The following is a 130,876-nucleotide window of genomic DNA, read 5'->3' on the forward strand; positions in this document are numbered from 1 at the left end:
AAGCGAACCATTGCAATGATTACATTCTCTCTTGTACACTTTCATTTGTAAAGATACCATTGGCATTTAAAAATGCAAACAATGGTTGGCCTGCTAAGCTTTATCATGGGCAAGCTGCACAGCTCTTGGATATCATGAATGTAGTGCATGGCGCATTTGCTGTAAATGTACATTCGAATTTGTTGGCTCAAGACCTCTCTGTCACAGTGTTTCAGTCTATCACTTTAGCACATCTAGTGTAAAAGTAAGTTGCTTTTCTGAGGAAATTTGCATGCATAATTCACGATGAATGTCTCAAGAGTGCTTTATTCAAAAGGCAACTGGACTTTGTTTTTTTCTTTGAAAACATTTCACTTCTCATCCAAGAAGCTTCTTCAGCTCTTGGATGAAAAGCAAAATGTTTTCAAAGAAAGGAAAAAAAACCCCAAGGAAGTCCAGTTGCCTTTTGGAAAAAGCACCTTTGGGACAAGCATGACCTGGACGATTGAGAACTTCCATAGTCATGATGAATGTTTTGTTTTATTAAATACTGATCTTTATGTATACTATAGGATATCAATGCTGGCTTGCCAGACCAATAAGATTTTTTTTGTTCTTTGTTTCCTTAATCTTGTCACTTCATCAGAGAAGAGATGACTAATTTTTCCTTGTTTGTTTTTGGCAAGCAGACAAAAAACACCTAAATGTAACATGGTAAATGTGCAGTATATATTAATTTTTAAACACAGGGGTTAAGAGACAAAATTCATATTCCATACTCTGCAAGATTAAGTTTTAACGCCAAGAATATAGCTTTAGAACAGGTATATTTAAAACATTAATAAAGCAAATTTTCAGTGAACGGTTTGGAATTTCATAGTTCTTGCTGGGTAAAACAATAAGGTAATTACTTTGAATTTTTTCCATTTGTAAAAGATCAAAAACATGCAGCTAGCATTTTAATAAATTTTCTCTTCCTTTTCTCATCTACGCCCACTATTCCCCCTTGCTTCATCCCACCAAGACAGATGATTGTTCAATCTTTGAGTTCAAGGAAGACCAGGGCTAAGGCTGACAGATAGGCTGCAGAAATCTGGGCAACCATTAGATAGTAACAGAATTAGAGTTTTCTGTATTTGTTCCTGTTGTGCTAAAACGCAGTGTAGCACTGAGTTTTATTTAAAAGAAACACCTAGATTGTTGCCTCGATTGAAATATAACCATCGTGAAATGGTTTAATGGAATGTTAGGGATAGATATTTTGTTTAGAGCTTCAGAAAAAGAAATCACATTTTAAAAAAAAATTTATGTCCACATCGCTTTTCTCCCGAAACTCAGAGCAAGGGATCTCTCTCTTCCCCTAATCATAGCCCATTACCTCACTCATTGCACGATATGGGCAATGATTAGTGGATTTCTCAAGACAAAAGCAAAAATCTGACAGATTTCAAGCCTGTTTGGAAGTCACCGAGCAGCAGGGTCATCTTTCTTCCTTCTGCATTTTCCAGATTAAGGAAGATGAGGTGTTCCCCAAAGCATCGAATTAGAGGGCAGTGTCATTTCTTTCATGCAAAGGCAAGGGATTTATTTCTGTTCCTGCCGGCTCACCATCCATGAATAGCTAGTGGCATTCTATTCAGTAATAAACTAATTGCAGCAAAAATATTTCTGCCCATCAGTTGGGGCATTATTTATCTCGAGTACAACTGAAAGGGATTTTGTGCGTGTGTTGAATTCTCACCCCTCTGATTAGAATTAATTCCTCACACAACAGGTCTGTCCAATCTGAGGTGTAAGAGTAGCAGATCCCTTCTAGAAATCCTGGGGTGTGGATTGCAGAACTGGCCTTTCTCTTGCAAAGCTGATGGCACTTTGTAACTTTAAAATGGACAGATGATGGGCATTCGTAAATGTTGCTTATGTTACATAACACTTACCTTAGCTACATTGAATTAATTAAATGAAAAATAAATTTAGTTTTGGACCTTGTTCCACCTCCCTTCTTTGATATGCAGATCCTGGCCCCACCATTCGAAGCCAAAGGAAGGCTCCTGCCTTTAAAAATGAAGCACAGCATGTCAAGCAATGATTGCTCAATTTATTGGTTCCTTAAGTGGGTAAGACTGAGATGCTTCTCCAAATTGCTATTCTGCCACCAGATGGCACTTCTTTACCATTTAATTGCCTGTCTCTGAAAATCTTGTTTTAACTGTCCTGCATAACAGAATTAAATGCAGAAATGCAGCTGGTGTATTTTTACACTAGCAAGTGGGGAAAAGCTGCATTAGTGGCATTCTGCAATAAAATAGTGCCCTAACGTATGTTTAATGTATTTCACCATCCCTTCTTGCTTTGCACTGCTCATTTGCTCTAACAGAAAACCCGTAACACATTGCTGTCATTCACTAGCAAGGCTCTTGAAATGCTTCCGAAGCCTCTTAACAGACCCATTCAATGTTTTATTCAAGCGCCTCACTTCTTTGTCTGCTTTAACACCAACCCTTACAGGAATGTGCTTGTTGTTTGTTTTGCTTCAAGTGCTCATGATGAAGAGACCTAAAAGGACGCATCACCAAGAGATCGGATGCTGCAGGGGAACAGAATGAAAACTGAAGTAGAGTTGCTTCTCTCCAAGTTCAATCTTCAAAATGTAACCTTCTGTTCTCTGAGTTTGGACTGTTGCTTGCAGCTTAAAAGAATCTTTCATTAAGAAAAGGGTTCTTAATTTCAGCCTCAGGCTCAGGATTACTGCAGCTACTCTGCCACTCCCCTATTTTGGAAGTCAAGAATAGGGAACCTTTGGGCAAAGAGAGCTTGACATTTATTATGCGTTTTTCCTCCAAGGACCAGAAGGAAGTTGATAGAGAAGTGCTGACATCAAGCAGAGTCTCCCTCCTAATATGAAATATTGTGTGATGAAAATGTGCATGGTTCATCCAACTTTAAAAAATAAATGTATTTTATATACCACTATTTGTGAGCCACTTCAAGTGTATGGCAGGATTATCCATTTAATTAATAAAATAAACGCAATGTCTTTTCCTGTTACTGTGCAGTCACACCAATACATACAGCACCCGTAATAAAAACTAGACAACGGCTTTAGTTTTGTTTTCTAAGTCAATACAATTTCTCAAATTTATTTTTAAGAATTACTTCTAATATATCTTTTTCACAGAAGGAGAGTATAGGGAATGTTCTCATTCCATCTGTAAACACTGAAATACAGATCTGGGAAACAAGGGAAGAGACACAAAAAGTGCATTTTACAAAATTATCAACTAAAATATATTTTACATGTATTACATTTCAATTTAAATTCTACTGACTGCATTTTCAGTTTCAAAAATATTTCCATATCTAATAGATTAAAAAAGCATGAAATATTTTCATTGAAGATAAGACATTTCAAATCATTTACATGCTGTCTGCAAACAGCATAAAACAACTACACAAATCTTTAAAACAATATTCTTGGCCTGAAGTAGATTCTGACAATTAATCAGAAGCAGGGAAGGTCTTGGGTTTCTGTTCTCCAGAAAAGGGGCTCCAACCCTATTTCAGAATTGGGTAGGTAACTATTTTTTTTAAAAAATATTTTGTTTGTTTTTAGACTACTGTTGCTTTCCTGCCTGGAGAAGCCAGAGAAAGGAGGGAGAGGAAGTAGCAACAGAAATCAAGACTTTACAAAGCTGCTCTGTTTCTGAAGCTACATTTCATCGTCCTTTCATGAGGGCAGGAAGGCTGCCCTGAATCTGGGTCTCAAATCACCATGCTGAGGATTCCAGCCACCACACCATGAATTCTAAAATATCTTTTTGGGAAGAGGCTCTCTGGCACTACAGTTTCTCTCCCATTTCTAGTTAAGAAGAAAGAAAAAAAGAATCCGAATCTGATTCTGCATAGATCAGACTAGCCAACTCTTCATACACACTCCAACCCAGATCATTGAAGAACTGTCCCTTTATCTCTACCTTTCCCTCCTTGACTTGGCAAATGGAAGAACAGGCCATGGCTGCAGAGCATATAATACTGCCCCCAATGCTTACCCCTTCCATCATACAGTTCCCCCTCCAGGGTTGCTTTCCCCTGCATGAAGAAAAGTTGCACGGAATCTTCGGTTCCATATACCTGTGCTGTCACAAGATATGCTTTGTAGCCCTAGTTAACCAAGAGCCCTTCTATGTGCCCAAGCAGCGGTTTTGATAAAAAGGAAGCCACTACTCTGACACTAGCAAGCTTGGAAAAATTCATGCTCAGCCTTAGGGTGGAAGATTCCTCCTCCAAGCAGGAATATACCCATTCCTGATGGAATGCAATCATTACCTGATCTCTGCTATCCACCATCGGTTAGACTTTTTCACAGTTTTCCCCCCATCATTTCCCCTCTTTGGTATGTAGAGCAAGTCTGCAGGTACCATTTGTGTCAACACACAAGAAGCTGAATATGGTAGGGCTACTTTCTCCAGAACAGATATAGAGCACTGGTGGCCAAACTCTTGCTTCTAGCCTGAGGGTCAGAAGATATAGTGCTAACTCTACTTGAAAAGATAACAATATTAAAGCCGTAGTACACTTCGATAATAACTGAACACTAATTAAATCTCCCTTACCCCTTACAAAAGGAAAAAAAAAAGCAACTACATAGGTCCCTAGTTCAGGTGAGCAACTCTGGCTGTCAGCAGGTACATGGACTAATACAGTGTTGATTCTCCTTTCGAATTAGTGCAATCTACAAATGGAATCCCAGCTTGGTGTTGACTGATTGGGTGGACTCTTCTTATGCTGTCCTTTGGTTTGCTTTAGAATTAACTGAAACAGCTTTGTGTTAAAGCTAAACTAAAGTATTCTAAGAGCTATACATGTAAGGCAAGAGGCAGAAGTATCTGTGAGAATCAAGTAGCAGTTTCTCAAAATGCAAACCTCTCATTGGCCAGTTCCTTTTGGAAGCCAGAGTCTCACCATCATGGGCATGTTCATATGTCAGTGTTAAGATATTCTGGGGTGGGTGGGAGAGAAGAGAGGTAGGCAGGCAAAAACAGACTCAGTTGGGTTACGATGCCTGTTTCAAAGACTGACACTCAAGCACTATGCACTATGCTATCGTTTCTTAACTCTGGCTTCTAGCCCTCCCAAGTTAGATGAGTGTGCAAATCCAGGTTCTATGAAGACTGTATATGAGAGTAAAGAAAATGGGATGTGGAAAGGAAAATAAAATAAATTACCTCTGCCCAAATTAGGCAGGCCTCTCTAAGTTTGTGGAGAGAAGAGATCAGTATCGTAGCAGCTGTTATTTATGTCTCAAACTCTGAGAACTTTTCAAGTGCCACCTTATCACCCTCACCATTGCTGTGCCCAATAAGCATGATCTTTAAGGCTGGGCCTGTTTCCTGATATCCTGATTTTTATGGCATTTATTCGGAAATAGGTCCTATAGATGTCAATGTAAATTAATGCTAAGCAATTGGCCTAGAGCTTCAATCTTAGAAGGATATGCAGCTTCTCATAATGGTGTGAGGTGATCTATTACATCTTTCCCACTTTCTGCTTTGAAGCAACAATTGGACTGGGCAATCACACAATACAAAATACTTGAGTCCTTCTCAAGTAGTATGCATGTAGAATATGAGAAGTTTTTCAGTGTATTGATGGCTCCCAAAGCAAGGTCTCATCTCCATTTTCAGTATTATACTAACCAAAAGGATATATGTCCTTCTTCTTTTTAGAAGGACATGACATCAGGAACCTTTTAATAGCTTGATTTACTTCTACACTGAAGTTTTCCTTCAGTATGTTCTACTCATCCCCAACAAGATTGGCTCTAGAGTCAGTTTACTGGCTTTTATCCACTTTTATCCTCCCTTCCCCCCTCCCTCCAGTATATGAAGCTCATTGTACAGATATATAGATATAGATTTACAGAAGCAAGCACCTATATCTATATACAGACACACATTTCTTTATAGATATATATTTCCACTTATGCTTTTTATATGAAGTGCTGTGCTTTGAAGATCTGCCTTAATAGGAAATCTGCTCCCAGATGTAGAGGACTGAGTGCTTCGGGGTTGTTATGCAGTGCCTGTGGGCAGCACTCCACCAAAGGAGGCCCCTACATGGACAAAGAGCTTAGCCTGCCTAATGGCCTGCTATCGTTGCTCACTTAACGCCACAGTGGTGTTACTGTGGATTCTTCAAGATGCGTCCATGCCTGAAATCATAGACGTGACGGCAGAGAAAAACCAGCTCCGGATCAGTGTCCTCTGGCACCTTGCGATGGGCAGGGGTGGAATACTCTTCAGAAGGAGGCACCATCACCGTTTTCTTGCCTGGAATCCCTTCCACGCGACGCTTTGCCAAGGCACAAAATCTGCAAGACAGCCAGGTAATGATGCTAGTGGTTATTCTGACAGCACTTTTCATTCACTCAGCATATTTCATTCACTCAGGGATTTATCAAATTTTACTTTTATTTAGTTATTTAGTTTTTCCAATGCGAAGACTCTGTTTTCTATTCTAGCCATTATGGTTGCCTAGTGGCAAGTTGCCTAGTGGCTGTGTGCTCTCTCATACACATATATATGCACATAGTGAAAAATCTTTTCCCTGCCCCAAGCCAAAAACTGCTGAGTTTCAAGAAAGCTATATGATGAAAAAGGGAGTCATGAGCCTTCCTTCCTCCTTCCTTTCACTTAGTGATACCCCTTCAAATCACTTGACAGTGGGACTTCAGCAATCTTTTGCTGTTTGCCCATCAATCAGCTGTTTGACAGGCTACTGGGAACCCTGGTGGGCCACCCAGAAGGCTTCCAAGGGCTATATAAGGTCTACAAGCTACTGTACAATAACAATAGTAATATCAATAGCACTTAGACTTATATACCGTTCTATAGTGCTTTACAGCACTCTCTGGGCAATTTACAGTGATAGCATATTGCTCCAATAATCTGGGTCCTCATTTTACTGACCTTGGAAGGATAGAAGGCTGAGTCATCCTTGGTTAGGATTGAATTCCTGGCAGTGGGCAGAGTTAGCCTGCAATACTGCATTCTAACCACTGTGCCACCATAGTGCCATAATCTTGCAGTATGATAAAAGGGGAAGAAAATCCCACAGTAGATTACATTGCTCTTTTTCTTGTAGATTTGGAGCTGTGGGTTCCAGATCTACAAAAGTTGGCTCAGGATATATCGGCAAAACGTTTGAGGAAAAAAGTGAGTAAAAATAACAGTATGGTCCCATTGTTCCTTCCCATGCATCCCTACTCCAAGATCAAAAGCACAAACATATTTATAAAGACATTTGGATCTGGTACATTTTATTCATTCACTTATTTATCTCGTAGTTCTTGTACACTGTCAAATGACAGTGGATGTTGCAGAACAAATACATAATGCAAAAATATCCAAACTCATAAAAATACAGCAAAATCAATACATCTGGCTGAAAGGCCAAATAATTGGACTGGAAGGGCCAATTGTGCTTCCGTATGTTTTTTACTGCTATGTCTTCAGCAGGGATAGGCAATCTGGGGCCTTCCATATAGGCTGAATTACCAAACCTGCAACCCTTGCTGGGTGAGGCTGGTGCAAAACATAGACCAATCCTTTTAGTGATCTAGGTATGCATATGCTAGTAGGCACATACAAAAAATATCTGGAAAAAAAATGCCAAGGTGATCTCATTAGGACATCTGTGAAAATGCCACAATAGCTTGATTATAACATGTCAGTCTATGGATCATCTATCTCTCCCTCCCTCCCTCCCTCCCTCCCTCCCCCCTCTCTCCGTACTAAAACGATCTGTGATGCCCAACAAACCACAACTACCAAGAGAGATCGGGAGAGAGAAAACCTTACCAATAACAAACAAACAAACCGTCTTCCGGAACTGTTCTGAGGGAGCACAGAGACCATAAAACAAGCATGGTAAGAGCACCACCTACCTGCAGTACTCTGCAAAGGTCAGAACATAGCACTTTTCCTCTATACAGGCCACACTGTTCTCATCCTGGTGTCGGGATGCAAAGATCTCATTCTGCAAGAAAGTGTACAAGGGGATCAGAGTCTGGCAAGGACATTCTTCTATCGCATGTTTTTGTCTGTGGTGTGTTAAAGTATATATCTTATTTTTACATGCTCTTCAGTTTACATCTTTAAGCCCAGTTCTACCAAGAAGTAGGTCGATTGTACTAGGAGACCAACATGTGATGATTTAAACATTAATGGTTACATTTTCAAGTCACATATAAAGCATTCAGAGTGTGGGTTTTTCGTTTACCTTCTGGAGTGTAATCTTCTGAGCTCATATACTAAGTGAGGCAAACTTTTCATCGCCGAGATGCACATTTTAATCAAAGAATATATTTACTGCCTGAGGGCCCCAGGGATTAGGCTACTAGTGTGGGGTCTAATGTTTTATTAACAGGGGTGGTTTAAAAGCAAAAAAGAAATGTCAAGGCTACCGAAGGCAATATTAGTCTCTGTTTTTTTTAAAATGAGATACTGCACTAAGTGTCCAATTAGCTGACTTCTATGTTATAACATAGCAATAATGAACACATTTGTTTATTTAGTAAATGTATATCCTGCTTTTACTTCAGGAGCTATAGGCAGCATCAAAGCATTCCTTTTTCTAATTTTCTTCTCACAAGAACTATCCTGAGGTAAGTTGATCTGAGAAATAACAATTGGCCCAAAGCTACCCAGTGAACTTTCACATCCGGGGTAGATTTGAACCCTGAACCTGGATCTCTCTGGTCCTATCCCAGCACTTAATAGCACATCAGGTTTTTTGAAGTTTAAATGCATACATTTAATGACTAATAATTTCTACCTCACCTTAGTTCCTTAGATGTAGGGAAAAGGAGGTGGATGCCAGTACCGGTACTTATTCACATTAATTTATGAGAGAATTTACAACAACCTATCAATACATTAAGTTATGTAACTGTTATACCAGGCATTTCATGTGTGCATGAAAAAACAGCACTTTAAACAGCACTTCTTTGAGGAAGCTAAAAAAGAAATGTAATTGAAATAGATTATATATTAGCATTTATATTTTATATGAAATGTAAAGTATCTAGCTAAAATGGAAGTCTGCCAGTTCAGAAATATGCAGAGACATTTCACAGCCTTCAACTGCCTATTCATCCGCTTATATAATTTGACCAGAAGAAGGCTTCATTTTCAAGTAACTCTTATATTTTAATTTCTGGGATCAACCTGACAACACTTTAAATCAATTATGGCCTTTTCTTCAAAGTTCTCACTCCCTCAAAGCTCAATTTTAAACTAAAAGGCAACAGCACTTATATTTTCACTGGGTTAGTCTAGAAATTTTAGATCTGAAAGCATCAAAGCTGGTTGGATCATCCTATCAGGGGGTCATTGTATTTGGAATTACAGTTAATAATAGAAATAGCTAGTTGGGGAGAGAGGAAGAGGTGATTTTTTTTTTGTTGCTACTGAAGTCTTAACAGAGAAAAAGAACACATAGATGGACCAAAATTACCATAATGATAGAGAACCTCTGCATTTATTGTACTATAAAACACTAATCTGGGAAAGTAGCACTGTAACAATATGCTGTAGGTTTTAGCAGGGGGAAAAAAAATCCAGCCTTTAAAGATAACCTTGCAGTTTCAAAAGCGAATGCTTCCATAGTTTTTCGTGTCTTAAAGTGAAGGAAAGCCAAGTTTAAATATGAACAAGAACTATTCTGTAACAAATTCACAGAGATAAAAGGACACTTTCAGCGTAATTTAGGATTGTTTATAAAATTATGAATGTTTGGGGTGAGGTAATGGAAAGTCTTTAAATGTCTTGCCACTCAAATTACTTCTCGACTTATTCCAGAGGGCAGCTATGTTAGTTTGGTACAGCAAAAACACCCAAGGCAATAAATGTGTTAGTCTTTAATGTAGTCTTTGCTACTTTTTCCGGCTTATGAAACAGTGGAAATGTTCCCATATCTAGAAAGAAGTGGCCCAACTGTAAAATAAACACTAAGTATTTGTTAAAGCAGGAACATAAAATGATCCTCCTTTTCTTTGCAAATAAGCGATTAAAGAAGGATTAGAAACATCAGAACCATCACATCAAGCAGTCTTTGCTGACTGGTTTTAATGTCCTGGACTTCCATTCCTGATCATCATGGCCAAATACTCACCTGATGCATGCTAGAATTACGGCCTCCCTGAGTGTGCTCTGGTCTATAATACCACAGGAGGCTCATCATCAATTCCCCTAGAAAGAAATGAAGTAGTTTTTCTTTTTTAAATACTCTAACACACAAGCATGAAGTAGAACATAAAGACAGTCTGCTTACCTCTAATAGTGCTCACTAATGCATTCATACATATAGGAAATGCCTCCATGCATAACCAACACTAGTAGCTAGTGAGAACTGCAGAAGATGTTTTTAGTGGGAATTTCTCACCTATCTCAGTTTCCGCAGATTGAAGAAGAACAAAACAGGAAAAAAGTGCAGTCTACTTGAGCAAAGATGGTGTGCGGGTTGTATAAGCAAACTATTATTCTCATAGTTCCTTGTGCAACACACATTTGAGTAATTGAACAAAAGGTGGATCATTTGCCCTCAATGAAGTTCCAATTCTAATATCAAGATAATGATGTTCAATGAAGGCCACACAGTCCACAACTTCTTGCTGTTTTATATGGAATCTAACTCCCCAAGCTCAGAGCATGAGAAAAAGGTTCAGAATAGTTGCCCATCGTCCCACTTCTACTGAGGGAATAGCTCTTGGAGCGTCAAATAGGACAGTGAGGGCTACATGCAGTTTTTACATTTCTATGATATAGAAAGCTACAATTACAATTACAATTACAATTTTGCAAAATACAGACAGTGAGAGAATAAGAAAGGTTCCAGAACAAGACTTAGTATACCATTGGTTGGCCAGGAGGCAAAGGCTGTATAAGAAGACTTGCTGGACCATGACATGGCAAAGAGGCTTTTTTTCCCCCCTGATCAAATGTAGCAGAGTTATAACTGTCACTCATTTGGAAAATCATTTGCACTGACACTGGGAAACTCTTCATGGGCTCCTCACATCACAGAAGCAGTTGAGAGGAAGGGTAAAAGGAAGCAGCACAACCAGCATAGTTGCCCGAAGTCTGACTGATGTCTGCAAGCAAAGGGATTACTCAAAGGGATTGTGTTTGCTTGAACGGCAAAAAGAAATTAGCTTGGAAAAAAAGGCTGATGTGAGTTTTGTGATATTTTTTAACAAAATTCTTTGTTAAATCAGAAACAGAATTGATCAATACTCAAGGAATGAGGAGTGCAAGCTGAGGTAACTGATAACAACTTTAAAGTTAAGAAGCTATAGAACTGTTCTTTGAGTTTTGCAATCAAACAGGAAAAGACAAGAGATGAATGATGAAATGGTGATTTAACAGAGTAAGAGGCGATGAGATCATTGATAAAAGGAGAGAACACCAAGCAAGAAATGATCACTTCTATATGGTAGGCAAAATGGTTGCTAAATACATATGTACACAATATAAGGAAAGTTTACCTGACTTCACAAAAAAGGAGAATTTAAATATACACTGTGATGGACACTGAAATGTTCCAATTGCCAAAATACAAGTAGAAAAAGAAGCCTCTTTATTAGTATAAGCACTGTTCGGTCAGGTTGCGAGACATAGTCCTTACTTGGAAAGAGAACTGCAAAAAACCCATGCTGCTATCTGAAGGGTTGTTGGGTTAATTCCCTTCCTTGTCATGTGTTAGGAGAACTATTTATTGTGGGATGGTTAGGCAATGTCTTGTGGATTAAACACTGATATCCTAGATTAGTTGCAACATGAATGAGGAGCGAGTTCTTCATTTTTGTTGATATACAAAAACAGCTGGTCCACCTGACTCCAAAACATAGGACTGAACTTTGTACATAACTGAAGAATGCCAAAAATTCTAGATGATTAACGTAAGAGGAGCAAACAGGTGACACCCATATTCATTAATTAGGAAGCTTTTGCAGTGGGTAATTCAACTAGGATGGGGATGTCAGTTGTGAATCCTCCAGGAAGATTCAACCCTACACAAGAATGAAGTGTAAGCTGCACAGGTGACAAAGTCAGCTTTTCAGATGATGATTGTGGAGTTATAACTGAGAACAGTTAAATACAGAAAGCTTTGTGGACTAAATCCTGAAATAGAAACTGGCATAATCCACAAGTCACGGTATTTATTGAGCCAGCTGGGGAAGGCTTACAGCATTTTTCCAGAGTATTCTGGTCAGTGTGAATCTAGAATTGCCCCTATGAAGGGAAACGATACAGCAGAATGCAAATAAGACATCTCAAAGCCTGAACGATGGAGAAGATGAAGGGTTCTATGGATCTGTTTTCAAAGATGGATTAAAAAGAGCAACAATTGTCTCTGACAGGTATATTTGGATAATCAGAAGACAGAGATGAGTAATCATGGTATACCTTAGAAACTAAAGAAAAGAACATCTACTAAATGATATTTCCTGTGTTGTAACGTTTGAAATGGGAGAACAGGCATGTTGTAAATCAATTAATACAAACCAATTTTAATAAAGGCAGGAGGTTTTGAAGAATCATTATCTACATTTTTCTATCACATTGAAGTACTTCAGTTTCTTAAATCCATCTCTTTTATCATCTCTAAAGAAACTATTGAACTAAAAGCTTTGAAGACTAGAATATATGTGGCTGACTTTACTGCAAACTTCTGGAAGATCTCAAGAACCTTAACATGAAGAATAAGGGAAAATGACAAACAAATCCTTAAAAAGATTGTGCTACATACTCAAATTATAATAAGAACCCAGGAATCTGATGTAACAGCCTCTCCTTTAATATACTAGATTTAGTAAGCCTGAGATTTGAGAAGCATCTATAATAACAGAATTTGGTATCAAGTGTTAAAAGAGAAGATAGTATTAATACCCTTAAATTTCATGCATGTTCTCAAGGTAATTTGTAATTCAGGAAATAGATGCTATTGAGTTAGGAGATAAATGAAAGAGTGAAATAGGTGGTCTGATTATGTGGAAAAGTGTCAAAGTGATAATGCTCAGAATCTGAATGAACATATGCAGGCAAAGTTTGAAGGTATCAGTGGTGATGTCCAATGGGGCAGATTGGTAGAATTCACATTGAAATCTGGTCCTTAAATGATGCCACTGGAAAGATAACAATGCCAGGAAGCAAAATAGAGAAACAGGATCTATACTAGTCTATATAAAAATCCTTCAACAGAGGAGCTGTAATAGGAAGAGTTGAGGAAGTTCCTGGCAACTCTTAGTAAGAACAGGATGACCTGGACTGAGAAGAACATGATTTCTTGGCAACTTGTCTGGACTGTTGAATCTCTGTGTTAGAAAATCATTCAGGTTCTATCAAACCTGAAGGCAAGGAGAGAGCTATGGCAAATGAATCCTCTCAAGTGATGCAGTTGAATGAGGCCCAAAAGAGGACACATTTGATATAGTATCACAAGAGGGACTTTGTACTGAAGACTATTTTTTAACCAGGAAGATCACCGGACAAACGACTGGAATGGGAAATTCAGTAACGTGCTTGAAATAATAAAAAAATAGTATGAGATCAGCACACAGGTTGAGTCTGAACCCATAAAAATGGTTAGCACTGAAGATCAAATTGGAGCTATTGATTCTGAAGTGACTGGCATAGTTTCCACTGTCATTATCTCTGAAGCCCAAACAGATATGAGAATGACCTTCTCCCGTAAACAGAGCCTCACACTTGAGCAAATGGTGTTTTTCAAGCTTATTTAACAACCAAGACAGCATTCTATGACATGAGGCTCTCTTAGTCTTAGCAGGCAGAAAGAATGGTTGTTGATAGGGAGCAATTTGCTAGCCTAGTTTTTGAAGTGTGCCTTTGCCCCACATCTTCAGAGGATTCCTTCAAAACCTTACCTCGGTGAAAGATGCAGGGGAGCAAGCAAAAATAGTAAAACAACATCTGAATCACTAAGCACATTTTTGAGAAGGGAAGAATCCAGATGATGCTAAAGTGTCAGAAGGAAACTAATGGAAGCAATGGAGAACATTCTCAGATGTGGATTGGATGTTAAGCTTCCAAAGAAACCATCTGCAGTTCTAGAAATTTCCATTACTGACTCTCTGAAGATTCATCACCCAACGTGTGAGATGCACAAAGAATCATGCCACCTCAATCCATAGAAATGTCAGCCTGCTTTGCAATTGAAAGAGATGTTAATGTGAACTGAGTGCCCCATGCAAACCTTCTAATTTTCTTTTGCCCCTAGCTTTACTAGGCATGTTTGCATTTTTAAAATATGTGGAAATAATTCTGAGAATCTGTAAACATCGTGAACTAATTCAAATTCAGCACCACAAACTGCCTGCTTGTGTTGCATGTTAACAGTACACTCCCTTCCCCCACATCCTCAGTTATGGAGAGATGCAAGTATAGTCTAACTGGCTTCAATGAAAGCATTTTGAAAATGGCCCATCTACTTTCATCAATAATACAATTGATGGAGATCCCTAACCACTAAACCAATGGGGAAGGAACAACCTATACCCCCCACCCCCCAATATTTTTATTTCTTATTTCCAATTCTCTGGCAGCATGATGACAAACTATAAAGAACATTAGCCTAATTAGAGGTTCAAAGCATTCTGGCTGTGGAAATATTTTCTGGGAGTTGATGTTAACCTGGCAAAATCAGTGCAATGGCTTCCAGGGTGTACGTCCCTAATTATTAGAACCAATGTCTAAAGTTTCTTAGGAAATAAAGTAAGCTGAAAAGCTTCAGAAAGATTCTACTTTGGAGTATTTTTTGGGGGTGTGTGTGATGTATGGGTGACTACTGACCAACCGGATGTAATTATCTGTTGTAAGAGACATAGGCAGTTTTGCCCATACAAAATCTAATTCAGGGACAGAGTTGTTTACTCTTGTCTTCATTTCAGAGCAGAAGCCTCTGAATGCCTTTAATTTTAGTAATAAGGCACCTATTTGCCAACTTAAAAAAAGAGCTGCCCTGATTTTGGCAAGTTGACATCAGGAACAGCAACTCCCGCAAAATATTTCCACAGCAGGAATATCTTGAAACTCTAATTAGGCTAACATCATCCGTAGTCTGTCATCTAGGAAACAGAAGATAACTTGATTTCTTTTTACTTGATTATTTAGTAATACTAAACAAAGGCCACGATGTCATAGAAAAGAAAATAAGAAATAAAGATAATTTTGGGATATAGGCTGTTCCTTTCCCATTGGGCTAATGATTAGGGATCACCATCAATTATATTCTCCCAAAGATGCTTTTTAAAAAGGCAACTGGACTTTGTTTTTCCTTGAAGATGTTTTGCTTCTCATCCAAGAAGCTCAGTCAGAACTCAGATGAGATGCAAACATCATCAAGGAAAAAAGTTGCCTTTTGAAAAAGCACCTTTGGGACAATCATGACCTGGATGGCTGAGAATGTCTATAGGCATCAACTGTCTTATTAAAGTGATGATGTGAATGAAAGAAAGCTCCACAGGTTACCAACTGGACTTCCAGGTTAATTTAATTTCTTATCTTGGATCTTCCTGACCTGACCCAAGCTTGCAAGTATTACCATCATGGATACAGATAGGTTGCCTGAATCATTTATATGCCTTTTATATTCTAGGGATTTCTGTCACACTGGGCCTTTGGTAGACAGGTACACAGGGAATGATATGCAGAACGATTGTCAGACACACACACACACACACACACACACACACACACACACACACACAAACACACACACACACACCACTCCCAATTCCACAAATCTTTTGTAAACAAGTACATTATTACACAGCTAACATCCATCATATAATTAACCATTATGTTTTGTGCTCAATACCTGTTTTGGGGTCTTCCCACAGGGCAGATATCTTAGCCACATAAGGCATCGATTTCTTCCGTGGCCCTGATTTCAGAAGGACTGTATCCCGAACCCGAATGATTTCTCCATCTCTTTCCACGGCCTGGTAGCTCTTACGAACAGCTGGTTCTGGCTCATTCTACAAATATTGACAAGAGAGAGCGCCAAGAAAAGGAGTGAGTCTGCAAAAACAATACTGAGAAACAGACACCAGCAGCCTCCACTAATCCACCTACGCCAAGTAGACAGCTTCCTGCCAAAAAAGGGTGTCTTTATTGCTAAAGAGCCCGTGGAGAAGACGGATCATACAAAACAGCAGGATGCTTCTCTCTTCCCAGCGGGTTAATTTCAGAAGCAAAACATGCTGCTCAAATGAAAGGTAACGATTACTAAAGCTGAGAAGAAGAAATATTCAAGTCACCTTACTTAGTTCAGATTCATTTTAAGGACCAAGGCCGGACAAAAGGAGAGCTTCTTCATGCCTGGCTCTGTGGGAGACTTTAGGGCTAATACCCCATTAATCCATTTTAACCTGTCTGGTGTAGAAATCATTATTGTGTGACCACTGATACTGAACTGCTCTTGGCTGCAAAGAGTTAAACGATTGAAGGACCATGCCTGCTACACTTTTAAATCCTTATTTGCTGGTTCCCAAGATGTGCATTGAAAATAAGTTTTGCCATGTGAGAATTGTTGCCAGATATTTGTTCTACTAGAGCCAGTATGGTTAGTGGTTAAAGTACAAGGCTAGAAACCAGGAGACTTTTGAGTTCTAATTCAACCTTGGGCACCTAGCCAGCTGGGTGACTTTGGGTGAGTCACTTTCTCTCAGCCTTAAGGAAGAAAGATAAATCACTTCTGAAAAACTTTGTCAAGAAAATGCAGGGACTGTAACCAAACATCTATGTGTGGACATATGTGGATAATCCTACATAATGAAATCTTTTTGTGCTATTACATTTCTTTGCCCACACACATAATAAAGATCTATACAAAATGTGTGTTATAGTTAGAAGTTTCAAAATAGAAAAATTGATACCAACTCTAGCTGTAGTATGTACATAAATGCACACTTTTATATAGATTTATCCATAGATAACAGTTCTCCTTCTCTCACTGCTATTGTACATTTCTAATATGTTCCATGTATTACCAGAAAAAGTATGTTGCACCATATTTCCTGTGCTTTTAGAATTCCTCTGAAAATAAGTTTTCAGAATGTTTACAATGCTGTGGTTACAAAATAAAACGGAATTGACGAAAGAAATCTGTGAGAAATAAGTTACCAATCTTGATATTCAAAGTAATAAGATCTGGAATAAAAATGATACTCAAAGAAAGAATCAAATTCGGGGGGGGGGGGAGGGAGAGGGAGAGAGAGAGGTGCCGGACAGGCATTGGTATGAAACACTGATATGAGATGCGCTCCCCATCACCACCACTAAAGTTCTAGCGACCAATGCCATTTCTGTCCCATGATCAAGTATGAATCCTGATGGTAAGATTTCATCTAGAAATCTGTTGTTGCTAATTTCCCACCACATGTTTGAAGAAGGAAAGAGATTAGAAACAAGGCAAGAATTGTCCAAATGGGAGACAATGTACTACCTCCCTTTTTTAAAGGCAGGTGGCATTATGCCTGCCCCACGATGATCTCTTGGAGCTAGCTGCTTACATCTCCCCATGCAACCCAAACAAGCCAGAAAGGACATGCAGGAGGCAGATTTAGTATTTCAGGGGATTCAATCTACTTCCTTGGTTGGACTCCACAAGATCAAATGTTTTCTAAGTAGCAACACCAAGCAATGTCTCACTCTCTGAAATGGACTCTCTCCATTGGCATCCAAACCAGAGCAGACAGAGGTTACTTTATCTGCAAGGAAATTTTCTCATTTATGCGGGATATTTGCAGGGAGTTTGTTTTACCCATCCTCTCTTAAAAGATTCTGGGTCACTCTGAACTTAGTTGCTAGACAGAATCAATGGACACAATAACTGCAGAGGAGAACTTTGCTGTTTGTATTGCCACTGAAGAGGTCTCAAAACATGAGCTCTTACCAAAGTTTGGTTGTGGTTTCTCGTTTTTGGCCACAATCAAACATTTTTTTCAGTCATTTCATTTCACTCAACTCTTCAGAAAACCAAGATATTGCCTGGGACATTGACTGGACAAAAGTTCCATGGGAGTAGACTCATTTATTACTCTGGCTAGATCCATGCATTTATCTATTATGTCATGAATGGGTGTAGTTTTATTCTGCACAGATCTGTGTTACTGATAGATGTTGGAAATAAAGTTGCCCATGAAGCCAGCCATATATCTACAGGATTATAACTTGTAAAAAGTGGCCATGGGTGCCAAAGGCAAATATAAATGAGAAAATCTGAACTGAGAAAAGATTGCAAGGGCTGAATTTCAGAAGAAAAAAGCATAAATAGAAAGCACATTTGAGTACAAGTAGTCTTCCACCTATATCCGAACCAACAAATGGGCCTCAGAGTTCTTCCTTTCCAAGCACTGCCATGGTCATGTGACTGAGATTTGGTCACTTGGCCACCGATTTGCACTTACAATCAGTTGCAGCACCTCATGATCACCATTTGTAACCTTCCTTGCTGCTTCCTAAGAAAGGCAATGCAGATTCCAGTGGAAAGGTTGCTGCTTGCTGGAGTGTGTCTTCCCCAGCCATGCACCCTTTCCCCCCAGCCTCATTGCACTGACATTTATTTATTTATTAAACTTATTTATTTGCTCCCCACAACTCGTATTGAAAGGTCTCTGGATGGCTTACAGTATTAAAACATTAAAATCCTGACGGATAAATATTTCTAAAACAATAAAAATGAAATCATAGTTAAAATAAAATTAAACGATGGGGAGGGAAGGAAAAGGGTACCCGGTGGTGGTGTGTGTGTGTGTGTGTGTGTGTGTGTGTGTGTGTGTAGGATTGCCTCTTAATCTATCAACCACCTCCAGTGTGATGCTCCCGCATTGGGGCTCCAAGCTTCTGACAGAGCCAGAAGAGCCAGGAACTCAAGGATAAAAGCAAAATTAAGTAGTACAAAATCTGGGAACAATTTTATGATTGGATAGATAACAAGAGGGTAGGCGAGACAAATGTATAGTGTTAGAACAAAAATATAGATGTTATTATAGATAAAGATATGTTTAAGAGATAAATAAATATGCAGAAATAAGGGAAAAAGTATTACTATCATATCATATTATGCTTAAATAGTGAACAAAGCTTAAGAACTATATGTCTATATGAGTACTAATATTACTGTAAAGTGACGGAAGATGTATGGAACCAGTGATGTCATATCTATGTCCAATGGTTTTTTAAATTTTGTATTACTAATAAAAAACTTTTTATAAAAAAACAAACAAACAAATGCTGTCCTAAGTCAAGGACTACCTCTAAGTGATTTTATAGAATACTTTGTTCTGTAGAGCAGGGGTCCACAACCTCTGCTCCGTGGACCAGCACTGGGCCGTGGCATGCCAGAAGCTGGGTCGCACAAACAAGTGAAGCCCCATCTGTGGGATGCTGGCAGCGTGCGAAACCACGCCCCCTCCGGTCCATGGAAATACCTCTCTCCACAGAACTGGTCCCTGGTGCCCAAAAGAATGGAGGCTGCTGCTGCACAGTTTTACAGTAGAGAAGCACTTGCCTCCAATTGCAGATTACAGAACTCCATTAAAGTCCATCAAATGATCAATTATTTAGGGGATTGCAACTAATTGACTCATAAGCCATTTTGAAGTGTTTACAGAATTTGAATATACAGTAACTCCAATGTCATATTTGGTGGCAACATGGGTGAATATTAGTGGTGCAGTTTTAGAATCTGTCTTGCAGATTTATTTATTTTTTTTGTAAAGATATAGTTGTGGACAATCATCAAACCTTAGTAAATTTTTAAACAGGAATTCTACCTTCTTAGGGTTCAGCTTTTTAAAAACATTTTTTCATCCCGCCTTTATTATTTTTATAATAATATACATTTATAAAGTATTTATAATTTACAAATATTTATATTTGTATAGTATATTTCTATACCTGTATTTCTATAATTATATTTATAAATTAATATAAATTTATAGGAATTTATAATAACCCTGAAACTGACGTGCATACAGAATGACTTGCTGTTCGGAAATATCTCTGCCATTAATGAGGCCCAACATTGGGCTAGAACTATATACTTTTTTACTTAAAGATTTTAAATCTTTTTAAATTTAAATTAATAATTTCCCCCTTTCTAATTCCTGCATTTTTGACCTGAGAGACAAGTTTATTTTTATAAATAGGCAACTATCATACCTAATACTCCTTCCTCCTCTTAATTTTGTTACAACAACCCAGTTGGCCCGAGAGAGAATCACTCGCCCCCACGCATATATATGTGACCCCCCCCCGCGCTCCCCCCGCTTTTGGCACGGTGGCCCCAGTAAGCCCGTTTTTCGCCCTCCCCAGGCTCCAGAGGCTTTCTTGGAGCCTGTGGAGGATGAAAACAGCCTTCCCACCTCCCCCCCCCCGGAGGCCCTCTGGAGGCTGGAAATGGCATGTTTCCCAACTTCCAGTGGGACCGGAAGGCCCGAAAATCAGGTGGCTGGAGCGCTCTTGCACGCTGGAGCTAGGATAGGGCAACACTTGTGTGCCCACAGATATGGCTCCACGTGCCACAGGTGGCACGCGTGCCATAGGTTCACCATCACGGCACTAGACCAAACTGGCTTCCAATATTAGGACAGTTATTTTATTGCCTAAAGAGAGATGGCTGATGTTTGAAGACTTTGGTGTGAACAGCACTCTGAAAGAGATACAGTACTTCCTTAACAAGTATAATATACTTCATTTCAGCACCTAATATTTATTTCTCCTATACAAATGTGCATATGTATAAGTATAATCTATAGATTTCCAGTTTAACTTAGTTTTTAACAAATCTATTATTTTTCTGATTTTTTTTTTAAAAAGATCATTTAAATATTTTCTAGGAAAGTGTTCTAATATATTTTTCAGACAAATTATACTTTAAAAATTATCAGAGCAAGACTGTTAAGTCAAAGACAAGCTATGACTAGCCTCTTTGCCTTGCTACCTTTGCTGAGAAATTGCTACAAGGCATTCTGCTCCTGTCCCAAATAGCTAAGATTTAGATTGCAATGATTACAATAAAGGTAAGATTCTTTTCTTCCTACACCAAAAGGCAATAAAACATTCTGTCACAAGCAATCCTGATGTAACCTAAATTGTTTTTCTTCTTTACTATAAAACTGCTTCTTTATTTATATATAGAAAAGTCATTTGCAGAATGCTTACCACAACATAGACAGCCTTCTCAGATGCCGCTCCAATGGGTATCCAGCCATTTGTGGCTCTCCTCCGGTTGATCCGTTGCTGCTTTGGATGCAAGTGACTTCCAACTGTTTTGCTGTCGGATACGTGCAAGCAGCTAGTGGTATTCCGGAGGCCAGATTTAGAGCCGCTGGGTGGCTTGGAGCTCTGCGGGCATTCACGGGCCATAGTCTGGGGCTCTGAGTTTGGCGTTTGTAAGTGAGGAACAGGTTCTGCAGCTGGTGGCACACTGGGTACCGGACATCCTGAGAGAGGATGGGCAGGTGAAACGGGATGTCCTGCCACTGGGATTGTGAGGCTCAGCTGGTCCAGGGACTTGCAGCTATCTACAAGATAAGCAAGAGTTGAACAACTAATACAAGTTTTGCTTTTCAGACCAAGATTCAACCTTTACAATTTCTGCAATAATTCCCAAGAGGAACATTGAAAAGCACAATTTAACCACAACCATATTATAGCCAGAACTCAAGTCTCACATTTGAGAATTACCAGAACAGACATCAAAGTGATCTACTGGCCATATGAATATGTAATATTTTTGTCAGTTGGCTTCCATCATAATTAACTTAGCATTCTTAGTATACAAAATGTATGACATCTATATCTATATTAAATTATCAAATCTTATTTTCAGTCTTGAGAATCAAAACATCATTTTCCTTGAATATCTCCTCCACAAAATAAAAATCTGCAGTTCTAGTGCTACACCTGATGAATAGGAGAAAGAAAAACAATGCAGAAGCAGTTTCATTTAAACTTCCTAGGTATTATACTTATCAAAAGTATCCGATACTCACCTCCCTAATACTTTTTAATAGTTTCTACCCATGAGTCCCAGAGGGAGCTATTATCCCATATTTCAGTATCTGAGGAAAAAAATGCTTTCCATTTCCATATCTTCCCCCTCATAAAAAGTTTGGAACTTGGAGCAAATAAATTTGTTTCAAATGTCTTTTTCGGATTTTCAATCATTTATAAAATCCATGTTTTTGAAATACAAATCACTAGGGATGTGTAAAATGTTCTATATTCAAATCATTTTGAAATACTCGCTCTTAAATTCCAAGCATCAAAACAAGGTGTTTCGAAACACCTCAAAAGAATTAAAATACCTTGTTTCAAAAGCAAAATAAATGATTTTTAACTTGAAAGAACGGATTCAAAATGGAATGTTTCAAATGGAAATATTTTACACACTATAAATCATGCCATCAATTCCTGCCACACTAGCAAAATGGAATGACCACATTTCTGTTTAATCAACAGTGGGATAAATCTTTTATTTTTTTCCTGACAATATGCATGAATGCAAGAATAATTATCAAATAGTTTCAGTATCTCAAGAAAAATTAGAGCACGGGAATAATGGAATTGGGAATCAAAATAGTTCAATACGGCTGTGCAGAGATCTGGATTTAAATGGGGAAAAGGTGACTTAGATGTCCATGAGGACACATTCCTACGTATTGTACCTGCTTAAAATAACAAAACTTCTTTTTCCTGGGCTCACGCAACTCAGGAAGAGACAAATTATCCTAAGGAAATGCCAACAGGTGAGCCATGCATCTCCATGTGTGCTCTCTGTCACCTTTTTCTTTCAAATCTAGATCACTCCACAGCTCTATGTGGAAGTAGCTCCTGATACAGTGCTAATATGAAGGATATCTTCACATAAACAGTTAAAGTAAAACATGCTTGACATTGGTCATGATTTTCAAGAACACAGAATGTGGCCTGAAGTATGCAAACTTTATAAAATACGTTTTGAATAAGAGTCATCATCTTAATGTAAAGATTCTGAATTGCAGGAATGAGTACAGATAGAAAGTGGCTTACGCCTGACCAATTCCACAAGAAGCATCCTTCACCCTGATGAGTGAAACATTTTTACATGAGCAGAGGTATTACTACCCATAAAAATCAATAATGCCTCATGTAGTCCCTAGAAAGCAAGAAAGTTCATTGACATGCAAGCTGTGATAAAAACAAGCCTCTGCTGAAATCTCGACAACTATTTAAAAAAAAGAATATTGCCATTGATCTTGATCTAAAGAACGTAGCATGATTGAGATGTTCTCAAAGCATACATAGTATCTCAAGCAGGGAATGGTCTATGGAGAACTGAGAGATACTATTTCTTTCTGAAAAGGGACCTTGCAGATCCTTCTACTCCAATCCCATGCTCAGGCAGGAAACTCTATATGCTTGCAAAAAAGTAGGAGACAGAACAGGTAGTCCTCCTCTTATGGCAGGGGTGTCAAACTCAAGGCCTGGAGCTGGATCCAGCCCGTGGGGTACTTAGATCTGGCCTGCGGGGCCACCCTGGAAACAGCAAAGGACCGGCTCGCAGTGCTTCTGCCAGTGAAAACGGGCTCCGGAGCTCCGTTTTCGGCTACCACGGCCTCCCGAGCTCCATTTTCATTGGCGGAGGGTTGCAGGAGGCTGTGGCAGCCAAAAACAGAGCTCGGGAGCCCGTTTTTACTGGCTCAGGCACCCACAGGTGTCCCGGACAGGAGTGACATTGAACTGGCCATGCCCACCATTTGTGTTGCTGAGTAAGTCTGTTAACTGAGTTGCACCCCATTGTACGATCTTTTTTGCCACAGTTAAGTGAATCACTGCAGATATTAAGTGAACCATGCGGTCCATAAGAAAATCTGGTTTCTGCCACTGACTTTGCTTATTTGGAAGCCAACTGGGAAGATTACAAATGGTGATCACATGACCCTGGGATAGAGCAACTGTCATAAATACATGCCAGTTGCCAAGCACCTGAATTTTGATCATGTGACCATGGGGATGCTACAATGGTCGTGTGTGAAAACTAAATCATTTTTTTTTCAGTGTTACTGTAGCTTTGAACAGTCACTAAACAAATGGTTTTAAGTCACAGACTACCTGTATTTGGGACAAGGTGTAATATCAGGGAAAAAGTGCTTGTGAAAAATATACAAATGTTATAACTTCAAACTGGTTTGTTGCTCGAAGGACCCCATAACTCAGGGAAAGAAAGTGAAGAAATAATTTTCTACTTGTGATCCAACAAAGATGGAATTTCTCTAGCTAGTGTTTTGTTTTGTTTTGTTATTTATTTTATTTTTTTAATTTAATTTTACTTTAGTTTAGTTTACCTTCACTTTACCTTTATTTTATGCTGTCCATCTTCCCTATAAAGCAACTGTTTACTAGTCACAGAAAGCTGGAAGCAGTGCACAAATTACTCTACTACCACTTGAACCTTTAGTGTTCAAAGAATGATACAACTCTTCATGTAGCAAGTTCATCTTTTTTCTAGGGAAAGCATTCACTGATTAGGCTACAAACATGCTTCTGCATTATTCAGAACATTAAACACGATCTCAGTTCTGAATACTTAGCTATAGCCAACTAAGTAAAACTGTTTTAATTTTACAAATGAATTATATAGCTATTAACTCTTCAGTGCAAGACAGGATTTTGGGAAATCAATAATTCCGCAGATAAAAAAAAAAAGTTTAGTCACACAGTCTTTATCCATATGCTTCTCTTTGAATGGCAGTATCCTTCTTGCAAAACGAGTAAGTCATAATACCCATTTTTCCCACAGTCCTAGTTTAAATATTGCTTTGATCTACCTAAAATCCTCCAGCAGTTTAATTGAATTAGTTATCCCTTCCTGCAATCTTAAAATTGTTCTCACAGCATGGTTGCACACAGCCAGAAAATGATGTCCACAGAGGCACCTGCCATTCTGAGAAGAAGAAATTATACCTCTTTTATCAACTAATTGTCTAAATAACCGCTATTAGAATTATATAGTCCTGTAGCTTTTGAACTAGAGATACTGGTATGGAATTTTCCAACACAGCAAATAAGAGAAGTGTTTTAAATAGTCTGAATTAGAATTCTATACACAAGCAACAAAAGAAGTAAAATACACATCACTGGAACCCACTTATGCAAACACCAGAAGTGTTCTTTTTGAATCAGATTACATATTAAATTGGCTCTACAGAAGCCAGTCTATTGTTCTCTATGGCACAGTAGGCTCTTCTCTAACTCCTTCCTTAGCCTTTCTACCTAATGCCTTTACTCTACAAATGGATAGCACCTTTTCAGACACTTTTGAGCTGAGGCACGCTTGCATTTAACTTTAAATTAGTTAACTGCACAAATACAATTACTCAACATGCATTTATTAACTCTCTCCCCTTAAAACCTGTAATTTGGCAATAACTTTTGGATGGACTATAGGTATTTTAATAGTTTATTCCAAGACTGAGATTTAGAAAATGGTTATTCAAACCACCAATTCACAAGTTTTTCTGTTATCAGTGAGAAGATCTGCCTCCCCGTGGGATCACAGGAAGGCTATACAAAATAAAGTAAAAAGGTCAGTAGCCTAATAAATTTGGGATAATTAGGTTCTAAATGGGAAACAGTTCAGTTGCTGAAATGTTTGTAATTCTAACCCAGGGGTCCTCAAACTTTTTAAACAGGAGGCCAATTCACAGTCCCTCAAACTGTTGGGGGGCTGGATCGGCTGGGAGGGCGTGGCTAGGTAGTCATGTGACTAGGTGGGCGTGCCTAGGTCATGTGACTGGGTGGGCCAATTTAACAGTCCATTGAACAATGCACACAAATTAAATTTTAATCTGTTTTGCTCCTGGGGATGTTTTATTTACTTTTGTTTGCATGTTGCTCTTTTGGTTGCCTTTTCTTTTTACTAGATCATTTTTTCAGTTGTTTAGGAGTCTAGTGGTCTACTTCAGGAAACTCAGTTTTGCTGCAATTCTTCTCAGCCCCAAGGAGCTTGAGAAATCTCTCTCTGTCTCTCTTTGTCTCGCTCTCTTTCTCTCTCTCTTTTTCTTTTTTTCTCTCTTTCTCTCTTTCCTTCTCTCTCTCTCCCTCTCCCTCTGTCTGTCTCTTTCTTTGTCTCTCTCCCTCTCCCTCTCTCTCCCTCTCTCTCTGTCTCTCTCCCTTTCTCTCTCCTCTCTCTCTCTCTCCCATTCTTTCTGTCCGTCTCTCTTTGTCTCTCTCCCTTTCTCTCTCTCCTTCTCTCACCCTCTTTCTCTTTCATTCTTTCTCTTTCTCTTTCTCTCTCCCTCTTTCTCTTTCCCTCTCTTTCCTTCTCTCCCTCCCTTCCTCCTCTTTCTGTCTCTCACTCCCTCTTTTTTCTCTCCCTCTCTCTATCTCTCTCCCCCCCCCTCTATCTTGTGGAGGTAGTGAAGGTGAAAAATGGGCCATATTTGCCTGTTTTTTTGCTTTTTCACACACACACACACACACACACACACACACACACACACACACACACCTCCACAAGCATTCTGCAGCCTAAAATCAGGCAAAAATGGCTTCTTTTTTGGCTAAAAACGGGCCATTTTTGCCTGTTTTTTTGCCTCTTCTAACTCCCCCCCCCCACGCCTCCACAAGCATTTTGCAGGCTAAAATCAGGCAAAAATGGCTCCTTTTTTGGCTAAAAACGGGCCATTTTTGCCTGGTTTTTTGCCTCCTTTCACTCCCCCCCCACCTCCACAAGCATTCTGCAGCCTAAAATCAGGCAAAAATGGCTTCTTTTTTGGCTAAAAACAGGCCATTTTTGCCTGTTTTTTTGCCTCTTCTAACTCCCCCCCCCCACGCCTCCACAAGCATTTTGCAGGCTAAAATCAGGCAAAAATGGCTCCTTTTTTGGCTAAAAACGGGCCATTTTTGCCTGGTTTTTTGCCTCCTTTCACTCCCCCCCACCTCCACAAGCATTTTGCAGGCTAAAACCAGACAAAAATGGCTTGTTTTTTGGCAAAAAATGGGCCATTTTTGCCTGGTTTTTGCCTCTTCTAACCCCCCCCCTCCACAAGCATTCTGCAGGCTAAAATTGTTGATCTTACCTTTTGGTTCCAGCCTGCAGGTCTCCCGAAGGCAAGTCCTGCACTCTGCTGAAGGGTGGGTTGGGTGATGTGGGCGGGGCAACTTTGTGGTGCTCCGCGGGCCAGATTAATTGGTTCAGCGGGCCGCATGTGGCCGTAGTTTGAGGACCCATGTTCTATCCCTTTCACCTCAGTAATTTTTGCTAAAGAGGACTCTAGGACAAGGGTTCTCAATCCCTGGTCTGTGGACTGGCACCGGTCTGTGGCATGCCAGAAATCGTATCGCAGAAACAAGTGAAGCCCCATCCACGGGATCCAGGCAGCATGCAAAACCACACCCCCTCCGGTCTTCAGAAAAACCTCTCTCCATGGAACCAGTCCCTGGTACCCAAAAGCAGGGGCGGGGGGCACTGCTCTAGGAGAACTGTACAGTAGTTGATATTACTTTTGATTTAGGCAGCTTTCAAAGAAGCTGACAAGGTGTGCAATATGCATCCCTAGAACTACAGCTGCTAAGTCCCTGCTTTAATTGGAGATGCTGAAAATGACACTTGGCTGTGAATTGCACATGCAAATTACATGCTTACCTCTCAAACTATGTCTCTCACTCACACAGCAGAGGAAGGAAGGACTCCTTATATTGAGTCAATATAAAACATATAAGCTGTACAAATAAATTGAAAAATAAACTGAAATCTTTTAGGCAAAAAAATAAAAAATAAAAAACTAGAATAATGTGGTCGCCTAGATGTTCATGCCCTTTTATAAGCAGGGATGTGGCTGTGCTCAAAATCAACCAAATACATTCAAACTGATGTTAAATAGTAGCCAGTACGCACTTGCCATCCATGAAAGTGATTCTGATGACTCCATATAAAATTCAGCTGTTCTAGTAGGATTTTTCTGATACTCAGTTGCCTCTTACAGCAACAGTCATGGTCAGCAAAGAGCTTATAAAGCATCAAAGTTGGAAGGTATCAGTCAGGAAAGGGTACAAAACAATTTCCAAGGTATTGGATATACCATGGAATACAGAGAAGACAGCCATCAACAAATAGAGATAATATGGCATATAGTGACATTACCAACAGCTGGGTGTTCCTCCAAAATTGATGAAAAAAAATGAAGAAAACAGGTCCCATAGGCTGCCATAAAGCCTACGTAAACATTAAAGGAGCTGCAGGAATTTCTGGCAAGTACTGGTTGTGTACTACATGTGACAGCAATTTCTTGTATTCTTCGTATGTCTGGGGCAGAATGGCAGGATGGAAGCCATTTCTTACAAAGAAAAACATCCAAGACTAGCTACATTTTACAAAAACTTACCATATTTTTCGGAGTATAAGACGCACCTTTTTCCCCCCTAAAAGAGGCTGAAAATTTGAAAAAATGTGTCTTATACTCCGAGTGTAGGTTTTTTGCAGCTTTTTTTCAGCCCTAACGAGGCGCTAGCGAGTGAAGCGATCTCCATGCTTTGCTCCGACTCTCAGCTGTTCTTTAGCTTTTTTTCAGCCCTAAATAGGCGCTAGCCGAGTGAAGTGATCTCCTCCCCCACCCCCACCCCCACCACCCCCCCGCTTTGCCTGCTTTTCTCATTGTTGCTTCCTCTCAGCTGTGTCTTAGAAGCTGTTTTTTTATCCCCAAGCAGGGGAAAAAAACCCAGCAGACTAAGGATGCTAGCCAGATGAATACCTGGTAGGTAGATTTCTCCCCCCCCCCCTATTTTCCTGCCCCAAAACTAAGCTGCGTCTTATACTCTGGTGCATCTTATACTCTGAAAAATACAGTACATCAAATTTAACAAAAGCATATGGGAAAATGTGTCATGCTCTGATGAGACCAAGGTGAAGCATGGTATGAAACTTGGCTTGGGGCTGCATTTCTTCAGCTAAAACTGGACTTTTGTCAAGGTGGAGGAAATTATGAACAATTCCAAAAATCAATCAATTTTGGAGCAAAATTCTTCTAAACTGAAGACGATGAAGAGGAATTTCATCTTTTAACACAACAATGACCCAAAGCATACCTCCAAATCAACAAGAAAGGCTTCATCTGAAGATCAAAATTTTGGAATGGAACAGCCCGAGCCCGGACCTTAATCAGTGGGGTGACCTGAAGAGAGCTGGGCACAGCACAACCTGACAGATTTGGAGTGATTTTGCAAGCAAGATTCCCAAGGCAGGATATGCCATGCTGATAGGCTCTAACTCCAAAAGACTGAATGTTCTATTGCATTCATAAAATCAAAAAGCGCTTCAACAAAATTTTACTTTAAGGGTGTGCACACTTATGCAACCATGTTATTGTACATTTTATTGTTCCTTTTCCCCTTAAAGATTTCAGTTTGTTTTCTAATTGAATTGTACAGCTTATATGTTATAGGCAAGTGATGGCTAACCTTTTTGCCATTGTGTGCCAAAAGCAGCGGGAGCGCAAGGAGTTAGCGTGCGCGTGCCCACACCCATAATGCAATGCACCCCGCACCCCCCTGCGCATGCACACACGACCCCCTGTTCTCCCCCACTTTTGGCACATGATGGCACGGTGAGCCCGGTAGGCCCATTTTTCGACCCCCAGGTTCCAGAGGCTTTCTTGGAGCCTGGGGAGGGCGAAAACGGCCTTCCCCACTCCCCCGGAGGCCCTCCGGAGGCCAGAAATGGCTTGTTTGCCAACTTCTGGTGGGACCGGAAGGCCCGTTTTTTTTGCTCTCCCCAGGCTCCAGAGTCTTTCTAGGAGCCTGGGGAGGGCGAAAACGGCCTTCCCCACCCCCTGGAGGCCGGAAACGGATTTAACTTGCTCTAATTTTTTTTTCATCTCAAAAACCTGGCATTCTAACAGTGGTGTGCAGACTTTTTATATCCTCTGTATAAACAGTGAATATAAATCAATGAAGTATAAAGTAATAATTAAAACAGTTTTTAAGATTTTATAAATATTTGAAAATTTGCCTTTGGGGAAAATGGTATCATTAGTTGTCATTTATGGCTTCTATAGCGATTCAATGGTCAGCAATTCAATGATCCACTTGGCAGACTTTAATAGTTACTTTTTGGATCTTTAGAGTATATAATACAATCATAGAGAATCTGCTTTGCATAGGAAAGGACACTAGTTCCAGCATTTTACTTACAGTTGACAGACTCCTTTCTGAACCTGTGGAGACCCACTACTAGTCAAGTAGTCCATAGGTAGATAAGATTAATAGTTTGGCTGAGGATAAGATAACTTATTTTCCTTAGTTTAAAGCTGGGAATATAAATGTTTATGATTCTTCCAAGCAACTGAAAAACAAGCACTTTTGATGATGATTTTAGTCATCATCACCAGTCTTGTATTTGGTTGAAATTTACTTTCTTGGTGGGGAAGGATGATAGGGCAGGGAAGTTAGAATATTTTTATTTTTAAATGGTTTTTTTTATGATATGAGAGAAAACAATTCTAATGTAGTTTGGGGAGGGTTATGAACTTTTTTTTTAAAAAAAGTAAACAATCTTTTTTGGGGGTGGGGGAGTAAAATCGGAAGCATCTCAATGCTGAAAGTATTATACTTAGAGGTCTTTGAAAGTTGTAGCTAAGTTATATTCAAGTTTGGGAGGGGGATGTTTTTGAATCAGTCCTGGTGACTGCCTAGATGAGTTCTTGCAGGGTTTTTTTTTTTTTTGCAAGAGTTTTGGAAATGATTTGCCACTGTTGTCTTTGTAGGGCTGCGACTGACTTCATGCCTAAAGCAGGATTAAATTGCCCAGCTTCTAGTTCGGTACCTTAACCATTACGCGAAACTGGCACTTATATTTATTATAAATAAATGTTTTCAGATATATATAAAAAATAGTACTGAATAAGAAGTGGAAGGAATTGATTTCAGAACTGTACAAGAATATAAAAGGACATTCTGTAAAAGGTGTGTGTAAAAGGAATTTAATTGCTCAACCAACAGCAATTCCAGCTGAAGGCAGAGCAGGCCTGCTGAGAAGACCACAGTACAGGGAGCCAAGAGGAACAAATGGATACAACAGCACTGGAGCCCTTTACTTTATTTGATACTGAAGATAAAACCTTCCTCGTGTTGAACTCAACTCTCAGTGACTACATGAAGACATTCATGATGATTTTATGGTAACATATGGAGCTGGTTTGCCTTCGTCTTCTTAAACTTTAAAAGTTAAATATACTGAGATTAGAGACTGGTGATCTTTTATTCAAGAACTAACAAGATCAGAACCTGGTTAGTTTTCTCAGAATCTACCAAGATTGCCAAGATATGGCCATCTGCTCTAGTTACCAATATGCAACATTGGATTCTACTCCAAAGAGCTCAGACATCACTTGTTCTAGTTCTGAGGTTACCTAACCACAGCACTAAGAGATGCCTCAAAATCTGCTTTTAAATTAAAGGGACCCAGAGAGATATCTATGCAATCTAAAAATAATATAATCCCTACATTTGAAGAAACATCTACTAACTTTCTCCAACCTAATGTCCTCTTGGTCTGCTGGACTTCAACTTCAGTGACCCATGTGAATTCTGAACTTTGAAGAATAAGCTCCTTGGAGGATAGCAATTTGGTACAGCTGGGTTAGGGTCTTTAAGCAAGAATCCTTAGATCCCAGCCAATCTGTCAGTAAGATTTGAAAATGATTACTTGCCTAGCAAACTGTGAACAGGAGCACCAGAAAGAGAAGTATTTAAAGAAGTTTTCTTCTTTTTTCATTTACATTAAGTATGTGTGGGTAGATGGGCTAGTAGCATCTGTGTATTTATTTTTAAGGCTTCTTCGTCATTCTTTCCTGTTTCTCCTTTTTTTATAAACAAGCAATTTGCTTTTTAGAACAAGAAAAAAGAGAATATAGGCTACTATGTTCACATGCATAATCTTAAATCATGATTTGCATAATAAAAATCAGGGTGGATAAAAATCAATGATTTTTTTAAAAAATCAAAAAAATCAGATTTTTTTATTTAAATCGGATTTTTTTGATTTAAATCTGATTTTTTTTATTTTTATCGAATTTATTTTAATAAAAAACTTTTGGGGTAAAAATCTATCGTAAGATAGTTTTCTATTTAAGATACATAAATAATTTAGTTTATTCAGCATGAAATGGAGCTTAGTTATGTAGCATGAGGCTGTATATTCTGCAACACTGGGACTATCAGTGAGTCAACAGTGGGTCAAAGGTGTAGCAGATATGACAGTTGCTCTTTAAAAATGATGATTTAAATCGAGTTGATTTAAATCAAGCCTTTTTACTAGTGATTTAAATCATGATTTAAATTGTGATTTAAATCAACTCGATTTAAATCAAATCCACCCTGATAAAAATCCTAGGTCAGTAATGACAAACCTTTTTTTTCCTCAGGTGCCGAAAGCGAGCGCTGATATCCATAATGCAATGCCCCCCGCAGCCCCCTGCGCCTGCATACATGATCTCCATGCTCCCCCACCTCACCGCATGCGCGCGTGACCCCCCCGCTCCCACTCCCCCTGCCCATGTCCCCCCGTGGGGGTGCATGTGCACGCAATCCCCGTTTTGGTGCTAGCAGGCCTCCCTGAAGCCTCCTAGCACCAAAACCAGGGCACAGAGGGGGCGCTGCACCCCCCCATCCATTGTGCATGCGCACGCGCCTCCTGGCAGGGACCCAAAAATCAGCTGGCTGGTGGGAAGCGCACAGGCAGAGATGGCTCCACTTGGTCCTAGGTCCTTCGGAAGGATTTGATAGGTAGACACACACGCAGAAACATCAAATCCAGCCTAAACGTCTGGTTGACAGTGTGACCAACCGTAATAATAAAGCCAGCATCACTACTGAACCATTTACATTCCCAAATCAGCCATCCTCTGTTCTGCCTTCTCTTCAGAAAGAACAAAATCCTCAACTGGAAAACAAAAAGAACTTAAATGAGGAATAACTAAGCATCTAGAACAGCACAAAAATAACAGAATAAGCTTGTCAGCATTAAAACCTGTTACAAAAAAATAGCTTAGGCAACTATTCAAAGATGTCAATACTGTAGTATCAAATATAAGCACCAGCCCACTGCAAAACACAAATCAATTGATGTACAGCAGAGCTGCAGTTATAAGACCTTAGCTGCAAAATCAATGAGTAAGGGAAAGAAAAAAAGCCAAACAGTGCATCACCAAAGCAGAAGACCAGGCTAGAAAATAATAAGCTAAGTTCATATGCAAATGAGCAAGAAAAATCAAGAATTGGTCAGCACCAGGTGAAGATGAACTGCATGGTTTTGGGTTGAAACATTTAACTGGTTTGCCACCCACTCATCACCAAACAATTTAACAACATACTGCAATGAAGTATTGCACCAAAATGAAGATTGGTTAACATCTGACTAAACCTACCTGATAATGAAAGATCCAACAAACGGCCAGCACCAGGCAAACTACAGGCTATTTACCTGCTTACTGATAATTTTCAAATTGCTAACTGGTATGGTAGCTGATGCAATCCAAACAGCCCCTAATGGACGGTGCCAGAAAGGAAACTGCCTGAACAGCCGAGGGACAAAAGTTCAGCTCCTAATTGACAAGATGATTTTGGGAAACTGCAAGAGAAGGAAGACCAACCTGAATGTAGCTGGGATGGATTACAAGAAGTCATCCAACACGCTGACACATGATTGGATAACCAAGTGCCTAGAAATAACAGGAGTCAGTGGAAACATCAGAAGCTTTGTGCAAAGATCAATGGCAAGAATGGAAGAAATGGTTGCTGGCAAATGTTAATAGACTGGGAGAGATTAATATTAAGAGAAGAATCTTTCAAGAAGACTTACTATCATCACCATCTCTGCATTGATTCCTCTGTCAATAGTACTGAACAAGTCAGGTCATGGCTACCACACTTCAAAAACATCTGCCAGGCTATCCCACCTCCTTTACATGGGCAATCTACACGGAAAAACACCATCTGAAATGGTACTCAGCAACTGCTGCCCAAATATACAGCCAAGATACTGTAATGGAATTTGAACTAGACAAATGTGCCACCCTTACCATCGAAAGGGAAAAAATAGTGACAACTGAAGGATTCAAGATGCCCTATGGAAGTAACATCAAGAGTCTGGGTGAAGATCCCCAGATATTTGCGCATCCTTCAGGCTGACATCATCAAGCACACTGAAGTCAAGAAGATCAGTAGTGAATACATCAGAAGGGTGAATAAGATCTTAATGTTCAAGCTCAGTGGCGGAAATACCACAAGGCGATTACCATTGGGCAATTCCAGTTATTAGATATACAACTGGAAAGGTAGACTGGATTTAAGATGAACTAAAAGCCGGGATAGGAAGACATGAAAAATAATTACAATGAATCATTCCTGTCATACACGCAGAGATATTGACAGACTATTTATCAAGAAGCATTGTTGCAAGTATACCAAACGGTGGAAGAAGAAAAAAAGGGAATCAGAAGAATAGATGATGAACAGTGAAGAAGATGCACTAAAGCCCTTCCAACTCTATTATTCTGTATCGTTGGATTGATCCTGGGGTCATGTGATCACCATTTGCAATTTTCCAGCCAGCTTCCAACAAGCAAAGCTTATAAGGAAAGCTGGCTGAATCCGCTAATGAATCCGCTTCCCTTATAAACTTAACAAGTGTGATTGTGATTCACTTCATTGGCAGAAAAGGTCGTGAAATTGGATGTGACTCATTTAACAACTGCCTAACTTAACAATGGAAACTCTGGTCCCAATTGTAGTTGTAAATTGAGATTACCTGTATATTAAGCAATCTGACTTTGCAGAGCTGTGCACAGAAAGGGAACAACAGAGCTGTGCACAGAAAGGGAACAACAATATTCTTTCTACAGCACTTTAAAGTGGCTGACATCATGTAGCTTGTGCAGGCAGCTGAACCATGACATGAGATATGTAGAAATAAAATACTTTTTTTAGTAGAGTTAAGGGAGTTGAATGAGTGTTGAAAGGAAAACTAAACAGTCATGTTTAAACTGATAGTGTCTAGGGCTGATGGGCAGCAAGTGTTCCTTCTAAGTGTCTATACTGTGGGTACTACTGTTGGAGAATGAGATATTTATATTTGGAGAACTATTTAGCTCAGGGAGAGAAAACTTGTGAGCTATATCATGGCCCATAAATCTCAGAAACCATTATATTGCAGAAATCTGAGGCAAGTCACCCAAAACTGGTGGTGCAATTTTTGATAAGAAATACAAACACGCAGAAACACACAAATTGTGATAAGCCCTCAGAGAGGCTTAAGTACATTTAAAGAATTAGACTCCAACAAATTAAAAAAAACTGGAAGAAGAAGTGAATAGTCAAAAAGATTGCTCCTCTGGATTTAAATCAACTGATTTGTTTGAGTAGATCAGTCCTCCCATACATGGTGCTCTCCAGATTTGGACCATCAACTTTGAGAGTTTTGAGGAAATATCTGCAATTAAAGGCTCCCTGTTGAGAAGGATAGAAAAGACTGGAAAAATTCTACATTTTTTCTAGTAGCCACATATTCCATCCTTCTACAGCAGCCTCCTCAATCTGTTTACCTTGCAAAGTTGTTAGGACTGTAATTCCCCAACTTCCTAGCCACTCTCACCCTAGCTGCAGAATACCTGGTTGGGAAAAACAACAGCACACTACTCATCCAACAAGTATCTCTATCCGTACTACATTACGTGTAACATGAATCGGTCATGTCATGCTCATAGCTTCAGTCAGAAACAGGGAAGAACAGAAACCTCAAGCAGTGCCATTTCCTCTGTGTTATCCTAGTTCTTGCATCCCTTTGCAACATCTGCCTTTTTTTATGCCTTTGTTGCTTGCTTAAGGAAACCACATACAGGCCAAACACTAGGTTTGGATTACAACTTGAACAAGACATTCCATTAACTGAACTTTTTTATATTTTAAGCTACTCAAGTTAGAATTGAATTATCTCTATATTAGCAGCCGGCAAGTTTTGCCAACCTTTTAGTTGATGGGGTAAATATAAGCAACAATTGGAGATGCGTTTGTAAGAAATGTCCCATGTGCAAACTTGATGCAACCCAGAAGAGAATTGAGCCTAAGATCTCTGAAAGGAGCAACTGGGCTGCTACAAGCAGTAGTACTTAGACTTATATACTGCTTCACAGCCCTCTTTAAGCAGTTTACAGAGTTGGCATATTGCCCCCAACAATCTGGGTCCTCATTTTACCGACCTCGGAAGGATGGAAGGCTGAATCAACCTTGAGCTGGTGAGATTCAAACTGCTGAACTGCTGGCAATTGGCAGTCAGCAGAATTAGCCTGCAGTACTGCATTCTAACCATTGAGCCACCACGGCTCAAGTAGACACAACTGGTATCTCCTTTTAGCATGAGATTTCATCTGGGAACTCTTCCGATTCCAACCTCTAACTTTGCCTGTGAATAAAAAAATGACCTAACCTACATGGACTTGCTATTTCAGGTTCAGAGATGCTGAAGGCCAGCACGGTATCCCAGCATCCAATCATCCAGTCAACGAAAACATATTATCTACTGGCAACAAGGATACAACTTCATTCAAAGACTCAATTGCCGGTAAATATTAGCATTTTTAACAAAAGGAAATAGCTGCAGACTTACCTGCTGCAAAAGGCATCTTATAAGGGTAGCCATTCCGCCCTGTATGCCCACTACCAATTCTGCTTTCGGGTACATGCATAACTCCACAAAGGCTGAAGCTGTTAATTGCTGGTCCCTCTCCACAACAATATGGAGAGCTACACCAATGAAATGGCTGAAAGGAGGGATCAGACGGTAGGGAACCAGGAGATACCAAAAGCCCCTCACAACCCGTTGCCTGGGACAACTCATCCTTCGGGTATATCGAGCAATGACTGTAACTATTATATCCACTTTGGCCATAATAAACATAAAATCCATTCAACGGCGTCAAGTCAGACGATTCAAAGAGACAGCCACAATCTGGATGATTGCCTGGAACAGGCAAAGGATGGAACTGAGGTACTGGGAAGGAAGGCTGATGAAATTCCTGCTTGGGGGTAGGAGATTTCTCTCCAGGTCTTCCATATTCAGGCTTCATGGAAGCTTGCCCACCCATTAGCAAAGGCAGTCTGTGAAAGAAACCCTCTGTGCCTTCAGAAGAGTTAGGTGATGGTGTGTAACTGATGGATTCCGTTTTCCCATAGATTCTAGGAGAATCCTGATGAACTGCTTTTCTAAATGCACCCTCAGAGACACCTTGCCAGCTCTGTTGACCCTCTATTTTGACAGAGGATATTTCCTTTTTGGATTTAACACAATTTTTTCCATTGGCTTTGGCCCACTTGAGTTTTGATTTAGAACTGTGTCCTTCCATCTTGCTTTCTCCAGTTGATTTACTTCTGGGCTTTAATGGTTGGTCTTTCTCATGAGTCAGTTTCAGAAAAGCTGCAGCATTGAGACTGGCCAATCTCTTTGGGGCAGGATGGTAGGGAATTCCTTTGTCCTCCCGTCTTTTCCCTTCAAAGCCACCGCCCAGGGACTGGTTATAAGGAGCACACTTCTGACTTGATTTAGTTTGGTTCTTTCCCTTCGCTGTTTTAGTGCCTCGTTTTTCTGTCAAGGGCCATGAGCCCTGAGCTTTGCAACATATGCTATTAGTGCAACAAATCCCACTAATCTGGGGGGAATCTTTTCGAAAACGCCTGCCAGATAATAAGTTGTCATCCCGTTCAAAGAGCAGGTTGTTCACTGCCTCAGCATTCAAGGAGGCTAGTCTCCGTTTTCTGGGCTCCGAGTGGCAAACATTATGCCCTTCCTCCTCAGTCCCAAGGCATGACAGCTGGCATTTGCCTATAGAAGAGTCTTGTTTCCCTGCTCCTGCTCCTTGAACTTGTTCTGGAAGGCAGGAAGGTCTGAAGTCATCTATGCAACTGGCCAGACCTCTTTTCATCACCCTTGGAGTCTCCTCTGACAGTGATCCAGCTACATCCTCAAGTCTGGTGAGTAGCACGGAGCAGGTTTTTTTGTCCACAGAGGAGCTGAGGCGTTTCCTTAAGGGATATGTCTTTCGGAGTTCTTGCAAATTCCTGCTTTTAGTTGTATTGGCAAGTCTAGTCTGGACTTTCTGCCCTTCAGTACCATTTCCTTGCTTGCTGCCCTCCACCTCAGTCCTATCCATTCTCTCACCGTCAATCGGTGACAAAGCTTGGCCAGCAGAACCAGCTGAGTATTTCAGAAGCAAGAGCTGTTTCTTCCGGGCATGCGTCATAGGATCAATGTCCACCCCTGCGAACACAAAGGAAAATGTCTTAATATCAGCAGTAGATAAATGCTACCTCACACAATACACCAACTGATACTCAGAACATATGTGCTCTATACAAAATATGGATCTTTGGGGGCAAGGTGTAAGGTGTTTAACCAAATCAGGATTTCAGCTATCCTAAAACATGTCTTCATTTCAAAACAGAACTTGACAGTTACATTTGGCTAAAGACCAAACACCTAAAACTACAATCCTTACTCAGAAGTATGCCACTCTACACTAGAAACTACTCTACACTAATTCCAGCAAATACTGATTTATTTCATCATCTTCCGAGAGATGATTCCCATCAGGATTATCCAGTTCCAGGACTTCTCTCGCATAACCAGGACACCATTTTTGTGGGAAAAGAACAGGACACCATTTTGAACACAGCATAAGACTAACCCTGAAGCCTTCCTTCTTCATTCAGAAGCATGCTACTCTTTTGTTAATTTCAACCAACACTGATCCATCTCACCATCATCTGTAGGGATGATTTCCATCAGGGATTAGCCACTGATAGAATTTCCTCTCACATAACTAGGGAAACCCATTTTTTAAAAAGGGGAAATATCTACTTTAGCTTTTTTTTATCTGGTATTTGAAAAGTGTTATCTTTGAATATTCATGTTTTAAATAAAATCCTGTTAAAAAGCTCTAAAATGTGTTTGCAATATATCATCTGCATAGAATGCATTCAAAAGAAAGAGAGAACCCATGACCAGGACTGGAGAAAATATGAGAAGCGGTTCTGAAATCCCTGCATACAGAAGAACACATCCTGACCAGGGTGAGAAACCGATCTGCAGAGGGTAGGATCTCTTAGCTAACAGAGAACGGCTATATAGAGTTATAAGGGCAGGCTTAGAAACCAGGATGAGAAACACTCAGAAATGCTGATTTTCCTGCACGCTGCTTTTGGATCACATATTAGTAATACATATATATGGGACCAGCATATACCTTTAAGTACATATTAGGAAGAAAAAGAAAACACCCTCCCATACACAGATGGAACTGATTGGTCAGGTTATCAGAGATATATTAGGCAATTATAACTTTACAGCTTTAGGTGTAAGAGTTAGAATTTATTCTAGCTGCATTTACTTTTCCCTACATACTCTATAATAATTTGGTTTCAGTTAATGCAGATATATCCAGAATAGTGTATTTTGTCATCTAAAAACACTTTTTTTCCCAAAAAGGTAAGTAGCTGTCCCCTTCTCCTCTTAAGACATCCACATCAAGATAGCATAATTTTAAATTTTCTGCTTACCGTACATCAGATTCCCTCAATCCCAATTCCAAACTGCCACTCAGGATTTCCTAGTTATGGCTCTGCTTCTACAAACTAAAAATGCTGCTCATTCATAAAAAAAAAATAATCCTTCTAAATATTTTGAAGTATCCATTGCAGTTCTCTATGTTTAAGAATTGTTATTATTTCAGTGTTGGTATTATTTCAGGACAATGCAATGTGAATTCATTTCCAAATTATTTTGGTTTCAACTTTTTTCTAGTCCATTTCATACCAGCTCAGAAAAAATTGGCATTTTTTTCCTCCCTGTCTCTGATTTTTCACAGTGCAAATAAACTTGTGGGAGAAGAGAAAGGCTTTGTTTTGTAGACACAACATAGCTATGCAATCATATATTATTGAAAAATGATAAATGAGGGCACCCTCATTTCAATTCCATCTAGACCTGCTAAAAATAAATATTGATGCTCTGCTTCTTCTTCTCTTGTTTCTATTTTTCCTCCATTTTTGCAGTCATAAAATATCAATAAGGCAGTAAAAATACATGGCTCATGAGCAGTGGATCATACCCACTTAGGATCTTTGCAAAATTCTGTGAATTAGGCAGCAAGAAAGGAATAGAAGCTTCATTCAGGAACATTCCAGAATATATCAGTATCTCTGCCAGATTGGAGGAGCACACATAGATAGCAGATATCTGTCTGTTTTTAAATTTTTAAATATATGGAAATGTTTTAGTCCTTTCCCCTACCACATACAACAGGAAAGAATGCAGGAACTATACTGCTTTTTTCTCCTTGGGTGGGCAGCTAACCCTGCTTTCATTTTTTCCAGAAACAGAAATGAACAGGTCTCAAACTTCATCTAAAGTGCAGTTAGTCTTCAGTCAGCAACGGAAACATCCACATTTATCAACTGAAAGATAGAATGGAGCCCCCTACTGCATCAAGGAAAATGTCCAAATTTTTATTTTTCCTTTCACTGGAAATGAAAGGGGCCACCAAGTGTCAGCATTTATTATCCAAAAAGTTTTCAAGCCCTGTAAAAAGAAAAACCTCTGTGTGGGAGGAAACAATCCAAACTGTGGCCAAGAGAATCAATATCATATTTAAAGTGCCCTGAGGGAGTAAACCGCAACTGAGAAACGTTATCTGTTCTTTTTCCCCTTCCCTTTTGTAGGAGTACTAGAAGAATCTCTAAGACTAGCCAAGCAACAAGATCACTACCAATATTTACCTGTGAAAAGACTGGGCTGTCCTTTCACATGACAGGTTGTATAAAGAACAAAGACAACTACTTTTGCTAATTTTATTTGGCTAATGTCGACGCATCACCCATTTTTAGTGCCTTTCAATTAAGTCTTTTAAATCTAGCTGCAATAAGGAAAGCTGTTGAGGGAATTAGAATATTTATGCAGTTTATGCGTTAGTGATACTTAGGATGGATCCCCAAAAGCTACTTACAACCTGAATCTCTGTCCTCAGTATGTCAGTGAAAATTAATTACCTACATAGAGTACCATCTTTTAATAATAGACATGATTGATTTATTCTACTACAAACTAAAGACTCCAAAAAAATCTCCCTCACTCATGTACTATCTAAATGTTTTAGACTGCACCTATGAAGGTTCTACTTTCATAAACTATCTGTCTAGTTGTGAATCAGGCAATTATGGTACACAATCGTGTGCAAGTGCTAAAAATGAAACAACATGGCCGACAGGTTCCTTGAAACCCCAAGTAGGGATGGCCAACTTTTTTAGCATCTAGGCAGGGCTAAAACAAAATTGAAATTTAAATAATCAGATACATTATTTATTTTATTTTTATTTATTTAGAAAATTTATATAGCCATCTACTCACACATGGCGACTCAGACTAAAATACAGCAACTCCCTTTTAAGACATAATTTGGTTTTTCGAGAAGCTCTATGTATTGCATCAAAGACTCTGGGAGCTGCATATAGTTCTGAACTTCAGATTGAGCACCTTCATTTTACAAAGGATCAAAGTTCATTTGAAGAAGAATATATTGGGGACCTCTAGTCACAGCAGAATCCAAGAACAACCAATGCAGCACAATCACCTTACTGAAATTTATCAGTAACAGATCTGAAGTTTCATTTTCACTCTTAGTCCAGAGCGATCTTTGAATTCTTCTTTCCAGTTAATTAAAATTTTGTTTGGAAAATGAAGTTATGGAAGCAGTGTCAAAGCACTGCCACCCTTACTCCCAAAGACTGTTCCTATAACTATTTTAAGTGCACAAAACACTGAGTAAGCAGCATGTTTGCCTCATTTTCCAAGCACTGCTGTGAAAAAGTGCCATGTCTTAATCTGGCACTGACAAAATATGCACAAGACAGAGCTGCTCAGCTCTTTTTTAAAAAAGGAAGTAAAAGAAAAGTGCCAAGAGGATCCGATGATCTCTGTAGCTATCTCATAATCGCTGGAGTAACTGCCGGTAAACTTTTTCAGTCAAACCAAAACTGCAAGACTATCAGAAGTAAGCAGTAGCTTTCCCCCACAAACACTTCAAATCCCAGTCCCTGTTGAAAACTATAGCTGCAAACATATGGATACCTTGAATCTCTGTGGACGTATGCCCCATCCTAGCAATTATATTGCTGTCAAGCAATCCCACTCCACAGTAAATTACAGGACACACTATACTGTTATCAAAACCAATAATTGCCTTAGCTGGAATGTTTGATTTCCAGACTATGAGGCACTGAAAAAAATGAGCCAGCAGTTACAGGCACAACATGCAGAGAAGCCTCCGGCGATAGGCTTGCACTTTCCCTCATGACATTTTTTTAATTGCATGCACTGAAATTCTGCGGAGTATTACTTTGCTTGCAAGTCTTAATTTTTGACCATGTAAGCAACACTATGAATTGTGCGGTAGGAGCATGTCATAGAGAAGAACAATAGCATATGTTCAGTGACACAATGAAATAATTATTCCAACTAGAAAAAAACTGTCCCAAAGGTCTGTCCCACTATTCAACTACAATTGTATTGAAGCACCTGAGGTACGTCTATGAATATAACTAGATTTTTGTGAGGCTCAATAAGCACAAATTTTGCTTTCTTGGGGAGAAATCCCGGCTTAATTGTAGAGCACCCCTGTTATAAAAACAATGCCCAGAAGAAGCTATCTTCAGTATTAAAATAATCTGTGATATAAATCAATTAGAGGAAAACATTGGAATAATTTACATTAGAAAAGGTTTCGTAATTAGCTCACTATTTTACTAATGGATTCTTCTTTTAAATTTCTAGAAGAGAGATCTTGTCCCAAATGAAACTTCTGATGACTTCCATGCAAAATGGTAATTCTCTCAATCACTTTAACTGACACTTTTCAAATATTTAAACTCTTCTCAAATCAAGAACAATCAAGCTTCTCCCCCTCCCCCTCTAGAGAACACCCAGAAGCAATGAAAGGTCTATCAGTGCTAGAAATCTTGTCACATCAAGACACACAAACAACCTCAACTGCAACACCACTTTCTCTTAAACATAGAAAAAAAGATCAGAAGATAGGTAGTGTGAGGTAATATTCTTCTTTCCACCTTCTGCCCTCCATGTAAGAACCAATCTCCCCCACCTATTCATGGGCTATGGGAACCATGTACGGGCATGCTTGTGTCTGTGTGCCCCATCATGCTCCTGGGACATATCTTGGGAGTGTTTTGAGGAAGATAATATCCAGAGGGAGTTCAGGATTGGCAGTGATCTTTTATTTCAACATATATATTATATACATTTCTTATAAAATGCTACAGTATTGAATCTTGAAATTGTTCCATTATTTTGGATGGACTGGATTTTCTGCTCTAACTAAAAATATACACAAAGCTAAGGTGCTTAAAATTTTAACAGGAACGTGGAATTGGGAGTAGTAATGGGGCATTGCCCATAGCCAGTTTTCTGACTCATAGCAAGTTTTCTATTCCCCCCCCCAAATTATTAAGTTTCATTTCTCAATATTACAGCCAAATTATCTTAATTAAAATATTCTTGCTCGTGCTGTAAATGAAATTTTAAAGTACCCCCCTCCTCAACCCTTTTAAAGCTCATTATTATGATAAAAACTGAATTTATTCATTATTCAATGCAGAAATCTGTTGTTTCAGTTTCTGTATACTATTTTCATTTTGGGGATACTAAAAATGTTTAAAAATGGTACATAAATGCATCTTGTAGTTTATAAAGATCAGATTTAGATTGTGAGAAAGAAATCAGTTGACCATGATGTGATAGCATTGATGGGAAACAACAATTTTCTGGGTAAAGGCATTTTAAATTGTCCCAAAAGGAAAGATCTAACAGCTGATTCAACATTGTTCAGACTCTATGATACCACATTTATTTTAAAATAATTTGTCATGTCTATCAGCTACATTTCAATATCTGTCATGTTTATAAAAATATGTAAATTGTATTGAAAAGCATCTAAAATATGCAGATAGTAAGTAAGTAAGTAGGTAAATAAGTAAGTAAGTAAATAAATACTCACCCAGAGTTATCTTGTGGTAAAATGGGCAACTAATACATTTTACAAACAAACAAGTAAAAACCTCACAATCTCCCAGTTTCTAGCTTGGTACCGTACCCATGGCACCAAACAGGCTCTCATTTTTAAAACAGAAGTCAAACTTAAAACCAAATTCCATATCCTACAAAAAGTGGCATCTACTTACAGTAAATCTCATTAATTTTAGCGGAACCAAATGCAACTAACTTGGCTTGTAACTTACGCAATCTAAACAAATTGTTCTGCAATGTGTTTATTTCCACTACTAATCATGAAGATCTATTTAGAACATGCAACCTCTCTTCCACCTGATTATTGGAAAAACAGCATCTGATTCTCTACAGACATATGATAAAATCTCCAGTTAATACCCAAAAACCACTTAAAAGGGAGGTAGAATTGGAAAAATGGAAGATTCTTGTACTGATGTGTTCTCTGCATGGGATTTTAGGACCAGATGTTCTCACAAGACAGGCCTGCCCAGGACTCACTTGGAACATCTCTAACTTCTTTACTAGTTACTTATTTTGACAGGCAGACATTTTTAATACAAACTATCTAGCTTTCAGGATTGGTTATATGTTTTTATGACTGCTTTGCTCTCAATTTTTTTTTAATAACAGTTTATTACCATATTTTTCAGAGTATAAGAAGCACCTTTTCCCCACCTAAAAGAGGGTGGAAATGTTGGTGCGTCTTATACACCGAATACAGCCATTTTTGGCCTTCCGAAGCCCCGCACTGCTCGTTCCATTTTTGCAAAAAACAGGCCCGTTTTTCGCAAAAACAGGATTTTTTGCCCTCCCCCAGCCCTCAGGAGCACTCTGCAGGCCTCCCAAACCCTCTGTATGCCATGTTTTTCACAACATGGGGCCATTTTTGCAAAAAATGGGGTGCGCAGAGGATTTGGGAGGCCTGCAGAGTGCTCCTGAGGGCTGGGGAGGACAAAAACTTTTTTTTTCTTACTTATCTCTTCAAAATCTTGGTGTGTCTTATACATTGGTTTTATAATCCGAAAAATACAGTATATACAGACAATTGTGATATTTTGACAATGAAAGTGCTATCTGAAAATGAGAAAAGGGTATCAGCATGCTTGGGTAAATCCAAAGGCTTTGCAGAAATAGAAAAAAATCTAGGGAAAATATCAGGAGTGAAATATACCTACCTTCGCTACTGGTTCGCAAATATGAGCGCGCGTGCCTCCTCCACACATGCAAAGAGCCTTCTGCGCATGCACAGAGAGTAAAAAACGGATGTGATAATGGGCAGATGGGCGGAGCCTCCTGCCGCTGGTGCTACCGGTTTGCCCAAGCCGGATAGAATTGGCTACATTTCACCAATGGAAAATATCCCAAACAGGTCAAGGAAAACCAGGAATGCATAGGAGTGGCTGAAGTGAGTGTTTGGGCTCAACCAATCCAATTGGTAGGTTCCATAATACTAACATAAATCTCTAGAAGATAGACTATACATGTTTGTTAACCCAGCTTGCTGACAGCAGCCAACCAAACTTGGCAGACCTCAAAAAGCTAGGTAAAGGAATGGGAAAGCAAAGAAGGAAGGGCAAGCTGAAGGCATTTAAATGGTAAAGTTCTAACGCAGGTGCTATTTATGATGGATGATAATAATGAGGAGGAGGATGACGACGTTGATAACAAAGACAATCCTTCAGTATTTCCTGCCCAATGTTCTATGCAATACTGGGACATAAGTTAGAGTTACTTTACTGATTTGACACCGTAAGTCAAGAGTAGCCTTATAATATTTTGTGGGGTTGTGATCACATGAAATAATTTAAATGCACAAGAGATGGCCAGAGTTCTTAAGGGCAGCCACGATACTGTAAATCAGAATGCCACCATTTGAGGAAGAAAAAGACCTTTGTGACAAAAAGCAAGCTTGAGATTTCCTCTTCTCACTACCATAAAAATTTCTCTTGGGGTGCTAATTTATTCTATAAAATTGAGCAGCAGGGAAGTTGCCTCAGGGGAACTGTGGAACCGACTCCCAATTTTCCCTGTGCCTCTGGATACCTCAATGCTTTTCTCTCAATGGTTAAGTGAAGCTGGATACATCTCTTTCATCATTATAACCGGCAAAAATATCTTCTCAATACATTATTCTTCTTCCCCAGGTGGTCATCGGAAACTGCATTTTCCCCAGAGCTTGAACACGAATTTTGCCCAACTTCTTTACTTTTTGCAGGGTTTAGATAAAAACTAACTCCCCATAGTATGTATGCTTTATTTTTTGTTTATTTAGAAAATTTATATTGCCACCTACTCACACATGGCAACTTGCGGCGGCCTACAAAGACTATATAGAAGAAATAAAAATAATAAAAAGAAAAATAATAAAATTACTCTCACTCCCTACCCCGGCAACAACACACATTCATATTAGCCATTTAATGGGCTCCATACTGCTCTGGGTTCCTCAAGCCTGCTGGCAGAACCACAACTTCAGGACCTTCTGAAAGAGTAGGGGGCAGTCTAATCTCTAGGGAGCGTGATGTTCTAGAGAGAGGGAGCCACCATGGAGAAGGCCCTTCTTTGGTGTCCTGCCAGATGTATCTCCTTATGGGATGGTTATTCCACAGTCAAACAAATATAAATGGAAGATGGCAAGGTTAGAGAATGGAGAGATAAACATGTAGAAAATGCTTGGAGCTTGTAACCAAAAGGAAAACAAAACTCTGCACAGAAATTTTCATTGGAATGGTCAAATTGGCTGTGTTCTACTGGAACTAAACTTGAAACAACTCGTTTTTTGCTCTGAACTTCAAAAAATTTTTTGAAAGGGGGCTTTGATACGCCCTTTCTCATGGTGATCGATGGGAGAGTCCAGGATGGGTTACTCTAGCCTCATAGCTCTATGGACTGAGTTGAATTTCTGAGGACACGCCTCCCTGGTAACATTCCCCAGTTGACAACGAAGACGAAGCGAATCTGGAATACCTGCTCAAAACAAACATATCATCTCCCAGAATCTGAACCAGACAGTCCTTCGGGTGGGACTGGACTCACCCGTCGATCACCATGAGTAACGGCGTATCAGGTAAGACCAATGCCCCTTCTCCATAGTATCGACAGAAGAGTCCATGATGGGACATACCAAAGCTTGGCAGTCCTATGGGCGGGAACTGCTCTGGTCGGGAGTCCCCACTTCCTCATGTACACACTGCAGACACGCCGGCCAAAAGCCACCTCAGCAGACACATGAGTCCAGTCGGTAGTGTCGGATGAATGGTGACGGAGACGTCCATGTCGCCCGCTACAAATCTCTTCTATATAGGCCTAGGTAGCCCAGGCCGCCATCATGGTGGCACTTCTAGTTGAATGTGCCATGATCCCTCGAGGCACCGGGAGGGCCTGAAGCTCATAGGCACGGGCAATACATGCCCGTAGCCAATGACCCACTGTGGAAGGCATCACTCTGTAGCCCAAAGTTGACGGCTGAAAGGAAATGAACAGGGACTCAGTCTTCCTGATGGAAGCAATCCTTGAGATGTACATACAGAGGGCTCTCCTAACATCCAGAGTATGCCAGGTCTGCTCCAAGGCATGCCGAGGCCTTGGACAGAAATCAGGCAATATCAACTCCTGTGCTCGGTGAAACAAGGAGTTAACCTTTGGTAGAAAGGCAGGGTCCAACCGCAGGACCACCCTGTTCGGATGAAAAATACAGAGGTCCTTTCTCACCAATAATGCTGCCAACTCTGAAATCTGTCTGGCAGATGTGACGGCCACAAGGAAAGCTACCTTACACAAGAGGAGACGTAGGCTGGCCTCTCTTAAAGGCTCAAATGGTGCCTTAGTAAGGGCCTGCAACACCCTGGTCAAGTCCCAGGTGAGGTAACAGCATACTGTCGGGGACTTCAAATTGGAGGCCCCCCTGAGGAAGGCTCGTACCCTTGGGTGGTAAGCGACGGAGCCTGAGTCTCCAAACTTCAAAATTGAGGCCAGGGCCGCAACCTGTTGGCATAAAGTGTTCAGGGAGAGCCCCTTCTCTAGACCCTCCTGCAAAAATCCCAGTACATCCGCCACTGAGACCAAGGTAGGGTTTATGTGTCCTTTAGCACCCCAGTCAGTGAAAGTCTTCCAAGTCACATTGTAAATGTGTGTGGTAGAAGGCTGCCTGGCTCGTTCTTATGACTCTATTGGAGAATTTTAGAAGTCTCTGCTCAACCGCCAAACGGTCAGCTGGAGCCACTGAGGCTCCGGATGGATGATGGGACCTTGGCTGAGAGAGACCTTCTCTGGGGGAATCCTCCAGGGTCTGGCAACTGACAGGCTGACCAGGTCAGCAAGCCACGGTTATCTGGGCCAGTGGGGAGCTACCAACAGGACCTCCACCCTCTCCGACAGCACCTTTCTGACTATTGCTGGGAGCAGGGGAAGGGCGGAAGGCATACAAGAGACCCCTGGGTCAAGGGCATCGTAGTGCATCCACCCCTTCTGCCCCTGGCACTGGGAACCTCAAATAAAATCTGGGGAGGTAAGTGTTCATCGGAGAGATGAAGAGATGTAGACGCCACTCAGACTGATCAATAGTGGCTCGGCTCAACCAATCTGCCCGCACATTGGATACTCCCACAATGTGCTCTTCCCTGATTGATAAGAGATGAGTCTCTGCCCACTGGCAGAAGGTCTCTGCTTCCTTGATGAGGGACTTTGATTGAGTCCCCCCCCCGATTGATGTGGGCTTTTGTTGCAATATTGTCCATCAGGAGGAGGACATGGTGACCCGCAACCTCCTGCTGGAATGCCCTGAGGGCTAAGCAGGCCACCTGGAGCTCCAGCCAATTTATGTTGTGGCGGAGCTCCTGCTGTGTTCAGCATCCCTGGGCAAGCTGGGAGTCGAAGTGGGCTCCCCAGCCGAAAAGGCTGGCATTGGACATTATCGTCAGTTTGTCTGGTTCCTTGTAGAGACAGCCTCTTGCCAGTGCATCAGAGTAGCAAGCAAAGCACCTCCGGTGGTACTTGAACCCTTATCATTGAGGTACTGCAGCATGCCCTCTGGTAGTGGAGCAGAAACCATTGGAGGGGCCTGGCGTGGAACTGTGCCCAAGGCACTATGGCAAGGCAAGATATCATTTTCCCCAGGAGCTGGGACAAGCCTGCCTTCCGAATTTGGCATATTAAGGACCTGATGCTGTCCTGAAGCTCCTGAGAAAGAAATACGTGTCCGGTTATTGTGTCTTTGAGTGCACAAGCCTTGTTGTGGGAACCAGGTGGCACTTGTTCAGGTTGATGGAGAACCCAAGATCCCAAAGGATCCAGATCGTTGTATCCAGATCTCTCTCTGCCATCGGTCAGGAAGACCCCTGGATAAGCAAATCATCCAAGTAACACTGGATCCATATAGGGATCATCCTGAGGCATGCTGCCATGATTTTGGTGAATGCCTGCGGAGCAGATGCCAGGCCAAATGGCAGGGCCGCATAATGGAAATGGTGCCCGGCATAACAAAACCTCAGGAATTGTCTGTGACTTGGATGAATAGGGACGTGGAGGTACACTTCCATCAGGTCCACCCGGGCAGAGCCCCGCTGCAGTTGGGATAAAGGTTGCCTCTGGGACCTGTTTGTGCCTCCCTAGGAGCAATCCCCTATGACTGTCAACACCAGGGTGTTCCACCATCACGTGAGCAGAGTGGCTTCACCTGGTGGACCCCTCTGTTGCCCTTGCAAACTCTTTATCCAAGGCCGTTTACCTCTGCTGTGCCACTCTTTCCTCCGCTCTTGGGGACTCTAGCCTTGGCCTTAATCTTTGCTGCTGCTGCCAGGCTGGCAGACCTTGGTTTGACTGGGGCCCTGGCAGTCCTGAGGCATGGGGAGACCAAGCTTCCCCATGCAGTAGGCCAGAGCCTGCTCCATTGTCCTCCATCTTGTCCTTGCAGGCCTGGAAACTGGGCAGACACCCGCGAAAGCTCTGCTGCCAGCTCACCATCCTTTCTAGCTCCAAGGAGGAGCAGAGGTCCACCACAGCCACAGATGACCCTCGGGCCTTGATCCTAAAGGCTGTAATGCTAAGCAGGATCAGTAAACAAGCTAGAAATTTTCCAGGCTTGTGAACGTACGCTGGCCTCGCTGCTAAAGTCCAGGCAGCCTTATGCGATTCGCCGCTGCCGCGGTGATTTAAAAGATTAAAAGTGGCCTTATATGCGACCAGTGACTCTCTCCGAATACAGCTCTGTTGAAAGGCCAGAAACTGTGTAGCCAGGATCCCGAGCTGCAATTCAGGTAAAGGCAGGCTTATGCAGTCGCTCCCACGGCTCCCTGGCAAAGGGAGTATATGACTGCCCAAGCGGTCAGGGACTCCAGGCCTCCCTGCACCCTGTCAATGCAGTTCAGGGCCCGTGCCAATGTTACTGGCCTGATCCACAAAGCTGCAGGAGGCAATGGCCAAGTGATCCAAAATGGCCGACCACACGGAGAGCCAAGAACACCATTTTCACGCTGTGGGTCTAATGAGCAGGCCACCGTGGCCATCTGCCACCGTGGAGAGCCCTCTCTACAGCTGATTGGCGTTGGACGCCTAGACATCTAGCAGGGCAGAGCAGTCGCCCTAAAGCCTGCTGTCTTTGGAGCGGCTCCAGACTCTGATCCACCGCCGCGGAGAGCCCCGCTCTACAGCTGATAGGCGCAGCGCGCCTAAAACATCGAGTAGGTCAAAATGGCTGCCCCAAAGCCTGCTGTCATTCTAGCAGCTCCAGGCTCTGTTCAGCAGCTGTGGAGAGCTGCTGCTCACCAGCTGATGGATGCAGCGCACCAAAACTCAAAGTTTGCCATCATTGCCAAAATCATTCTCCATTCTGTTTGTGTACTAGATTAGATATTTCAGGATCTTGCCCTACAACTTTATGAAATTTTGGTGTTTTAGCCTCAAATCTCAGAAAATTATGGCATATCCATTCAAAATTCCTGATGATATTTCAGGTAAGAACAATGAAATCTTGTAACATTTACGATCTCATATGTATGCAACAGATCCATATGAATATATAAAATTTAGATTGTAATTGTAAGTATCTTTCTTTTTTAAATTAAATAAGTAAAACTATCATCACACACATATATATACATATATACAGAGAGGGATTGCAATCTGGGAGTCCTCCTGGATATGCAGCTGTCCTTGGAGGAACATCTGATGGCTGTAACCAGGAGGACCTTTTGTCAGGTTCGCCTGATTCGCCAGTTGCGGCCCTTTCTTGATCGGGATTCCCTGTGCACAGTCACTCATGCCCTCATCACCTCTCGCCTTGACTACTGCAACGCTCTCTACATGGGGCTCCCCTTGAGGAGCACCCAGAGGCTCCAGCTGGTCCAGAATGCAGCAGCACGGGTAGTGACGGGAGCAGCATGGCGCTCCCATGTAACACCGCTCCTGCGCGAGCTGCACTGGCTCCCGGTGGTCTTCCGGGTGCGCTTCAAGGTGTTGGTTATCACCTTCAAAGCGCTCCATGGCATAGGGCCTAGCTATCTCCGAGACCGCCTGCTGCTACCGACGACCTCCCATCGACCCGTGCGCTCCCACAGAGAGGGCCTCCTCAGGGTGCCATCAGCCAGACAGTGTAGGCTGGTGACCCCCAGGGGGAGGGCCTTCTCTGTGGGGGCACCTACCCTCTGGAATCAGCTCCCCCCAGAGATAAGGAGAATCCAGGACCTCAGTGCCTTCCGTTGTGCCCTTAAAACCCATTTTTTCAAGCAAGCCGGGCTGGCTTAAGATGAAATTTTTAATTGTTTTTAAATGTTTTAAATGTTTTAATTGGTAATGAGTTTTAATTGGGCCAAATTTATATATCTTTTAATTGTTTTTTAATATTTGTCCTGCATGTTTTTTAATTTTGGCTGTACACCGCCCTGAGTCCTCAGGGAGAAGGGCGGTATAGAAATTCAATAATAAAAATAAAAATAAAAAATAAAATATATGTAACTGGCTCAGAAATCTTATCCACTGAATGGTTATCAATGATTCCTTCTCACCAGCTGTAACAAAATATCAAATGAGGTGGTGTTAGAATCAGTGCTGGAGGTTAAGTTCTCCACAATTTTTAAATTTATGATTTGGATGAAGGAATGGAAGGAAAGCTTATCAAATGTGCACATAATACAAATTAGGTGGCAAACCTAATATGCTAGAAGACAGAAATAAAATTCAAAATTATTCTGATTGCCAAGTGAGCTAAGCATAACATAAGGATATTTAAAAGAGACAACTTCAAAATTCTTACTTTATGAAACCAAAATTTCATATACAAGTAGATTAGGAGGAGGATTGTCATATAACCCGCTTGGTAGATGGTGGGAACAAGAATAAGGCCCCAAAAGCCTGCAGAAAGGTTAGAACCTAATTATGCTGCACATCCACTAATTAGATTAAAGAGAGGTATCTGTTTCTTCCATTAATTAGATTAAAAGAAGTTGCTCAGAAAAAGTATTAAAATGCACACCTGCCAAATGGATTACTAAATTCTCATTTAGCCATCGACTGCAAATTGACCAATCCAGTGCTTTGTTAGGGAAGCATTCCAAACTGCAAAACAAAATAAGCACTGGGCACTTTGCATACCAATCCTGAAAGATTTAGGTACCGTGTTTCCCCGAAAATAAGACCCTGCCTTATATTTTTTTGAACCCCGAAATAAGCGCTTGGCCTTATTTTCGGAGAGGTCTTATTATTTTGGGGCACGTGGAGCAAGATGGGGCTCTTCTTGCCGTTTTACCCGATTTCCAGCTCTGCGTTTAAATATTTTCGGGGAGGGCTTATTTTCCGGGGGAGGCTTATTTTAGCGCATGCGCTCAAAAGCCCGATTGGGCCTATTATCAGGGGATGTCTAATTTTCAGGGAAACAGGGTGTCTGATATTTAAATCAATCAAGTAGTCAAGAATCTTCACAGGAATCTTCTTTGATCACCATCTCTCCCTCAATGTTACTCTTTTTTTTTCTCATCTCCTTCTGAGTGCAGCCTCATTTATGCTTTTTAAATAATTATCTATGAACCTTTTCATTGCCTTTAAATTTAGGCACCAGTTGTCCTTAATCTCAATGTATTTGAAAGCTGTTACCAGACATCTTGGACTAAGTACAACCCATTAATTATTCTTTTTGTTTTTGCTTTATGATGGATCTAAGCAGAAGAATAAAGCAAGAATACACTGCACTCCTTCCTATTTTTCTCCAGACCCAATGCCACTGTGTAGTAGGTTGAATTTAGAGAGAGTGACTTGCTTAAGGTCAACCAATAAGTTTCTATGGCTGAGAATGCCTGGGAGCCTGGGTTTTTCCAGCCCTATCCCAACATGCACTTAAGACTCTCCTTAAATTACCTAAATTTTATTTATAATTAGGAATAATTAAAATTTCTAATATGAACATTAAAAATAGTTCATAAAAATTCATCATACAAATCTTAGGCAAAAGGAGTTGTAAGTCCACCCATTTGGAGAGGTCAAAATTGGGAAAACTGTACAGTACTAAATTCTCCTGTAAGCAGTACAAGTAAAGGTTGCACTTTTTTTTATAGTTGGTCTTCAATTCAGAGTAACACACTAGTAAGTGTCACTGAATCTAGTCATTTTTAGGCAACAGAACTATGCAGAACATCTCTGCTTTGTACACACAGTTACAAAATCTGCAGCACCTTCTGTAAATCCTCTGTAACAATGCATTCTTTTTGATTTAGAACTTGAAGAACTCTGACAGATAATAGCAACAGTTCCTTTTTGTTGCATTTCTTACAGTAAGGTGGAACTTACTTGAATATTACACGTTAATAACCTATTAGTGATTGGTATTTCTGGCAGGCGCTATGAAAAAAATGAGAGTCTGAAGAAGAACAGTAGCTGTAGTAATAGAGGTAGTTCTTGATTGGTGACAATTGGAACCAGAATTTTGGTCATAAGTCATGATGGTTGAAAGCAGAAGCACTCACATGACATGGACATGATTTTATGACAGCAGTCGTTAAGCAAGCCACATGGTCATAATTGTGAACCAATTCTCCCGAATGGATATTTTTTGCTGGAAACCAGCATAAAATCATTGCAAATTGTGGTCACATGATTGTAGGACACTGCAACAAGTTGTAAATGTGAACCAATTCCCAAGTGCCCAAAATTTGGCTATATGACCATGGGGAGGGTAGTGTGACATTTTTCAACAGCCAAGAGTGCAGTGCAGGCTGTAAAACACCCTTTCCGAGGTGATTGTAACTCTCAACAGTCATTGAACGAGTGGTCGTAAGTCAAGTACATCTCATGGCATCTGTGCATCTCATGGCAAGGGCTGGTGTCCCTTGGCTTGGAACTTTTAGTGTCTGACTTTGGACTGTAGGAAATAAGGCCTTAAAAACTTACTTTAGGTATAGTCAAAACTCTATTGTTCATTTTTATACATGCACAAAGTAACAGAACAACCACTAAATGAATGGTTTTAAGTCCTGTACCTGTACTTCTTTTGCAAAACTTAGAATGGATTTCATGGCATATTCAAGTCCTAATACAATTTAACCACTTTAGCATATTGTATTTTATGACATTGGCAGGGAATAATTTCCACAAGACATTTCAGATGATTAATTGAAAATAACAGAATGAGTAAAGAAATACAATAAACATCAACTTCTCAAGGATTGTCATGTTGGTTGGGAACACAGCCTTTTCTTTCAGAACAAAATTACCTCACATCAATGAGCTTTTGGAAGCTGTTAAAGACAGAGTTCTTACAGGCTATCATGATGCCTGTAAACTTCTGTTTTAAACTGAATTTATACTGAATGTATAAATTGTAGAGGCTTTTATTATTTACATATACTACAGATGTTTTAATTGCAGGTAGTTCTCGGCATAGACTGTTCGCTTAAGAACAGTTCAAAATTACAACTGGCTCAGTAAAAGTCACTTACAATGATACAGGCTAAATAAATGTGTTTCAGTCTAAGAAAAGCACCATATGTACTGTAAAGAAAATCACCCTTAATTAAGAACTCCCCCACCCCGCCAAAGAATTATAGGCAAAGGCATGTCCTAAGTCTGTCTAATTTGCCAACTCCCAGCTGAAACCAAACCCAGAGATCCACTGTTATAAATGACATTTGCTTATGTATATCTTGTGTGCAAATTGGCCAGAAATGACATGTCTCTGGACAAAAAACAAAGCAGAACAACTAATTCAATAACTACTGATTTGTCTTAAAAGGGGCATTTCTTCTGCGTCTTTGAGACTGAGGCGTCTAAACAATGTATATGAAGTTCATGACTTTCCACCTGTGAATTCTACATCCATTTTTCTAGAGTTCTCACTCATTGCAGTTACATCCTCTTCCTTTCTAAAGTCTGTTGCCTTTTAAATAAGATCCACCTCTATTCTGTGAACAATAGCTAGCCCACTGCTGAGGCAATTAGGGGTAGAAATGCATGCCTTTCTTTGGGGAAAATACAAGGATGACTCAAAATGATCTGACCCACATATTGTTTTGCTAAAGGAGATTTTTACAAGATATCCAGAAAAACAAAGAAGCTTTGCAGGGAACTGATTCAGTAGCCTGTACAAGTAGTTGTTGATGGTGGGATGCTTATGGTAGCAGAGAGGAAGGAATAATGCGAGTCAAAGCCTTTGGGTAGCATGGCTTTGTAAACCACTTCTTCCTGGCTAAAGATGATAAATAAGCATCTCAGCCAAATTTAGTATGAGGAATGCGCCCACATGGAATTCAACAGGGGACCTTGTCACAAAACAAACCCAAAGCAATCCTTGGCTACACTCCCTGGTTAACTCAGGCAATATGTTTTAACTGTAAACAAACCACAGAAGTACAGCTTGCAATCTACACAGTCCAGTGGGAGGAGAAGCCAAACTAGGAAAAATGGCAAGCAATTCTTCTGCAGAGCCCTGGAACTCTGCTGCCTGTCAAATGATATCTTTTAACCAACCTGAAACACTTGATGTTATACAAACTTTTCCCAGCTTGAGAAAAGAAATGTGACACTCTTCTCTATAGTGAAAGTGAAACTATCCTTAATTCAAAGGATTTGATTTAGTTTTGTTTTCACTTACAGACTGAGCAACAAGAAGAACTTAGAAGCTGATTTTAATTCAATGTCCACAGCCAAATGGGTAAAATTCCATCATTTCATTTCGGAATAGGCAGAATTTTATGTGGAATTTATTTCCCCATAAATTTCACACTTAAAAGAGTTCAAATACTAAGCACTCTGCTGGATTTCACAGCTGCTCAAGAGACCATTTCTTTAGCTCCATGATCCATGTTACATGGAAAAACCATGTCAGCTATGCAAAATTTCTTACATGACACAGGCATAAGAAAAGTTCTAATAGGGTATGTTTATTATCTGAGAGGTTCAGCTGTCATGACAAAATCTTTAGTGTGTGCTGTGGAAAAGGAACATCAGTGAATAATGCATGGGTGAGTAATCTTTGAATTCCACCCCTCAAGTTTCACTTTCTTATTGATTGGAAAAGATAAATACACAAACCTGTAATCTAACACTAAATGGACTTTACACAATTTTAAAAGCTTAAGAGACCACGAGCCAAAATCTAGAAAATGTAGTGTGGGATGTTTCTAATGTGTAATCTTCCATGGAACATTTTCTGCTTCCAAAGTATGTTAATAATAATCAATAGGTGCCAACTCCAAATTTAGTAATTTCAAAGCAATCTCTGGAAAAGATATATATTATTGATGACATTAGATTGGAAGTTAAAAATTGAAGAATATGTAGTAATGGTAAAATCAATAGCATATATATGTAGTAAGTTTAACCAAACTTAATACTTCTGCATATATTCTGCAACAAGGCAAATTTAAGCATTTAAAATATGGTTTTAAGGGGGGAAAAGAACTAACCAAAGAATTGAAAGACTCTTTCATATGAAATATTTAAATGTTTATAAATATTGTATAGTATATCAGTCAGTCATGGAGAAAATCTGTCTATGTGGTTGCTAGGAATCAAAAACAACTTGATGGCATATAATCAATCTATCTCAGAGTACAAGAGGGAAGTTAGAAACTAAATATTTACCTGTACTGTTTTAGCAAATTTTCTTCTTTCTTGGTAATTAGCGTTTCCAGGTATTTATTAATATGGAGTATATAAGATAAATATGAATGCCCTTGACTGAGACATTTTCAAATGCAAATTACTCTATGCCATTTATTTATTACATTTGTATCTTGCTGCAATCAATTTGACTCTCAGCAACTTATATGATAGGAATTATTTTAATTGTACAGGAAATTGCTCCAAACCATGTTTCATCTGCACTTAAGAAATCTGGAATGCAAATCAGTCTTGTATACTTGACAAAGGGCAATTCTAGGTTTGTGTCTATATAATTTGTGATATGACCTAAATAAGATATGTAATAATCAGAACTATTCTAAATTTCAAAATTAAATTCTGTCAAAAATAAATGCATTACAATGTATAATAAGAGCACTATTCTTTGGAGGGCCTGAAATATGATCCTAATAGATATAAAGACCTTAAAATAATAAAGGTGGAAATACTCATTGTGGCATTGTGTATAGATTTATAAATATATCTTTCTGATTTGCAGCATATGGAGGATGTCAAATATTGCATACTGGATTATTCAAGAACAGTGCCATATAATTTGGAAGCAGATTGTCATATTAAAACTTCTCTGTACATAAAACACGCACATTATTTTTCTTGGCAAAAATACCAAAGTGATTTTCCATTTCCCCATAGGATTTTCCATCCCACTCCCTAGAAAAAAACTGTTTTGATGTCTTTTCATCCAAAGACCAAGCAGGTCCAATACTGCTTAGCTTTTTCAGACCTGCCTGAGTTGGCTGGGTGCTACCGCCCAGCCACAGATCAAGTTCAGCAAGGTATTACTGTGAAGGAAGTGCACAACTGAAACACTGAAACCATACATGAAGCTCCTCCTTGCTTCTGACAGTCCAGACAACTCATTTTCAAAAAACATTAAAGCGCATTAAATTGAACCAGGAAGGTTTAGTTTAATGGTTTATTTCAAGCCCTTGGTTTCAAGCACACCTAAGCCACATTCCCTAAAAAGGTTTACAACAATGGAACTGATTCAAGTTGTGTCACATTCTTGAAGCATAGCAATTATTACGGTAGTAATGCCTCAAACACCTAGCCATCTTTTCATCATAGCAGCACAGCTGTGGGATACCAGTAGTGAGAACAGCTTTTGCTGGTTATGTTTACAGCAATTATTTTCCATGACCAAAAGGCTCTCTCATTTTGCACTGACACATCTAATCAAGCACTAACCTTGAATAGTGTCATGAAAGCATTAGAGGTCTGCTGAAACAATAATAATTAAAATTAATGCCGGAGATAAGGCCCGAGTATGGAGGATTGTATAGAATCTTAAGGCTTTATTATACAGGCATATACTCTGCCCATAACAGAGGGAGCAGGAAAAGTCTCATTAGATATTGATGCTTCCAAATGCTGATGGAAAATAGAAATGCAGAAAGTTATGGAACACCCTGCTTTGTTCGCTGTGCAGGCTTAACAGCAGCTCATTTTCCAAATTTAAGATTTTTTCTGCTATTGTTACTTCACAAGAATGATAACCAACTTTGTGACCCTAGAGAATATACACATTATCTCTCAATATCCCTATGGACAGCTTCAAGTGTTACAATTTGCTGGAACAGAATCTAATACCAATGTGTTTAGCAATGTGATAATCCATGTTCTCTAAAAACCATTGTCATCCAAATCAGCTCATAGACTTTTCCGACAGCTTTCTTCGCTATAAACAGGTATAAAACAATCTGCTTCCTTTTTCTCAATCAAGATTTGCCTGTTTAATGTTTATTGCTTGCCAGATATAGTATTTCTACTTCTGTATATCTCTGTACGAAGTAGTAGACGGAAATCTAACCATCTGTGCCCACTGGTGTTTCAATTCACCTTTCAAATGATTTCTTCTTTTATTTTTAATCTTTTTACATGATGATGATTTATATAAAATATCCAAGGCTGAATTATTGCTTATGCACACAAGCACTTGATGTTTCTGAATTCAAAGTACTGCAAAGTTCATTACCCTCATTTGTTGTACAAATTCTTTATCAATGTGGATAAGGACTTTGAATGATAAAGAATTTGTATTGCTTGCCAGAAACTAGGTATCTCCTTCATTATCTTGTCCATGTCTTTCCTTGTATGTCTCATATCACTATCTAGCAGTCCTTATGTCTCTTAATTATTGCCTGATTCTATTCAAATAATTCAAATTCTTGGGAAATACACTATCACAAGGCACTAATTAAAATATACCATGGCCATCCTAAAATGTTCCTGAAAATATTACATAATTTGACCATATTAGTCAGTCACCATAATAAGGAACTGAGCTAGGTAACTAGCGAAATGTTTCAAACCAACAAGAAGTCCATTTGCCAGGACTCAATTTACAGACAACTCCACCTGGATGACTGAGAATCTTCATCAACATGTTTCATCTTTTAGTTCTCAGATTTCAGATCTCAGATCAGATCTCAGATAGTTCTCAGATCTCAAGATGTGGAAGGAAGAAAACATTATTTTTCAATATATACCATCCCTATGGAATACCTTGAAACACAAGGAAATTTTGTGGCACATATTTTAGAATGGCTACTAATTTTTTTCTTTTAGAAAGCATCTAGTTCCTTTGACACCACTGAGTTTTTGTACTGTCTACGTGCGGTGGTTTTAATTAGACAGGGTGTTGAATATATGATTTTGTTAGATGGCGTGTCAATTGCTACACGTTTGCATGGGATTAAGAGTTTATAAATGTTACAATAAACAAATATACTGTGTTTGTTACATTATAATAATTTTTAGACCATCAATATCTGATGTTTTTAATACATAGCTTATTATTTCTAAATTTATTAACCCAGATCTTTTAAAAACTTTTATGCTGAAGCCCCATCATATAAAGAAATCCCAATAGCACATTTAGAATTTATTTTGGTACTTCGATATATTTTACCCTTCTTTTAAGAAATTTATCTCATTCAATTCTGCACATTTGATAGGGGCTCCCTGCATTATTTCATGTAAGTCTTAAAGCAAAATGCTGAGGAGGTCCAATCCCAAGATCACAACCTGAATACCCCCTTAACATCTTATTCCATTTTAACTAGGAGCTGCTGATCAGCACTCTTTTGCGTATGATTAAGACAGTTGTGAATCCACTGAATAGACATGCCACACTAAACATCCCTGCTAATCAGATATTATAGGATTCTTGATAGACTCAAGAGTTATATTATACACGCAGAATTTGCACAATCTGCAAAGGAGGCGCTACCCACTGAAAAAAAAAGTACTGCACAGTTAAACTGCCAAGACTTGTTCGCGACAAATACATGCTGACATCTCATAATCATTGCATGTTTTCTAAGTGCTTAAAAATCACGTTGTAATTTATTTTTTAAAACATTTATAAAGCTACCAAGTCTGGGAGGCTTCCAATCAGTGATCTACCCATGAATATATATATTCATATATCAATAGGAAGCTGTTGTTTTATAGATTCTCCTTTTTGTGAAATATACTTGCTGTCTTTTAAATTTTTCCTGTTTCACCTAATCTCCAGGATTCCTCAACAGTAACAAAGGTTCCACTATACTAACAATAAGTTCCTAAGTACCTTAGTATGCAATTTATCTGGTCTAGAGATATCTAAATTTATTCAAGGTCAGTTTGTATCCTCTGCTTCTATCAAGCTCAAGTTGGAATCCTGCTTTGACTGCCCACGTATTTTCAGTGTTAAAGAAAACGGAACCAACATAGTTCTATTTTTCTTCATTAATCTGTTATCGTGTTGCTGCCTTCATTCAGTAGCTAATAAAGTTTTTTCTCTCTCTTTTATTTTGAACATATTTGGAAAAGTCTATTTTGTTGTTCTTTGCCTCCTCGGTCAACCTCAGTTCATTGTGAGTTTTAGCCTTTCTGACATCATCTCAGGCTATTTTTGTGTGTGCCTACTTGATTACGTGTCTCTCTTTCCGTCTCCTTTATGTGACTAACCCCCTCCCCAGAACTTCACTGAGCTTTGTGTGCAGCTATATTGGATTCTTTTGCTATTTCCCATTTTCTTTCCTTTTTGGAACTGCTAGAGTTATGCTTTTAGCACAGTATATACTTTTTAGGAAGTTTAGTCAATGGGCTCTTTTTCCCATGTATTTACCATTGTTCTGAGTTTATTAAATGTGATTCCTTGAAGTCCAGATAATGAATTGAGTCCATGTTCAAAAACAAGAACTTCAATATTAGATGGGCATTTAATCCCTGCTCCTTCCACTTTTTCTAAAAATCTTTTCTATTGGATGGGATCAATCCTCTTCTACTCTCTTATAAGAAAAAAAACTCCCAGCAAAAAAGATAAGGATTTTTTTTAAAGGATCACACTTGGCAGTTTGTCTCCCAGCAAATGCACTGTATTAGTAGAAGACCCTAGGGCTGTACAAATAATTCCAAATCTGCTGTTTGATGCTGAGGTAGATTTTCAACATGTTACTAAAACATTTGGATGGGTAGCTTCTGTGCAGAATGCCATAGAAGTCAAGCCTTCAGAAGGATATGGTGGCTTGCCCATGCCTGTAGTGCAGGAGTCTCAAACCCACATGCCACATATAGCTGTCCAAATAATTTTCTATAACCAGCAAAAATACTTTGTGAAGCTAGGGATACTGCCAAGCAAAGCTATGGCGCTGAATGCAACGTGCTCCAAAAAAGAAGCAGTCTGACAGCAACACCTAGGCCTGAGTAAGCAGGTCTCCTAGTAAAAGCAAGGCTTTATTAACTGGGCTACACAGCCACTGCCCTGGGGCCACCTTTGCAGAGCAGAGTTACTCTCAGGCACACACACACACACACACACACACACACACACCTGCTCTTGCGCTCCATGACAGGTACTGCTTTTCAAGTAGCCCAAAACTCTCCAGCACTTACTGGAAGTAGAAATGATTCTTTAGAATCTTGGCTTAGAATTATAAGGCAGAATAGATTTTACATTTCTGACTGCTATGGCTGGGTGTAATTTAATACTTGATTATTAACCATATTGAGCAATTTGATTTCAATTCAAAAGTGGGATGTACAGGACTTTGTACGATCAATAGAAATGGCTCTATTCAATTCTCTAAAACTATACTGTTTTAGAAACTTTAAAAACTACCCATGTGCCGTCCAAGAGAGACAACATGTACCATTATGGAAGGGGACACTTTATTATTTTGACTTCCGAGGGCCGCAAGTGGTATATTAGGTGGCAATGTGAGGTCAAACAAATTTGGGGGAGTTTGTAAAAGTCAAAATGAGTGCACTGACTCACCAAGGTTTAATGCATCCCTTTGACTTTTACCTTTAACTTTATATGTTCTGAACACAGGGAGATTTCTCATATGCATATATAATTTGAGGTTAGGTCAAAGTTGTTTATACAACCAATTTCTTATTTTTAATTGCTGGAGGGGAGGGGATGCGGTTCATGTACTAATATGCTTTTTTGCCAAATAACAAATCAACATAATTTGTAATAGTTCTAGGCTTGGCATTAGGTGGAAGCTTATATAAACATTGGATTCATACTTAATTTATCAATTAATCGTTTTCAATCTTTTACGTAGGTATATAATTAGGAATTAACTTTAACAAGAAGTTCTCCCTAAAGAGAATGTTCTTTGGAAATAGTTAACATCTCACAGTTTTTCTAGTTTCAAACATGAAATTTGACAAAAAAAAATATTATTATTATTCTTTGCTCAATGGATAATTGCATTTATTCTTTCCTACTAATCATAGGTCTAAACATTTTAGCTGACCTTGCTTGCTTTATATTTTGGATGCCAGAATAATAACCTTCCAATGAAATCTCTTGTACGGTTAATAGGAAACAAGCCCTACTGCACTCAGTGCAGATTATTTTGCAAGGTGTACATTGGACTATGACCTTAATTCCAAACTTCATGCTGCAAGTCCACTGAGTGACAACCTCCAGCTTTGGTTTCAGAACCAGGAGAAGATGATTAGAAGCTGAGCTCTAGTTAAAACAGATGGAAGTTTTTGGCAGTGCATTGCCTACATAACCAGTAGCATGTTTCCTTTCTGGAGCTAAAAGAGAAAGGATGGAGTTGGCTTTGGCATTTTGCAATTCAGACAATTCAAGCTGATGCATTCTTTTTATCTTGGAGTTGGAAAAGATCTTCCTCATTTCTAAGCTAAGCCTTCTGAAGCACTATGTGCTTACAGGTCTCCTCTCTACCTCCAAGTGACCCTTTATTTAACAAAGAAGCAAAAGTATATCCATTTCTCATCAGTGCGTTTTAAATGTATTCTAAAAATGAGTTTTAAATAACTTGAAACATATACTGTATCAAGTTATAAGTATATGCTAAACACTTCATCAAGGTATTATTTTTCTTGATGTCAGTCATGAATCTACCATACTTAACATTTTTCTTTTCTTATGACCAGATCTACTGCCAACATTCTCTTGACCAACCAGATTCCAAATTTTATTCTGATGGTACTCAGAAACATTTAATTTGGTGTTCTACAACAAAGCAACCTACACCCATAGATATGTGGTGGACAAAATTTTTTAGTAAAAATTTGACCTTTTCACATTTTCAAAAAGTAAATTACTTTTCCCAGAGTGCAGTATTTGATCCAGTTAAACAATCTACCCATTTATCATCAATCAAGAGTAGAACTAATTTATGCAGAAATTATCCAAGCCACCAAAACTTATTTTAAAAAACAAAAACGGCAGCCACAGCACTTCAGAGCGAAGAATATAACAACACAGGGCTATCCTGCTCTGACTAAAAACTTATGCCTGTGAAGAAAATGTTAAGTGGAATGCTTATCTTTTTTCTCTTTGGTTTAACATAGTATACTTGAATTATAGTTAAACACATGTCTAAGTTGTGAGTTTCAATTAGCTCAATTGATCAGCTGAAACTGGAATTTGTTCCCATGGTAGCCTTGCTGTAATATTTCTTTATCTAGATCTTCACAGCAAAGTGGTGGGAAGGGGGGGGGGATGACAAATATGCCATGCAGAAGTAAAATCCAAAGTGGCCATCTCCACTTGATGAATAAAACTGATGCTCATTCTTTTTCATTAACCAATATTAGTTGCATATTATGTGTAATATCAATTGATAACCTACAGTGCATGTCCAATGTAAGCTAACAAGTTATTCTGGTTATTTGTTTTGCTTCTAATTATTGTTAGGGATAGGAAATCAGTATTTAAATACATCTCACTCATATCTGAAGAATGTATGTTCTTAATCGTTCATTTGTTTTAATACAAATTTAAATTGATATATAAGCAGCATCAAATAATGAACACTAAAGAATAGTAAGGCTGCAAGGGACTAGGTTTAGAAGTTAAGGGCTTTATTCAAGGCTGTCTTCACCCATATATTAATTTACATCAACATCTCATTTAAATCAGTTTGTATTTTAATACCATCCACAAGGAGAATGCAAGTCTAAAGACATCTGCCCTGTTCAAAACTTTTATCAGCAGCACTAGCTAGTTAGCAGTAGCCTAAAATATCTTAGATAAAATCATTCATTTATGAAATCCAGCCACGATCACAGCATTTTTGTGCCTCACAAAATGAGAATATTGAATAAAAGATAAAAGATAAAGGTGTAACAAATAAAACCCCGTACATAGCATCAGACCCCCAAAAGCTTGCCAGGAAAGCTCTGCCTACAGCTTTTACTAGAAGAAAGACAAGATTGGGGTGAATCTCCAACTGATGGACCAGCCCCATCACGGAAAAAGACTTCTGGACTTTGCCCTGCTAATCTGTAGAAAATAATGGCTCAACCGTCTGTTTTTCCTGGCATGACTGAAATGGTAACCAAGCCATAAAGGGCTTTTTAAGTAAAAAATCAGCACCAACTGGTTGGTGGTAGTTTGCAGCCCCAAATTAGACTAGTGCATGTTGAAGTCGTCTAGTTGGGTGGTGATGGAAGGTATGAGCCACTGGAGTCAGGTCTTCTCATTCCAAGTAAAACTGCACCTGATGCATCATGTACATGCAAAGCTGCATAAGGGCCTCCCAGCATGTGGCCTCAACCTGCTGATCCAGCAGGACCCGTGAGTCTAGGCAGATTCCCAAGTTATGGACTTGCTCCTTCAAAGTCAGGGCAACCCTATCTATAGACAAAACAGGGATGTAGAGAGAAACCCTGGTGTACATAAGTAGCTGTAGAACAGTATAAGTCTGCTTTCTCCAATGCACAGCTTCCAGCTACCAGGACATGATTTGGATGGCAGCTTCAAGTGCAAGGGAAGTGTTCATAATCTCCTGGATTACCTCCCCAGCAGCCCAAAAGAGTCAATGGGGCAAGACTGCAGCCCTCAGGTGGTTGCAGATATCCTAGAGAGCACTTTATCCATTTCCTTGGAGACAATAGACCAAAAAGAAAACCAAGTAACCAAACAAGATGGTGCCTAGTCACCACAGAAACCAGACAATGATAAATTTGAGCAATTTTGCAGTGAAGTCTACTGGAGTTAGGCAGCCAAAATGTAAATAAATAAATGTCAAGTAAATTGGTCACAGTGGCCAGATGTTAAATCAACAGGATAACTCTTACCTCTGGAAAAGGGCCAGCAGATAACAACCAGCCAATGTCATAAGGGAGGAGTAATAACGATACAGGGTAAGATTGAACCTGTGCATGTACCCAATTTATTGCATAGAATAGATATATCTTCCTATTCAGATTACATACAATCCACCTATAATTTACGGACTGCATGGGATGAAGTAAATAATATGGTTATGCAAGGTATTCTTTGAAATAATAAAACAGCTGCATTCCTATAAAGCTTGTGCTACTTCAAAGCCTGTCCAGATTGTGCAAGCACACATCTATGGAAACAATCTACACTTCCACTGGGACTGCCAATGAAACAATCATGTATATACAGGTGGAAACAGACAAGGACAACTTTCAAGGAATCATGTAAGTCTTGGATTTGACAGAACTGCTTTGGTACATTTTTAAAAAATGTTTTGCTCAAGTCTAGTAAATAAGGAAAACATTTTTAGTGCTGCAGCTCAGAAACAAATTTTTCTACAAACCAAGATCTGCTATATATAACAAAGGCTAGGAAAGATCCTGTTGGAAACAGCTGTCACTCAACATGGAAAGAACTAGACCAAACAGATTAAGAAGTCTGCCTCGGTGTAGGGCAGCTTCTTCCAGTCTTTAAGGTATATTGTAGAGAGCTGAAAATTTAGTAATAGGTTTCCTGTAGCAAAGTAGATCTCTCTAAAAGTTAGCTTGATTTAATTAGTATGGGCCTAGTTTACCTTTAAAGCTAAACCATAATGTATTTGGATTAGTCTGTTGTGCAAATTCACTCATAATGGGTTAGCGCTATGTGCAATCCAGTCCACTAGAGCTTGGTCAACTATTCATAGTTAAATAAATTCTGGCATGGCATTGTGCAGGAATACAGCCAGTACAGCTGCATAAGCTAAAGGGCAATGGGGCTTTACAGCCAATAACCTACAAATACAAGCGATAAAGGCATATTAAATGGAGGTATTTTTGCCAAGAAAATATGAGAAGAAAGGAAAAGGAAAATTTATAATAGAAATAAGTGTCAGAAATGTCCATCTTAGATGAAGAAAATATAGAGATCGCACTCCTTTTAGTATCTAGAACTTTTAACAGTGTTTTTAGGTCAAGGAATCAAACTTACATTTTTGTCACAAGTTAATTCAATTATATTTTAAAACAGAGTATACCAAAATCCACTTAAAATTTTTATTTAGCTGTCTCAGTAGTCAAATTCATCAGGCATAATGTTTGCCTCAATGAAGGCCTCTTAAAAAGTGCCAAAATAAATAATATTGCAGACCTTGCTCAGAGAGATTAATGTATCTCTTGAATCAGAATGCTGGGCAAGGTTTTATCTATATTTAAGTAAATCTATTCAACAAGCCAGAAAATTTTGTTAAACATATTAGTTTTCTCTTTGCTTTACAAGGCTACTGCCAGGTACTTGACTAGATCAAAGAATCCAAAGGAAATAAATGACCACTGCTGATGGATAACTGGGAGGGGGGAAGGCCGACTCCTCCAGACCTTGCAGTAACTCATCTATGACAAATTATCAACTTCTTTTGAAAATTTTTGTCTGAAATCAGCCTGAGCAAAATTGGTATGTTAAGGAAGTCTCTGAATGTGGCACAAATGTGCCACTTCAACTCTCTTCAGTTTATCATAACTTACTGATATTAACTGAGCAGTCGAAATTCTAGTCCTAATCTCCACTCAGCCATAAACTCATTAGTGGATATGAAATATTCTTATAACAACTTTCAAGGCAAAACTTCCTTAAGGCAATTTCCAAGGTTAGGAAAAACATAATAAAATACATGATTCAAGGTGCTAAAAGAACACAGAAAACATTTTCAAGAAGCAATATCACCCTCATAATATGGAACCCAGGGATTTTTTTTTCCATTAACTATGCAGGGCAGGTACAAAGAAAGCAAAATAAATTCTGATGCAGCATTTTATTTATTCACTCCCAATTGTTCCTAACATTCCATAGACAGCACTGTTTCACATCCTACCACTTGCTAGAAAAGGCCTTAAATTCCCCCTTTCTACATACTCCATTTTCTGGAGAAAATAATTTTGTTCTGCTGTGGGAGAAAATAATAGATAATGGCTAAGTCTTGCTCTCCTTATGACATCATACTATCCTGCATTGAAGGCTTATTTCAGGATGGATGAATTGCATTTTTATTTACAATATAATAACCAAATGCTGTTAAAAAAGAAAAGAGCTCAAAACTTTTGAATTCAGCTTGACTTCTAGGGAGTTTGATACATGGCAGTTTTACTGCCAACCATACAGAAGACATTTACCATTGTCTTCTTATAGGATTTGTTTAACTTCCTAAGTAACCTAAAGTTCAATTCCTGGTGGTCTTTTTCAAGTACTTATTTGGGGAGATGATGCAGACAAGAAGTTAACACCTAAAAAGTGTTACCCGTAACACATCATCCTTTGAACCTTCTTATGAGTCTTATTCATGATTTACACACTTGATGGCCATGAATACCCAAGCATGTGTCCTGTGCCTAGCAAATGGACTATGGATCAAGATGGAATTAGACATAAGCAAATTATACGGAGATTATCAAATCTGGGGAAATATACACAAAATTATTATACAAGTTAAAAAAGACAGACATAAACAGTAGTAAATTAATTCTTCATTTCCTCAAAACTGGCATGTGAGTTAAGATGCTGCACAGCTTCCTACACAAATTAGAATACTTTACTTCATCTCAATTTAGCATAGTAATAACAACCATGTACAGCATTCTTTGTCTGCTTGATGAAATCATTATATTCAATTCATTATGACAGACATTACAAGAAACTGCCACTTGATAGCTACCTGAAGAACACTATAATCTCACCAAAACTTTCTCCATATTCTTCATTCTGTAGCTTTAAAGTTAATTTTCCTTCAATTTCCATCTTTTATAGTCCTATCTGCTGCTTCTGTCTGTGTCTAGCTCTTCTGCTAGGCTTTAAGCAAGTACAACCACTGCCACTTTAGCACCCAACCGACAAATTATTATACTTCTAATACTACCCCTCCTTTTCCCATTCACAAGCCAAGTTCTAAGAAAAGAAATTCCAAGAATCTTTCACAATATGGAACACACACATTTGATGACAAAAGGTTTATCATCAGCCACAAAGTGCTGTATAGTTTTAAATGTTCATGGATTTTTAATACATAAAAACATAAATGTTTCCACAGAAGCGTCTGTGAGATCAGGTTACAAACAATACACAGTAGAAATACCCAAACAATACATATTTTGTTCGATTAAGATACAAGACATTGTCTCAAATACCAGAATTCTGTAAGGGCTCTCCAGAAATCATATTGGAATGTCATAGAAACATTTTTAGATTGCATTGTCTATGATCCTCAGGATTCTGCTATTCAATTCATAGGACTTATATGACATCCTGGTATTATCCCGTAAGTAAAAAGACCTGGAGAAATTAGGGATGGGCAAAAAATAAGCCCAGGTTTCAGATACAAACTTAGTTCCTCATTCCTTAAGCAAACTTACTCAGATGTATCTTAGTTCCAATAATCATAATAAAAAGAAACATTCTTAAACAATCATGGGAAAACAACATGAATAAGGAAATATCCTATGCGTTGGGATTATTCAGGAAGCAAATGTAAATACTGTGGATAAATAAAAAGCAACTATCAATGTCTTCATCTCATAAATTCTGCTGCCTGCTCCCTTTAACAGCATCACCAAAGAGGAACTCCTAGAAATAATTTCCTTGCTATAGAAAACAACAACCTGCTCCTGCCTTCCATGTGATCTACAGACAGAGACATGGAAATCAGCAAGCAAATACAAAGCCAATCTTTGTTTTTTTTAGTCTCAATATCATCCTTCCACAGTTAGGGGAAAATACAGAAGTGAGGGAAAAACTTTTCTTTCCTATGGTTTTTTTCCTCTTAGGCAAGCAGCTTCAAGATTTTGTCAACTCAAGGCAAGCAGCTGAAACAGAAGGTTTGACATGCCACTTTGCAGTTTCTGAAATGTCTTGGTTTAACTGCATGATTGACATACATGTATACCAAATATATTTTTCTTCCTAGAGTTTTCCACATGCCTTTTCCTTCAAAAGCTAGTAAATCTCCAACTATAATTTCTTAACATTGAAAATAAAATACCCTGAACATTTTCTTACTAAGTATTAGCCTAAAACCCTCATGAAGCACTAGAAGAAATCCCCATATATATTTGACATATTTTAACTGAGTCTCCTTCACACCATTGACATGAAACTGATTTGGTATCAGATTTTGAAACTCATTATACATTTTATTTGCATATAACCAATTTCATTTCAAACCTCTTTTGATGTCCTGATGTCACTTTTCAGATATGGTCCACATGAAGAAGTGCAGTGTAACTTGCTCAGCTCCCCCAGCAGTTCTTATATTTTTTGGAAGAGCTTGTTTGTACTTGCCTGTACTTTCCTGCCTGTACTATCTATAGAATGTATAGGAAAGCATCCTCATTGCCACCAAATTAAAATTTAGTCATATTTTCCTATGGCGTATTTCCAAGTGGCATATTGGGAGGGAAATTGATTAGTTCATAATTTTTGCTTGCTACTGCAAGGATAAGGGTTGCCTTTTCCTTCAAAACAACTGATTGTATATTAATGATAGCGAGCAAACCACCACTACTTGAAAGAATGCAGTAGCATTCAAAGCAGGATGAATATACATTTGTAAATAAGGATAAAGCACTGTTAATGGAAAGGAAGAATACTTCAGAAAACTAAACAACTATTCCTATACATGTCTACTCACAAAGCACTCTTTCCCAGGTTAATATGCTTAAATCTGCAGCTAAAGCAGTTTAAAAGATGAGATTCTGATGTCATAACCATGGCACAGTGGAGAATACTAAATATGTTTTTTTTTCCTTGAATCACTGGCAAAATCATTCTCTACATAAGAAAATAAAAATATTTTCTGGCATCATTTTGGATTTAGTATTGTTGTCATGACCCACAAAGCTTCCTTCAATATTTCAATATTTTCAAACGCTTATACTGCATTACTTTACTCCACAGATAAATTTCTCTTAGAGCAGGGTCAAGTTGTTAAGTATTTGGCCGTTTCTAGAGAAAATACCTCAGAATTGTATTTCTAGAGCTCCTGTCACATATACATACAGAAATATACACACCCCTTTTGAAGAACAGTTTAAAGCTTCATCCTTTCTTTCTGGGGCTGGCTCCAAGTTCCTCTTCCAACAAAACGTTCAACTAGATATATCAAGACTGGTTTCTCTGCTTCCTATATACTATTTTAAAGATATCTTGCCTCCCTGCCTCATTTATCCCTTCCCCAAAACCCCAAGACAGAGCTGACCCGCGGAACTGAGGAAGCATTCGATCTGGCTAAACCTTTCAAAGACAGGAGAGCCATCAAGAAAGGAAAACAGAAAAATCGCCAAGAAAGAAGCTCAAACCCTAAATCATTCAGCTTCCCATAGATTCGGTTCCTGCCTCGGCCCGGATTGTTTGACAAAAAAAAGTGGGGGGGATTTCTCCCCATCCACGCCCGGCGCTATTGTAAAAGTTAATAGGTTTGTTACATAACTTTAGACCCAAAGGTAATCCCAGGGAGAAGGGCAGAAGCTTTAATATGATCCAAGGAGACACCGGGGAGTCGGAGTCAAGGCTCAGCCCACCTGCCACCGGGGGCCATTTCCTCGCTGCTCTCTAGCGGCCGGGTGATGGGAGGGAGAGTGAGATGGGAGCAGCCCGGAGGGCCCTTCAGATCAGGCTTAGGACGACCCGACGGCCCACGGGGAACCCTTGGGGAACCCGGGATCCTCAGCGCCAAGACACCAATACCCGGAGGGGAGGAGGGGAAGGAAACAGAGACGCAGCCAGCCAGTCCAACCGCTTACCCACCCACCATGACACGAGGAGAGGCGGACCGACATGAGGCAGAGCAGGAGACGGGGGCGCCCCCCGGAGCTGGAAGGCTCCACGCGTTAAGACCTCGACTCTCCGTCCACGGCGGCCCAGGGGCCAGCACCAACCGGATCCTGGCAGAAACTTCCCGGGGGCCGCCCGTTGAAGCCAGCGCGCCGGCTCGTAGGAGGGGGCGTCCCGCAAAAGCCGCGCCCCCTCCGCTTCCTTTCCCCCCCGGGCCGGCCACCCACCCACCCACCCACCCACTCACCCCTAACCCCAACCGCGGCGGCGGCGGCACCTGTTCCCATTACCCGCCCGCGCCCCGCAAGTTCCCCGTCGCGGCGCCCTCTCCGCCCCACCACGCGAGCGTTCAAGGCTGGCGGCGGGCGGAGCCCCATCGCGCTGCCGGCCGGTGCGGACTGACTGACTGACGGGCTGGCCAAGTCCCTGGCTCACTCACCGGGGCGCTCGCGGGTTGCTCCGTCGTCGTGGCTTCCACCGCCACCGCCGTTTGACTTCGTGGGGCCCACCCAGGGTAGGCGAAGGCCCCAAACGGGCTAAGATCCGGCGGCTGGAACGCCCCGGGGCGCCCGAGTCCCGGGCTCCACGCTGCTGCGTCAGCAGCAGCAGCAACAGCGCCGCTGCCTCCTCCTCCTCCTCTCCTCCTCCTCCGCGTCGCCGCCCGGCTACAGGATGGGGACAGGAGGCGCGCCCCCTTCTGGGGCCCGCGCGCGCAAGGCCGATGGGGGGCGGTGGCGGCCGCTCGGCCGCGGGGAAAGGCTCCTGCCCTGCGCCGCTATGCCCTCACCTCCGCTGCTCCGTCGTCCTCGCCGCCGCCTCCAACGCCGCCGCTCTGCTCTAACTCCCCCGAAAGCGGCAGCGGCAGCATCGAGCCCCAGCTCCGCTCCGTCCTCCCTTCCTGCTTCCTCGTCGGCGGCCAATCATGGCGCTCTCCTCGGCTGTCCGCTCTGCGGCGCCCGCCAATCAAACGGCACCTTGCCCGCCCCCGCTAACCAATCTCCTCACCAGCCACCAGGTCCCAGCACAAGCAGACGGCTCCCTGCGGACACGGACACGGCCGCCCAGCGCGGGGGGAGGGGCGTCCCCACGCGAGTGGCGGCAGCAGCAGCAGCAGCGGCAGAAGTAGCAGCAGCAGCCGCAGCTGCAGCCGCCTCTGCGCCGGCCCCGCCCCCCCCGCCTAACCTGTCTTTCCGCAGCCCCGCTGTGCGCCCCCCAGTCAGTCCCCATCTGCTTCTCCCGTGGACCTGAGTGGGGGGGACTCTGCCTTTGGCCCCCTCACCAAATTGAAGCTCTTGCGCCGTCTATTTCTCCCCCCCCCCCGCGCCTTCCAGACCCCAGCTGCAACCCCGCGTTCAAGTTTTTTCGGCTCGGGTTTTTAGCAGCTCCTTCTGGGGCCCCCTCCCGCCTCCGGTCCCCTATGGCCTTCCTTGCTTCAGGCGTCCTTCGATTGCGCCACGGGTTTAGGTGTTCCCCCCCCCCCCGGGTTAGTTCTCTTTCTTCAGTGAGAGTTCGCTTTCCACGTAGCGTCCACTACTTCAGGGCATCGGCTCCAGTTCCCATCGCCCTCCCAACGATTTTGCGCCCCTGGGGGTGCGAATCTTTGGGATGGCTAGCTAAGCTCGCACCTCTTGCTACAGGTGGGAATGTCGGCTGCTACTCAACCTGACTTTCACGTTTTGAGAATGTAGTTACTTCTGTTACTCCGTTTTCCAGGCCACAACCATTTAGGCATCACCATCGTCTCCCAAAACGTTGGAAAGGGAGTGGTGGTGGTGGTGGGAAACTCTCCTTTCAGGCAGCCTTTCTTTTGACGATTTTCGCCCTTCTCTGAAACTACCGTGCAACTAATTCGTTGCTACTTAACATTGCAAGATTAAGCCTTATTGTAAAATGTGAAGCCGTAGTCCTGATGGTTTTACAAATCCTGGATTTCACACACACACATTCCCCACCCCACAAGATAGCATGAGTTCCATGTGACAAAATGTTTCTTCTTGCATTTTACTGGTCATGTACTGTTTTTTTCTGTCCATGTTTATTCTTGTTCCTTCAATTTCTAGTGACTGGAGACCAGGATTATGTGCTTATGGTGCATGATTCAGTTTGGGGCATTAAGGTTCCTTGTAGTGGCATACTGTACTATAGAATCATCTCTTGTAGGCTGTGGGATACTGTAAATTGGTTTGCAAATCATAACCTTACTGTAATGTGTTTGTTGAAATTTCATTCGGGTCAATTTGCAACAAACTATTCCCTTACGTTCTTGCAAGCCCTCTACTTCAATCCTAACATATTAGGTCAGCCAAATCAAGCTGCAAATGTGAGGTTGCAAATCTGTATTGTGGTATGACTCTTAGCCTCCATTCACTCAGCCTATGTAGTTTAAAAATGTTTTGCTATAAGTAGTCTGAAGTTCTCATGCCCAATGGGGTGATCTGATGAATAGCAAAGTAGATATGATATTCCTACTGGGAACACTTAGAAAAATAACAGACACAGCACCCAGTGAAGTTTATCCCAACTGCCTGGTGTTCTCCAGCTGTGTCAGGTACATCTTCACTCCCTGCCTGCCAAAACCAACATTAGCAGAGAAGATGGGAATTGCAGTGACTATTTTTCTGTGAACTATCACAAACCCTTGTTGCCCGTGTCCTGTAAAAAAGACTTAGGTTGGTCTGGTATTTATAGGAAAGTCCCTTTCTTTCTTATAAATTAAAGACAAATTCCTTGTGTGTCCAATCACACTTGGCCAATAAAAAATTATATTCTATCTCTGAGAACTGCTCTTTTATCTTTCTTGATGGGGAGTGCCAATGTAGATATCAATAGCTATGTCTATGGAGATTCTCAGTTATCCAGGTAATGGTTGTCCCAAAGGTGCTCTTTCAAAAGGCAACTGGACTTTGTTTTTCCTCGGAAGACATTTTGCTTGTCATCCAAGAAGTGAACTGAAGAAGCTTCTTGGATGAGAAGCAAAAAGTCTTCAAGGAAAAACAAAGTCCACTTGCCTTTTGAAAAAAGTACCTTTGGGATATCAACAGCTCTGCCAGCACATGTATTGCAATACAATGATACAATGATAATCAAACATCATTAATAACATTAACATAAATAACATAGCTTTATTTCAAGTTAAAGAACACATCACAGAAAAAATTGGAAAATCACAATTTTGCCATCATTGGTAGGAACTATTTTCTGTATTAGTTCTGACACAACATAAAAGGTAATATTTGAGTCAGTTGGAGTTGGGAATCATCAGAATTAATATATACATTTGTTTCCCATCTATAATCATTTTACATTATTTACAACTGCATACTAATTTCACTACATACTAATTTCACTATGTTTGGAATCTTTTATTACTGTTACTAGGTTCATGTATTATAATAGTAAGTCATTTAGTTTGTCTGAGGCTTAGTATGTTTTGTAAAGCCAGCCAATTGTAGCGGTTCGGCAGTTCAATTCTCACCAGCTCAAGGTTGACTCAGCCTTCCATCCTTCTGACGTCGGTAAAATGAAGATCCAGATTATTGGGGGTAATATGCTGACTCTGTAACCGCTTAGAGAGGGCTGTAAAGCACTGTGAAGCAGTATATAAGTCTAAGTGCTAATGCTATTGCTGTAACTTAGTAAACTACAGTTAAATAAACCATGGCTAATATAATATTTGTAGCTCAGGGTTGAATTGTGGAGTCCTTGATGCTCTCTGAGAGCATGGTTGTTTTCTTAAAGATATTTCATCCAACTTTAGTCAACTAAGTAACAATTTCAGTGATAACCATAGTACTAATCAATGCTAACAATGCTAACAGAGTAAATATGTTCATTTTTTTTGTTGCCCATATATCATTACACATTTGTTCAGTACTTGATTTAATAGAAAGCAATTCCCATGGTGATTCTTTAGGACAAGAAATATTTCCTTCCAATACAGAATAAATCTTTCACTTTTACATCCTAGGAATTTCTAAATTTTTTTTATCAAAATGTAATAAGTAACAGAACAGTATATTATTTATACTATACTATTTATTTATAACCAGGCCTAATTCTGAGGTACCCTGGTGATGAATCATATTAACTATGTTTATATTTAACTTACTATAAATGAAATAAAATTTAGTTTTTGTCCTGGCCTGACCCACTATTTTTTAAGTGACTTTGGCATCCCACTCAAAAGTCAAATATAACTCTCAGTCCAGAAAAATAGTACATCTTCTATTTGGTTTTGCAAAGTCATGAATAGGTTATATAGAACATCACAGCAATCTAGATCTGAAAGACAAAATGTGATTGTGATCATGCATGTAACACTTGCCCTGAACATCCTAAACCCAAGCAACTTTTTCTGAGATCATGCAGCAGCTGGAGAAGATAGCTGGGTGGGCCCAGGAAAAGATGCAGGTGTTTAAAGGTATTTCTGGCAGGTGAACTCATGACATATCTGTGGGTATGGACCACTGCCCTACCCTAGTGAATTGTCTCATGCTGCCGTATTTACAGCCTTAAGTATTTCATCCAGGACACATGGTTGTTTTTAGCTTCTCAGATGTCATAGAGTAACATCACTGCCACCTCTTAGTTGATAGAAAAATTAGCTGTGTAAAGTTTGTGTGAATAATTCAAATTCATCTTAATTTTCACTAGATGATCTGTTCCCAATTAGAAAATAGTACTTCACAGGGTTCTGCAGGGATTTCTGTTCCTTTACTACTTTTATAAATTATTTTAATCAACTGTGTTTTAAAGCATAGGTCATTTGTCCATGAAGATAATAATTCATCCGAAGTGAGTGATCTTGAACCCACACCTAAAGCAATGTGGCTTTGAATTGTCCCGCATAAAAAGTGAGGTAAGTCTTGGTATTAAAAGTTAGAATTTTTTCTCTGTACTATTATTTTCTTTCTGGGAAAAAATATTCCTAAATTGCAACACAATCTCTGACATCTTAAAATGAAGCAGCTATTGCTACTGGATTCTTGAAAGATGATAAAAATAATTTGCTAAGATACATTCACTTAGATACATCATTACCCTTCTTCTGTCATTCTCCCATTTGCCTGCCAAAATAGCTTTTTGAAATTGTAATCTGTTCAACAAATAAGCATACAAGAACTTTGAAGAACAAAAAGAGAAAGTAGTTTTGTTCTCTATTGATGATCCATATTTCACATTAAACCATGCTGTATCTTAACCATGGATTTTTGATAAAACCACAGTAGACTGGATATACAATACTGCACTAAACCAGTTTGGTCTAGTCTAGAGGTAAAGGCATCAGGTTAGAAATCAGGAGATTGTGAGTTCTAGCCCCATTCTAGGCATGAAAGACAGCTAGGTGACTTTGGGCCAGTCAGTCAGTCCAATCCACTTCACAGGGCTGTTGCTGTAGGAAAAATAGGAAGAGGGGTGAGTAAGGTGTATGTTTTCCACCTTGAGTTACTTAAAAATAATAAAGGGATGAAAATCAAATAATAGGTAAAAATAATATCTAATTTGAGGAGGAATTGAGATGTGTAATCTCACTGAATATTCCTAAAAACGTATCATGTTTTTATTTTTAATTTCTCTCTCTTCCTAGAATGTTGATCTTGTAGAAGGACAGTAGCTTTTATTCCATTTTGTATTTTATTATGTTTATTTTTACATTTTATTGACATATCCATTTCCACTGACCAAGACTTAATCTAAGTGGCTATTTTAAACATTTTACATATTTTTAGTTAAGCCTCAAAAGAAACGGGTGACAACAACCAAAAAGAATACCAACAAGATGAAGATTTAAAGGGGGAAAAAATCTAAGAAACAAAGGAAGAGCCCTGAGCGGCAGATGATCTCCAGAGACTCAAGCAACTTAAGATAGGGGCTTTATTGCTGCCTAAAGCTTTGATAAGTGAGCCACAACCTTTAAACTAACTGTCAGTAATAATTATACTATGTTGGACTGGGAAAGTGAAGAACTGCTTTATCTAGACTAGAGGATGGGCTGGAAATAGAGATGGAAGGGGCTGTCACAGCATGTATACCCTACTGAGTCACAGAGCTGAATTTGGTTGCTAAACATTGCTTATTGATCGATCGAACAGTTATTATCAGGTTGCCACTGACAGCACAGTATTGGCTCTTATGCTTTGAAGTTAAGAGAAAATCAAACATTAATATAAAAAATTGAATTCATATAAATCAATGTAACTTTACAAAATAATGTAAATTGAAAATGGTTATGTTTATTTCTGAAACATTTTGAATGCTTAGAATAAAATGGAATGGAATGGAATGGAATGGAATGGAACGGAACGGAACAGAACAACATAACAGAGTTGGAAGGGACCTTGGAGGTCTTCTAGTCCAACCCCCTGCTTAGGCAGGAAACCCTACATCACTTCAGACAAATGGTTATCCAACATCTTCTTAAAAACTTCCAGTGTTGGAGCATTTACCACTTCTGGAGGCAAGTTGTTCCACTAATCAATTGTTCTAACTATCAGGAAATTTCTCCTTAGTTCTAAATTGTTTCTCTCCTTGATTAGTTTCCACCCATTGCTTCTTGTCCTGCCCTCAGGTGCTTTGGAGAATAGCTTGACTCCCTCTTTTTTGTGGCAGCCCCTGAGATATTGGAACACTGCTATCGTGTCTTCTCTAGTCCTTTTCATTAAACTAGACATACCCAGTTCCTGCAACCGTTCTTCATATGTTTTAGCCTCCGGTCCCCTAATCATCTTCGTTGCTCTTCTCTGCACTCTTTCTAGAGTCTCCACATCTTTTTTACATCGTGGCGACCAAAACTGAATGCAGTATTCCAAGTGTGGCCTTACCAAGGCATTATAAAGTGGTATTAACACTTCACGTGATCTTGATTCTAACCCTCTGTTTATGCAGCCTAGGACTGTGTTGGCTTTTTTGGCAGCTGCTGCACACTGTTGGCTCATATTTAAATGGTTGTCCACTAGGACTCCAAGATCCCTCTCACAGTCACCACTATTGAGCAAGGTACCACATATACTGTACCTGTGCATTTTTTCTTGCCTAAATGTAGAACCTTGCTTTTTTCATTGTTGAATTTCATTTTGTTAGATAGCGCCCAATGTTCAAGTCTGTCATGATCCTTCTGTATCTTAAGCCTATCTTCTGGAGTATTAGCTATTCCTGCCAGCTTAGTGTCATCTGCAGATTTGATGAGTTCCCCATCTATCCCCTCGTCCAAGTCATTGATGAAGATGTTGAAGAGTACTGGGCCTAAAACAGAGCCTTGTGATACTCCACTGCATACTTCCCTCCATGTAGATGCAGTTCCATTGCAAACTACACATTGAGTGCGGTTGGTCAGCCAGTTACAAATCCATCTGGTGGTGATGCTGTCTAACTCACATTTTCCTACTTTATCACCTTCTAGTTGATAGTGAAAGATTGGAAAACCAAATTGCCTATTTTGTTGAATTTGTGGTATTAAAAAGCTTGGGAAATGGTTTTAGTTAAATTTCACTTGAAAATTTTACAGTGAAGGCCAAACTTGGTTAAATTTGATCATCATGATTTCTTAAAGTATTTTATTCTTTAATACCAGTACATTACTTCTATTTAAAAAAAATATTGTTTTGTATAGAAAATAAAAATGGCATTTCTCAATATTCATGCATGTGAATGTGTCTGCTGCCAATTAGTATTTTTATTATTTGTTTTTGTTTTTCTCATCTGTGTATTATTCCTTTTCCTCCTTTTAGTTTTGTTTCTTCATTTAATACATTAAAATATGGTTTCAGCACAATAGATTCATTAATTTTTTAAAAAACATCATATAGTGAAATAGAACTACATGAATAATCTGGATAAGAAATTTAATTTTATATTACTTAAAAAATAATAGAGGGGTAAAAATCAAGTAAATAATGGTTATATTGCTGCATCAACCTACATTTTGGGCTCATATGTGTGATTGGGATATCCTCTATTTAAAGTGCTATGTATACATTAGACTGGAGATACTTTTAAATTATTACTAATTTTAGAAAAAGACAGTAAACAAAGAAGCAAAATGATGAAGAAAAATTAATTAGTACAGAAATACAGTACAATACAATAAAATAGAAATACAATATATATATATATATATATATATATATATGAACAAAAGAATTACCAAGATGGTACAGTTACTGCACAGTGTATCTTTATTTGAAAATTAACCATGAAAAACATTAAATCACATTAAACTTTAATATAAATTTTAATATAGGAATTTAAATGTCTGAGCTAAATACCAAAATTTGCAGTTCAAAAATACCAAGGTGGAAAAACTGTTTATGATTATTGATAAATACCCCGTTTTCCCAAAAATAAGACATCCCCTGATAGTAAGCCCAATCAGACTTTTGAGCGCATGGCAATAAGGCCAAGCGCTTATTTCAGACTTCAAAAAAATATAAGACAGGGTCTTATTTTTGGGGAAACATGTTATTAGTTTCCAATTTTCCCTCTATTCTATCCTTACCAATGCACAATATTTATAATTGGAATACATTTAAAACTGGATATATTTATTGTGTTCCCTGAAGGAGAGACAAAAGACCTGTTTATAATAAAAGGCTAACTGAATATGTTTTGAAATGCTGGGATATATAAAACTGAAAATGCTGGTGAAAGTAAGTGATTTTCAGTTATTTATGGTACTATGCCATCAGGAAAGTCCTGCTTTTCAGTTTATAGAAGGCAGACAATGCTTGTTATTTTTACAAGTTGCATTACATCTGTGGTATAATGTGCAGAATAAGCCATGATAGCTGTGCCCACATTCTGCTAAATTCTAAACCATACCTGCAGATCACAAATGGTTGGCCCATACATCATGTTAAGCCAAAACCAAACAAACTGCATTATGGTGAAGCATAACATATGAACTCAGATTTAAAAAGCATACTAAGCCATAACATGATCTGTTAGATATTAGTATAATTTGTGATTCTAGCCATTATGATTATTCAGTATACTGCAATTGACAAATGTCTTGGTGTGAATTGTGTGTCAGGGTTCCAAGTAACACCCCCAATGAAATAAAACTCCGAGGCTTGAAATTCCTCAAAGCTACATTTTATTAGAGATATCATACTGGCACATCTGGGAAAACCCATGAAAGTTGGACCATAAGAAAGGCTGAGTGCCAAAGAATTGAGGCCTTTGAACTATGGTGCTGGAGAAGATTCCTGCGAGTCCCTTGGACTGCAAGGCGATCAAACCAGTCAGTCCTAGAGGAGATCAACCCTGACTGCTCCTTAGAAGGTCAGATCCTGAAGATGAAACTGAAATACTTTGGCCACTTAATGAGAAGGAAAGACTCACTGGAGAAGAGCCTAATGCTGGGAAAGATTGAGGACAAAAGAAGAAGGGGACAACAGAGAATGAGGTGGCTGGATGGAGTCACTGAAGCAGTAGGCATGAGCTTAAAGGGACTCCAGAGGATGGTAGAAGACAGAAAGGCCTGGAGGAACATTGTCCATGGGATCATGATGGGTTGGACACGACTTTGCAACTAACAATGGGAAAACCTGAATCTGAAAGTTTCCAGGTTTTCCCCACCCAAAGAAAAGTTCAAGTCCCTGCCCAACACCCACAAGTCCATCACATGGTCCAATCACACATCGTCCCAACTGGAGATGCCTCCCAAGTCCAGCCTTCCAGGTGCAGGGCAATTTGTCCTTGACTTTCTGAGAAAGGAATGTTATTATGACTATACATTACCCCAGCTCCATACAATCCCCCCTCCCAGTTTCCCACAGTAGTAAACGTGGCAGGTCTGAAGGCCTAGTGCAAACGATGGCTTCCAGGCCTGACAGTGTGAGCCTAACCAGTGGTGTTAATAGAGTGATATATCAATCTAGCCATTTCTGATTTGTTAAATGTTTGGTTAATTTTAGTCATGGAATATGGAACTGTCCCTCAAATTAGGTCCTGCTGGTTTTCAATGGTGAGGGTGGACCCTTCTCCCAAATAATGGCATTGTACCATCAGAGATCTGCAGAATAGCCTGAAAGCAAGTAACAAGGAATAATAATAACCTCAATAAATTGTTATGGGATCTCTTCCTACCCAATCGGTGTAGGAGAACAGTTTTGTCTTCCTGGAACTGGGTTGTGATTTCCTGGGGACTGGAAAATAGACCTTGATAAGGAGGGCTTAGCTGGATGATACTGAAAAACAGTGAAAGGGGGATTTTTGCCAGAAGCTTCCACCTCACTAAAAATTCAAGCAGTGATCCATCTCCCTCTTGTCTAAATGGATACCTAGAGGCATTCTTCCTACATTTCACCTCTGTATAACTATTTATGATACCTGAATTTTACCAACAGCTTTGACGGTTTCTTAGTTTAGGAGAATGTATAGTTACAGCTCTAGACCTGTAAAATCTACTGTAGTGCATGGATAAAACACAGCTTTTTCTGCCCTAACACATACTTGTAAGAGCTTGAGCCTTAAGCTTCCAATTCATACAGAATGCTGCCTTTTGTGTGTACTATATTAACCTTTATACATAGCAGGTGGTCTCCATGTATGCAAAATGATCACCGAAGTGGCAGTAGGAAATCTGTGTGATAATTAACCATTGTGCAATAGCTCTTGCACTCAGAAATTGTACAGGCCTTTTTTCCCATTTATGCTGCTTTGGAAGTCCATTAAGAACCTGACAGATTTGCTGAGGAAGGGTTGATGGATTTGGGGGTCCATCTGGCTATTACCTCTTGCTGCCTTTTGTTTCATCTTCCTTATTACTGCACATTAATCTGTACCCCTTGGTGTTGGGGAGTGGAAGCAGATATGTGCAGTCGTGTCTCTATACTCACCCCAACCCAAACTTTTCTGATACTCTATACGAAGGGGAAACCTCTACTGAATGATGAAGACCAAGTAGAACCTCTCTTCTCTCTTTTATCCCCAAAGCTTCATACAATAAGGCACCTGTGTTAGATGTTTGCAGGTGCTGCACAAGATAATATTATTCTAACTAAAGCAAATAAAGTGGAATGATTACCTTCCATGATTTGGAAATTATACTTCTATTGATGCAGTCTAAAACTGCATTTATCTTTTATGCACTCAGATCACACATTTGGCTCTTATTCAGTTTGCAATCAATGACTATTCCAAAATATTTTCCACAAGCAGGATTACCAAGCCAGATACTCCTCATTCTATATCTGGGCTCTTGATTTTTCCCCTCTCTATTGAGTATTTCATTTATCTCAATTTCTTTCAGTCCAGTTTCCAACCTATCATGCTTATTTTCAATTCTGAGTTAGTAGCTATTTGACCCAGTTTTGTATGATCTACAAATCTGATAAGCATTCCTTCCAGCTCTTCAATGAATAATTATGTAATATAAATATTGCAAAGTAAGGGACTCAATGTATTCTGGACCTCTCTCCAGTTTGAGGAGGATTCATTGAAAAACTCTTGAATTGTGATTTTTTTTGAGGCAGCTATATATCCACTTAATTGTCATGCCATCTAAATCACACTTTGCTTGCTAATAGGCATGTCATGGCACACGTTGTCAAATGCTTTGATGAACTCAGATTATATCATGTCTACAATGTTCTCACAGTTTATTAAAGCAAATACCCAAGCAAAAATAAGATAACATTAATTGATAAGATTTGTTCTTGACAGATCCATGCTGCCCTCTGCTAATTACTGTACTGCGATGAATTAAAGAGACAGATTGATCTCTTTCTGATCTACTTTAGAATCTTTCCAGATATCCATAGCAGACTGGCCTGTAGTTTGCTGGATTCCACCCCCACCCCCCACATTTTTAAACAACAATTTCTTCCTAGCATGCGGTCACAGAGAATACAGAAAGGTAGAGCTAGGCCATCAGTTGTCTAGTACCTTAGGATACAGTTCATCTGAATCTGCAGTTTTAAACTCATTCAGAAATAATGTTCAAGCTTCAATCCTTCTCCTTTACTTCACTTTTCACAGTTACCTGATGGAACATATTTCTATTGGAAAAAATGAATAAAATCAAGTCAATAAACTCTCTCTTTAGTTATCTATTAAACCATTTGCTGTCTTCATTGAAGAACAATATACAGATTGTCTTTTCTTTTTAATTTCATAACTAAATAAGGTACTGCTATTCCTAGCATCCTTCATTAATTTCAGCTTATTCAGAATTTTTGTTTTTCTAACACTTATTCTAGAGTTTCAGGCTACCTTCATTTTCCTTTATAATTTAGCCTGCTTTCCATTTCCTAGATATGCCCCTTTTTTTCTAGATTTTAACTAAATCTAGTTAAAAATCTAGATTTTTCATGCAACCACAAATTTCTTCAACTGTCTTTATTTTTCTGTTATTGAAATTGGTTGCAATTACTGTGTTTTTAGTATACAGTATATATTTTCTTTCTTTAGGAACTCTGACTCCTCTTTTTGCTTTTTTTCAGAGTTTCTTAAAATCTGCTATTTTGAAGTCAAGACATGCATTTGATTATATTCCATGTTACTTTTCCTTAAAATCAAGAATTCCAGCACTACATTTCCCCCTACAAAATCCCTGCTATTTTCACTTGACTGTGAAGATCCTCAAGCGTCTTCCACTCTTCTCTGACAGTGAAAAGAATCAGCATAAAAGTCAGGAATTTCCTGGCAGAATCCTGCTTTAGTTCTTTTCCAACAGATACTTGGTGTAAAGTTTCCCATCATTACAACTTCGTGTCTTTCAAAAAGAACTGCAATTTTTTTTCTTAGTAGATTGGCAACAATAGCATAACAGTACTGCTGTTATTTGTTCTTCTACTTATTTTAATCCAGATGTTCTCAGCAGCACTGCCAGATTCATTCTCTGGATTTCTAAGTAGGAATGGAAACAGTTAACATAGAATTTTCCCTTTCTCTTGTGTTTCTTTTGAAAATTTCTATCTTCTAGTCATATCTCTCAAACAGTAGCTCTCTTCTATTTGTATTAAATTGTATTTTCTGTACAAGGAGCTCAAGCTCAATTTGCTTATTTGCCATGCTCTGAACATTAATAGTATATAGACGGAAGATCCTGAACCTTATGAGCCAATATTCTTTCTTATTTCTTTTTAGGTTCAAGGGGCCTCATTTGAGCAATACTTCCACTTTCTACTGCACCCAGGTTTTTATCTTTAAAAATAAACAAGCCACCCTTGATTTATCTAAAGAACAGCTAATCTCTGCTGGCTATGATAAAGCCAAAATAAGAATACAGTATATATCAAAGACAATAAGACACAGAATTACAAACTGAAATTAGCTCCGTAACTGTAACTCCAGAATGCTCACCATTACCATGAATACCTGTGCACTATCTGAGCCCATTGACTCTTCCCAGCCTAAGGAAAGAACTCTTCAGAGCTTGATGTACAGGTAGTCCTTGACTTACGACCATAGTTGAGCCTGCAATTTTGGTCATATTTCATGACAGTTGTTAAGCTGGTCACCAATGACCACAGCCATTTTTACAAGATTTTCTGTGGCAGTCATAAAATGAATGCAGTAGTCATAAAGTGAACATAGAGGTCCTGAATTCCAGTTTGCCATGGTGCAGTTTTTGTCAGAAACCTGAAATAAATGCCACTTTCTGCCCAAAATGTCGTAAATCACAGTAAATCACGTGACCACAGCAAATGGATGTAAATGCAGACTGGTTGCCAAGCACCCAAAATGTAACCATGTGATAGGGTACAGCCATCAGAACTTTGAATCCAGGTCATGTCTCTTTTTCGGAGTCCGTTGTAACTTCAAACAGTTGCTAAGTGACTGATTTTAAATCGAGAATTACCAGTAATGTATATACTTATGCCCTTGTTTATGACAGATATAAGAAACACCTATAAATGAAAGACTATGGATAGTAATCAACATTCCTAATCAAACTTGCCATTCTTCAGCCAGATACAATTTTTCCAGTTCATCTTGTGCCAGCAATCCATGATCTAACTAGCTCAGACTATGGTCTAAGAAACCAAATTTCTTGCACCAACACTAACTTAATTCCAGCCTATTAACTAAGCCGCAATTGGTGGGGGGTAACAAAATAACTTAACAGTTATTTGATTTCAGCCCCTTTCTGGAACCTTTCTCCTGGAATAATAAATCTTTATATATTTTGTCCTACTGAGATTTGTTTACATGGGAACAGTAATTCTTTGTCTAGAAAGAATCTTACAATTTGTGCACAAATTCTGAAAATAAATTGGATATAATATTAACACCTTTGATTTGGGACTCTTCAGGCTTAAGGAGATCAATACCAAAGTAGAGGTTACATTTTTTTTTTTTTTGGTAAATGGGATTTTGTCTCCAAATCTCTTTGCTTGAAAATTCCATTACTATTTATATAGAGGCGGCATTCAATAAAAATGTCTAGCTTGTTGTGCTTAGTTTTAAATATTTACTCCAATTTCCTGCAATATAAATTACTTCAATGGTTTGGGTTAAGTTCCAGCAAAGAAAACTATACATGTGCTCAATGTTGATCTGGAGCTAAGAGATCTCTAAGGCATCAGAACTGGGCAGCGCAGCAGGAAGTAGTGCTGATGAAATCATGGGTACATTAAGCCCTCAGCTTCTACCTTGGTCAATATTATACCCCGTTTCCTCCAAAATATGATAGCCCCTGATAATAAGCCCAATCAGGCTTTTGAGTGCATGGCAATAAGGCCAAGCATTTATTTCAGGGTTCAAAAAATATAAGACAGGGTCTTATTTTCAGGAAAACACGGGTAGCTCGGTGCTAGACAATAGCAGGTGCATTTTCTAATCATGTATGTCTATGTCTTAGAGCCTGATTTTGCTTATACTATATGCCATAAACCAAGATGAGAAACAACTAGAGAACACTACATAAATAGTGAGCTCAGTGGTATTCAACTTAGAATAGCATCATTATTTTTTGAAATTTCTTGCAAGAGGAAAAGATTCACTTTCACATATGGCTCATAGATATATAGTACTCACTTCCTACAACTATCTTATTGATATGTCATTTTTATTCAAATATCTTCCAGTTCCACATCTAACAGAGAACCAACTACTACCTTTGGTATGAACAAATTGATTGGTAACTGTTGCCGTTAGTGTTTGCATTGGGGGTGTTTCTGTCTCCTTCTTCCCAGCTTTCAGGTTGGCTATGCAAACACCTGGAATTTGCTATGGTTCCCTCACTCATGCCTTTAGTAGTCACCACTCATACACAGTTCCCCCAATTCCATCCAGCCTCTGTTTACCTGATTGCATCATTGCTTACCTGATCTGACATTTCCCAGTATTTATTCTCCCTATGACTGGAGTGGCAGGGGGAGGGGGAATGTATGTGATGCAGGAGTCAATTGTAAACTGAATCCAATCTTGATCAGTCACCAGGATCCAATCTTGATCAGTCACCAGGACCAGAGGTTTAGTTTTCCAAGCTTTTGGACTCATGTTGGAGCCCATCCTCAAGGAACCCTTCTCTATCGGGATGCAGAGAACAATGTTTTCAGCTTCAGGGGAGAATGTAAAATCATTTCAATTCTTCACACTCCCAGGAAATTAGAAAAGAAAATCAAGAACCTACATGTTATTTCACAAAAGTTGTAAAGAGTCTCTGGCTGGCTGCATAGTTTTGGGCAGGAATCTATCCAATGTATCTGCAGGGTGTTATTGAGGATAAATTAGGAATCCAATTTCTGCCTGCACAATTACTATAGTAGGTGGATTTTGAGGAACCACATTGCCTAGTTCAGCTTCCTTTCCAGCTGAAGGTTGACATGGGAGACATATGCAAAATAGTTGTGTAGCCCCTCTAACCCTCCAACTTATACTGCTCTAACAAATTGAATAATGTTTGTGGGCTTTTGCGGCACAGCATAGAGGATTGTGGTCTTATTTTTCCAATCTCCTTAGTTTTTGAGGCATTAGTGAAAACTAGGATGCTCTCAGAATGAAACTGCATTTTTAATATTATATTATTGAATTACTGAAAAAAATAAAGATGTTTATATTCATAACAGTTTGTGTATAGTAAATTCACAATGGAATTGTGTGCAGTCAAACCCTATATACATTTATTTGAAATTGTGCCTTACTATAAAATGCAATTTCACTTAAGAAGGTCTACAGGGCTAAAACCCAAGTAAACTGGGGCCTGCATAACAAGCTTGTTGAGGCCCAGTTGGAACATACCTTACTGCCATCCTTAATCTGGTAAACAGCAGAGTTTAGCATAGCTGCCAAAATATTTAAAAAAAAAATTCCCCAAGAAAAAGTATTTGACCCCTCCACAAATGACAAAGAATATATCTCAATCACAAAACTATTCATTTAAAATACTACCGATATATAATAATAATACTTTAAGAATACTGTATAAATAAGGATTTAATTGGACAGATGTTACACTTTTGCTTTGTTTTAATTTTTTTCTAATTGGTGTAATCTTCTGATTTTTGCATAAGCCAAAAGGCAGATTATACTTTTAGCAACAAAACTAATTTGGGTGTAGGTGTGTTAAAATATTATATTGCTACTTAGATTTGTTTCTCATTAATATACCTATGATTAGGTTTCTATGTCACATTATACTATTAATTATGGTTTATTACATAAAACCACATACAATGTGTTACCTATAAACCATAAACCTACTCCAGGCATCCTCCTATATTGTGGTTCAGATGTGGTCCTGGAACTTTACTGTCTTGTCAGCATTAGGCAAAGATGTTTTGATTTTCTCAGGCCTTTTAATATATTTGTATGTTGATTTTAAGGAACTTAAAGGAACTTCTTTATCTTCATTGTTTAATTATTTATTTTAATTAGTAGTATTTCACTGTAGATCAATTGTTATTTAATAATAATAATAATAATAATAATAATAATAATAATAATAATAATAATAATTTTATTTATTGTCATTGTACGTGTATACACAGCATATCCATACAACGAAATTCACTTAACACCCAAAAACCAGGTCCAACATACATAACAATCCCCAAACACATTCCCACCCACCACAATTCCCCATCGCTAAACCACCCAAACATCCACACAACAGATCAAGTAATGCTGTCCAACAGCTCACTGATGGTGGGCCTTTAGTTCATTGTTGAGTGCAATTATAGCTCTGGGATGAAAACTATTCAGAAAACATATCGTCCGAGTTTTAATTGTTCTGTATCTTCTGCCAGAAGGCAACAGTCCAAAAAGATTGTAAGCAGGATGGGAAGTGTCTCTGAGAATGTTATGCAACTTCCTCAAACAACGAGATTCGAAGATGTCATTCAGGGCTGGTAGCTGGAGTCCGATGATATTCTGGGCAGTTTTAATGATTCTCTGTAGAGCTTTTTTGTCCACTACAGAGCTGCTCCCATACCATGCAAGAATGCCATATGTCAGGACACTCTCAATGGTGCTGCAATAGTAGGACGTTTTTATATGTGGTTTTAATTATTGTAAGTTTTTGAGGGAGGGAGGGAGGGAGGGAGGGAGGGAGGAAGGAAGGAAGGAAGGAAGGAAGGAAGGAAGGAAAGGAAGGAAGGAAGGGACTGCACAATGTTGTTATTATCTTCAGTGTCAGAGACAATATCAGACCTCCCTTTTACATAATGACAGTGAGTGGATTGTATCCAAATTTTCAGGCTACTTTTAATTTTTTATTTTAAGGAGAGTGATAAAAGAACTTAATTTATTAAAAACGTCACCCCAAATAACCATTAATATGCCAACAAACCTTAGCTGTATAGTTCTAAAAGTTCTTGCGGATGCTAAACTAGGTTTGGCAGGTGTTAATCATGATTTCCTAATCCCAGTGAATAGGTTCACACAACAGACCAAACTAAAATCAGTAAATTATTTTTGTCAGCCCAAACAGTATAAAGAAAGGGGAATCTATCTTTACCAGGCTTTTGTTGAAGGTCAGAATATATCATGATTGATATATCTACAAATTATTGGAAGAAGAAAAACAGACCTCAATGGTTTAGAAAGGCTTCTAAAAATGACAAAATTTAAAATGTTCTACAGAATCAAGACCATATATTAGGATGTATATATAAAATGTTATTTAGATATTATTATTATATATTATATTAATTATATTATATATTATATTATATTAATTATATTATATTATTATATTATATTATATTAATTATATTATAGTATAGTATAGTACAGTACAGTACAGTACATTATATTATTATTATATTATATTATTATTCAGCTGCCCTCTCCAGAGGGAAGAATTATGGAACAAATCTTTTTTACCCCAAATTGCAACTTAAAAGAAAACTGGTATATAATGTTTTATAGGGTGCTATACAATCCTGTCATTAATTGCCAAGATAGACAATTTATATAGTATTAAATGCTGGAAATGCCACAAGACAGAAGGAGAATTTTTACCATTTTGGAACAAAATACATTTTAAAAATCAAATTTAACATGAAACTATTTTTTTCTTAACTAGGTATTTCAACATAAAATACTAAGAAACAAATCTCAGGAAAGCTGCTGTGAAACTCTAGGGAAAAGGTGGCATATACATCTAGCTCATAAAACAAAAGCAGTGATCAGTTTTAAAAATCTAGGTGTAATCAATGAGAAAGCTATTTCCCCAGTAGTCACACAGTACCTTGCCTGATAAACCTTTGCATAACCAAAGTAGTATGCATGTATCAGTGGTGGGTTTCAAAATTTTTTACTACTGGTTCTGTGGGCATGGCTTGGTGGGTGTGACGGGGGAAGGATACTGTAAAATCTCCATTCCCTCCCCACTCCAGGGGAAGGTTACTGCAAAATCCCCATTTCCTCCCGATCAGCTGGGACTCAGGAGGCAAAGAATAGATGGGGGCGGGGCGAGTCAGAGGTGGTATTTACCGGTTCTCCGAACTATTCAAAATTTCTGCTACCGGTTCTCCAGAACTGGTCAGAACCTGCTGAAACCCACCTCTGGTATGTATGTATGTATGTATGTATGTATGTATGTATGTATGTATGTATGTATATATGTATGCATGTATGTATTTCCTAATTTATATTCCATTTCTTGGTCCTTTCTCCTATTTTCCCTATAACAACTGGTGAAGTGAATTACATACGTTGAAATAATCAATCTCATCACCACTCATAATGTTTCCTTTCCAAGAAGAAAACATTCAGCTTCATGAAAGAAGCTGCTAATAACTCTCTAGCACAGCTCCAAACCTGGTGACTTCCAGATATGTAGGGCTATAATTGCCAAAATGCCTATCCAGCACAACTGACCAATTTTCCCCAGAGGGAAAATAAAAACATTTTCCAAAAATGACATAGCATCTTTATCTCTTTTTTCCCCAATATACAATGACTTTGCCTTCTTTTTTTAAAGGACAAACTCTGGCGGATAAGCTTCCATTGAGATGATTACTTTTTCCACCAAACAGAAAGCAATTTCTACAAGCCTGCCTTTTTGACATTTCTAGTTCTTTCCATATAAAAAAAAGGCACATATTTTGTAACACCTGGAGAGACATATTCTGCACTTTTCACACCTGACAACTTTAAGATGTATGGACTTCAGTACTGGCTGGGGAATTCTGGGAGTCTGTCTGTCTTCTATCTATCTATCTATCTATCTATCTATCTATCTATCTATCTATCTATCTATCTATCTTTCATCTATCTATCTATCTATCTATCTATCTATCTATCATCTGTCTGTCTGTCTGTCTGTCTGTCTGTCTGTCTGTCTATCTATCATCCAGCTATCTATCTGCCTTGAGTAAATCAAAACATATTGCTTGCACTTGTGTCAGAAGCACCGAGGTGCTTCCGGTTTGGAAGGATTAGCCGGTGACATCACTGTTGCCCAGGGCACGCCCAGTTGGGGGCTCCTTTCATGTCTCCTGCAGCAGCTGGATGGAAATTCAACCCCACTGCATGGGAGCACTCAGGTCTCAAACATGGGCTTGCTAACCTCCATCCCAGTGTCCTAATCACACAAGCCCACCATGCTCCTTACCAAAATATATAAAGAGAAATCTAACAATAATAAGGGCAGGATAATACAGATATGTACAATTCTCCTAAGTAAAGATTCACAAACATTAAAAGGAAGTAAAGTTTCTGTTCCATAGGCAGTAATGAATGAGCAAGGAAGCCAACTTTTGACCACCTTGCTAATTCACTCAAAAGAGCAGCTATAGTGAGCTAGAAGGTAATTAATTTGTATTAAGCACGCTTGAATATGAGCCCTAAATGTAATTAAGAACTCAGTAGAAGCCACTCATTTAGGCGTCTTGAGTGGACTCTGGGGAGAGAGTAATCCAGGCTTCTCAGCTGGCAAAGGCCATTGGCAGCTGTACAAAGTATTGCTTTTGGGGGAGAATGGCCTATTGTTCCAACACAGTTTAAATTATACAAATGAATATATGACTAGATGTGTGTTATCAGACTGAGGATCTATTCCAGTCACTTTTGCAATTGTCCCAAATACATAGTGCTTCTTAATGATGAGCCAGCCATATCATAAATTATAAATAATTTATCATATTAATTTATCAAATTATTAAAAAATCATACATTTTCTTTCACCCTAATCTACCTTATAAACAAGTAAAATAATTGAAGGAAATTATTGGGAAGAAAAACCAGAAGAGAGCCCTATGTACATTATCTTGAGCTCCTGAAATGAAAGATGGATAGAAAACAAACAAGCAATTCTTTAATAATATGAGATGTCCCAACAGCTGGATAAAGCAACATTTTCTGAAATGTGGCCTTTTACATGCGTGGAAGGCTATAACTCCCAACATGTTTCTGGAAATAGTCCCAATGCAGCTGGAAGATATTTATGTAGGTAATGATGGGTCAAGGAGGATGAAAATCTAGTTATTTGTGATTCTTTTTTTTTGCAACATATGTTTATCTACAACCTATTTCCAGGATATTCCAAATACCAATAAATCAAATATTTCAGTTTCCTCATACAATGAGGAACTTGTTTTTCGTAATTTTGAAAAAATGGAAAAAAAGAACAATGACTATGGGAACTGAAGGACAAGGGGGGTGGATCTGTTTTTATTTAAACATAAATAAGCTGAATTTAAAAGTATTAGGCATGCAACTTTTATTTCTCAGGAAAGGCTTTTCCTCTTAGATCAGTTGCTCAACCTCTTTCAAGGAAGAAGAAAATCAGGCCTCCTATGATGTGCAAACAGCTGACCAGAAAGAAGAAACTACTAGTTCAGCCTGATTTGCATCTGAACTAGAAAGATATGAAACTTCATTGAGTTCTCACAAGCCCCCTCACCCTTTTAACTCAGGTCGATTTGTTTGGACCTAAGGATGCTTCTCCATGATATCTTTGCCATGCATCTGTTTGATCATGTCATCATCGGTTTCTTAACCGAGCTTATTTATTTCTCTGTCAGCTGTGGTTTCATCTCAAAATGAACTTTAACCATTTTCCCTTCTGAAAGATGAAAGACTATGAAGGTATGTTGGTTCCTCATTAGGAGAAACTAGCCTATTACTAGCATGCAACTTCTGTTAGCCTGTCCTCCAACATCACAGCCGTTAAACTGACATGTCTTCCTAAGATGCTATTATTTGATACGTGTTCTCAAAAAACAGAGATGGTGTCTTGATAGCTTTCCCTTCCTTATTATTTCGAATTTGCACCAACATGAAACAAGTATGTGAATGGGAGCCCTGATCCTGCCTTTCCAGTTTGTGATCACCCCAAAATCACTAGTCTTTGTTTTTCAAAAATCAGTTCAAACTGTTTGGGAAGAACTGGTAACAGAAGTTGTGACTATGGAAGGACCTTTTTCTGACAACACTGTAAAATAAATTATACACTTCAAAAATATGTATTTTTGTTACACTTACATAAACTAGCTTTGTTTTTGATAATTCCTTGTAAACTGCTGAATCAAACTTGCTGAAGCTTATAATCAACGTTAAAGCCATGTTCAGACAAACTGTAGTTTCTTAGTACGATATGTGATTCCAACTGTCTATAATGTCAGAAATTTTCATTTGATTTAGTTTTGCTAGTTATGTTATTATAATAATAATTACACCACCAAATCATTATAATCATTATAATATTAGAAGGTTTTATTCTAACATGCTGTACGACAGGATTTCCAACCCCTGATTCGTGGCCTGGTGCCAGTCTGCAGCCTATTGAGAACCGGGCCATGCAAGCAGCAGGCGAGCGTGTGAAGCTCTATTTGCACAAGTGGTGGGCATGCCTGCGTGAGATGTTTAAAGTTATTTTTCTTTAAGTAGTACAGGGAGGGATGATGGAAGTCATTGCCAAAAAATGGAATACAGGTAGATTGTGATGGTTGTAGGACAGGTCACCCATTCAATTTTACAACCCTGTATTGTGGTCATTAAGCAAAGCAAAGGTAGTAGTCATAAATGTGGTCATAAAGTGGTTGCTGTGGTCATTAAATGAACAATGGTTTGCTATTTTTTGCCAAAAATAGGAAGTAAATGTTGGTTTTCAGCAAAACGGTTGCAAAACATGATCACATGACTCTGGGACACTGCAAACTGCCATAAATGTGGGCTGGTTGCTAAGCACCCAACATGGAGTTCTGTGACTGTGGAGGTGGACCGGGGGGACGGGACGGGAAGGACAGCTGTCAGGAGTGTGGAACCAAATCAACTTTCATGGGGAAGTACATTGTAACTTTGAATGGTCGCTAAGCGACCAGTCCTAAATCAGGGACTACCTATAAGCTTAAAATGTGTTTTGAGATGGTAATGCTTTGTCATTACAGAATAGAGTTGACCCAAGACATCCACATAGACACATGCAGTGTTTTAAGCCAGCATGTAGCTTATTTTTAACTATGTGATTGGGGAATTGCAACCATGTGATTATTTCACGAGACTATTGCTTCAGCTCAGTCACACACTTCATAGAGAGCTGGATGCTTACAGTAGATTCCCCAGGGAGTGAGATCTGAGAATCAGGGTGAGAAAAAGTAATATGATATAATCACTTGAAGTAATTAAATAGAGTTCTTTATGAAATGGAAAGGAAACATGCTATTATGACTTTTTTCCTTCAGATTTCTTTAATTCAAAAACTGCCCAGGTTCAAATGTAATGGGAAATATGATAGCGTCTTCTACTCTCAATAGAACCTCACTTTTTTCAGAAAAAAATGAGCATATTCAGAGAGAGCTGTTTCCTCTTTTAGTGTACAGATCTACTTATAGCTTTCTGGATTGACTGGATGTAGCAACTATATTTAATTGGGGTTTTTACACCTTGTAAAAAGTAAATGGTCTGTCTGTTTTGATCAGAAGTAACTTGCAGCACATTTCTCATTTGCCACCCGATAGCACAGGTTTAATATGAGTATAGTTGGTGAAGTGAATTCTGTGTCATTATCAACCACATTCTGAAATTCAACAATGTTTGTTTTAGCATGAAATAAACTTGATGTTCTGCAATACAACAAAAGTTTTCTTTTCATCCTAAAACCTAGATAAGTTATACATCCTCTGAAAAACACAGTGATGCTTAATTTACAGTCTCTCTAATTTAAAAATGAATACTATTGTATAATACTGTATAAGTACTACTGTGTAATGGACTTGAATCATTGTGCATTTAACCTGTATAATTATGTTTTTAACTTGAATTTTTCTGCAATAAACTCTATTCTTATCTTTAAAACTGGACATTTTTAACTTGGAGACTTGCTCTAGTTACTGAGGCTGAGTTAACACAGTATGCTAAGTTAAAGCTAACCTACCTTTTTGCTTGTCCAATGTATGAACTTAATAATTATTAGCTGTGATTGTATAACATGATACAATATAAAACAATATTGTGAGAACCATGTTATTATTTATTTTCCCATTCAGCTCTTAAATCCAAAATGGAATCAGAAAATCAGTCTGGAGATTCGTAGTTAAGATTCTGAATTCTATGAAATACCTTGTTGATTATTACATTCTTGCTTTTAGCTTTAGATATTTTCAGGTCTCATATTATATGAGGTGCAAATTTGAATCTTATCGTGACTTAAGGAACATTATGCTAGAGCAGCTACAGTGAATACCCAAGGCCTATTAATGCCTATTGCTGAGTTATGCTTCATCCAGACAACCACTTTGCTTCCTGAAGCCAGGAGGAACCATAATGCCATAAAGCTTGCGCTCCTGCGTTTGTCCCATTGTTTACCTGGAACAGATCTAGGTTGTGTTGTTGTCACACAGCTTTAACACACAACAGTCTAAGGGCTGTGATTCTTTCAGCTGAAATTCCAGGGATACTTTTCATGAGAATTGAGCCTCCAACTGGCTCACACAACACTCTTGTTATTCCACACATTGCAATTTTTCGGTTGATTGGTCAACTGTTCACCTTTCTGTAGGTGCCCACAAAAAATGAGCAGGACTTTTAGGCTGCCATCTAGTGGTCCTAGGAATTTATAAAGTTTCTGGAAAACCCTTTTTAGAGTTGAAATTTGAGAAAGGGATTTGGTATCTGTGGGGTAGGTGCTAAAACTATTATTTATATATTGAATTTCTAGGTCATCCAATTCCAAAGAGATTATAGGCAGCTTCACCAGGTATACAAAAACATACAAAAAAGAAGCAATACGCAAGGGATCTTCAACCACATTGTTCCCAACTCTAGGAGGGCTATGCTATACTCTATCCAAAATCTAAAGGGGAAAAAAAAGAAACAAGTTTTCTGGAATGGAACACCTGAAGGTCTTCTTAGGATGCATCAGCTTTGGGTGGACAATAAAGTGCAAGCTGTAGCATACACAATTCTCTAGAAACACTTAGCATGGACTCTCCTTGTGCTATGGCAAGGAAACTGTATAGATTTGTCCATACATGTTTTTTTAAAGGTACCAAAAAGCAATTCTACCTTTATGATATGAAAATCAACTGTATCTGCAATGAATTTTAGATAAAAGCATGCCAGAGAGTCACATACTCGCATATTATCTGGTATTTTTTCTCATACAAGGTATTTTTCCTCCCAAAATTGCAGGCCAGCTTCAATGGATGCATTGCCAGAACATGCTGCTACACTAGAAATACAGTTTGCGTGTCATCCAGACCAGAGGCTTTTTATCTAACATTCAGTTAGATAAACAATTCATATTGTTTTGGCTTCTTATGATACTAGACTTGATAGGGAAGAATACTCTGAAATTAATATTTTATTTTGCCTCAAAACATAACATCAGGAGGCTAAAGTGGCTCCCAAGTAGGCCCTTGCAACCAATCACACTATTTCTCCCACACATTTGAAAATCTCTGCCATCTCATCTATTGTGACTCCCACTTTTAATGAGCCATTGCAGAATATATTTATTTACTCCTGTCCTTAAACAGTATAGTATGAAACTTAAGTTTCAGCCACGTAGGAATGGATAGGATTACTAACTAAAATGGTGGGCCTAGGGAGTGGAGAAAGCAGAGATGGGTTTCAGCAGGTCCTGACTAGTTCTGGAGAACCAGTAGCGGAAATTTTGAGTAGTTCGGAGAACTGGTAGTAAAAATTCTGACTGGCCCCGCCCCCATCTATTCTCTGCTTCCCAAGTCTCAGCTGATTGGGAGGAAATGGGGATTTTGCAGTAACCTTCCCCTGGAGTGGGGTGGGAATGGAGATTTTACAGTATCCTTCCCCTGCCACACCCACTAAGCCACACCCACCAAGCCACACCCATAGAACCGGTAGTAAAAAAATTTGAAACCCACCACTGGGAGAAAGGGATCAGTATTTCCCTTCTGCCTGCATGTTCCTACCACTCCTTCATAAAACATTACAAATTAGGATCAGTACTCATTAGCCATTTATCGCATCAAGTCATAAAATACTTTTTTATTGAATATATATGTATAAGTTCAAGATGATGTACATGGTGATTCCTCTTAACTTTATCTCTACAGTCGCAATCCTTAAGATAGTTCAGCATAGTGTCTCCCAGGGAACCCTGTAAAGCGGAAATTTTATTCTTTCCTTAATCCATGCCTACTCTAACATCACTTACGTATAAAAGGGCACAATTGCCTTGCCAAATGCCACTTTCTTTCCCAGTAACTAGCCTTACCTCCCTATTATAGATTGCTCTTAGCTTTGTGTAGGATTTTTTAAAATAAATGCTCCCTTTTCCTAAAAAGCCTAATTTCTCCTGCTTTTAAATTTTGCCGAAACTTTGCTTGGCCTTCGCCTGACTGCTTCCAGTGCACCTCTCAATACCTCTGCTGCAAAAGGAGAAGGCATCCTAATCATGCCAATCAAGCTCTTTTGCCTGCTTTAGAAATGTCTTCATGACTCACTTCTTTCATTTTTTGGTTGGCTCACTCCTTTTCTGATTGTGTTTTGATTACATCTATCTGTTCAAGAAATGAATATAAATCACCATTGGACTTTGTGCTATTTTAAAAGAAGAGAGAAATCTTGTTCTTACTTCCTCATGAGTAAACTGTCTTCACAAGCAGCTGCATATCTAGTACTTTAGGTTTTCTTTTGAACAGATTCACCCTTCCTCTTTTAACCTGATCTTCAAGGAAATCCCTTACCCAGAACTCCTGGCAGGATCTTTCTATTAAAACTATTGAGCTCCCCCACTGCCTCAAGTTGGTAATCCCTTGTGAGGTACAGTTGGAGAGTAATTCTGGATTCTGTGAAATACAATTAAATATAATCACCAAGACATACCCTCTGCCTTACCCACTTCTTAAATATCATACTCCTTCTCAAAGTGGGCTCTTTTAGTGCAATTCCAGTTAAGCTGCTTTAAACACTTCATAACTAATGAGGTTCTTAAGCACTTCAGGTTACCTTTGCTTCTAAAGCTTTAAAGCTAAAGGCGTTTATAAAGACGACTGGTTTTTGAAGGTGTTTTTGTACCCCACAGAAAACATCACAGCTACTCACATCTGCAATTTTTGGAAAAGAGCATCTGTTGGTCCTCAAACAACATGTTTCCTAGCACTTTTTCTTGAATTAATTCACAATATTTTTGCAAATAAAAATTAAGGTTTTCTGAAAAATACTCTTCAACATTTGATTTTTTAGAACTTTCCATCATCTCAGCTAGAGAACTGTTCACAGAGATGGAGGTAAAACAAAGTAAACAAATAAATGAATTTTACTGGTATATGTATCCAGACTTCAAACAGCAATAATCTGAATTATACTTTCATGCAATAGAACTGCTTGGACAGACAGACTGCTTTCATGCAACAAACTGCTTGGACAGACAGAGTTGCATGGCACAATTCATAAATTACAATGTATATAACACTGCATTGGCTTGTAAACTTTCAAAGGTAACCAACTCTGAGTAGTACAAAAGATGAGGGTTAGTTGCTCAGCCATAAAGAGATTTTCTTGATACACTCTGGCTGATAGCTTTCTTCTGTGCTTTCATTCAGTAAGAAGGAATTATAATTACCAATATACCACATTTTTATCCTAATTAAACCAATATATATAGATTTTTTGCTAGATTCGTAGATACTTTCCTTGAGGGTTTTATTAAACTGCAGTTATTATGGATGCAATGGACAGAGTTCAAAAGAGTAGCATTCAAATCCTATAGCCATGAAACTGGGGAAGATGAACAAGTAAAATTCTGTCCTATGATAGAAATACCATTTTGTTTCTTAGCCAAATTCATTCAATGTTTCCATTCCAAGCAATTGACTGGGAAATCAGTTGCTGGTACATCACCTTGCTGAGGGCAGTGGGTGAGGACAGCTTGTAATCCGCTGGCTGGTGCGCACATGCATGCTGGAGTTGAGCTAGGGCAACGCTTGCGTGCCCACAGATATGGCTCCACGTGCCACCTGTGGCACACGTGCCATAGATGCCATTACGGCTATAGGATGTTTCAGTAATTTAAATGATCTTAGCTTATAAAATATAGGCACTGTAATCTGATTAATTTGTACATGTCTGATACTTACCATACAGATAAAGGATTAGCTGTTTGTTATATAGTTCAGGGGTCTCCACCCTTGACAACTTTTAAGACTTGTGGATGTCAACTCCCAGAATTCCTCAACCAGCTTTGCTGGCTGAGGAATTCTGGGAGTTGACGTCCACAGGTCTTAAAAGTTGCCAAGGGTGGAGACCCCTGATATAGTTTGTTTCTATGTCTCAGTTTAACCAGGAGGAAGATAGAGATTTTTTTCCCGATCTCATGAGTACTTTGTTTTCATTGGAAAGTGAGAAAATGAGAAAACGAAAGAGTTGTAATAGTTAAAATGGAGTTTAGTGCCTGTCTGGACAGTCCTGGACAGTATTCTGTTAATGTCTGGATTCACATATTGTGCTAACTATGGCTTGTTCAACCATGGTTTATAAATTACCTACAATTGGCTGGAATAATACATCATACTAATAACCAACAAACCACACTATGATTTCATATGTGTGGACCCTGCTTAGTGAGGGAAGATTTTGGATTTTGATCTTCCTTACCCAATGCTACTCTAATTTTTGCATAGAAATCCACAGGCTCCATTCTCTCTATAGGCAGGCAAGGAGGTGAAAGTATTTGGCAGAAATGAAACTATTGTCCATTTCTCAAGTGAAATGTGACTGTCAATGTAAAGAGTGCTTTGCATACTTCAAAGTATTTTAGTGAGTGATAAGATCTGCTTATTTTAAGTTAGCCAGTGTTAAGCCAACATGAGCTATATCTGTTGAGGCAGAAAATTGGTTAATGGAAAAGGAGCCCTGCTGCATGGGACCAGCCCTCCTTTCTATGTCACACAATGATTAATTGCATGCATGTGGGAAGCTTACAACTAGACTACTGTTGCTTCACAGAAGCTGATGTTTAAGACAGGCTCCCTCTTTAATACATGATATAAGAGGAATCAGGGATTCATTCCATTATTCCCACAAAGAGCTATACTTGCATGAGACAGCATTAAGTATATTTTTTCTACTGGGAGGAAAAGGCATTTTCAAAAGCAGTCGGAGTTATTGCTATAATGCTGTAGTGTCCCAGCCTCCAGCAGCACTGACTCATAAGAAAAAGACATTGGGAGGGCACTAAGTTGAGGAAGACTGATCGTAGCCCCATTTTCCCAGCCTTTTTCCAACATCCTTAACAATAACTTTAAAATCAAAATCAAAAATTATGAGTTACAGTATTATTTCAGGTTACTGAAATCTTTTAAATGGAGCATGTCTATTTCCAATCGTATATAAGAATACATACCTAGATACCATTCACTGATCCATAAACAAGAAAAGAGTAATTAAATTTGATGGCTTTTTAAGTTGAAAGATCTATTGTGTCTCAATTTTTTCTTGACTGAAATTAGAAATAGCTTTACTCTCGCTTTTTCCTAGATATACAATTTCCCCAAATAGTTAATAGATGACTTGCAGGAAAAAATATCTAATAACCTGTCAACTTTAGGTGATAAATACAATGTATAAAAGGTACTAGATATTAGCCAGAGAGAAAAGACAAGACACTAGCAGACAAAAAACTTCCAAATAGATGTCAGTTCCTGTAAATGATTTTGAAATGCAATTGTTTAGTTTAGTTAACAATAAACTAAAGAATATTTTTTTGAAAGTGCTTTGTGCAATCTGGCCTAGTCCACCAAGTTCATATTTCTCAGAAAAATGCATATTTTAACTATTTGAAGATAACACAAATAATATGCTATCTGCTGTGTTCAGCTTCAAAACTGATGGTTGTTTTCAGCTTACAGAATTCAAAAAATACAACCAATGTACCAAAATGGGAAGATATGAATCCAGAACTCCTCAAAATACAAGAACCATTTTTGTAATTATATTATGAAAGCTTAGTGCTTTCTTGAACTGATATCAATTTCAAGTTTTAGAAGCAGAGATCCTAAGATCTATATAGAAGTTAGTTCTACTGCAATAGTTAATTAAATATAAACAAATAGGAAATGAATGTATGCATGCTTGAGTCCAAAATGTTGTCACCTTGAAGGCATATGGTTCCTGCCTAAACAATGCATACTAACCAAGTACTCCATTACAGGGATGGGTTCTACTTACCTTTACTACCAGTTCGCAATGGAGCCACGCGTTCTTCTGTGCAAGCGCACAAGCTTCTGCGTATGGGCAGAAGCATTCTGATGATGCCGGAGTCGGTGGGTGGAGCCTCCCGCTGATTTTACTACCAGTTCTATAGAACCGGTGCGAACTGGGGGCAACCCACCACTGCTCCATTACCAAAGTAACACTGCAACCACCCATAAAAGGAGTTAAGAATATAAGAATATTATTCAGATGAGTACAAAGGCACTGCAGCAATACAGAACACCAGAAAAAGGAAACAAACCTATACAAACATCTTCTAACAAAACGGATGCCCACACATCTTTATTAAAAGAGGTCTGGTAACTTAATACAGTACAGCACCCTAGAACTGAGATCATTCTAGATCAAGCTAAATTTACTAAGGAATTCCTGGAAACTTGGCATTCAGACAAATTAGCCATCAACAGATACATAGCGATAAAGTACTCTTACAGACCATTCAAAAGAGATGCTAAAAAAGCTAAGAAGGAAACAAACAAACAAACAAAAAAACAGAACACATCCTCTCTAGCAGCCTGCACCCAGATAAGCAGGGATAAACACCAGACAATCAAGCAGATAACAACAGCTTTGAAAAAAGTCTGATACCTTTTTGAAGAGCTTTTTTGCCGTAGTCTGTTGCACAACAGGCAAAAATTAATTGGTATAGCCTTATCCAGGATAGAGGCTTAATTATATACACCCCCCCATCTATATTTCTCAAATGTGTAGATGTTAACGGAGCAAGACCAAATTCAAAATGTTTTTGCAGTCAAGACACACTTGTTTATGATGTTGTTAATAAAAAATTGTTGCTCCAAGACCCAATTGTACTGGTGTTCTGCAGTTATTGTATAACAATTTTGGATGCCAGGTTTTGGGGCTTGTTTGTTGTGTTTTATTTTAAATAAAGCTACATCCTTTCCCATGAGTTAATTCATTAAAACCCAATTAATTTCCACCCATTTAATGAATTAAATGATTCTACTACACACCTGTTCATCAGTGCTTTTAGTTGTAAAGCACAGTGCTAAAGATGTATAGTTCAATTTGCTTCCTTTCATCATTTTCACTTCAATTTCAGTGACTGCCAACAGGCACAATCTTGTCTGGCAGAACAGATCAAAGTCGTAATATATTTGCAAAACAAAACCAACAACAAAAAGTAAGAAGGTTGTTACAGACACGTCACAATCATCTGTATTCTTAAATGAACTGTTTTAAATAGTACAGTGTATTCCTCTTCTAAGCATAATATACAAAAAAGAATTGCTGTTTGCATGAAGGTAAGTAAGACAAGGCCGTTCAGAAAACTACATGTTTTGAAGCGATGGTCTCCCGAGAATATACATCTTGTGAGTTTTTACTAGGTAAGACAGCCAGTCTGTTCTCTTGGGTGAAACTACAAGCCTTTCACAGTGAAAAAGGTCAATCTACTCACAAAATTCAACCAAGTTTCCCCAAGGAACCATTCGGAAACAATCTGACTCTCACCAAAATCTTTTCCGTTCAATTCATAAGCAATGGCCGATGTCATGTAGGATGTTGAGCCTAAATTAAAGAAACCGTGTTATTGTTTCATCCAGGATGGTAATTCAGGCATTGACTCTGGAGCTATCCCCAAGTCTAGTGCAAAATGCTGTTCTTCACTTGCAATGTCACAACCAGGGTAACTACCAAGTTCACACAATACCCTAGTCCCTAATGTGATTATATTTGGGCTTTGAGGGTAATATGACTGCAGCCAGTTGTGCTTTATCCAATACCCATTGTGTCTTAATAGAGTGTGAATGTATCTCTGACTCCATATATAGTACCAATTCAAATCCAGAAACATTTAGCAGACCTTCTATGTGTCTTTCTTACCACCTGAGGTGTAGTGTGGGTGGTTTGCAATCAAGGAAACTTTTCAGTAAGCATCTCAAATCATCTATTGCAGATCCGTTTGTTACCTACAGTATTTTTTCTGACATCTCTTCCCTCAACCCTCCATTTATATATATATAAAAAAGATTTACAACAATGTAGATGAAGGAGTATTTCAGTGCATTAAATTTATTTTATGACATTATTTTCTTATAAACTGTCCTAATAACCTCTTGGAAAAGCAAGAATTGCACCTCTCTAATAATCAATAGTAGGCAGGATTTGACCTGATCTAGCCATTTGTTTCCTCAGCCCGATTTCCACTGTCGGTGCATTGACCTTCGCACGAAGTGACGATGTTCGTACTTCGCACTATCCTTTTAAAACCGAACCACGATTTCCTGAGTTAACCCAGTTGCTTAAATTTGCATCATTATTCAAAAACAAACCAACAGGCCCTGAACAACCCGACCCAGACACAAACGAACCCGACCCCATTTTAATTTTTTTTTTTTTAATTTTGCCAACCACGGCCGCGCATCCTGAGCCCAAAAAGCGATTGCAGCCCCCACAACCCGGGCTTAGGCAACGGGAGCAAGCTTCGCAAGTCGCAGCCCGAGCGCGGCTTTTGGAGCCGAGTTCCCGTTCCGTTTTCGAGAACAATCGAGACCCACAATCGCTCGGGAAGCGGCGGGAGGCTCTGAATAGCAACGCATTCAAGAGTAAGCGCATCCGGAGGAGGCGGGCCAGAACCGCCGCCCTCTCCGAGGACGGCACTGTGGCGATCCGGGCGAGCTGTCAGACGTCACCCTCAAACAGGGCTTTGCCAACCTCGGAGCGACCCGCCCGCGCAAACCTCCCTCGGAATGCCTGACGCTCGACGACGGCTAGTAAACAAGCCGCCCGGGAGCTCGGCCGAGAAGCACCGCGTGACGCCCGCTTCGTGACTTTCTCGACCCGCTTCCCTGCAAGCGGCTCGCTGGGCAACCTTTGGGCGACCACCCGCTCCGGGGGCCTGTGCTGGGGTTTCCTATTGCTTCCCTCTCCACCGCCCTCCCTTCAGGACTCCTTTTGTCGGCCAAGTGGGAAAAAGACAAACGCGGCCGACCTGCTTCCGCCTCGTCTAAGAGGCAAGCTCTCTCTGGAGCTTGAGCAACCGCAGGGATCCGCTCCTGACCGATATCTGGCACCGGCCTCCCTCTCACATTTGCCCACCCGTCAATTCACACGCGCAAACTGGGAGGGAAGAGAAACATAAGGGTGGCAAAATGCCTGCCCAAAGCAATATATCATAAGAGGACTAGTAGTAGTGGTATCAGTATTTGTAGCTCAGAGCTGAAATGCTAGTAGCACTGATGATGTTACCTAATGAAACAAAGCAAGCAAGCAAGCTCAGAGAGCACCAAGGATCCCTTCACTATTAGTGGTGTCCCAAAGGCACATTATATACAAAAAAGGAAGGCAGTCAATCCAGCGTGGCATCCTCTGATGTGTCGAACTTTAACAATACCCACCCCCTTGCCAAATAAATCTGAAGCTGGCTTGGAATCCAAGTGCCGTCCTTAGAATTGGAGGAAGGTTCCTTAAGACAAAACATAACTCAGAAGCAGGGCTTAATTTCTCTGCATTTATAAAGCACTAAAGGTCCATCTTGGAAAAGGTGGAAAATCTTCGACTTAACAGCCGTTTAGTGACCCTCTGAAGATACAAGGGCACTTAACGACTGTTGCAGCTTCCCCATGATCACATGATACACATTCAGATGCTTGGCAACTGGCGTGCATTTATGATGGTTGCAGTGTCTTAGCGTTGTGACCTTTCCCAACTTTCTGACAAGCCAAAGTCAGTGGGGAAGCCAGATTCACTTAAAAACAAGTTACTAATTTAACTGCAGTGATGCACTTAACCATTGTGGCAAAAAACATCTTAAAATGGGGCAAAACTAATTAACTATGTTGCTTAGTGATAGAAATTTAGTCGTAAGTCGAGGACTAATTGTACTGTAATTTTGGTTTGTGTCTTTTAAGCCTGTGCCTTGGTTTGTAGCCATGCAGTTAAGAAAAGGTAGGTTGGAGGCTATGTGCCCTATACTTCCCTGGAACTTGAAAGCTGACTCTGGTGTATTTTTCGCTTTTCTTAACAGGCTATTGTAGAGAGATTATTACAGGGAAATCTTGCAGCACCTTTTCTGATGAATAAATTTTATTAAAGGGCATAAGCATAAGGTGTAGCTCAGAAAAGCGTATGCTTTAAAAAAAAATAAGTTGGAAAAACTACCAGTATCCTTTTTTGTTACTGAAGAGTAATTTTGGCAGTTTAAAGTTTGATCTAACCATGAAAGAAGAAGACACCCAAGACTAATGTAGCTGTCTGTGATTAAGTGTGAGTTATAGAGAAGAAAAACTGCTGCATGCTTATAGTCTTTTATGTATTAAACTACTGAAATGGTGGACCGTGGTCAGCCTTAAGCTTTGTTCAGGGGTTGGGGAACCCCTAGGGACATGAGCAACCCGGGGCTGTAAGTCTCCAATTTGTAAACCTTCCTCGAGGTATGTTTCTGTGGAAGCCTCAGTACAGTTGTAGCACTGCCAAGTTTGAGAACCCCTGTGATATAGCGGTTAACAATTTTAGGGGGTTACGTATTGCAACGTTTGGGAATTCCAGCTTACCCTATTGTCTGAACCTAGTCACAAGCTAAGAACGGTTGATATATGTAGCATGATCTGTAAACTCAATGAATGTGCTTTGCAAACCATAACTTAAGGTTTCTCATGCATGAATTCTGCCTACTGTAGTTGATTAATTAACTGTGGTTAAGCAGACCATCACTTGAAACATGCCCACTGACAATGTATTTTGTAAATCGGGGTTTATGGCATAGCAGTTAAAAAAAAAAGATGCTATAAAAACATAACTTTAAATGTGTGAAACAGATGGCTGGCTGGCTAAATGAGGATATGAATTAAAACAAGTTGATATTTTTGCTGGCTAATTTCTCTTGTACTGAATTTTGAATATTGATTCACGGGGCAAAACTCTGTCCCTTTTATAAATATACTTCTCTTCCCCCCATCATCTTTTTATATCCTGCCCCAATCCTGACAGATTCTGGGTAAGTAACTATTGTTATTCAAAACATAAGATACAATAATAAAATAAATAATAAAATAACAGATGCCAAGGCACTAAGAAGCAACTATGGGCTGAAAATACACTTGAACAAGATGCTTTTCGCTTGTTTGTGAAATGGAAGCAAATATATATAAACAAATTACTATATAAAAGACTATAAATATATATAAATATTTATTTATTTAAAATATAAAATTTATTATAAAAAATAAAATACTATATAAAAGATATCTCCAGAGAGAAAGTATTTTAAAGGGTAGGGGCCACCACTGAGAAGCCCGTCACCTAATCCACACTCCATGAAACTCACAAGAGAAGGGACCCTCAGCAGGCCCTTATTAACTGTCTTGACTGGACAGATTATTTTCTGACAAAAAGTTTCCAGATATATTCCAGTCCTGCATTATGCAATGCTTTAAAGAGAATAATACCTGAATTACACCTAATAGCATATTGGTAACCACTTAAGATTTGGAGTTATATTGTGCTGGCTGGAACTCTTTCCAGTAACCTAGTTGCTAAATTTGCACCACCTGTAACTTCTGGGTTGCCTTCAAAAGCAGTGTCACTTAAAATATGTTCTAGTAATCCAACCACATGGTGTGAGTTGTTATTGCCAGGACATATTGGCCCAAGTAGGATTATAACTGGCACACTTCCAAGCTAGGCAAAGATTTCTCCCAATCACAGTTGCCTCCTGCTTTATAAGGAACCAAGAGGCCAGGAGGACTCCCACGAAATGAACCACCTCTTCTGGGAAGAGGACTGTGATTCAGTTGAGAGTAACAACAGGGAGTGGTGTTAATTGGGCTGCCTGTTGTTGTTAGTTGTGAAGTTGTGTCTGACCCATTGTGACCCCATGGACAACGTTCCTCCAGGTCTTCCTGTCTTCTACCATCCTCTGGAGTCCATTTAAGTTCACGCCTACTGCTTCAGTGACTCCATCCAGCCACCTCGTTCTCTGTCATCCTTTTCTTCTTTTGCCGTCAATCTTTCCCAGCATTAGGCTCTTTTCTAGTGAGTCCTTCCTTTTCATTAGGTGGCCAAAGTATTTCAGTTTTATCTTCAGAATCTGACCTTCTAAGGAGCAGTCAGGGTTGATCTCCTCTAGGACTGACTTGTTTGTTTGCCTTGCAGTCCAAGGGACTTGCAGGAGTCTCCTCCAGCACCATAGTTCAAAGGCCTCAATAGGCTGCCTAGCTCTTATTAACAAACAACAGCTCTACTTGTAGATTTATTTATTTATTTATTTATTTATTTATTTATTTATTTATTTATTTATTTTTCATATTTCTATGCCACTCATTCTCCGAGGACTCTGGGCGGTTACAACAAAGACAACATGAACAACATATTGCTCCCAACAATCTGGGTCCTCATTTTACCCACCTCGGAAGGATGGAAGGCTGAGTCAACCTTGAGCCGGTGAGATTTGATCTGCTGATCTGCTGAACTAGCAGTCAGCTGAAGTAGCTGCAGTACTGCACTCTAACCACTGTGCCACCTCGGCTCTTTTCTCAGGCTCCGTCAGCCTGAGCTGATCCGTGATGTCTCTGATTACTTTTGTTGTCAAAGAAAGCTTTTGCTGAATTTCAGACATTTCTTCCTTATGATGTAGTTATAAGGGGTGGGGTGGTGGGGTGTAGCATCTTTCAGTATTTCCCACCTATTTTGGATGGCTACTGTTGTTTATATGTCTAGAGTAGCTGCTGCAGTGAGAATATAAATTGCATTTCTCTTGATGAGCTTCAAACAACTTGTAATAATTCAGGAGCTACTCAATAATAGATCAATTTTTCTTGTATGAGTAGAGCATTCCCACACCGGCCATGTAATAGAGAGCCAAGGCAAAGCTTCTCGTGATTGCTGGCTGAACCACTCAATCAGAATTTGCAAGCTTTGTATTATGTATTTAAGTAGTCTTCAAACATCCTATGATAATTTTGATTTCTGGGCAATGACTTTTTCAGTTTCACAGTATGTGTTTTAAATGAAAGTGGACAGATCACTATGAGGTGTGCCAGATTTGTATTATGATTCAGCCATGTCACTCCAACTAATGTCAATTTTCTGGTCTGTATCTTGTTTGAACAAATGGAAGAACCTTGTGTAACTTTTACTATCTGTTCTAAATAGCAGATGCTCAGTTTTTTCTAAAGCTCCTGTGGGGCCCTTTGTAAGTTGAATAAATTCCCTTGCCTATGTTGCTATGGCTAGATGATACATCCTGGAGCACATTTTTTAGTTGTAAGTCATTCCACTTAATATACTATTATCAGCATTTACCTCCACATTCAACATAGAATCAATTTAATATATGTATGGATTATTTGTGTTCATTTGTAATGCTGTGTCATATCATCATCATCAACAACACCATTACCATTTTAGCCATTGTCTATCCACTGCAGGATGAAGACCTCTTCCGCATGTTTCCAACCAATACAGTCCTGAGCTTTCTTTTGCCAATTGGGCCCACAATACTTGATGTCATCAATCCATCTTGTTTTAGGTCTCTTTCATGGATGCTTTTTATCAACTGAGAACCGTTCTGCCTTGATCCACCTGCATCAGTGGTGGGTTGCTACCAGTTCTCCCTGGCTCGGGAGAGCCGGTAGTGGAAATTTTCATAGCAGAGCGAACCGGTTCGCTCTGAATTTCATTTGGGTCCTCCCCCCGCCCCCGCACTATACCTATCTTTATTCCGTTTGTTTTTTGGTCAGCTGTAAGGCGCAGCAAAGGCGATTGCCATGCCTCAGCTGTTTTTTTCCCCAAAGCACTTGCGAAGCTCAAGTTCGGCAATCATGCGCAAAGTGCGTGCAGTTTGCAAACTGGTGGTAAAATTGATTAAAATCCACCACTGACCTGCATCAGTTCTTCTTGCTATGTGACCAGCCCATTTCCATTATTTTATTGTCTTGATGATATCGTATACTTTCATTTGTTCTGTAATCCATGTGCGGGTCTTTCTATCTTGTGTTTTAATGCTGAGATGTATCTTTCCATGGTTCTTAGCAACACTCATAGCTGTCATACTATATATTCTTCCCAATAAATTTTGTTGACACTTAGCTAGCACCAATTTAGCTTACTAGTTGATCAGATTCTTGTGTACAGGTAGCAATATTAAAATTTTCATTGTTTTGAACTTAGCAAGTGTCTCTGGTTCTTTGTGCCTGATAGTTAACCATTGAATGTTGTTATTGATAGTACCATCATTGTAAATAGGACTTTAAATCTTCATTATTTTGATGTTCATGCTCATGTTTTATATATACCATAATTTGTTGGAAGTTTCCTATATAGAAGCAGATGGTGGTTGGTTTTTACATTATGGTGCTTCTTTGGGTCGTTATTCAACTGTAAAATCATAAAATCATATCCCAAATTTTCTTAAATAAAATAAATAAATAAATAAATAAATAATTTTATTTCTATACCGCCCTTCTCCCGAAGGACTCAGGGCGGTGTACAGCCTATTAAATACACAAAGACAAACATCAGTTTAAAATAATTAAAATTATTACATAATTTCGGCTCAGATTTAAAACCCCAAAAATTTAAAACACCCAATTTAAAAATCATTACATTGATAGCTCGGCTTGGCGGAACAGCAGGGTCTTGAGGGCACAGCGAAATACACGGAGGTCTTCTTGTTGTTATGAGGCACATCATATGTCCTGCATTCTTCTTTAACCAGCACGTCTGCAAGCATTAGTTCTGCAGAGGAAGTATTTTCCGCAAAGGAGTTGTATTATACATTTGGATGTAATTATCAAATATAGTGGATGGGTAAGGTGTAAATCAGACACATAGATAGCCTCTTATCATGTGTTCCTGGCAGTTCATTACAGCACCTTCCTAAAACATTTATAGTTTTCTTGCTCAAGGCTGCTAGTAAAATGATTTGGGAGTTATTGGGCTTTTTAAAAAAACTTTTTGTCATTTACTGCTTGAAAGAATTCTAAAACTTTTGTTGGTATTATCTTTATTAAATCCAATAAACATGGGATAAAAAATGCAACCTTTCACATTTTCCCAAATGCTTAACAGGGCAAGATATTTTGAAAAACAAAGTAGAAGAAATGAGAAAAAGGTGAAGATTAAAACATGGATATTGATTTCTAAGATGAATGGCACTGTCATCTCTGCCCTTTCTTTTTTTAAATAGAAATATATGTTTCTATTAAATATTTTAAAATACAGGGATTGTACCCTGTGCTTTGCATAATGTATACATTGAATTTGTATTTAAAGCCTGGAGTGAATATGTTGCAATATCACACGGGTATTTCTTTGAACCAGGAAAAGGCATATATTGAAGAGATATTTTGGATGAACCAGTGAAGATGAAAATAATTCTTAATCCTTTCTCTGTCAAACTTTTTCTGATTCCACATTGTTCATATTCCTTGTGCCTTCTAAAAATCTTTTCTCTCTCTCCACATTTAAATTATAATAGGAGGAATAATACTTGAATGAAGTTGTTGAGTTAGCTCATGAACAATAATTGATAGGAAAAAGAACCCTTTCCGCATTTCAGTGCAAATGTATCACCTGTTCCTCATTGCCATTGACTTTTTAATCATGCTAAAATGCTTATATTATCAATTTAGTTCACAAAATAGTGTCCTTTCTGAGCATTGGATGATTTTGGTACTAATTTTATTTTACTTGTTTTGTTGCATTTACATTAATAATGTTTTAGTAGTGAGATATACATTAGTAAAAATAAAACACTATGAAATTTATGAGCTTGATTTTCATTCCGACAGAATGGATTCTTAGGAAATAGATGTATAAATGAGATATAACTTGAGGCTTACACCAGTATTTTCTTCAAGGATCTAAGAAAGCTACTACAAAACTTTTATTTGGTAGTTTAGCTCTTATCTTTGTATATACTCCAGTGATTAAGTTTATTTTCAACATTTTTTATGAACTTCTTCGGGTGGTCTTTAATCTTACCAAACTTTCAGTATATTGTTATCCTGCTGAGGATAACTCATGATGCAAAATGCTTCTGGTACATACATATCTCTTTTTTTGAGTTAATCACATTTTATTCTATGGAAATTAATAGAGAACAGAATGACTCACCGATCCTTTCATGGATTGGGCTATAAATTACCAGATAAACAAAATGTGTTATATATACAATGTCTAGACAAGTGTCATTGAAAATAGACTGCTATTTTTTTTAATAATTTTTAAATTTTTGCTAACTATGTTTTATTTTTTTTTGTACTAAGTTTTTATTTTGTTTTATTATTATTTTTCTCAGCTTCTGTCAGCTTTGCTTAACTAGGTTTTATTGTGTTTAGTTACTGACCAGGGTTTTTATGCAGGTGGTAAAAATTTGAAATGGCTTTCCACACAATCTTAGAAATGCATAGAAAGAACTGATTTGTTATCTGATAGGAGAGAATAAGTAAGAAATATAAACATTTTCAGACTTACATAGATCCCAGTGATGTGAATTCATTAGCAGTGGTTCCAGGCTCAAAAAAAAAGAATGCTTGAGTCAAGCATAATTTAGCATTTGGTTTGGTTTTTTAATATAAACAGTACCCAAAAAAAAGTTTTTGTTGATTTTCCCTTTAAAAAAGTATACAAGCATAAGTTAACTTTGAAAATCACCTAAGATACCATAGGTAACTTTCCCCCCAATTATTGGAGGAACTGCAAGATAACATGTAATAGGCAGCAAATAAAGGTATTGCTAATATTCTTTTTTTCCATATTGTAGTACAAAACAAGAACTAAAATCAGCCTTTATTGATTAAAACTTAATTTACTGATAATGTACCTCTAGGAATCTTCATCCAAACATTTTAAGGGCTACATGAGGCTCAGGAAAAGTTAATTGCAAATCCATTCATGCAGCCTTGTTGTTTCTGAAACTGATATATTCTTCCTGTAGTAGAGTCTTTACAGGACTTAAAGAGGATACCTAGGTAATATTTTGCCTTTCAGTCTCTGAGGTTTTACTTATTTTTTAATCTCTCAGGGAAAACATTCTTGGCATTATCAAGATTAATGAGATTCAGTGAGATAAAATTTTGGAATTGCTCTGTATAGTTTATGTGCATATGCTTGATTGATGGCAGCAAAATGCCATGATTTGAGATAAGCTGACCTTTATTAGTGACTTTTCATATTTTCTCTTTCATGCTCAAAGATCGGCAATTAATATTAATGTGCAATTAGAAGACTGGAATAAAAGCTATGTAGAAGGCCTGCCATTAAAAAAAAAAACCTCAACTCTGTAGAATAAATACATAACCTCCCCAACAATTATTTCTGTGTCCATCATAATGAGCACTTATTATATAAGGTTTTTCCCATTCAGAAAGATTCTAATGGAAATTCTCTCTAGAGAAAAACCTCAAAAATCTTTGCTTCTGTGACTTTCCAGGTTATTTATCAAAACTAGATATATTTAAGGAAGGGGTTCTATGTCTCAGAGTTTCTTCTCATGTCAGAGTGAAGCTCGATTTCAGAATTTATACTTTTACATTATATGCATTCCCATGGCAGCATATGATGTTGTGAATAGAAAATTGTGATTTAACTACAGCTGCTGCCACAAACAAATACTCTTGTCTAAACTCTTGTTGGATGTCGAAGGAAAGAAAGCCTAGCAAGTATTGTAGAAGATTGATGCTGATGTGTCATGTTTAGACAAAAGTAGACATGTTGTTTACTTAATTCGAGTATAGTTCTCCAGAGATGTTCAAACCCAGCATTCTCCACTTTGGGAATGTCATGTAATTCTGGGAGCTGTAATCCTAACAAAGCTGGAGGCATCAAGTTTAGAAAGGTGAAGTATATAAATGAAGTGAAAAAGACAGGACACTTGCTTTTAAAATTAAACTCACTGGTTCAGCTAAATCAGTATTCTATACTAAAGAGAATGTTACATCAATCCAAACTGTACTATATAGTTCCTGTAGTTCCAGTTTATTTTCATTATACTTTTCTGAATTAACTATAATGGCTGGATTCATGCAAAAAGGTGGGGGCACCTACCATCTGGAACGAGCTTCCCCCAGAGATACGGAAGATCCCGGACCTGCGCACGTTTCGCCGTGCTCTCAAAACTTTTCTATTTCAGCAAGCTGGCCTGGCCTAACTCCCATCTTTTAAATTTTTAAATTTTTTAATTCGTGATTTTACAAATTGGGTGTTTTAATCTGTGTTTCGGCCGAAATATTTAATAATTTTAAGGGATTTTTTAATATTTGTATTATCTGTATTTTATCTTGGCTGTTCACCGCCCTGAGTCCTTCGGGAGTAGGGCGGTATAGAAATTTGATTAATAAATAAATAAATAAATAAATGCTACGCCATAAATGATAATTTATAAACATAGTTAGATTCTAATAGGTAAGCCATAGGTAAGTGTTTTGACTGATTCCATTTGCCAATACAGCTTAGTGTGAACCCAGCCAAATGTGGTTTATTCAATAAAACATAGTTAAATGAATTATTTATGAACGGGTAACTTGTTTACTTCAGTATATAAATTAAGATCCACCAGGTTTTACACCGTTAGCTAATTGAATGAGCTTACTGAGGTTTGCCATGTAGGAATATAGTAAGAAGATCTAAGACAGTATATGGAGAATGTTTTTCATTTACCTAGAGATATAATAAAATAGTATTTGATCATTCATTGCATCTGCCGAAGACTGAATTTATGGTTACTTACTTTTATTTGTCATCATAGCTGTTCCCACATACAATGTTAAAAGTGACATACATTACAATGGAAAAATAACTTATTATTGTAGTGTATCTGCCAAGAATATCTGCAGTTCCTCCCTAAAATAAAAACAGAGACAGATGTTCCCCTTTCTCAATTATTATAATCTTGCCCAAAAAATCATGAGATGATGAATTCTATGGCATATTATTCCAGGTTTTTCTTCTGACAGTGCCTTGGCATGACATAACAAAAGTAGGAGGCAAATAATAGAACTATAATTATTGTTGCTTATTCCTCATGTGACAAAAACAAATTTATTACCTTTTATGTTCTGCTTCCCCCAGAGCATTTGGTAAGCTGCTGCTGGAGATAGAGACTATCTGGATCCTTATCTAACAAAATACTTACTGTGTTCTCATAAACTACTGTAGGCACAACTTTTTTTGTTAGCAGGGGCCTGCAGCTTTGTGTCAGCGTCCTAAGTGTGTGGTAAGTGACACCCTTTAAACAAGGAAAATGATTAATTACAAGTAATGAATTATGAATAAAGAGCTGCTTGTTTTTTTAAAGAAATTGGACAATATATGTAAAATACCTGATATAAGTTGTTTAACGGCTTGCATTTTCCCTTGCTCACTGTTAGTAGATAGTACTGATAAGAAAGAAAGATTGGTAACATGTTTCCTTCCTCGTTTTCCTCCTTTCCCCAACTCAGTCCCTTGTTATTTGTATATTGCTTTGGCATGGGTAATATTTGAAATGAGCATCAGGTTGAATATGAAGATAATGTTTAGAAAAACTGTACTAGTTTTAGAGTTCCTATATTCTGCATTATATTTTTCTGCTTTTGAGCCATTTAGAGTCACAGTATTGAAGGGGCAAAAAAGCATACACAAAAACATAAATAAATATGATAGAGATCTGATTTTAGGCTCTCACCCAAATGAAATAGCTTGTGAGAACTTTCCTAACATAAGGGTTTCTGCGCATGGTTTCCAATAAGAAAATACCAATGTTTTTAAAATACTTTCCTGAAATAATCCAGTTTTGGTCGCCATAATGTAAAAAAGATGTTGAGACTCTAGAAAAAGTGCAGAGAAGAGCAACAAAGATGATTAAGGGACTGGAGGCTAAAACATATGAAGAACGGTTGCAAAGGAGAGAAGCAACCTAGAACTAAGGAGAAATTTCCTGACAATTAGAACAATTAATCAGTGGAACAACTTACCTCCAGAAGTGGTAACTGCTCCAACACTGGAAATTTTTAAGAAGATGTTGGATAACCATTTGTCTGATGTAGTGTAGGGTTTTCTGCCTAAGCAGGAGGTTGGACTAGAAGACCTCCAAGGTCCCTTCCAACTCTGTTATTCTATTCTATTCTATTCTATTCTATTCTATTCTATTCTATTCTATTCTATTCTATTCTAGTCTAGTCTAGTCTAGTCTAGTCTAGTCTAGTCTAGTCTAGTCTATTCTATTCTATTCTATTCTATTCTATTCTATTCTATTCTATTCTATTCTATTCTAAATACCCTCAGATGGTGCTTATATTAGATAAAAGTACTTGGTTTGAAAAGTCCTTTACTTAATTTAAGTTGCCACTCATCAATTGTAAACTGATGGATAAAAAAAAACTTTATTGAACTCATGAGAACTTTTCTTGTACAACATGTTTCCCTCGACACAACAGTGAGGAATGCCACGGAGCTGAAAAGGTAAGACGCAGGTCCCACTTCTTGCCCGCCCCACCTGCCACCCCCAAATTGCATCCCTAAAAGAGGTGGGTGGCTAAGCATGGGGCAGGAGCCCTGCCATGCCTAGCGAGTGGAGGGAGAAGAGACGGCAAGGGGAGCCACGTCTTGCTCCACGTGTCTCGCTTCTCCCCCACCCCACCTGCCAGAAATGAGTTTTTGTGAGACTCATTGCGCCACCACTATCTTGTGGAGCAGGATTCTGCAAGGCTTGTGCCATTGCACGCATGAACGACAGCACTGCTGCGAGGTTCAATATACTGGTGCAGCCGCGAGTGGCAGGACGCCAGCTGTGCCGGTATGATGAAGCTCACGGTGGTGCTGCAGTTCATGAGTGCAACAGCACAACAAGCCTTGCAGAGTCCTGCTCCACGAGGAAGCGGTGGCGGTGGGACATGTCAGAGCAGCAGCAGCCAGACACTCGGCCGGCGCGAAGAACAGGGAAGGGAGGAGGAAGTGACGACAGGACATCCAGTCCCACACTCGCCGCCTCCACCCCCAAAATAATAAGATCCTCCCCAATAATAAGGCCAAGCCCTTATTTCAGGATTCAAAAGAAAATAGGATCCTGTCTTATTTTCAGGGAAACACGGTATATATATAAAACAATAGCACAATTTAAACATTGTTACTACTGTGTGAGAATGGGTGGGTGTAGCAAAGAACTGTTCTTCAGTTATTTTAGCAGGAAATAATTATCCCCATGTTGGGTCAAGCCTTCTGCTGGGAAAAGATTTTCAAAGTCAGCAATACATTTTGCAGAGCAATATGGCACATCACTATACATAGTCTGCATCTCTAATAAGCAGGAATTTCAACATCCATCTGCTAGATTTATGCCTAGTGGAAAATAATACAAATTGCAGAGAGCTTTTGAGTCCCTTGAGTATGGAGCAAACTGTAATTCATTGATTTGTCAAATGTTGATTAGGTGCTTTATCATGTTCAAAGCACAATCTGACAATGCTAGTCCAAACATTGTTTAGATTCAGCAGAAGTTCCCTACCTTGACAATATTATGTTTAACTAAACAGGAACAAACTAGAGGGATTAAAACTAGAAGGTCAGAGGATTATTTATTTAAATTGGTTATTATAAGTCACATTTTCAAAGAAAGCTTTAAGTCACAGGCTGGATTCACAAATTGCACTAAGCCTTAATGCAGTTCATTTGCTTTTCATTTAGTGCATAATATAAATCTAGCTATTGGAATTTATTTGATGAATTGTATCTAAGCAAATTATGGTTTTATGTGATATATAAACCAGGTCACTGTGATACGGACTTCATAGAAAATTATACATGAACAGATTCCAAGACTGCTCAAAACTGGAACCAAGATTGGGGCATTCAGTGTAGATTACATTTACATGACACATTAACTATTATGTACTGAATAAAGCAATTTGCTGATCTCACTCAACATATTAAACATTTTACAGATCATACACGCAGATTGATTCAACATGTTAAGCCGTCAAGCTCAAAGCACTCTTTGGCTTACAATGTTGTTTGAACTCGGTCACCCAAAGCAATATTAGCTTTTGATAAAAGAGTCTAACTATCAAAAGCAGAATCAGACTGAATTAGGAGACAAGGCAAAACAGAGACCAATACGGAATCTGTGAATCTTCATTTGAAATACAGAATGCAGTACAGAAAAAGATGCAATGAAAAATGTCAACGATGAAGAATTTAAGATTGAGCCAATCAGCAAAGCTTTTTCTTTTGCAAATATTGTTTGAAAGCAGTCCAGTAAGGCAGGGAACTAAAATTATTTTCTCCTATAACTCATTTCTGAAATCCACACATATGGTCAATCCTTTCAGCGCCCTTATTTCAAAAAGTCATGCTTTTCCCCAAGTCAGCATGAACCATCTCCTATTTGTTTTTATCTGGCGCAGGATGATCTGAGTTCAGTGATAGTAGCTATAGATAGCAATTGATGTCTTTATTTGCTGTGGTGATACAATACTATATACTTAAAACAAGGGATGCTTCAGATTACAAAGGACATACAGTAGAACCTCTGGTCACCACTATAATTCATTCCGTAACTTTGGTTGCAAACTTGATTTGGTCATGACCTAAACCTCATTTTGGAAATTTGGTGCTTACAAAAAAATGGGGGAAATCAGCCACAGGAAAAAAAAATGTGAATATTTTGGTCAGAACCTGATTTGGTGGTGGTCAGAAGCGCTTGTGACCAGAGGTTCTGTAATTAGAATACTGGTTTCACTTTTGCAATTTGTAAAATGTTTATTTTTTATCTGACCTTTATTATTTTTTATAAATAACTCACAGCAGTAAACATACCTAATACTCCCTATTTCCCTACAACTACCTTGTGAGATGGGTTGGATTGAGAGAGAATGACTGATGCAAAGTAGTTCAATATAGGCACCTATTTGACTGGGATAACCTTTTGTCTTGGGTTACCCTGTGGGTTTATATACTCTTGGCATTTGCTCGTCCCTCCCAGGAATACCTTGCTCTCCTCCCCACCATAATGAGGCAGTTCAGCAGGAATTGGCAGCGAGGAAATGATAAATACAGGTACCAAATATTTAGAGAATATTTAATTAGTGGCTATTTGGGCTAAGTTCCAATAAAATCTTCTAATTTTTTTCAACTTCATGCTAATTTATAGTGCTAACTAACTGCTAATTTATAGTGCTAACATGTCATGCTAACATGCTAATTTATAGAATATAAAACAATAGACAAGTAAACTAACCAATAGATATTGTATGTCAGTTTCTAGCACTTTCTTAAGCTATAAGAAGTATGATAATTCCCTTCATTTCAAATCTAAGAAACACATACCTTACAATTTTGCAAAGATGGGAGGAGTAATTTTTCTTACCGATTTTTTTTAAAAGTGTAACTGCTTCAAGCATCACTGATTGACATATACACTAGTCAGACTGCTGTTTGTCTTGTTTGTGTGATTCTTCCCAAAATGTGGTTACTTCTAATTTATATTTTAATATTAAATTGATATTTGTGAATCATTTTACAATATCTGTTTTCAGCCATAGTTTGTAGATTAGAATGAGGTAAATCTAGCCATTATAATTACTTAATTAGTAATTAGCATTAGTGTCACATGTAAAGCCAATCTGTATGGATGTTGCTTTATTTAGATATATTACTGCTTCAAACCTTGAAATGTAGTTACTGCCTATATAATGCAACAGGTGAAATACTGTATATGACAGCTTTTCAGAGCTCCTGTGCCTTTAATTAGAAGCTTTCTTGTTGCAGCTTTTGCCTGTAATTGCTTTCTTCTCAGCAGGGACACTCATTATTTATCCCCAAAAAGGATTTCCCCCCCTATTTTTAACTAAAATACATTTCATTACAGTTTTAAAAAATAATAAGAGGAAATCAATTACTAAAATCCCCTCTCATCTATATAAGTAGAAGAACTGGCTGATTTCGTGGTAATATAATACAGTTCCATAGTGAAGCATGCTGGCTGAATGAGAAGCAATTAGAAGGGCAGAAGCTGGCAGGAAAAAAAACAGTTTCAGGGGAACTTTTCTGAAAGAATAAAGATCATGAGAGCAGGCAATAATATACAGTAGAACTATATTATTAAGTGGTTGCTGGGAACTCTGCTCCAAGTCTATAGCAGAAAAGCAATGTTATAGTAGAATTAAATAATATTTGTATAGAATCAGTAATTTTTTGTGAGACATGGCTATACTATAATGTTCAAAATACAAGTTTGTCTAACTTGTAATGTTTAGATATATTATTAATATCCACCCAAATTAGCAATTTGCTATGTGAAATGAGATTCTGTGAGACTTTGGGTTGATGCTGGGAAGCTACAGTATGTAAAATGATTATTTAGTTATGCTGCCCAGGTAAAGTCTGACGAAGGAAAAAAGAAGTGTGTAGTGCATTTTTATAGACAGCATTTGGAGTATTCCATTTGTGCGCGTGAAAAACAAAACCAGGTGGATGTTACTTGTATAGGGCTACAATTGAGCTAACCATTAGATTTCAGCAAAATGGCACCCCAAACTTGGCTTCCATCTAATGGTTGTCCAGATTTTACAGCCCAGAATCAGTAGCAGGAGTTGTTCAACAGATATTAATAGGTTTCTCTTACTAATTAGAAATAAAGGCAGCCAAAGTACTATTCTTTTCTGTTAAACAAGATTTCAAACCTCCAGTTAGCAAGTCACTGGTGATAAGTGGTTTTCATGAGTATATTATAGATACTGAGGATGAGTTTATTACTCATGTAAAGCAGAAAAAGAAAAAAAATGTAGGGAAAAATTCACAATGTTTTAGAACAGTCAAATTATAGAATTTTAAAAGTAGAAACTGGTCTGTGCAAAGAGAATATTTTTGTATTGCCTTTTGGAAAATGATGCCTTTTTACTCTTACCAAAATTGTACTAAATGTGATTTGCATTCCAAATCATGGATAGAATTCTACAGGCAAAATTTCCAGTAACTGACAGATAAGATAGGATTGTTGCATATCTATTTTTATAACAGGAAACCAGAAGACTTTTCACCCAGAGTCCTTACAATAAATACTGTTAATATTGTTAAGGCAACTCTGAGAGCATTCCAAGTATAGGAATTTGTTTTCAAAAACAGAACAGAAAGTGGGAAGGGAAGTTGGAGAAACCAGCTCTTGAGGCTACTTCATTACTGCACTACTTCCCTGCAGTGTAATCTTCCGGAGGGACTTTACACATGAGGAAATAGGGTGACTAAAGAGCCCCCTTCTTCCACTTCCCTCCCTTTGTGGCTATGGGAGCTAGACTATGCAGATACTTGCTAAAGATTTGCTTCCTCCATGGTATAGAAGCTACAGGGGATATTGTTTACACATTGCCCGCAGTCTTCTAGAAAACTGGTGGTCTCATGTGTAAGAGCCCTACATTTACCTAAGTCCCTATAGAGCCCAAAACTTGACCATGACGCTGACAGCTGAAGACATACTTTTATTCCACTTTCAAAATAAAGAGAGGGAACTAGGCCTTCAGCCACTACTTCTTGAAGGAAAGTTTCTCCACTTGGGACCAAATAGACCTGCTTATTCTTCTCCTTTTCTGCTTTCCTTGCATTGGTTGTTTGACCAGAAAAGTGCAAGAGATGGCTTTTTGGCACAATGCCTGAACCCTGACTCTTACTGCCAAAAGGCAAATGGGCCTATAGATCGCATGACCACCTTGGTATGATATGCTTCAGACAGACTAAATGACATAGATAAGCAGGAAAAAATAATATGGTTAGCTTTGTAGTAGGCCTAGGCTGAACTGACAATAATGTTTGTCCTTAGTAATTTCTGGATGGACTTCAAGGACAATCCTAAAGACACAATACAGTACAGACATAATACTGTACAGTAATCTAAGCGGGAAGCAACTAAGACATGAGCAACTATGAACAAACCCCTTGCTCAGTGGTGGGATTCAGAAAAATTTACTACCGGTTCTGTGGGCGTGGCTTGGTGGGTGTGGCAGGGGAAGGATACTGTAAAATCTTCATTCCCACCCCACTCCAGGGAAAGGATACTGCAAAATCCCCATTTCCTCCCAATCAGCTGGAACTCGGGAGGCAGAGAATAGATGGGGGGGGGGCATGAGCCAGTCAGAGGTGGTATTTATCGGTTCTCCGAACTACTCAAAATTTCCACTACCAGTTCTCCAGAACTGGTCAGAACCTGCTGAATACCACCTCTGCCCCTGCTTCAAGAATGTGAGCAACTGATGCACAAAATTAATCTGCAGAAAGGCACCCTAGCTCCAGATATTTGCGCAGAAGCCATGAATCCAGGAGGAGTCCCAGGTTATATATATGCTCCGTCTGGGGGAGTGCTACCCTATTGAAAGTCGAGGATGACACCGCACCATATCCATGGGTGGGAGAGACAAAAACTTGGAGTCATTCCATTTTCCTTGGATTAAGTCTTCCCCATCCATATTCTCATAACCTCCAGGCACTGGGTCAGCATTTGAATGAAATAATTGGACCAGACAGAAATGAACATCTATAACTGTGTACTATTATACTGCATTCCATATTGTCAAAATGACTTTGTTCATTTGATAATAGAGCAACCATAGCAATAACAAACCACACCAGGACCCTCACAAACACATTAATTCATAGTTAAATTATACTAAGATGCAACACTTCTAAGCAGTGAATTGCAATGCCTCTATAAATAAAATCCAGTTCAGGACTCTGGATTTGCAGGATACATAATCCTAGCAAAAGAAACAAATTATGTATTTTATTAAGAAAATAAGCATGGAAAATTAAGAAGCAGATGCTAGTGATTTAAATTATGGCCTGGTAATTGTACCCAAGCATATATGCCTCATATATAAGTATTTGATGTGGAATCATTTTGATACAAAATTTGACATAACAGGTGAGAGTGTTCACTCCTTCCTTCCCTCCCTCCCTCCCTCCCTCCATGTTAACTTCTGGTGAGCACCTAGACTACTCCCTGCAGTTTTCTTGGTAAGATTTTTTGAAGTGGTTTGCCATTGCCTCTTCCTAAGGGTGAGAGAGAGTGACTGGCACAAGGTCACCCAGCTGGCTTTGTGTCTAAAGCAGGACTAGAACTCACGGTCATTCCATTTCTAGCCTGATGTCTGAACCACTACCGTAAACTAATTCTCGTTCGTAAAACTATAATTCAGTAAAGGACAAAAATATGGTATCATATTAGTATACCCTGTGTATGGAGAAAATACCTGAATGATTTGGAACACACTGTTTTACTACATGCTACAGTCAGAGTTAGATTCTTACCACCTAAATATTATCCTATCACTAATGGGAAATGACATCATTTCTTGGTACTGGGATCCTGAATGGCCTGTCAAAAAAAAAGGCATAGATATTCTTTATTTCCTATCTTATATTGAAAGAAGCATCACAATTGGCAAAAAGATCTGCAAAAGCAAAGGAAGAAATATAAAGAATCTTAAATGTTAAATTTGCAGTGTGGAAAGAAATGACCTGGCTAGAACAAAGCATGGTCATATTCCTGTTAAGGACTGGGAGAACACTATGAAGGCCCAAGCAAAAGATAAGATTCCCATTACAAGATGAATCATATTCAATGCTGGTAGAGGGATAACAATCTTTATCCCAGCTAAAAACTACATACATGACTAAAGCCAGGTGAATTTTTATGGCACACCCAGCTCAGTCCAACAGCTTACTAGATTTATTTTCTTCTCAACATTCACTGCCTGAGATGGCCACTTCATACTAAAAATATCACAGGCTGTATTGATATCATTTCCAAGGGAGAGGTTTTTTTTATTGACAATAGCAAATTCAATGAGGGAAAGTCTTACCTGCAGCATGAATTGTTGGGATCAACATGCAAGAACTTTAGCTGAAGAAAAAAGGTAAAAGAATAAGTGAAGATCTATTTTGGTGTTACTGATCATTCATAAATATTGAAGCATTTTTACATCAGAAGCTTTGCCTATAGCAATGTTCAAATTGCTAGTAATTTAAAGACGGAGAAAAACTAAGGTAAGGTATTGAGAACTGATTGCAGACCCTATTATTATTTTCTCACTTGTGATTTATTTATTTATCATATTTATATATAAATTGCCAGAATCTAAAAATCCAGGCAGTTTACAATGATAGAAACGTAAAAGTATAGAGAAAATCCAATAAAAAAATCAAATCAACATTAGCATAGTGATCAGATTGTCCCAATCAACATGTAGTAAACTCACCTTTGAAAGCCCTTCAGATTCTCTTGTAACTTCTTTTCAAAGTGGAGCCAACAAGGCTGCTGAACTCTTGATTGTACAATGTCATATCAAGCTGTTCCATTAATGATATATTGACGGAAAGGCGAATACTATTATTATCCCAAAGGCTTAAAGAACAAGCAAGGATCAGTGTCATAGAGCCCAATAACCTAAACACTGGAACAGCTTGCCCTCCTATTGTTGTGAGTGCTCCATCACTGGAGGTTTTCAAAAACAGACTGGACAACCATTTGACTGGGATTTGACTCAGGCTGCTGCCTTGAGCAGGGAATTGAACTAGAAGACATCCGAGGTATTTTCCAGCTCTATGATTCTAGTTCTATTGTTTCCTAAATGGGTAGTTTAATCTCATTCCCCATTGTTCTTACTCTATTGTAGCTCCCTTTCACTTCAATTCTTTTTACCACCTTTCCCCTCCCTCCATTACAGCCACAGAAGTCCGTATCAGCTGTTTTTGAAGTCATGCAGGTTACTCACAAAGCAAAATTGGTGTGATGAGACATTTATTAAAGTGCATATTAAGAGAGCTTCTCAACAAACTCACTACAATATTCTGAGATGACTATAGCTGGAAGGGTGAGTATATAACTCGAAATGGGAATGGCGCTTTATTTAAAATGTGGGCCTTTCACTGCTCTGCACCCAAGAACACAGAAAAAATAGCACAACATTTTTTTGATGGAAAAAGAGAACTCATTAAAATATCTTGCATCAGAGAAAAGCAGAGCCAGAATGTCTTCATTCAAGATGAAGCAACAGAAATAGATGTAAGCTATTTGCAGGATGCATATACTGTACTACAGGAAAAAAATAATTTAGTGAAATAGCCCAGACACTCACAATACCTTACATTAGCTGCTCTGCCAGGGGAACAAATCCTGGCAGGAAATAAGAAGGTATTTGTTTATTTATTAAATATACTACCACACAAATGTTTGGTAGTTTGCAACAATGAATTGCATTTCAGTTTTCCAACCAAGCTTTATATTAGACAGTTCCATTTTAGGCATCCCACTGGTTATATCCCCATGGAGTACAGCATTGCAGCTGGTCTGTTCTTGCAGCCCATGCATAAGTAGGTAGTATCTTGGGCATGATTGTTTTCATTAGCATGACCACCACAACTCTGATAGGCACGATTTTAGAGCCAAAGCAGGTAATGATTGACAGGCAGTTTCCTAGGGACCTTTACATCTCCTGTAAAGCTCTAGGCTGGATAAGCTTAATTACCCCAGGAAAAGTATGGTAGTGAAGAATACCATTTCTGTTGTGTAAGGGTATTTTATAGTTTGCCCAACAGAGCACATTTTGAGTAGAAAATGGATGGAGGAGAATCATGTTAGGGTCAGATTTCATGCTGGCTCAAATCCTGCACCTGAGAAAAGCAAGAAACCTTTATAATACATATTTGATCAAAATTCTAATATTGTTTTGCTTTCCCAAATGGGTTACTTTGAGGAAAAATTAAATAAAGATAGATGTGGCCTGGCATAGCAATCTGGGAGCTTGGACACTGAAACCATGTAGTTCCAGTTATGGAGCCAAAACATGTTTCTGCTTCAATAAACAGTCTTGATTCAACTTTTTGTCCTTATACTTGCAGCATATCCTGCTGGAAAGAAGTTCTTGGGAACTGTATTTTGAGAACAGTATAATATCCTGTTTTGAATTGAGTTAGAAGTGATATTGTGTTATCTGCACTCAGGAGAGATAATGTAATTAGGTCTTAAAGGTAGCAATGGGCAAATGGAGAAGCCCTGATTAAAATGTTGCAAAATCTGTTGGACTCTGAGGGAGGAAAGAGTTTTGATCTGAGAGAGCCATTCAGAAATTGGAGTGGTGTTACCAATGTGAGGAAATGTACTTCAGAGAGTTGTTTTAGGAAATTCTAGGCAAGTAAATAGGCCCTTAACAGCCTCCCCCTATTTGCAGCAAAGTGAGGCACAAGTATATGACCTGACAATATCCTTTCCTGGCAGTCTCTCCATGATGTTGTCTTCATCTGTTCCTCAGCTGCACTGTCTCAATTATGGGCTGTAGTGGTATTAAAATATATTCTCCCTTTATTCTGACACACACCATGCAAAGATATCAATTAATGGATATCAATTTTGCAACAAGCAAGAAAACACTGATAAAAATGGATAAATAATGAATAAACATAGTTGTTATACAAAATCTCTGAAACTGATTGTCATGCAATTATTACACTTCTGAGACTTGTAAAATACAAAATATTGTTTGAATCATCTGTTCATTTCCTTGCATCATATTCTCCAAAGAGAGGCTCTAAATCACTTCTATATTAAAGATTAAAAAAACCTTTTAAATATTTTTTTTCTAAGAATTAAAATTCTTATTCTGATCTTAATCTGAATGCCAAAAGCTTGAGGTTCTCCACAGATGTCCCAAATCTCTAAGTGGTGGACAGGAATAAGGAAGAGAGTTGTTTTCATACTTATAATTAAGAAAACTGAGATTGGTATTACAGAAATTAATAAGATTGTAGAAGATGTCTGCCCAGTTGTTATTTGAGGATTAAAAGTGGCAATCACAGAGCACAGGGAGTGATAAATGGTGATTATGGACCCATCCCTACTGCTGAGTTAAAATGCTATCCTGCTTTTGAGCTGACAGAAAATTATACCACTGTATAATTTGTTATCTCTTTTTCTGATTCATCTATTGCCTCTCTTTTGTCTTGCCATTGAATTGTGGTGTCGTAATTGTGCATGTGCAAACTCTCTGGCTTTCCGGTGCTTCCATTTTCTGTACAAGTTTTCCAGCTTTGGGGAAGATGTCCATAAATAAAGAAAGGGATGCAGAACTGAAGGTTGGGCAGTAAAGGCTTGGATCCATCACTCCTGCTTTCTATTATGAGTAGCTTCAAAACAGGAGAGTGTTCTTATGCCATGTTTGTTTGTTTATTTATTTGTTTATTTATTTATTATATTTCTATACCGCCTTTCTCCCGTAGGACTCAAGGCGGTGTACAGTTAAGAAAAATATAGATACACAAACATCATAAAATTGCTAATTAAAATTATTACTTAGTTTGGTCAATTAAATAAATCCCAGAATTAGATAACATTTTAAAAAAATCATTCACATGTTCATATGTTTAGCCCCGCCTGTTGGAACATCAGGGTCTTGAGGGCACGGCGGAAAGCACGGAGATCAGGGATATTTCGTATCTCAGGGGGCAGTTCATTCCAAAGGGTTGGAGCCCTCACAGAGAAGGCCCTCCCCCTGGGAGTCGCCAGTCGGCATAATTTGACTGACGGTACCCTGAGTAGTCCCTCCCTGTGAGAATGAACTGGTCGGTGGGAGGCTATTGGTGGCAAAAGACGGTTTCATAGGTACCCAGGTCCTAAGCCATGGAGCGCTTTAAAGGTGATAACTAACACCTTGAATCGCACCGGGAAGACCACCGGGAGCCAGTGCTGCTCGCGCAGGAGAGGTGTTACATGGGCGTAACAACCTGCGCCCATAATCACCCGCGCGGCTACATTCTGGACCAGTTGGAGCCTCCAGGTGCTTTTCAAGGGGAGCCCCATGTAGAGAGCATTACAGTAGTCCATACGGGAGGTAACTAGGGCATGAGTGACCGTGCACAAGGCATCCCGATCCAGAAAGGGACACAACTGGCAGATCAGGCGAACCTGATAAAAGGCACCCCTGGCCACGGCCGTCAAATGATCTTCTAAAGATAGCCGTGAATCCAGGAGGACACCCAAGTTGCGGGCCCTCTCTGTGGGGAGCAAGATCTCATCCCCTATTGTCAGTGATGGTACCAGCTGACTATACCGGGATGCCGGAAGCCACAGCCACTCGGTCTTGGAGGGGTTGAGTCTGAGCTTGTTTCTCCCCATCCAGATCTGCACGGCCTCCAGGCAACGGGACATCACAGCAAGGGCATCATTGGGGTGGTCTGGGGTGGAGATGTATAGCTGTGTGTCATCAGCATACTGATGAACACTCACCCCGAAACCACGGATGATCTCACCTAGCGGTTTTACATAAATGTTGAACAGAAGGGGTGAGAGGACTGACCCTTGCAACACCCCACAAATAAGGTGCCTCGAGGTCGACCTCTGGCCCCCTGCCAACACAAACTGCGAACGGTCAGAGAGGAAGGAGGAGAACCACCGAAGCACGGTGCCCCCTATTCCTAACCCCTCCAGCCGGTGCAGTAAGATACCATGGTCGATGGTATCAAAAGCCGCTGAGAGATCTAATAGGACCAGGATAGAGGAGCAACCTCTGTCCTGAGCCCTCCAGAGATCATCCACCAACGCGACCAATGCCGTTTCCGTGCTGTATCGTGACCTGAAGCCCGACTGGAACGGATCCAGATAGACAACTTCATCCACGTATTGGGGTAGTTGTCGCGCCACTACACTCTCAACAATCTTCGCAACAAAGCGAAGATTGGAGACTGGACGATAATTTGATAATATAGCCGGGTCCAGGGAAGGCTTCTTGAGGAGGGGCTTCACAACCGCCTCTTTCAAGGCAGCGGGAAAGACACCCTCACTCAGAGAAGCATTTATAATCCCCTGGAGCCAGCCTCGTGTAACCTCCCGGGAGGCCAGTACCAACCAGGAGGGACACGGGTCCAATAAACGTGGCAGCGTTAAGCTTGCCCAGAATCCTGTCCACGTCCTCAAACTCTTCCCAGATAACGCTCTCAAGACCTGCCCCCGTCTCCTCCTCTGGATCTACCCAATCGGAGTCCAGGCCTTCCCGAATCTGAGCGACTTTATCATGCAGGAATTGTACAAAATCCTCAGCTCGACCCTTTAAGGGATCTTCCCGTACCCCCACCTGAAGTAGGGAGCAGGTCACCCTAAACAGCGCGGCTGGGCGGTTCTCTGCAGATGCAATAAGAGCGGAGAAGTAGCTAGACTTCGCCGCTCTTACTGCCACTAGGTAGGTCTTAATATAAGATCTCACCTGTGTTCGGTCAGATTCAGATCGGCTTGTCCTCCAATCGCTCTCCAGGCGTCTTTTCCGATGCTTCATCTCTCTCTGGAAAACCAAGGAGCTAGATGAGATTGGCATTGGATCAGAGGCCGCAAAGACACGACGCGGTCCAAGGCCCCAGTAGCCTCCCTGTCCCAGGCGACCACCAGGTCCTCAGTCAAGTCGTGAGCCAGAGTCTCAGGAAATGGCCCAAGCTCCATCAGGAACCTTTCGGGGTCCATAAGGCGCCTGGGACGGAACCATTTGGTTGGTTCCGTCTCCCTGCGGTGGGTGGAAGTGACTTGAAAGTCCATGTGAAGGAGAGAATGATCAGACCATGACAAGGGCTTGATGTCTATATCCCCTATTCTTAGATCATTCAGCCACATGTTATCAGTCCACTGTTCAACTGGCTTATTTTAAACTAGATTTAGCTTTCTTTGAAAAATTCTGATGCCCAGAAGCTTCCAGAAATGCAGAGTTTTGAAGGTGCTAATCATATGCCCAAAGCCCAGCAATTGTCCCAGCCTTCCAGAGCAGCTGCTTGGCAGGCAGCCTGGAAAATCCTGTGCAATTTGAAAGGGTGAGCATTCCTCTACTTCAGTACTTCAGTACTTCTTTATTTTTTTAATTTATTGGCTGCTCATTTTGCCGTGGGGCTACTCTGGGCAGCTTACAACAATAAAATGGGGGAAATGATAAAGATAATAATAGTAAATGAATGAAACAATAAAAATAAACAGTGGAAATACAATATGAAATTTAAAAGATGACCAGAGGAGGAACAAGAGGCCCAATGTGGAATCAGCTAGTTAGTCCTGCAACCACTGTGATGTACTCTCCTATTGGCTCCCCAGGCCAACTGGCCAAGCCAAGTCTTCAGACTTTTGCAGAAGGAGAGAGTTGGGGCAAAACTCACTGGGTGGGGGGCAGGATGTTCCAAAGAGCAGCATTATAGCAGAGAAGCTCTTCTCCTGAATCACATCAGTCGGACTTCCTTAACCGACGGGATAGCATTAGCAATAGCATTTAGGCTTATATACTTCCCCATAGCGCCTACTCTGCCACCATGAGTAGAGTCTGCTTGTTTTAGTGGGAGAAGACAGTTCCTCAAGTCTCTGGACTTATGCCATGGAGGGCTTTACAGGTTGTAACTAACACTTTGAACTACACCTAGAAGTAAACTGGTAGCCAGCGCAGTTCGTGAAACAGTGGTGTAGCATGGGTCATTCTACAGGCCCCAAAGATGCTTGTGCTGCTGCATCTTGCACCAATTGAAGCTTCCCAGTACATTTCAAGAATATCCCCATGTAAAGCACATTCCAATAATACAGACAACAGATTATTAGGACTTGAGTAACCAAGCACAGGGAGTCCTGATCCAGGAAAGGGTGCAGCTGGTGCACTAACCAAAGCTGTGCAAAGACCCAGCCTAGACACAACCACCACCTGATCTTTGAGCAGAAGTCGTGAGTTCAGGAGAACCCCTAACTTACGAATTGGGTCTGAACAGGGAAATGCAACCTCATTCAGAACTAAAGATGTCAAAAACCTGCCTCTTGAAGCTCCATATACCCAAAACCACTCAGTCTTGCCCATTGTCCCTCATCCAGGCTCCCACAGCCTCCAAGCACTGTGGCAGGGCAGCTACAGCATCACTTGGGTCATTGGAGATGTAAATGAGTATCATCGGCATATTGATGATATTTTAACCCTTGGTGAGATATGATCTCACCCAGCAATTTCATATAGATGTTAAACTGGAGTGGAGAGAGTATCAAGCTCAGAGGTATGCCATAAG

At 39.1% G+C, this 130,876-nt stretch overlaps 1 protein-coding gene across 2 annotated transcripts; it reads right to left on the reverse strand.

Moving 5' to 3' along the window:
- Positions 1-3,126: 3,126 nt before the first annotated feature.
- On the reverse strand, positions 3,127-72,668 carry BAHD1 (bromo adjacent homology domain containing 1). Of its 2 annotated transcripts, none has more exons than XM_070940113.1 (7): positions 72,585-72,668; positions 36,709-38,355; positions 21,228-21,589; positions 15,877-16,036; positions 10,153-10,229; positions 7,925-8,016; positions 3,127-6,349 (listed from the first exon to the last, which is right to left on the reverse strand). In XM_070940113.1, the coding sequence occupies exons 2-7, from the start codon at positions 38,336-38,338 to the stop codon at positions 6,160-6,162; spliced, it is 2,511 nt and encodes an 836-aa protein (XP_070796214.1). In that variant the 5' UTR covers positions 38,339-38,355; positions 72,585-72,668; the 3' UTR covers positions 3,127-6,159. The 2 variants fall into 2 exon arrangements, with proteins under 2 accessions (XP_070796214.1, XP_070796223.1); XM_070940122.1 differs by lacking the exon at positions 72,585-72,668 and adding an exon at positions 72,237-72,351.
- Positions 72,669-130,876: the final 58,208 nt, after the last annotated feature.

This window comes from Pituophis catenifer, unplaced genomic scaffold (assembly GCF_029215685.1).
Source record: "Pituophis catenifer annectens isolate HBS135680 unplaced genomic scaffold, rPitCat1.0.hap2 SCAF_1, whole genome shotgun sequence".
NCBI classification, from domain to species: domain Eukaryota; kingdom Metazoa; phylum Chordata; class Lepidosauria; order Squamata; family Colubridae; genus Pituophis; species Pituophis catenifer.

Coding starts and splice junctions, on each gene's coding strand:
- BAHD1 (XM_070940113.1), bottom strand. CDS start 38,338: ATGACGCATGCCCGGAAGAAACAGCTCTTGCTTCTGAAATACTCAGCT. Junction 8,017..10,152: donor GTAATTCTAGCATGCATCAG/GTGAGTATTTGG, acceptor ACTTTCTTGCAG/AATGAGATCTTTGCATCCCG. Junction 6,350..7,924: donor ACCTTTGCAGAGTACTGCAG/GTAGGTGGTGCT, acceptor GCTGTCTTGCAG/ATTTTGTGCCTTGGCAAAGC.